The 123777-nt window shown below is 39.3% G+C and overlaps 8 protein-coding genes across 16 annotated transcripts; 2 read left to right on the top strand and 6 right to left on the bottom strand.

The window, feature by feature from the left end:
* Positions 1–4279: 4279 nt before the first annotated feature.
* Positions 4280–29817, top strand: LOC115806449 (microphthalmia-associated transcription factor-like). Of its 7 annotated transcripts, none has more exons than XM_030767149.1 (9): positions 4280–4383; positions 15989–16229; positions 25023–25253; positions 25579–25677; positions 26494–26611; positions 27911–27967; positions 28078–28153; positions 28885–29032; positions 29398–29817. In XM_030767149.1, exons 1-9 carry the CDS (start codon positions 4280–4282, stop codon positions 29815–29817), a joined length of 1494 nt encoding a protein of 497 aa, XP_030623009.1. The 7 variants fall into 7 exon arrangements, with proteins under 7 accessions (XP_030623009.1, XP_030623008.1, XP_030623006.1 ...); XM_030767148.1 differs by having other exon boundaries at positions 25023–25304; positions 25561–25677; XM_030767146.1 differs by having other exon boundaries at positions 15986–16229; positions 25023–25304; positions 25561–25677.
* A 3195-nt stretch (positions 29818–33012) lies between these two features.
* Positions 33013–36172, bottom strand: LOC115806958 (2-epi-5-epi-valiolone synthase-like). Its single transcript, XM_030767816.1, has 5 exons — positions 36018–36172; positions 34673–35306; positions 34083–34322; positions 33470–33722; positions 33013–33113 (listed from the first exon to the last, which is right to left on the bottom strand). Exons 1-5 carry the CDS (start codon positions 36170–36172, stop codon positions 33013–33015), a joined length of 1383 nt encoding a protein of 460 aa, XP_030623676.1.
* A 1544-nt stretch (positions 36173–37716) lies between these two features.
* Positions 37717–40062, bottom strand: LOC115806957 (myoD family inhibitor domain-containing protein 2-like). Its single transcript, XM_030767815.1, has 2 exons — positions 39864–40062; positions 37717–37976 (listed from the first exon to the last, which is right to left on the bottom strand). The coding sequence occupies exons 1-2, from the start codon at positions 40060–40062 to the stop codon at positions 37717–37719; spliced, it is 459 nt and encodes a 152-aa protein (XP_030623675.1).
* A 1657-nt stretch (positions 40063–41719) lies between these two features.
* foxp1a (forkhead box P1a) lies at positions 41720–70981 on the bottom strand. Its single transcript, XM_030768220.1, has 17 exons — positions 70853–70981; positions 61371–61516; positions 58613–58690; positions 53755–53892; positions 53515–53607; positions 52969–53086; positions 52111–52288; positions 47939–48043; positions 46342–46429; positions 45999–46082; positions 45684–45897; positions 45134–45210; positions 44757–44858; positions 44492–44613; positions 44053–44119; positions 43607–43770; positions 41720–43149 (listed from the first exon to the last, which is right to left on the bottom strand). Exons 2-17 carry the CDS (start codon positions 61500–61502, stop codon positions 42981–42983), a joined length of 1929 nt encoding a protein of 642 aa, XP_030624080.1. The 5' UTR covers positions 61503–61516; positions 70853–70981; the 3' UTR covers positions 41720–42980.
* Positions 70982–73448: 2467 nt separating this feature from the next.
* On the bottom strand, positions 73449–77032 carry eif4e3 (eukaryotic translation initiation factor 4E family member 3). Of its 2 annotated transcripts, none has more exons than XM_030768897.1 (7): positions 76735–77032; positions 75732–75804; positions 75244–75338; positions 74877–74941; positions 74535–74597; positions 74232–74387; positions 73449–73840 (listed from the first exon to the last, which is right to left on the bottom strand). In XM_030768897.1, exons 1-7 carry the CDS (start codon positions 76908–76910, stop codon positions 73794–73796), a joined length of 675 nt encoding a protein of 224 aa, XP_030624757.1. In that variant the 5' UTR covers positions 76911–77032; the 3' UTR covers positions 73449–73793. The 2 variants fall into 2 exon arrangements, with proteins under 2 accessions (XP_030624757.1, XP_030624756.1); XM_030768896.1 differs by having other exon boundaries at positions 74535–74601; positions 74881–74941.
* A 2110-nt stretch (positions 77033–79142) lies between these two features.
* Positions 79143–84786, bottom strand: rybpa (RING1 and YY1 binding protein a). 2 transcript variants are annotated; one of them, XM_030768895.1, is made up of 6 exons: positions 84718–84786; positions 84159–84284; positions 80995–81100; positions 80531–80610; positions 79938–80030; positions 79143–79529 (listed from the first exon to the last, which is right to left on the bottom strand). In XM_030768895.1, the coding sequence occupies exons 1-6, from the start codon at positions 84741–84743 to the stop codon at positions 79280–79282; spliced, it is 681 nt and encodes a 226-aa protein (XP_030624755.1). In that variant the 5' UTR covers positions 84744–84786; the 3' UTR covers positions 79143–79279. The 2 variants fall into 2 exon arrangements, with proteins under 2 accessions (XP_030624755.1, XP_030624754.1); XM_030768894.1 differs by having other exon boundaries at positions 80531–81100.
* Positions 84787–85855: 1069 nt separating this feature from the next.
* Positions 85856–92136, top strand: ppp4r2a (protein phosphatase 4, regulatory subunit 2a). The gene is made up of 9 exons (XM_030768271.1): positions 85856–85948; positions 87005–87086; positions 87944–88114; positions 88425–88518; positions 88854–88891; positions 89294–89368; positions 89562–89699; positions 90016–90287; positions 90527–92136. The coding sequence occupies exons 1-9, from the start codon at positions 85915–85917 to the stop codon at positions 90847–90849; spliced, it is 1227 nt and encodes a 408-aa protein (XP_030624131.1). The 5' UTR covers positions 85856–85914; the 3' UTR covers positions 90850–92136.
* A 976-nt stretch (positions 92137–93112) lies between these two features.
* Positions 93113–114869, bottom strand: pdzrn3a (PDZ domain containing RING finger 3a). The gene is made up of 10 exons (XM_030767813.1): positions 114156–114869; positions 112381–112467; positions 110932–111042; positions 96903–97156; positions 96607–96697; positions 96261–96362; positions 95992–96054; positions 95522–95617; positions 95003–95104; positions 93113–94615 (listed from the first exon to the last, which is right to left on the bottom strand). The coding sequence occupies exons 1-10, from the start codon at positions 114867–114869 to the stop codon at positions 93113–93115; spliced, it is 3123 nt and encodes a 1040-aa protein (XP_030623673.1).
* Between the last annotated feature and the right edge of the window lie 8908 nt (positions 114870–123777).

Here is a 123777-nt window from a genome sequence, read left to right as displayed (position 1 = left end):
TTGTATTATGAATGAACCACCTTGAATAGAATAACAGGAAGAACATTTTAGCACAAATATTTTCATGTGACCAACATAGTCTGCCTTCTGACTTTAATTCATTCGTTTCCAATCAGTCTTCAAATAAACCAAAACCATAATTAAACTGAAATGATGCACACTGAGCAATATGTATAATTCACTCTCAATGTGCTTGATGGGTGCTGAACTGTAACCTGAGCTGGTTAAGGATGGCTCAGACCCTGTGTGTGAATGCTATAGCTTTACAGAGCTAGAGCATCTGGCCTCATACTGTCTCAGACTGCAATTCACTACATATTCACCACATATGCTTACTGATTCCTTTTCTCGTCGCTGTCATATACCGCAACTGGGACTCCCTTATTCTGAATAATTTTGCATTGCAGTGAATGGTGGCGGTGGTGGTGAACTTGGTGTTGGGGTTGTCCTTATTTTAATCTTCACTTTGCCACTGTTGCCAAGACTGGAGTGATCATTCATGGAGAAGAGCCCCAGCGTCCCCTCATCGATCATTACTGCAGATTCACCAGCCTTTGGATTTAGGCTGCACGTTAACGATTACAATGATCCATGAACTTCTTAACCCGAGAGCTTAACTGTTTATTTTCCCCCTTCCGAACGCTTCTGACCGATATTTTCCGGTGATGCAGGTCACAAAAGCCGACATGTCTTTAGAATGTCATGTGGCCCATCGTAAAGCTCTCTGTGAAGATGTAGATTTTTTTCCAGCAGAACGGGAAAACTGATGAAACATCTGTCCCATAACGTCAACAGTGACTCGCCTTCTCTGCTGAATGTGCTAGAAAATCATTGACTGCAGATTTGGTGGTTATTAACAAACCATTAAACACCGAAATCACCTATCGTTTCTTCACAGTTTCCCATTAACATAAAAGAACATATTGCAGAAATTGTGATGTGGAATACTTGGCTAAAACATGAATGCAAAATAACCGTTTTACTGTATTGTGTTTAGAGAACTGAACTACCAGCCCAGTTTATTCAGTTTGCTACAAACTGAATGAAATCAGTCACCTGTTCTTCAATGAGAAAAATATTACATCCCAGACAGCAAAACCTATTTAAACTGATTCTCTCTTATTATAAAATATCCATTTATATACAACGCAGGTGCGGTTACTAGTCGTTTCAGACAGACCCACATGCCTGGATCAGGCAGGTTAGTTTGGTTCTGCCAGCACAGTTGACAAAGACGCCGGTATCCATCGTATAATCTGAAAAATAATTTGCCGGCGGATTCTTACCTTTCATATGGGCGTTTCCGTTGATTTCAACTCGTCGCTCCTTCCTTTCCTCACGAAGCAGGTTTTTCTCGGTGCATCGAGAGCCGTTTTCAATCCACTTGTATCATCCTTTCTTCTTTTCCTGCACGGGAGGAGAGCCGATGAGCCGTGTCTTTGGTCACTCGTACGCGCTGCTCGCACACGCCTGCATACATCCATACTCACCACGCCTTCCTCTCGCCGGTCACAAAGGCAGGGCAAGCTGCCCTCCCCAAACCCCTGGATCTTTCTCTCTCTCTCCCTCTCTCTCTCTCTCTCTCTCTCTCTCTCAAGTTTACCCCACCACTATTCAACTCATACTGTAATTAAATCCTGCTAGGCTATGATAAATTTGCAAGGCATGTACCTCTAGAACATATATCTTAACAAAATAAAGAATCTAACAGTGTTATAACATTGGATTTTACGGCGGATGTCTATATATGTTTATAAATCTGGTAAGGCGTGTTGCCCTCATTTCATTAGTGTGTCATTATCTTCACTTGATTGTTTCGCACTGAAAGCTCATCTTTGGCACCTTTAGCTGAGGTCTAACATCCAATCTTCTGCCACAGTATATGGTCTGGTCAAAGGTAAACCAGCATGATATAACCACTGACCATAGCTGTTTTATTAATATTTGACATTTGAGAACATCTGTTTTTGGCTGGGATTAATTGCCAACTCATTAACAGCTGAAAAATAATGGGCATGTGGCATAACTTAGCCACAGAATGCTCCCGTGTCACAGTAAGAACCACTGACCTGTGGTATAAATGAATAAAGTATACTGTTCTCTCTCTCTCCCTCTGTGTGTGTGTGTGTGTGTGTGTGTGTGTGTGTGTGAGACACAGAGACAGAGAGACTTTAAGAGAAAGAGAGAGAAAAATGAAAGGTGTATTAAGATGGAGGCAGGAGCTGAGAGAAAACTATCCATGATGATCAAATCACAAAAAATAACCTTTTACTACTGTCTTAGTACTGATGCATCATATAGGGTTTTTTTTTAAATAAATGAATAAGTTGACATATTTCTTTGCCTTTATTGGAAAAACTCAGACTTTTTTAATTAAATGGATGAGAGGCTAAATTTAAACTAACCAAGTGTATGCTTCATATTCTAATTGTATCCACCTCACATGTAAACATCTTTTAAGGTTAAAGCATGATAATGGAAGAAAATGGAAATTGATTAACATTTCCTATAAGAATCAATTATCAGTTATAACTGTGTGAATTCAAGACAGACCTGTCCTTTTAAAAATCATCTTAACTTCCAATAAAGAGAGATAATAGCTGTGGTTCAGATGCTGAGATGGACAGACATACTCATAGTCTTCCTCAGACTGTTGGACTATGAAAGTTGTTGCCTTTGGTAACGAGGATCTCTCCTTTCTCCCTAGCTCTTCAGTCTGTGATACCTGTCTTGAATGAACTCTTTCATCGCTCTCACCCAAAGCCATCTGTTATCTCAGGGTTCAGGCATCACCTCAGTGGTAGAGAAAAATAGCCAAAAATGTTTGTTTGTTTGTTTGTTTCCAATGTAACTTGTGGATGGGTAATTTGTGCTTCATGGTATTATGGTTAATTTGAGAGAAAATCTACCCTTAGGACAGATAGATGTAGAACATATCACTCATCAGTCAGACCTCGCAAAACAAAAACAAACAAGCAAATACAAGAGTACTTATGGGTGTGCCTACTGTTTTGCATGCTGCCAGATCTGCGACATTTCTTCATTGCCTGCAACTTGTTCAGTGTATCCTCTCGATATTCAAATCACTACAGGAAAAATATGGAGATGCTTATCAACTCTTTGGATAGCAGCTTGGTTGTGTGCGAGTATTCATTTTACCATCAAGACTGAGATGCTAGTGTGATAGTTAGCAGTAGTCTGTCAGGGCAGCTTGAGGTTAGCTGTAAAAATGTCTCCACGGTTATTGTTGTCTCAAAACACACTTGATGATGAGCAATGACAGTAACATCGAGAAATAACTTCCAGATATACCCAAAACCATTATTCCTATCTCAACAGTAAATTGTATGCAGTTATTTTATAAATGAGCAGCTGAATTCATTACCTTCTCAGCCACCTGCTTGGAGAGGCTACCTCTTCACTCCAGTTAATTGTTCTTATACTGTGTGTGTATGTGTGTGTGTGTGTGTTGAGAGGGTAGCTAAGACACTCAATTACAAACATTTCTCTCTGAAAGAAAATTAAAGGAGGGAAAAGTAAAGAAGAGCTAAAGAACAAATGGCAAACCAGTTGAGCTGGAAATAAATGCAAATATTTGATCTGACTTACAACAGGACCTCAACTAGTGCGTCAGTTACTTGGCCATTCTTTGATTTCTAATGCGCTCTAGTGGCGAATATGTGCACTGCACAAAATAGAATTGAGGACAAACGGGGACAGATTATCATCATCGTCTCAAAGGGGAAAGTCATCTAAGAATTTTTATAAAAATCCAATATGTCCCTTTAGAATTCTCCTTAATTACAAAGCGTTGCATCTCATGGAGAAAAGATAAAGTTGGTGTCGCTACTATTCTGGTAACTTTGTTTTGTTTTGTTTTTTGTTTTTACCTCTTTGGCCTGTACAAATAAAGATAAAAGTAATTTCAGATAAAAGCAATTTGGTTTCACCTTAATAACCAAACAGAGCCAAGATAAAATGTTCGATAATGGTAAATTCCCCCTCGCTCTGACAGCCAGTAAAAAGATGCTGACACTGTCACATCGAACCACCAGCTTTGTGTGCATCATGGTTTTTGTAGTTTTTAGCCATTTTCTCACCCGTCCACGAGTTCACAATCTGTCCCTTAAGAGGACTACAGATTCTTACCGACACTGGAGCGCAGGGAGGTCCAGAGAGTTGTCATCACAGCGGCTGGCACTACGTGTGTCTGAAAGTGGTGATTTGAATTATCTTATTCTTTTCAATTTGGAATTAACTTGATTTGACAGTTCTAAGTATGCAGTCCGAATCGGGGATAGTACCGGACTTTGAAGTTGGCGAAGAATTTCACGAAGAACCGAAAACGTATTACGAGTTAAAGAGTCAGCCCTTGAAAAACAGGTCAGTGACTGGAGAGCGAGTGTGTTAAATTCACTTCTTATCATTGTGTTTGACAGTTGCGTCGAAAAAGTTCACTTGCTCATTTAGCATTTTCAGATGTCATAGTTTAAAAAAGGTTTAATAAGTGGTTCTTTAAACATAACATAAGCTCTGGAGTTTTATATTTAGTTCCATTTGTTGACACGTTTCCATACGGATATCATCCTATCGCACGGCGTCTGCAGCTTTCAAGGGACGCATTGGCGGTCTTGCTATGGTTTATGGCTCTTCTCGTTGGTAATTGTCGTTACGTAACGCCTGGAGGGTAGTTTTCTTGTCAACATCCTCAAATATTTGCTTGAGTTAGTAACGTTCCTATTGCCTTTAAAAGTACATAGCTGCAGTCAGTTTCTGTCCACAGCTCCAACTTCATGTGCCACCGGTGTTATTAACGAAATTGTTTATTGCCAAAGTTGAGACACATGGGACATCCGAGCTTTTTTTTTTATTGTCGTAGGCTACCTGTCCCTGCTTCGCATAGCTTATGACAGACCAGCACTATTCTAAAGTTGGGTGACTGACTGAACTAGTTCATGACAAGTGATAATTTTTTGAGTTTTCAGTTTTCTCATCTCATGCGCGGAGCTGATTAAGAGGATGTGCTTGGAACGATCTCATAGCTGACATTGATGAACAGGTTACAAACTAATGAATAAACAAGAGGAATACAAAGAACATGCCCGGTTTATGAGTTCAAGTATCTCTTTTCTGTAGGCTGCTCTTAAGATATAACTCAGGTATATGGTTTTCGTACATTTGTGATTTTAGAGCGAAATGACGGAAAGTAAGAAACTCAAATACTGGAAGAGGTTGAGATAGCCCAGCCAGATTCAGAACAAAATCAAGAGTTGTTGTTGGTATATAGTTGTGTAGTTTACATGTCTGTTTGTGTGACTGATAAACCTCTGATATGCAGTAAACGTAGGATTTTGCAGAAAAGGGAAAAGGTTTCAGCGTTCAGATAAATGACTTTGATGACGTCACGACGTTGCTGTCTTGATCTTCTCTGTGCAGTTTTTTTCCCGTTACAGTTTCGGCTTGTAACTTAATTCACTGTTCTAAACGAATTTCTTCATTAACAAAATGTCATTACATTGCCGCTGATTTTAAAAAGGACTGAATTGTATTTTGGTGCCCTCATCATGTTTCAAACCATTCCCTCACGTCTTTTTGGAACCTGAATGCCACAGTAAAAGAGAAAGACTGGTGAAGCTGTAGCTCTCAAAGATCTCAAGCGATCATTAATTGGAGAGGTTACATCAGGGCTGTTTTTGGGGTTGCACTATTTTTAAATTAATTCCAGGTGTTGATCATAATGTCACATTCAGTTCTGTGTGTCTCCAGTAGTACTAAATTCTGCTTAATAATATTTTGAGCTATAATTCACTATACTCTTGGCAGAACTAGACATGCAGCCCCCTAGACAGCCTGAGAGAGCTTAATTTAGTCAGGAGACAGAGTGTGAAGCCTCTGTTCTATGGGGTGTAAATTAACACTATAAATTTAGAAATGGAAGGTATACCTCCGAGAGTACTGGGTGAGATTGTGGTTGTTTGTATCTGTTGCTGGGATATCTGGAATGATAAATTAAGTTTTGGCAGTTCTGAATGTTTCTGTTGTTATGGCTGTACAGAGATCTTGTGTTTGTTCAGAAGAATTTTCTAGACAGATTCTGTGTGCCTGAAAAGGTAGACTACTCTGTGTCATCCATTACCAACAACAAGAGAGGGTGAGCAAAAGCCAAAGACCTCTGTAGCTAATTTTCCCTCCTTTATTAGTAACTGTTTTTTAGGCTAATTGTAAATTTTAATATTCCCAAGCAATCATGACTCATGGGGCGTGTGAGGCTTTTGGGTTCAGTGAGTGAGAGTTCATGCTCTTTATGTGTTATGTCACATTCTGAATAAATTCTCTAGTCACTGGTATTCTCTTGAATGATCGTCATTGTCCTGTTTGTTCACTGAAGTCTAATATTCTTGTTTAACGTCTAATCAAACCACTTAATATCAGTCCATTTTGACATTGCTGTCAGTTTCTTTTTGCACATAGCTGCCTTGTGAGTTGGGCAGGACTTGCAAACTATGAACTTGTGGAAATGCCTAGTTAATGCCTAGCCACTCAAGATGTAAGTGAAGCTCCTATGGCCTGAACACCAGTTCTCTCTTTGTTTTTTAACACTCGTATTTGTCATACTGTAGATGTATTGCTTACCAGGCAGTTTCATCAGAAAAATGAACAAAATGGAATCTGAACTTAGGTCACCATAAGAGATAATTTGACGTCTGGGCACAAGATTCAGATACATTAGGCCTACTGCTGTTGCTTCGGTGTAATTTTAAATCAAGGATGTTTTACAGTGTATATCTATCCATCTATCTATCTATCTATCTATCTATCTATCTATCTATCTATCTATCTATCTATCTATCTATCTATCTATCTATCTATCTATCTATATATATATGGGTTATCTTTGGAGTTGACAATCTACATATAGATTTTACATTAACTCCAAAAAGGAAGCATCTCATGTTTTGTTGTTGTTTTGTTTTGTATGTAGATTCGTTCATGTGCTAATGCCTGTGTTGGTCTCTTATGATTTATAGTTGATTTGGATATGCATCATCTGGAGCGGTGGATCTCTTTTCCCTAGAGAGACTCCCCAGTGGATGCCAAAAAGACCAGGGTGTTCCTGCCACTGACCTAGGGTGGCAGGAACAGCATTTTGATTGACAGAGGCAGGTTATGCCGTGAATCACCACTTATCTGTAGTGCAAGCACACTGCTGCATCATAAGCCCAATAACTGGACACAGTGCTTTAAGTCTAAGAAGCCACTCCTATATTTATGTACCAATGACTGTTATCCTGGATGAGCAAATTTTATGATAAGAGACAAGTCACTGCTTAACAATGCTATGAAATAACATGTTTTCTTCTGTTTTGAGAAGAAGTCAGTACATGGAGTTTACAGTTGTTATACAGGAATAGATAAAGACTCCCTTTGGTGGCCCAATCATTAATGTCTTCACTGCTGATTAAGAGGCCAATGTGGTCGGATGTTTTGCGCAAACATGTGGAGCAGGAGGAGTATTTTTAGGTTACCATCAGCGCAACGCTTGAGTCATATTACACGCTTCCCTTTTTTTTTTTTCAGTGGCGGCTGCACAAAATATTGGAAATATCTAGCCAAACACACACCCTCATGGCCCTGTTAGCACACTGTAGTGGATCATAACCCCAGAAGAAACATTTTTGACCTTTTACACCCTCACTGAAGAGGCTGCGTTCCAGTTCATATTAGGTGTCCTTCATAACTGGCACACTAGCAGTACTACATTACAATATAACAATATATCCACTTTAGGCAGAAATTTGCCTTTAGTTGTGTTGTGTAAGTGCTGATAGGTTACTGTTAGGAGTCCTACTGTTCTTTAAAGAGAAAATAGAGCTGGACCTTTTTGTCACAAAGGACAGGTGGCAAGCCCATGCACTAGAATCAAGGAGAACGTAATGACAAGGATGATCAAATTAGGGACGCAAACTCTCTTCATAACTTTGAAACCAAACTAAAGACTTAGAGATTTAAAGATTTGCTCTATCTTATGGATAATATAATTTTGATCTGACTTTGTTATGGACATGTAAAGCCGTTTGAGACTGGGCTCTAAACACTGGGCTCTAAAGAAACTTGTATTATTATTATTATTATTATTATTATTATTATTATTATTAAGCAGTTTTTGTAGAACCTTGGAATGGAACCCACTGAATGGTAACCTCACTTTGGAATCTTTGGCTGTCAATGCAGAGGTTGCTTACTGCAATCTTAAATTGATTTTTATGCAAGTTATATACATTTACTTTGGATATTACCACCCAGAGCCAGGAGGTTTAGTCAGCAACTGCCAAAAGAGATTGGTGACTGCGGAAGCAGTGTTGAGATCTTACAAGTGATACTGTGACACAAGAACTGTTATGAAATCAGTGTTAACTTCCCTTAGGAATAAGTCTTTTAGGATGCTCTACAGTTCTTTAGTGCTGCAGGGACAGATATGTGTGTTTTGCTCACATGATAGAAAAAAGATAGCTTCAGGCATGGTCTGATCCATAAGCTTTTTAAAAAAGCTTATTCATCCCTGAATCTCAAGTGATGATTTTATGAGAATAATAAAAACTACTTAAAGGTCAACCACAGTTTTGCCAAGAAAGGGAACAACATTTGACATCAATACATAAAGCTCCTTTGAGAAGTATTTACCTGAAACTTAAAATAACCCTCTCTTTTAATCAGCTCATCTTGAAGGTGATGATTGGAGGATTGTTAGTATTTTGATTTCTCAGTCACACACTGTAACTACTGCAGTGTAACTCTGGTATTTCACACATTTCTTTAGGTATTGTTTTGACTGTGACGACTATTTTGGATATTTGAAATTATTTTTGTCGTGCAAAAATGAGGAATGATTTCCAGGGGTCATTTCTAACAGACAGCTTCCAGTCTGCTCTTGCCAAATACATTAAACAATCCAAATATTAATTCCAACAATCTCAATAAATCAATTCATGCAATCAGGGTGTTACTCTCCACTTAAATTCTTCTCTAGCTCTTCCTCACTCAGTGACAACATGGGCTACGCATTTCTCCCTCATGTAGTGATGACAAGGCAAAGATGATTAAATAATTTTGTAAAAGATATAGAGGGAGAAATTGACTCATGTCACCAGTAAATGGTGCAGAGAGCAAAGAGTCCGCCTACAGTTTTTAACACATCATTTTGAAAAGTTTCTGACAAAGCTTCAAATGACCAATACAGAAAGGTAGGTCTTTTTTGAGTTTTGTATGCTAAAAATGTCTATTTCCTACCCAAAATTGCTTGAAATCACGTTTCTTAAGAGTTCAGCTTTCAAACTTTCAGTTTTATTGGATTGGATTGAAGTCTCATCTTCAGTTTAAATGTGTTTGTAGTTTATCTCTTTTTAATTGGAACTAAATCAAGAATTAGAGAAAACAATGTTTTATTAGTCTTGATAATGTGTGCTTTAAGAATTATAGTGGTGTAATATGTTTGTGTGTTTAAGTGTGTGTGTCTCAGTGTCTCCATGTGTGTGTATGTTTGATTTTTAAATTAGGAATACATAAGGGATAATTAGGAACTAATTAGAGATAGGTGTCCCTAATGATGATGATGATGATTCCATAATGCACATCTATATCTGCTTATTGCTTCAATTGATAAAACAGAACTTTACTCCCTGGTAGTAAAACCACATCCTGGCAGTGTTTTCATGGAAATTAATAACAAAAGTCGTTTTCTGAACGAGCTGTCCAGTCCACACACTGGTAGCAACGGTTCATTGGCTCATGATTTAACAAGCTTGCAAAATTAAAGTTTCAAAAGAAGAAAAGCACTTCGGTGAACAGATTCACGGGCGATCTCTTTTCTTTTTTATTGAAGTCCAGAGGAGCAAAATAGACATGGACTCTTGAATATAAAATAGACATGGTTGACCTTTGGCTTAAACTTTTATCAGTGTTCAATAGTCTGGACGGATATGTCTGTCTATTATAACCTTTTTTATACTAACTGCTCAGTTTAATGCTCTCTGATTAAACGCAATGTTAAAAGCAACGTTATCAGAATTACAGTAAAATTGAGCTGTCTACCAGCCCCCATGATTTCGCGGGCCTTTTTTGGGATTGTCACGGCCTAAAATGCCTGATTTCGTGGCAGCATTTCTAAAAAAAAAAAAAGTGATGCATGTTGCGATGCCCTTAAGCGGCTTTTTGCAATGAAACTGCGGGAGCAAGTGAAAATTGCACAAATAGTTGCCATTCTTTTCTTTTGAATTACAATTGAATCTGTCACTGTAGTTGCCCTGCTGAAGTAGGTCGCAACAGTGCTGCTTCCCGCTTAGCCACCGCTTATGTTTGGCCGTCTTTTATGTCGGCATTTCTACCGTGCGCGATCGAAAATGTACTCCTGCAGTGTGTGAAAAACCCAGCATTTTCGTTGGCGGCTACTTCATTAAGAAATGGGTAGAATTCTGGGGGTCTTTAGAAAGGACCAACTTTCTCTTCGGCTTCCATTAGCATACTGAAAGATTCAGATTAAGCCTAGTTTATACTCGCTGTTGCCACCCTTGCGCACGGCGGCGCGTGCCAAAAGTGACTTCAAAATGAGTTTGTGAGTTTGATGTATGGCTCAGCGTTTTGCTGTGGTTGGTGAAATTCGCGAAAAAACTACGATGATTGGTCAAATTTGAAGAAAAGTTGTGACGTTTGGACAAAATTGCAAGGGTGCGCAGAGTTCACGGTGATTGGTTGAATTTGCGTTAATTGTTAATCCTGGAGGGAATGGTCTACGTCAAACCAGGTGACTGTTAACAGAAAACAAATATGATCAGTGTGAGCAAAAGAGGGAAGTGAGCTGTGTTTGTTGAGTGCACTGATTGATTTTCATCAATCTTTTAAGTTTCTTAATGTTACTAACTGGTCTCAGACCATGCACATAGTCCTTTTACCCCCTCTCTAGTGCCACCCATGGGCAGCATTGAACGAGTTTCAGACTTATCTGAATACCTAATATTCCACCTTCACAGAGGTTTCTGTTCATGCAGATACCATTTTTTCACCTGCTTACATTCTGTCTATGGACGAATTTACATAAATTTCAAACTAGAACATATCAGTCTGTTTCATCTATAGGTCTCAACCACTGAGCAAGTCTGTGACCCCTGCAACCACCTATGAACCTAGAAACCTCAGGGCCCCTGAGAGGCTATTTTAAGCTTGGATCCTTTAAGTGTTGCTTTCAGTTCAGGTTCTGTTTCTGAGCTGACATAGTTTTAATGTTACATAACTTTTTTTCATTATAGCGTCGACTGACCACATTCTAATTTTGTTATGCCCACTTAAACAGCCCCAAATCGTATGATTGAGTTGTCATTTTTGACTGTCATGAAAGTGTTTCTTCAGTTTTTGTGTGTGTGTATGTTTGTGTGTGTGTTATTCATCCATAGTCTGCAGTGAGACATGGGGAGGCCCACCACAGTAAACAAGTGAGGAGAGAATGCATAAAACCTAATTATAGAAATGGGAGACGACAAGTTCAAATTGAGAGAACGAGTTCTCCCAACCCTCTCTGTGAATATTATAACAAAGAACCACTGTATCTGTCTGTTTACAACATACAGTGTACACTTATTTGTCTTTTTTTATTAACTGAAGGAGTGATTGCCTGTTCATTTTCTACTTGGTTCACATTTGAAGGAAAACTAAATCAGGGCAAGGTATCTGGCCCATATAGAAAATAGCCCCAAAATAGGGATAAACACACCTTGCAGCCATTCACACACACACATTAGAGTCTTACCTAAGTGAATGTGGTGTGACTGAGTAATTTTGGAGCTGAGGCCTGTCTACAGTGCTTCACTGGATAATCATTGCTAACCCTTGATCCAGTTTTTCATAGTGTAAAAATCTGAGGTGTAAACCAGCACCTTATATACTATTGCAGAACAGAGCAAGATTCACTCTTAAAGCAAAAAATCATCCAGCTTTATTTGTAGGCCCATTCTGAACATGATTTTTCAACATGATTTTTGTAATGTATTACCTCAGTATTTCAGTACTTTGAAGTTTGTTTTTGCTGTTTTGTTTACAAGTCCAGTAAGTGTATCAGTGTATGATTTTCATACACTGACTGAGGACAGTAGCTTTATATGTTTTCCCCTTTTTTAAAGACTGACTCAAGCTTTCTGTGAGAAAGAATGAGAATAGTACCAAGTATTAAATCACTCAGAAAGCCCCACACTGACAAGAAATGAGTCTTGTTCGGTTACCCATTTAACATTTGAAAACTAAAAATCCAAGTGCTTGGCTGAAAAACTGGGGTACCGTGAAATGAAGAGGTAAGGTAAATATTGGCCCCATAAGTTAAAAAGATTAAGCTCCCTGTTATGTTGTTAAGACTCCAACTCCAGTTCTGTTTTGGTGGTACACTACAGTAGTTCAGAGTGAAGGCTAACATCGGAGTAGCCTACTTCACTGATTAGTCACAGGGCGTTTAGTGGGCGGTCTTATCCAAAGACACACATGATTTTTTTTCCCATGTCATAGGTCACACACCTCTGTAGTGCTGGGTTGTTTCTCAAACCCTCATGGGGAGGACATGAACATTCTCAGGTGTTAAAGCCACAACTCTGAGGTTTCCAGGCTCATGTGACAGCTCATCTCTTAACATTACCTCCGTGATGAATAATAGCTTCCTGTTTGATTGCATGTGTAAAATGTGCTATTATTTCCTAAGTCAGTGCAGTGCTATGTTTGCTAAGCTGCATGCTGATACATTGGCAGCTGCTGTGGTCAGGACTAATGCGTAATTAAAATTACGAATCTCTCCTGCTGAGAGACACTGTCAAATACCACACACAGTGACACACACAGACTGATGCTAACTCTCAGGTGAAGACTGAGCTGAGATGTGAGTTTGAGGGGAAGCTGAAACAAGAGCATTTTCTCCCATACATATACACAAAGAGAAGAGGGTGACAGATCAAGCACCCTTAAATAATATGATCGTTCTCATGTGATAGAATTTATTGGTTCAGACATTGTTATCCAGGGCCACAGTGGATAGGTTATTATATTCCTCAAAGTCATGTAATTGTGTATATGTGGGTTGCTTTTGCGTGTGTGGGGATTAGACACCAGGTGTTAGTACTGGCACTGGAACCTCCCACTATAAACACACATATACTTTCTCTCTCACACACATAGACACACACACAAACACACGCAAATACACACAGAGTGACTTTTAAAGTTGTCCAAGGGCAGTCAGTGCAGCCTCAGGAGAGCGGTTTGGAGACTACAAGTGTGCCGAGGGTCACAGAAAGAAAGGGAGAGAATGTGTGTGTGTGTGTACTATAAATAAAAAACAGTTATGTCTATAAATATCCCCATATCTGTCCTTGGAAAATACCACAGCACCGTTGACTGCCTAATCAGTTCTTAATGCATAATGCATGTAACTTCTGTACCAGATTTGTAATTTAGACTTCCCCCTGAAATGCGTTCTCACAACATGCTTCTTACTCTTCATCATTTTTCTCAGATTACCTCAAGTATAATTAACAGAAATATTTAGTTTGAAAGATTTTCTGTTTTCAAGTTTGTAAATGTATTTCTGCTTTCCACCGTGTGTAGTTCCCATGATCCTCCACTAAGGGCACTTTGAATTTCTGTGAGGTAAAAGGAGGTGGGTGGCCTTCTTATGACATGGCTCTCTCAGCTGTGCTCTGATTGGCTGGGTGGTGTCTCGTTCAGGGGTGAGGCCATGCCAGACTATGCACCCATTGTATTTTCTTATACACACACACAGAGAGAGAGAGACATTCAGAGAATCACAACTGCTGTACACATAATGCACACACAGAAAAGTGGAAAATTACACCAAGTCTGGCACACGCATACAAGGTCTTTTTCTTTGTCAAGATACCAGCATTGTGCTCTCACAGAGGGACAACACAGGGCAAATATCCCACAGTAATATTTTTGGAATCTGTATTAGTGTAGGTTTGATTTGAAAACAAATGTTATATGGTGCAGGCATAATGTGAGAAGCCTGTTACTAAACTGTCAATATCACCATATCTCACTGCGTTGTACCACTGGGCACCAACAGCTGGCGCACACACCACTGCGATAGGATTTAAATATACAATTAATTATTATGTGTCCTTATCCTACAGAGTAATTAGTCTCAAAAACATATGCATTCAAGAATTTATTCAGCTTTCAACAATAGGTTCATTCTGAACATTTGTTAATGGTGTTAAATGGAGGGTTCACAATCCTTTCCTAGGATCTAGATTTTCCTGAAAAATAAAAGGTTATCATTTCCTAAAATTTGTTCATGATGTTCCTTTGATAACTGATTAGTTATGAGTTCATTTTGTATGTCGTTGTCTATGTCTAAGGTTTGTTCTGCTGTCAGCTCTGCCTCCTTGTGTAACTGTGAGTCAGTCTTCAGATCTTTCTTCCAGTTTTATCTTAGAAGATGATTCAGTTGTTCCAGTCTATAGTTTCCTAGCTGCAATCAGTTATTAAAATGAGGAAGAGGTCAATGTACTCTTTCTTGGTGACTGAGACTAGAAGACTTGCTTAAATGTTCCAGAGTTCATTCGCTTTCCCTTTTTTTTTTTCATTTTTCTCTTTGATCACGTTTTAGCTTGTTTGCCTTTTTTTCTTTTGAACAGTTATGCTCATTAATAACTGTTCATGGAATGTCATTTTTTGTAACCTAGTGTAAAAGTTCTTTTTTGCTGCAAGATGAGAGGCCCCACTGAATTAAAATTATTTCACTTAGGAGTGAACAATAAGATTATATGCTACAAGGCAGGGATTATAGGCTGGGTAAAGCTCAATGATAAATGACTGGCTGCAGACCAGGGCTGTGTTTGACTTGACTGGCTAATTAGTGCGATTATTGCACAGCTGGATTGACTAGACATTCGGTGCTGGTTTCATCAAACGGATCATTCACCCAGGGAACCTCTCATTTCGACAGCCCCAGCATCACAGATCTTCTGTGTTTTTGGATGAGGAGAGACGCTGCTGAGTTTTTTGTGTGTGTGTGTGTGTGTGTATGTGTGTGTGTGTGTGTGCGTGCGCGTGTGTGCGCGCGTGTGCGCGCGTGTGTGTGTTTGTGTGTGTGTATACACTCCACAGAGAACTGAAAGTGTGTATTTAGACATTATTGTGAAAGTTCCTCATTTCACTGTTCTAGCGTTAGCAAGATCTGTCCATTCGTGAAAAGGAGACATTTGCTCCAATGTAAGGAGATTTCCAATATGAAAACCAACGCAGATACTCTGTAAGGGTATGAAATCAAACTTTTTCGTTTGTGAAATCCCTTCAACACACATCATCTTAAGCAGAGTACAGTAAAGACCGGCATGTTATAAAGTTGTGAAGTTGCCCTTCTATATTTTACTGTTCATTCTCTCTTTAAAGCTGCTCCATATTGATTATCTGTAATGTGTTCGTGCCTGTAATTTATTTCTCCTAACAACCCATTATCAGGTTATCATCTATTTTCAGTTTTAAAACTATCATACACATCAAGGCCTTTATTGATTGACTGATTTTTACATGACTGGTGGCTGCAACAGTTGACACAATAAGCATGATCCTATTCCAGCTATCTATTTAATTAAAATTAATATTTAGTCTTTAAACAATTTTTTTCATCTCTGTAGACAATCACAATGGATACCATCAAGCAAACTGAAGTTTTTGAAGTGTTCCTTCATCTGTTTTTGCATATTTCCTACCTGTCTATGAAAGTTGGCCTCACTTATTGCAAACCTAATTACATTTCCAAGTCTTGAAATAATTAAATTACCCAAGCACCACACATACTGAGTGTTTGTGTATCTTCTTCCCCTCCTCCCCTCTCTCCCCCATCCCCTCTGCCTCTCCATCCCACACTCTCCCTCTTCCCTCTCCCCTCTCCCCTCTCCATGCCCTGTGGATTGTTGATGGGTTGGTTTTGGAGCAGGAATCCATCAGAGCAGCACGGTTCCTCCAAACCCCCGCTGGGTCCGTCTGCCCTGACCTCCCGTATTCTCCTCCGCCAACAACTGATGAGAGAGCAGCTACAGGAGCAAGAACGTCGAGAGCAGCAACGCCACCAAACCTCTGCCTACCCCCAACACAGCACCACCCAGACCCCTGCCATCAACGTCAGTGCCCCGCAAACCCTGTGCGCACCTGCCCAGGTGCCCATGGAAGTTTTGAAAGTAAGAAATACCTCTTTGGAACACCTGTTGACCTGACACATGTGCTTTAGTTGATCATCATTTGACAGCCATAGGAAATAAGGTTTAGTCTTGTTCGTTTGCAACAACAAGATGATAGCATTGTACATTTTTTAAAGGCAGTTGGGTACCAGAGGGTTTTTAGATGGCTTTGTTCACCTCTGACTTTTGGTTGTGTTGATTGTTTGATGAGTGCTCACTTCAGCTAGAACTTGAATCTTGTTTTGTCTGTGATCAAGCATGGTCTGTTACGATATTGTGTAAAAAGGAGAGATAGGGAGAGAGAGAGAGAAAAAGAGGGCTGGGGTTGTAGGGAGTGAAGTGTGTTAAACGCATATAAGGATTATCTTTTCCTGAGAGAATTCCTCTTTAATGCACGCTGTGCTTCCAGCCTGTAGGATTTAGCCATCTTTAATCCTATTTGCTCAGCTACATTCCCATCTCTCTGGAGCATTGATTGCTTGTTAGTGTGTAGAGCTATAGACTGCTGCTCATTTTCTGTGTTAATGGATACAGACTGTGATAATTGCTACAAAATGAACTTTACTCCAAAGATTACATCCAGCTAAAGTGATTTGGTAAGAGGAGTTTTGTTAAATTATTAAGATATTCATGGGGTTTTTTCCCCCATTTTTAGGGATTTTAAGGTAACAAGTGAAGAGGAATTAACATACATTAAGGCGTCAAGTTTTCTTTTTCTGCAGAATTAACTTTAGAATTGGTGATTTTTACATTACTTATACAGTCACCTGTATGAGTTGAGGTGTATTGTTCATGTGTGTGAATGGCTGTGTGTATGTCTGTGTGTGTGTGTGTGTGTGTGTGTGTGTGTGTGTGTGTGTATGAATATGTGTCATTGTCCTCAACTCACACTGTATGTTATAAAGATTTAAATTATTTTAAAGAGTTGCATTATTTTTTTTTTAATCAACCTAAATTATGTAGTATTTCTACATCCAGAGTATTTCTAGATTTTCTAACTGAAGTATTTCCATTGAATGGCTTATCATGTGTAAATATACACATAATAATAATAATTATTATTATTATTAAGTGGAAACAGAATTGTGTAATTATACCATTACTGAATTGTTCTTCTCCCTGTGGCGTTAAATGGTTATAGCGTCAATATTCATCGCAGTAACAATGTCTGTTTTATGACATTTAAAAACACATCTGGAGAATTTTTCCTATGGCCATCTGAAATTGTTCTGCTATAGCAAGAGCATCAGTGACTAATCTTTGTTTTACTGAGATACTGATGAGTTGTTTCCTGTTGAGAAAAGGGAGTGTTGCAACAAGAGTTACTAATTTTTCCAGCGCAAAGCCGCTTCTCCGATTGTGGTGAACTTTTAGACTCGCAGGTAACATGTTTGTATGTAAGGACAGTCGCTGTGTAATCCTTTATCGTATTATATTGCACACAGGATGAATGACTGCCTACTTTGTCTCCGTTAGGGTCTGATCTTCCACAGTTTAGTCCTGGTTTCAACATACAGGAATACTATTTTACATCACCGTAATTAATTTCTCTTGTGTGTATACTACAAATACAAGTTTTAACCTGATTGGTTATATTTAGTAGAGGAACATATTGATTTTAGAAATACATTCCACAAATAGACATGAACTGCTCTTCTTCCATACGTTTGTTTTTCCTCTTTGATAGCTTAGATTTATTCACACTTCAGATCCGTGATTTACAAGAAAGCAGTTCTAGATAGCTCTATCGTTCATTCAGTCATTTTTCCACCTCTTGTAAGCTAGCACTATTCCTACTATTTCAGAGAAAGACTGAGTGACTTCATTTAATTTACTTAAAAGAGTAATTTAATTTAATTAAAAGAACATACCTTTAAACAGGAATAGGGTAAGGGCAGAAGATACACAGTTTAATGGGAAAGACTGTGCTGAATGAATCAAACCTGAGAACTATCGCCACAGCACATTGGGTGTGTAATTGTAAATATTATGACAGGAAAAAATAAGTATAGAATATTTGATCACAAGTATTATCTGTAGTCTTATCTGTAACAATACTGATGTTGGTGTTTAAAGTGTCTGTAATTAAAGCGGTCGGTATAAATCTCGCGTTGCTCCCGTTGCTAAACGGTTGAATGCTCAGCGGAACAAATTAGGAGATGCGTCTCTCTCTCCTCATTCTGGGCATTTGATACCTGCATCATGATGGCAGGAGAATGTGCTCTGAGCATCAAGGCTGTGTTTAGTTTGCTATGGTTTTCCAGCTGGTCTAACAGTGCTCTGTTTAGATAGATATTCAGTGCTGCTCAGTAATGTCCCTCTAATTTTTTCACCCATTACAATCACTTTCTCTATTTTGTTTTTGCGATTTTGAGGATCAACAAGTGCTTTTCTCATTAGACAAAAATTGTACTCTGAAAAAAGAAAAACTGCCTCTCCCACCACCGTAACACTGAATGCAGAATGTAAGTAAACCTTGAATGAAATTTTTTTTAAATAGTGGGAGTGTGGATCGCTCAGCTACATACAGTGTGCATTCATTATCCCAACTCTTTAACACAACTCATAGCAGCATATGCTGACCTTGGCTAAACTGTAGGCAGACAACATTTTGCTAACTGTTGAGAACATTAAAGGAAGGGGTAGTTATTTATATAGCCAGGATGTGTAGATGTTTGGTGTTTGCGTCGGTTTCACTTGCCTCCTTTTAGACATTGTGTTCTGGCAGGACTATTGCAATGCAACCATGCTTGCCAAATCCTTTGGCCATAAGTTCACAAAAGTACAACAAATCCAGAATCTCATACCACAGCGGTCCTCTGTGCCATGTTAATGCCGCCCTGACCTGTCTAATTCACTTTGCACTTCCAGACTTATGAAACATCATTTATGAAAAATCAGATATGACAGGCCAGAGAAATTCCTGTTATTCCAGGGGGAGATAAAGGCATTTTTCAGTGCGACTTACTCAGACAAGAGCTGTTCCTGCCCGGCTCTGTGATGCAGTTTGAGCTGGGCTGTCTGTGTCTAGATTAGCCTGCTCCTCACAAAGCTACACAAAATTAGCTTAGAGGTACCAGGCAGAGTCATTGGACCTTAAAAGTGAAAATATTAAGCTCAGATGAGTTTGTCTAAAGACTGATTGGTCCCTTAATTAGCCAAGTGACCTCTGACCATCTGAGAAATAAGTATGGGATCAGTTTGGAGAGCTAGACAAAGGCTTGCACAGTCTTACCGCACACCCAACACTAATTCACCGAAGAATGCTCGTAATTAGGACCACAGCTTTCATTCCATCACATATTTAGAAAAGGAAAATGTTAAAACACACACACACACACACACACACACCCACACGCACGCACAATCACGTACATACTGAGCTTTGAGATGAATGTAAGATCATATCCTAAGAGTGTCTTAGTATGATTAGCTTTAGTAAAAGATTCACAGAATTCACTGGTATTTCTAGAGAAAGTACAATAAGAGAGAAAGAATGTTGTACAGCATACCAGGTTAAGCACTCGATGTCTGGAGTGATTCAACATTTCTGCAGGGAAAGGGAATTCTAAGAAAGGCACACAGCATCTGCCTATAGGTTCATGAGGAATGTAAAATGTGAATCTTGTATCAAATTGCAAAATAGCAGGGATTCAGTATTTTGTTAACATGACCCGCGTACTTCATTACTTAAACATTTGTATTCCCAATTCTCAAATCTACAAGGGTATGATATGTCCATATTTCAAAATAGTTGATGCACCTGTATGATTGCCCACCAATACATTGTCTGAATTAATACATATGACGACATTATTACCTTGTAGATTTGTTGGCATGTGCTTTTCTGTGCATTGGCACCACATCCGATCCCAGAAGTACAGAAGAAGTGAACCATTCCTATAAACATATGGTATTCTGCTAAATTTAGACAACACTGAAATTCTGAATACTTAATTTAAGACACTACAGTAAGTCTAACAAGTCCTTTTGTCAGCACAGCATAATATGTCATTGCTCCCGAAGACTCTGTGGACAGTCAGTCAGTCATTCTGCAGAATTAAAGCACAGTTCTGTAGTCTGGCTCTGACCCATGGTGTAGTTGAAGACTGTTAGTTCTTCAGGTTGCGTTTCACACTGTGGTAAAACACATGGGCAAATGATTAATGCAAGCAGGCAGAGAATGCTACAGATGTTACCACTACATTCATCATTTAGCTCACCAGGACCATGTACAACTCAGATGAGGAGTTCTACTGACCAAACACTAGAGACAGGATTTATAAGGATTTATTGTCTATATTATGTCCGAATCACAATCATTTAAAAAGCATGCACATAGCAGAAAGGAGCATGTATGAATTTTAGCGTGCAAAGGTCAAAAAGTCCTCCAGTACAACGATAATGTTAAGATCTTAATCCCTTTCCTGAAAGAGGCAAATTAATTTGTTGTGGCTTGATTCAGCATTTATATTCCCCATTTTACAAATATAAGAATGTGTTAATCCCCTAAAAATTTCACAATATCTCCCATTCACTCTATCTAAAGGGAAAAAGGAACATTCTGATAATATAACTGACCAGGGGAACAGTGGAATGTCCAAAGCATGTTGCACAAGTTTTTTCTTTTTTTAAAGGACAAATCTTTGTTTGTCATGTTCCATTCCTTAAACTGAAATGCTAGTGTAATGTGAGTGCTATTCCTCCCTAAATGTCATTGACTTTTAACCACAAGGAACCTCTCTGCCTGAGGACGCTATTGCCAGTGGCACATGGTTCAACAAACAGAGACCTGCTTTGTTGTTGAACTCTGTTTTGTTAACAGCTTTAGCACAAAGTTTATGTGCTACAAAGAGTATCCTGAAGCCCATCATTGACCTCTAACCTCTAACGATGTTTCCCACATTTACCATGTGACTGGCTCTACTTTAGAGCACTGGTGTTGTCATTTATGCTTCAGCCACTTTGTTATTTACAGTTTTCAGTTAAAGGTATTTGAACAAATGATGTTCACTTAAACTCATTTACACAAATTATGTGATGACACTGTCCTTGTCTAACACCTTGTCTAACAGCTGAATCAAAATTCAAATACAACTAGCCAACGTACATTAGGAAATACATAGTTGTTGTGCACATATGGAGATAAAAAGGAGCGTTCAATCTCTGTCAGAAAGATGAATCTGAAAGTGCAGATGATCATGTGTATGCCATGTCCTGTCTCAGGATATGATTGCAACGGCTCCATAAAAGGCCCAAAGGCTCATCTTGTGTAGTATAAAAATGTTATATAAAATGTTTTTTTTATAATTTACAAAGTTAATTGTTTATGTATTTGTTTGTTTGTTTACTTATCAGTAAGGAACTATTTTGTGTTCTACATCAACTTATATTTCCATTAATTTGTTTGATGTGAAGTTGAGAGTCCATGGCCCAGTAACATAAATAACTTCAAAATCTTTTCCAATGTGACTTTTGTTAGCATATTAAATTTAACAATTGACAAGTCACATTAGTCACTGTGACAAAAAACAGAGAATGAGAACTTCTCCGTTTATATTTTTAGGGTCACTTTTTCTCTAGTGCCAAAAGGATGTGTGGAGCTCTGAAGCTTAGGTGTTCTGTGTTTTGTGCTTTGGTGCACTGCATATAACAGTCTTTTCCCTTTGTATCATATCACAGTCTTTGTTATTTATAACTCACTGCTTTAGTCCCTAAGCCTTTTTTTGCAATAAAAATTGAAAAACAGAATAAACTACATAACACAACAAAACTTGAATTCACATCTAAAATTTATAGTATAATCCACAATGGGGACTATGATGGTACACTGTGCCCTGTTTAGGTATGGAATGTTGGCTCCAAAGTTTAACAGTATGAGAGTTTTAATGAGAATGCCACATGAGCGCCTAGTCTTTATCTTGACTTTACAGTGAGTTACAAATCACATATGGATTTATATATGGATTTTTGGTAAAAAAAAAAAAAAGGATATCTATCTATCTATCTATCTATCTGTCTATCTATCTATCTAGTCATTTATAATTGTTGGCTCCCTCTTGCCTCAGGGTGGATTTTTACAGTGCTGTTTAATTAACTCATGACCTAAGCTATCTGGTTGTATTTTAAACATTAACACCCTATGTTAACACAGTTTAAGCTATTCCCCTCAGGGAATGCCCAAAATAGCTCTTTCCTATACTGTGCAGACAATGATAGTTTAGTTGTCTATCTCTATCTCTTGCTCAGAAAGTTATATCTGCAAGAAACTGAAGTATTTTATTAGGATAGATTCCTTTAGGTTTGATATGAGTTAACACTACAGGCCTTTCATGTTACTTTCGTTTATTATGTTGATTTGTTGCATGGGAAACATGTTGTTTTTATTTACTGAATATTATCTTTGTGTAACACCCACAAACTGACCACTACTGCCTTGACGCTTTGACTTCTGTATTAATATCAGTGTATATAATTGGAAAAGCCTGTGGTCATTTGAGTTATTAAAAACAGAGACATATATAATAAAACTGTAGGCTACTTCCATTTGGAAACATTTAAATTTTGTAAGGTGTAGCTTTTTTTTCTGAAATTAATAGCAGGACTATATTTATTGATATCTGAGAGCCACAAAATAACCGCAATTGCCGTTATAAGGTTTGTTTAGGAAGGCTACTGTAATGTTACTGTAATGTGTCATTTGAGCTCTGTTTTGCTGAACTCCAATTAGAAGTTCAGAAGGGGTTGATGCAAGGAAAAATAATCGCAATGCTGCCAGCATTTCTCAGCGGTGGGCTTTTGACATCCTGCAGTTAAACTCGATACCAACTAATAAAAGGAACAATGATGACATCTCAAAATCTTGATAACGATTTGAAACAGTTTGGTAATGACTATCAAGCAAAAGTGGATAGTGGCCTGTCGATGTACAGTGGTTAAGCTCAGACTATGTGTTTGATGTGTTTTCTATATTTTTCCTTTGTAGTTTCCAACCTCTCTTAAAATAAATACCAATTTACTTCAACCCACTGACCCAAACAAAGAAAATATGCTTGCAATGTGACTGAGAGTTTTTGACAGAGGCCCTCTTAACCACGTTCATGATCCCAGTGAAAGAAAAGGTCTTAAATGGGTTTTATACTGAACGAATTCATTTTTGATAGGAATAGAACACTTGGATAATGTCAAAGATATACTACATAATTAAAGACTTGTTTGTACCACTTTTATGAGACGGCTTTTGTTTAACGCGCCAGGACACTGCAGCTATTATTAACACGTGTTGTCGACGCACGTGCCCACCGGTTTCGTCAAGAAGCCGTAAATGAACGTCTGTGATTTCCACTTTCCGCTTGTAATAAATGTTGAAGTTACAACAGAGGCTTATTGCGTTTTTGTCTTTTACACGTTTTCTAAAACTACATACCTCTATCTTATCCTATATCTTAAATCCACTACCTGCAAACTGCAATTGAACGGCAAATGAACTCACTTTCCATCACTACTTATTTAGATTACAAAACATTTTCCACTACTCGCACTCCGAGGAGTAATATATGAATGAAATAAAGAGAATAGCACTAATGGGAAAACTGCAGTACTTTTGCCATTCACTGTATTTACAGTCAGTGCTGCTGTTAAATCAATTGTTCCGCTCGTTCCTGACCTAGGAAAACACAAGTCCTTTTCTCTCTGAATCGGACGGAACTGCAGATCAGAGCTTTCTGACTGGAGGCAAGTGTCACTTTGGAGAAGGGTGGGCTCACTGAAGAAAAGGCCCCGTTGTATTCAACAAATACTGACGTCAATAGCCACCATAAAACATAAATTCATATTCTACCTAAAACAACACAGCCTTAAAAAAAGGTTCGTTGTGTCTTGTGCTAATTGCTCTACATGCATAACAAATGAGGGGTTTTTCGCCTTTTAAAGCTCAGCTGTCTAACTTCCAGGAGCTACGTTCATTTCGTTTGAGGTCGTAAGGGATAGCAGCAGCTCGCGCGTTCGATTATTTAATCAGCTGACAGTTTTGAAAAGTTTTATTTTATTTCTTGGAGATGCTGGAAATGATTGAATGCTATCGTCATCAGGTGAGCTATGCAAATAAGTCAGAGAAAAGTCGAGTATATAAAAGATTTAAAACTTATTCTGTTTACTAATCTTTGAGTGCTTTTTTTTATTATTTGGAATATACGTTTATCCATGCAAGTGTCAGGATTATATTCGGTTGTAAAATACTTATTCTCACTTATATGGTGTTATACGCCGTTTTCATGCGTAAATTCCACTACTTAAAGGGCCAGATGACCTCGCTTTCCACAACTCCGTGTACTTGTATGAATGACTGTCAGAGACTTTAGTTTAAAGCAAAGTACTCCAAGAAATGGATACTTGCTTTAAAGATACTGGAAGAGTATTAGTTTTTGCATCTGTAACTCTTGCATGTACATCTAGAGAATACCACTATAAAAACATAATCTTCACTTACAATACTTTAGGTGATTGCAATTGTAAAAACAATTTGTTTTTATGTCTGTGTCAGCAAAATCTGAACAGCATGGTTGTAATCTGTTCTTGTATACTCTGTACTCTGTAATGTGTACTTGTGTTCATGGCTTCACTGGTACTTCAGGTACTTCTTACATCACAGGACCATCACTTCACTTTTTTTTTTTCTCTTTTTTTTCTTTTTGAAAAGACAAGTGACCTCTCTGTCCTCTCTATGCGGATCCATTTCAGTCAGACGAGTTAACCTCTGTCTCTTACTCCCTACTTCTGTCATCCCAAATTCAGGTTCAAACTCACCTGGAAAACCCCACCAAGTATCACATCCAGCAGGCTCAGAGACAGCAGGTGAAGGCATATTTGTCCACGACCCTGGGGGCCAAGCTCGGGACACAGGCCGTCAGCTTACCGTGCCCCAACCAGTCCTCTGATCACGGGGGCATGCCTCCGGGGCCGGGCAACAGTGCCCCTAACAGCCCTATGGCCTTACTGACTCTGAACTCCAACTGTGAGAAAGAGGTACAGACAACCTTTTCAGTCTGTTGTTTCTGCATTCGCCCTGGTCACTCAGTCAAACTACAGAGATGTGGTTTTTTTCTTGTTGTTTTTTTGAGGAATCACAGAAACAGAAGTGTAGGATGAATTTTTTGGAACATGAGGGTCTAATTAACAGAAACAGGGACTCACAAGTTACGCATCACAGTCTGTACTGAATACCCCAGATACCTTTAAACTAATTTAACTGTCTGTTTTTAAATTCTCTTAATAGAAATATAGATGGAGGTTTGTAGGTTTCTGGTATGTGGCAAGCACCCTGTGTTGATAGTTGAGTTTGGCATTACAGATGGATGATGTCATTGATGACATAATCAGTCTGGAATCCAGTTATAGTGATGATATTTTGGGGCTGTCGTTGGATCCGGGACTTCAGATGGCCAATACGGTAAACTTTCAGTCATTTTTTTACTTTTGGGTTGGTTTTACTACAGCTATGTGCCTGCATGTTTGTGTGTAGAATAAGGATAAATATATAAAACTGTAAACATCTGACAATATTTGCATTATTTCCAAGTACTCTGAGGGAATAAAATCAGACTTATTAACACCAGTATATGGAAAATGCACATCAAAACCTACAATTGTTCCCAAAGTTAGCAGTTAGCTCTGTGGAATGTTAGCAACCCCCCTCCTTCTCTTTCTCTTTCTCTTTCTCTCTCTCTCTCTCTCTCTCTCTCTCACTTTCTTATCAACACTTAGAGGGAAGGAGACAAAGCTGACATACTGTTAATTAACCCAGAGATCAGACACTGCCAGCTGTCATCACTAGCGACAGCTTCAGTCTGCTTCTGTCTGTCACAAACTGTGTACCACCTTTAGTATGCAATCTGCCCTACATAATGCAGCCAGTTGCTAAAACTTGTTTTTTTTTTAAGGTTTTGTTTTGTGAATTATGTATCTGTTGTTCTATTTTTTGTGCATGTGTTTTTGGATGACTATGTCTGGCCTTTTACCTTCACTTTGGACAAATTTTTGAAAGAGTGTTTCCTTTGTGGTTAAAACATTCTGAAAATTAATTATTGGTCAGAAATTAGTTATTCATAGTAGTTATTTATATAAATTACTTCACACAGTTCTAATTGTGACTTCTAACAAAATGCTATAAGAGCATCATCTCTGTTTTTGAAAATAATAATAAGATTGTTCAGATTTGTAAAGTAGCCGCTTTTCTGGTGTATTCACTGAACTGTCTTTTCCCAAGATCCCAGTATCTGCTGGCCTCCTGGACATGTATGGGAACCCAGGCATGGCTCCTCCAGCCATCTCTATCAGCAACTCCTGCCCTGCCAGCCTGCCCAACATTAAAAGGGAATACTCTGGTAAGTATTGCTTCTCACACACATGTACACACAATCTCACATACGCATACACACATGCACTCGTGCACTCACTCAGATACATGCATCTCTCAAATATACACACATAGGCTCCTGTTAATTTGACAATACTGATAATTTAACTTGTTGATTTGGTGCAGCCTAATATAGGCTGAAACTGAAAAAAAATAACTGATAAAACGATAAGCAGACTCTTAAAACACCCTCCAGGCCTTTTGACATCACACTGATTTGTTTTCCCTTTTGTTTCCCTTTGGCTGAATATTCCTGCAGTTTGGTCTTCCTCTTTCTAGAGTTTTAGTTTAGGAACAGTTCGCAGCACAGCACATCCTAAGTTGTGTAACATTACCCGCATTGTGTGTAATTCAAAAGGGCAAATGATGATAATAATAAGCACTGAAAATTATTATGTGCCAAATAGTTACCCCAGCTCCAGCCATGATGCATATGCTGGACAAGTCTGGATCCTGTGGCAAGTTTGAAAGCTATCAAAGGCCTGAAGGGTTTCCAGTAGGTATGTGTGATTATTTATTCCTATATTCCAGAAAGAACAGCCTTTCACATATTAGATCACCTGCTGTTCAAACATTGATCTCATTTCAGGAATGTGCGGACTGTCATCAGTAAACAAAGACACTAGGTGATCTGAATGAAAACATTTTACAACGCTATATTAAATTTTGAAATACTGTATTGCATTAAGATGGGATCGTTTTCTTGGCGAGTGTATTCTCATGTGACCAGGACCCCCGTTTGTAATTGTCCTGTGACAAATTTCACAGTGAATTGAGAATTTCATCTGGTTTTAATTTTTTTTTTAATTTTCATTGTAATCCCAGAGAATATACGTAATGATTATTAATAGAAGGGTGAGCGAGTAGCAGTGGTGAAAATCAGTTGGTTTACAGTACATATAGTGGATATGTTGCATTAGAAATCAAAGTCAAGAGTGAGGAGATACCTGGTGGTGGAGTATTTATGTGCTGAAGGTGTTTCATTTTTAGTCTTTGTCTTAGTCATTAACTGAGAAAGCATATCACCTTAGTCTGAAACACTCTGAAGGTGCTATTACTGAATCCTCTTTGAGTGTGAAATTCATACCAAAGCATTCAGTGGTACGCTTGATTTGTTTGTCTTGTGACTCCCATTATATGTGTTCACCTTCACCATTTGAGTCTGGTCGCTGAAGTAAAAGAATAATACAGCTGGCACACTCACTAGCGCCCCATGTGTTTGTGGAGGTGTATGATCATATGGTAACCTTGCTGTGTATGATTACAGAGGCTGAAGTCAGAGCTCTAGCCAAAGAGAGACAGAAAAAGGACAACCACAACCTGAGTGAGTATATATTTTTTATTCTTAGATTTGGTAACTCATTTGACATTATTTATGTCATTTCTTTGTAATAGAGCATTACTAAACTACCCACTACCTGCATTTCGTTGCAGTTGAGAGAAGACGGAGATTCAACATCAATGATCGAATCAAAGAGCTGGGGACATTGATTCCAAAGTCGAATGATCCGTAAGTCTGAAAAGCATCAGTATTTTGCTGTAATACTACAGTGCATATGCTCACCAGCCACTTTATTAGAAACTGCTACCTTGCACTACATGCACTGGCCACTTTTTGTGGCATACTTACCTTAAAGGTACATTATATAGGTGTACAATTACAGACTGTAGCCCATCTATCGCCGTGCACGGTCTGTCAACAACCCTCTACTCTGTTCATCAACAGTCAGTTTCTGACCTCAGGACTGCTGTTGACTAGATATCATCTGGGTGACAGAGAATTCTCAACACAGCAGTAGCAGTGGCAGTGGCATGGCACTGGGTGTCACACTGATAGGAGTATATCAGGCACAGTGGCATTGCTGGGGTCTTTATACATGCCACCACTGGGTTGAGAGTGGTCTGATCTGCCACACAAAACTATCCAGCCAGCAGTGGTCCTGAGTGGTCAGAGACTGACCATTGATGAGGGGCTAGTTGATAGGTACCACAGACTGTGCGTGGCAACAGATAGACCATAGTCTCTAACTGTACACCCGCCAGGTGTACCTACAGGGTAGGTGTTTCTTATAGTGTCCGACAAGTGTGTGAGCATACTTGCTGCCTTTAATTATATACAACTGCTGGTGGTTAAAATGTGACTGTTCTTCTGCTATTAGCTGAAGCTCTCTCTCTCTCGCTATCTCTCTCTCTCTCTTTGTGTGTGTGCGTGCGTGTGTGTGCGCACATTTCGGCCTTTAGAGACATGCGTTGGAATAAGGGTACCATTCTGAAGGCCTCTGTGGACTATATCAGGAAGCTACAGAGGGAACAACAACGTGCTAAAGAACTGGAGAACAGACAAAAGAAACTGGAGCATGCCAACAGGCACTTGATGCTAAGGATACAGGTACAGTAAAATATACTGAAGGAGAGAATTTAGAAAAATATGAATCAGTGTAATTTGGACTATTTGATCTAAGCTCTGAAATGGATTTGTCTAATTGCTTCAGAGGAACGTGTCCTCAGGATTATGTCATTTTTATTCTGCACGCCATGACTTCATAGTGCAGCATTTAGTTGAATTGTTTATTTAAATAATTCAATGATGAATGCATTGTCTTACCCTACGCTGATCCCAATGGTAACCCTGATACCTACATTAAAACACTAATGGGGACTGGAACCCTAATGTTTTTGTTATTCTTAATGGTAATACCATTACTAACATGAAAAACAATGCAAGCACTAACTCTGTCACTCTTGCTGATGCAGGAGTTGGAGATGCAGGCTCGCGCCCATGGACTTGCCGTGGTGTCGTCTCCTCTCTGTTCCTCTGAGTTGGCCGGGCGAGTCATCAAACAGGAGCCTGTTTTAGGAGACTGTACCCAGGACATGTACCCCCACCAGCATCTGTCCTCCTCTGCCCCTGACCTGACCCGCTCCAGCACTCTGGACCTGAACGACGGCACCATCACCTATAGCGATGGCCATGTATCTGCCGGTGACCCAGGGGCTTACGGTGCCTCCGTCACAAAGGCAAGCACCTCGAAGCTGGACGACATCCTGATGGATGACACGCTGTTGCCGGTAGCAACCAGTGACCCACTCCTTCCCTCAGTCTCATCGGGAGCGTCGAAGGACAGCAGCCGTAAAAGCAGTGTTAGCATGGAGGAGAATGAACAGGGTTGTTAGCACATCGCCCTCTGCTGACTTCCTCTAGTCCTTTTTACTTTTGTAAACCCCCCTGTTATCACAGAGCTTTGGGTCTGTACATCAGACTAACAGCTGGAGGTACTGCCACCCTCCCTCTTGAAAAGCACTGCCCATTTCTTCAAGTGTAATTATTATTATTTTTTTTATATCTACAGTTTTTTTTTAAGTCTTCATGCCAACACATGATTAGCAGTCTTGCTTTAAGTTATGTGTGCTGTCAAGTGTGATTTGGCTACGTAAACTATCATACTGAATCAAGGTCAGTATCATTTTAGGTAATGATTTCAATAACTTTAAGGAGGTCATTTTGGATTTTGACTTAATCAGCATTGTGATGATTTGACATAGTGAATGAAACACGGTAATTAAGCATGGTGTAAATGTATTCGATTATGGGTAGGGTTCAGAACGAGTCTCCAGTCATCTCTTTTCAAATAATATTTTATTACTTTGTTTGTAACAAAAGGAACTTATTGTTGTTCATTGGCAAGACCTCTGAGAGATTCATTAATGTATAGTTAAATAGTTTGACATTGATGCTGTCCCAGTGACATAATGAATCATGGCTCTATTAACATTCAGTGAAAATCATGATAAAGTAAGTGGGAAATGTTGCAGAAATGGCTTTGGACTGTTGTGGCAGCAGGGACAGTGACACTTTTAACTATATGAACAGGCGTGTTGGTAAAGAGACAGATGTGTCAGCTGTGCAGAAAGACTGTCTAAGCAGTAAGTGGTTTGGCTGTGTCCAGTGTCTACAGTATAGGCCTATGTTAGCACATACACTATTGTAATGGATGTTATGTGGGAGATTGTCATGGCTGAAACAGTGATCCCTCATTTACAGGGCAATTGCATCCTCTGTCACGTTTGTAAATCCTACTTTTATTGATTAGATTCCAGTTCAGAACAAATAACTGCAAAAAGTCACTATTCAGAAACACTTTACAGGAATTGTTTACTCAGTTCAGGTCAGCCCCAAGCAGAATGAATATATTTTTCTCTCTTTAAAAAAAGCTGTTTTGTATTTAGCTTCTCTTAATGTTTAAATTATTTAATGCTCTATTTTAAAATTCTCATGTTTTGCTTTACTCCTTTTTTTTCTCCTTTATATTAATATTCAGGATTTTGTGTTTTGTTTTATTGTGGAAATATTTTGATCAGGAGCATAAGGAGACTGATGTTGGATTTTCATAGTCTAAAACACTGAAAAGAAGTCAACGTGCTGAAAAAAGGAAAAAAAAACATGTTTTATATATATATATATATGCTAACAATATTGTTTAGAGGTTTTAAGAGCAAAACCATATTGTGTGACTGTAGTGAAATATGTAATTATAAGCTGTACTGTTACTGTATATACCTGTTGCTTAACAATGTACAACTGTAGCAAAGTACACAGGTGTACTGAAAAATATGCCTTTGATAACCACCTATTTTGTGCCACTAAATGTAATATGTAGTTATTATTGCAATTACTGTTTTATGGAACTATGCAAATTAGAATCATAGTTCTGTGATCTGCCTCTGGGGATAAAGGAGACAGGTGCCAAGCAGATGTAATAGTAACTATAGTTTAAAGAATCTAAGCACAGATCAGAATGTAGTGCCTTACATTTTAAACATTTCATGTGCCATAGTCTTTTCTCTCTTTCCTCAGTTTTGTATGAGACAAATGGCCTGTTTCAGGGCCCTTAAGAGACAGACCAGAGCAAGGAATACCTTTTCTGTTTCCTTCACCCTAAAATAGACCACAAAACTATAATAATTTAAAAGGGCCAAGTAGCCTCTTGGTTTAAGAAATGTATCTGTGGTCATTAAAGACTAATTCTGTTTTTTTTTAACAAGTTGACTTCCAGTAAGCGCTTAAGACAGTAGTCTATATTGTGAAGTAAATGTTTAAATATTGAGGCAATACCTGATTTAGGCTAAAGGAAATGATTCCCTTAAATCTGAAATTCCTCTGATGTCTTCAAATTCAGAGACTGGTCAAAGGATCCCCCCAAACCAGCCAGAGACTATTTTAAGCACTGCCTTTTAAAATGAAGTAATTGACTGTTTGCTACTGTGTTTAAAACCCCTTTTTCTGTGAATGTAAAACAGTGTGACTGTCAAAACGTGTTGCCAAATGCAAAGTGAAGTCTGAATATGCAATGAAATGTACAGTATATCCTCTTGTGGTTTGATATTGAAACTGGTTTGTAAATTGATTATTTTCAAGCAATAATTTAAGTGTCAGTGGCAATCAGGTAACAGGTGAAGGAAGTGCAATGCTCATGCATTTCCTGTCCAAGGATGCTCTGTGAACTCGATATAGCTTTGGGAAAGATGTTTATTCACTCTTTGGCTTACAGGGGAACTTCAGCTAACAATCCTTATTTCATATGTCTGTTCAGACCACACTGCAAATATACCACTCACACAGGATCATCACCTGGCGGCCTTGAATGAGAGGAATGGAAATGTTTGAGAATAATATGATTTCCCAAATTTGATAAGGCCTTCAACATGAGGGCAGTAGTCTTTGGGACTGCCTTTGTGTCTTTATTTTTGTGGGTTTTCTGCATTATAAATAAGCATTACTATACTTGATATGTATTATCTGGTTTTACAATGTGATCATGACATATGAATTTTACTGTGATTTTTTGCTGAAGTCACCCATCAAGTAAGCATGTCATTCCTCAGTACAGTGGCATTCTGTACACTCTAGGCTGGTCTGCTTTTCTGGCTGAACTTCCTATCAGTCAAGCCAGAATGGTTCTTATATACTGCCTCTGCTTAGAAGCTACACAGCAATGAATGATTGGTCACCAGTGGAGAGGGCATGGTTTTCACTGAGTGACCAATGGAACATTTTATTCGTCAGTTGACAAACACATTGATTTTCAGTGTGTATTCATTGGAACAGATTGGGGGGAAAGTGTTACAGACATTAAAATACATGTATGATTTTCACACCTGTCTCTTTCTCTGTGTGTTTTATTTTGACATTTCAAAATGCAGAGTATTTTAAATCAACACTGGTCACAGAATTGTCTTAAGTTGCATAAAAGTAATAAAACTAAAAATAAAAATTAACAGTGAAGGCACATACACATGGTTTCATAAATGGGACATCATAAACTTCTATATCTATATAATATTTTCCAGTGCAGTAGTCATGCACTCCAGTCACTCCATGGAAGTATCTAGACTCTTATAAGCCCTGAATTCATTACACCAGTTCTCAAATGCACGTCTCAGGGTGTCGTCAGTGGTGTCGTTGAAGATTTCTGTCCAGAGGAAAAGAGAGAGATCCCACATTAGACACAGCACGAGTAGTGCATCATGTTAAAAAAGGCTACATAGGTCCCCAGAGGGTTTAACTTTAAATTAAAACACTGGACTAATGACTATACTGCTACTAAAGTAATTGAAACTGCATGCCCATGTCACGTATTCATCTTCTCCATTTAAGTTGTCTGATCAATAAAAAAAGACAGCCAGAGCATAGTTTCCTTTATATCCTGACATGATTTCTTTTAATTGTGTACAACAATACATGTGGTCAAGATATATTCATGATACTGTCATCCATGATACTGCTTTTTTGCTGCCCAAACTTAAAAATCATACGCTACGTCAGTACCTGCAGTTCCCAGTCCCGTTGGCAGGGGCATGCGAACCAGGCCACCAGAGTGCCTGAGACGTTCATTCAGAGATTTGTGTATTAGGGCCATTGTGCATTCTGGATGCCACACTGGCAGTTCAAGTCTCTCCATACAGCGGATGATCCTCAGCTTCTCCTCCTCTGTCAGCATCCCTCGTTCCCGAGCCACAAACACCATGAAGGACATGTCAATATTCACAGCCTCCCCATGTAGCAAAGCAGGAAGCACCCTCTGCAGCAAGGGACAGACGAGCATGTTCAAACCGAGAGAAACTCCCAAAAAGTCAGTTACAAAGGGTTTGGTTTTTACTGCAACATGTAAGCAACTTGATCATAAAAATTTCAGGCCGCACGTGTGTCATTACACATGTAAAACACAGCATTCCAATGACAGTTAAGCTGTTAGCCTTTGCTGTTCTGCTCCCCAGCGCATAAAAACGGATTCTTTTACAAACATTCATTTGAATTTTATTCATGTAGGACATTTTAGAACAGATGTTGTGACAAAGCAGCTTTACAGAAGACCTGGCCTCTGTCTGTCAGAATGTACTCTCTTTCCCAGGATAAAATATTCACTCATGTATCAGTTCACCATTTCTAGTTCTGGGCTGATAAGGTGTCCAAAGTCTACCAGTCTGTCCAAGTCATCTTCCCATAGGTTTGGTGCAAGCTCTTCAATCATGGTCTCTATGGCAATCTTGGTGACTTCGGTGGCAGCATCACTGTCATCAGTCCCCTTGGTCCCATCCAAGGACTGAACCCTGGAGTCCAGCAGGTTTGAACCCTCTGACTCCAGCAGCTCAAACAACTGCCTGTGTTTCATTAGCGCCATCTGAAAGAAAGACAGATTGGTCAAACAAAGCCTATCTATCCTCTACAATCCAAACCTGGTATTAATGCCTGAAACTCAGTCAAAAACCACCACTCGGAATTTAATTACCTCTGCAAAGCAAAGGTGCCAAAAATTGCTTCTTGGTGTGATTATTTTCTGGGGTGAAAAACACTACTGCCACCATTTTTTTAGTGATGAAAGTTGTGAAATGCTACATATGTTCACTGTTGACAGCTTGACTGAATTTGGGCCATACCAAACTTGTCATTCAATGAACTGACATTCTAAATGGTAATCTGTTGAAATAAGAAACTGACTAGTTGCTCCACTCACAACCATGCTGTGTGTACCTTCAGTATCTCTGCCATCCCGTTTGAAATGTGTCGACGGGGAACGGTCGGTATAAAAGACCTATCTAAGAAGGTTGCAACTGGGGGGATGTAGGTGCCAAGTTTGTTCTTGCAGTTGGCAAAGTTGACACCAGTCTTTGCGCCCACACTGGCATCTACATAAGATAGAAGGGTGGTTGGAACCCGGATGTATGGCGTTCGCCTGCGATACAGTGACGCTGCCAGTCCCACAATATCCAAGCAAACTCCTCCACCAATAGCAATGATCGGCTCAGTTCGTCTGTCAATCCCAAATTTATGGAGCTCTTCCAGGATGGTGGTCACAAGAACCATGGATTTGTTCTCTTCCGTGGTGGGAAGAGGGAGGATTTTATATACTACATTTCGGGCCTGGAGATACGCAACAACCTCTGTGCCGTATAGTTTGTTGACAGTGTCGTCGATAACAATAAAACGTTTAATCTGTTTGGGACTATTCTGAAGGACTCTGAGTTCATCTGGGTTGCTTATGTGGCCATACAACATGGTGTCATTCCCAGGATCAAGAAGGTTCTTGCACTGAATCACTTTATAGGTGAATGTGATGGGGCTGACCACTGTCCAGACATAACCCTGTTCTGTTATCGCCTCATAGCTGAGGAGAGAGGACAAAACAGTTAAATGAAATACATAGAGAGGATTTAACAATATATAAACTAAACACTGCAGCCTTTGCCTTTTTTACAAAATCATTTTATAGAATGATGAAAAGCCAAACTTGTGAAACATTGAATCTTGAAACTCTCCTTTAGTAGTTTCTCAGATTTGTGAATCCTTAGTTCAGAAGCAGAAGAGTATTATTATGATAGTAATCTGAAAAAGCAAATACACTAAATGAAAAAAAAACAGTGGCACACAGTGATCCCTCACACTGTAAACATCGCCGGTGCTTCAGAGCTGAAAGGTCAGATCTTAATTTAGAAAAACTATTTCAGCAGCTCTCTGATCCCTCCGATCTCTCAATGACATAACTACGGGAAAGTTTTGACACACGTCCCAAAGCTGTTTAGTTCCACATAGCATGTATTGAAATAAATAATCACCTGTCATTAAAACTACTCAGAGATGTATTTCACATTCGTGTTAACATGTTCTTGTCATTTCTTTTATGTATGTACGTATGTATGTACACACACCCATATAGATAGATAGATAGATAGATAGATAGATAGATAGATAGATAGATAGATAGATAAGCAAACTGTGTACAAGTTATGAGCCAACAACACAAATTATTTTTGTTATTACCTTTACAGTGAGCTGTTGTTCAAACTGTAAACGTAATTCAGTTTGTTATAATACTCACATCTTTGCCTCTGACTGCTTACCCTCTTCATTTGTACAGTCCCTGGGCTGCTTGGTCCATGTTCCATTAATCTGTAATAACCTGAATTCTTTACAGTCTTTAACAGGATTAACTTTGTTACAGGTGGTCTTCTCTATATTGTCCTGGTGTGACATGTTAGTAGTAAACTGGTCTAGTTCATTGTGAATATACAAACCAGCACTGTGACACCACACATATAGCAAACATGCAGTCACCCCAGCACAGTGAAGCAGTGCTGGAAAACTATAAATAGACCAGCTGATGGGGTCAAATATGAGACATGCATAATAGTATGGAATAAGGTATGCATATATGGAGGGTGTGTGTGTGTATATTTGCTATAAGTGTAACCCATAGATTTGTAAGAGACTGAATTAATAAACACGCTTAAGAAAAAGTAAGACTGGTGATAACTGCTCCTACTGGGAGGAGTTGTCTGTATTACATCTACCACTAGAGGGCACTATAAGATTGCTTCCTCCCCTCAATACTTCTGTAAATATGTCCCTTTATAATGAATAAAGATTATGACTTGTTTTCAGACACTGAATAGAAAAAAATAACAACCAAAATGAGCAGAGAAGTCCTCTCAGACAGAGACACAAGGCAAATGTTTTATGAGGACCTCAGAGATTCACAACGGTACCATACGAAGAATATATGCCTCTTTATTACTTGTTTAAGGACATGGGCATGCTTGTGGTTATGAAGCATGAAGGAATGGAATATAGCAGATGGACTTAGATGAATCATATGTTTCAATATTCATGAACTGACATGTATATTCCCTAACACGAATATATTCTTTTCAACTCCAATACATCCAAGTTCACAGCCATGCAGCAGAATTATTTATAAAGAGTAATTTCTTGTTAAAAGTATAAAAAAAAAAAATCAGAGATAAATGAAAATTGACTCCGATAAATCAATGAGAGCTGTCAGACTTTCAGCATTATCTGTGTTATGAAGATTTACATGCATATTTACATTACATACATCATACCACATTTCACACACTGTAATAATAATGTATTATGTGTGATAAATGGCTTTGTAGTGCATGCTTGTCAGTATAAATCATACTTTCATCGCATCCCAATGGGAGCACTTACTGAAATCAGATTTCCAGCGTCATGTTTGATTGATGTCATAACCTGGAAAGATTCTTATGGAGTGGGGCATTCATATACATGTCATATCATCAGGCAAATATGTTCCTAATAACATCTGAAATCATTTCAGAGCTGCATTAGAGAAATGAAAGCCATCGTGTAATCGCATTAGACATGGTATGAACAGTTGTGAACTATGGATGAATGAGAGACATATGAGAGGTATGAACACTGAATACTAATGCCAACTAAACACAAACCCTGCCCTCAGAGTTTCATTTGTTTAGAAACAGAAAATGACAAATCAGAATAGGAATCTCATGTACGTAACTGCTTAGCTAATAAAGGAAACATGCAGCGCACTTTGAGGTTGCCGTGACATCACCGAGTCTCCTCCCACTGGGACAGACAATTCTTCACACTCAGCCCATATCTCCTGTCATTGACACTTTAGTGACATAAGTGTGCCAGTCAATAAAGGTCCAAGCACAGGAACTCTCATTCATGTTCCTCTTCAGAGTCATGCACGTTCACAAGCCTCTCCCAACGACCAAACCTTAGACCGGTCAGCGGTAGCACACCTCAGAAATCTCCATTGCAAGTTCTAGAAATTCACTGGTTTCCTGGCACACATTAAGGAGGTTACAATCCAGATTCACACTGCAGTCACAGTAATCCTTCCCTTGATTCTGGTCACTGGAGGCGTCAAAGTACTTACAGGACGGGAAACATCGTGTCACTGCCCGTCCGCATGCGCCTGGCAACGTGACTACGATGTCATAGAAACGGCAGAAGAGACAGGCCAGCAAGATTGTGGCACAGTCCTCTGTGATAAAGAAAGAAGAGAAAAGTAAACTGAGAGACACAGTGGAGTGGTGAAAGTACAGACTGTGTTTTCTTGCTGTTTTGAATAAGAGCATTAGTTAAATGGACGCATGTAAATGTATCTGGAACATCTGAAAGTACGGTGATGAGGATGACAGTGAGCTGATTGTGACAGTGCTGAATCCAATCTGTAAGTGAATTTATCTGTTCTATAGCTGAATGAATCTGATCACGATGGTGCTGAATCTAATCTATAAGTGAATAAATCTGTTCAATGGGTGATGAATCTGATCTATAGGTGAATGAATCTGTTCTATAGGTGAATGAATCTGATCACACTTTTAATGGTGTCCCTAATAATGTCATATTTGCATATTAACTTGAGTAGTGCATTGAAGATCATATGTAGATGCAAGCTGTCTTATTTCATGACCATATTACTACAAATTGTTCAACAACTTGTTTATTATCAATTAAAATGGATCAATGTCATTCTTTCCAAAGCTTTGTTCAGGTAGGAGATGGTCTTTTACACAAGTTATTATCTGAAAATGACAGAGTATTTTCAGACAGTTCCTAAGCAATCAGACAAAATGGATCACTCTATCAAGTCTGTCTGTAAGGAGCATCTGCATCTCGCTGTGTGCAACCATCTCCAAAATGATTAACAGTCGCTGTTGTTTGATTGTCATCTCCACCCATCCTCCCGCATGTATAATTCAACTAATTACCACTCTCTTTCACAGGCAGCCAAAAAAAGGACAGCTATCCATAAGCCTAATTGTGCACCATTAAAATTTCACAGTAAAAGGGTATCAATCAACCCTCATCGAGGGAAGAAAGTGGAACAAGTATTATGATTGGGATCCCAGGATGTTCACTCAATGCCAGCAAAGTCCCTGCCTCACCTCAAAGCTATTACAGCTAGTTCCTCATTAAAACTGTTAGTTTTGCACTAAACAGTTCACAGTCTTCTTTAAAAGACATAAGTGGGTTGCTATAATACAGGGGATTTACAGATAGGAAGCATCAGTGGATTCATAATCATATTTCACCACTTAGCCGCATTGTGAGAGTGCAGGAATCGAAAGGAGAGGGGTGTGCTGCTGTGGTAGGTACACTGCCAAGGGAGAAGACAGAGCATCAACAGGACATTATCTCAGCATAAGGGCTGTTTATCCTCGTGCTGTGAAAACAGGCTAAAATAAGCCTGAGATCAGTCAGAGTGTGGGAGCTTCAAAAGATTAGCTCAAAGGATAAATGCACCACTCAATCTACACCTGAATGAAAACTTCCAATCATGATGGATCTTTGTGTCAGGTGTATAGTCCAAGAGAGAAAATGAGGTGTATATAGGTCTGATATCAAAAAAAGGGAGGTTGGTAATAATAACAACATACGCTGTGGTAGAAGCACCTGTAGTTCAATCTGTAACTGTTTATGAAGAGCAAAATCCAGAAACTGTCAAAAAGGTTACACATTTAGAGATGTGATGAAATATGAAGAATATGCCATGTTTTCCAGTTTTCTCATAGACCCCACACAATGCATCAGTCTCATTCACAAACCTTTTCAGTGCTGCTGGCAAAGGTAAAAGGCACCCATAAAATAGCACTCAAACCATTTCGTCTCATGAATGTTTTAACACAGCCCTATAATTGTTTAAGACCTGATGTGAAACAGAATGCGTTATATTGGTGTTTCAGCCCCTCAACTGGAGGCTTGTTCTGCAGTCTTAAAAACCTTCAAGGAATGTGATAACTTACACAAGTGTCTAAAAATATGACCGTTTAGCAGCAGTGATCACATCGTCATGACTGCATTTCCTTTGTAGAACTGAGTAGAGTAAGAACAAATTCAACTACCAAGACAGTGTAAGTGACTGCACCTCCAGCGTCAGGCTGATGGGATTCGAAGGAAGTGAATCCGCTGCTGCTCAAAGTTTTCTCCTTCGAACACAGAGACGTCCTGGATCCAGCCCACTCACTGCCCCCCAGAGAGACCTCAGACCGGGAGTCCACATCGTTTGGATCGTGTTCAGAGATGGTACTCAGTCTCCGAACCCCGCTAACCACGACTTCACTCATAATGATCTCGGTTTAAAAAAAAACTTTTTACAGACAGGCTACCAGGTTTAACAATATTTTAAGAAAGAACATACAAAAGACAACAATATTTTAAAAGAGCTACAAAGATGAAAGAGCGTGACATCTTAAAGTGCTCTATAAAATGGTTGATTTGTTCTCGTTGTTGCCAGATGTTTTGTCAACGGGCTGGCAATGATATGTAAAGTAGCATGTAATTTCAGGAATTAATTATTAAATTATTAATTTTGATACGTAAAACCGAAAAGCGAGATCCCGTAGGAAGGTCTTAAGAGGACAGGTTTTAAGGTTACGACAATGGACTTGGCAAAATGCTGGAACACAGTGCATTTGAGTGTTAATCACAATATTCTTTTGCTGCCATCATGTAAAGCACAATACCATAGAAAATAATAAATGTAGTGGTTGATAAATTATTTTTAATGATTATTATAGCCTATAATTTGGTGATCTCTATCGCGTTTTGTTACATAGCAGAAAAATTGCGAACATGTGGTCTGATGCTCCTTTACAATTAGACAATCATATGGCAAAGGGACACATATTTAGATAACGTACTTTCACCTAATAACTGTGAAATCCAAAAATGATGTGATTATTCATCCTACCAGTTCTAAGCTGTGGGTAGGCTAGGCCTAGTATTTGCAGTAGACTAACCAGTCTCTGAACGTTCTTGATTACCAAACTATTTTGTGCATTCAGTAAGCACCATAGGTGTGCAAACACATTTACAAATAATTTGACGGAGCTTTACCCAGCAAATAATCAACAAGTAACAAGTAAATCTGACATTCAGTACTATAACAGTGCTGTTGAAAGGCGTTACCTTATTTAGGAGAGAAGATGTGTTTGAGTCTGCCCTTCGTCCCGGCACAACACATTCACCCCAGTCTCTGACTGCGCTGCGTTTGAGCGCTCAAGACTTGTTCATTGTACTACACTCTAATTAGTGTGCTCACGGCTACACGTAATGCACTACTGAGGAATGTATTAGAGCAAAGTAAAAACGATAGACAGAGAAGACGTTTCATTCTTACCATGTAAATTATGCAGAGCAGCCTCCCGTTGTGATATTTATTTCACATTTGAGTCGCTTCGCACCGTCATTCGTACATGCACATTAAATTTGTCCTGTGATCTTAGCTGACGAGAGACTATACCTATTTCTAATTTTTAACCATATATCATTTATTATTTGGCATGTGATCATAGTTAGGCATCGTAAGTATTATTAATTTTATACCTGTGTATGACAGAATTACAAATTACACTAGTGCGTTAGGTCCTAGGGTTGACACGGACTCGGTCAAAGAGAGCACGTGAGAACATGTCTTGCGGTATCAGTAGCACATGTTCCAAACTGATGCGGTCCTATCCATCCTTCCTTTGGAGATAGTGATCCGGGAGCTTAGCAATTGTTAAAACATTACATATGCCACAGAGACATGACTGTGGAGACCAAGGAATGAAAAGTGGTCGGGCCAGGTAACAACGTATGTGGATATCTGGAAGATGATTTACGTCGTATTTACAAATGCACAACTTTACCATCACTCTCTCAGAAACGGACAGTGCTGGTAGAGACTGGTGAATGGCAGCATGAGTAGAAAGGACTAATGCACTGTAATATTTTTTTAAATGTAGAATTTATTTATAAAGCACAACATCGCCCATTCATACAAACAAGTGTATTTGTGTAAAAAGTTATGGGCCCACAGATCCTCCATTAAAGTCAAGTGTTGGTTAACAGTTTCGACAATGAAAGAACATCAATTAAATCAGAAATCATATATCCCTCTAGTCTCAGGAAATGGTACATATATGAGCATTCAGGCCATATTTAGTGTCCTCTCTTTTTCTCATCTTAATCGGTCTCTGCTGTGATTTTTTTTCCCCAATCCCCTTATTATTCCTCCATCAGATCACTTGGAGGTATGTATTTGGCATTAACCGTTCACAACAGTTAAATCCCTTCATGTCATTTTCTCATTTATTTTCACTGGAGTGACAATATTTCACTCCATCAAATCATTACATGCTGGAGATACTGAAAGGGACTATGCAAAAAAAGGTAATACATGATAGTAATTTTTTTGTTTTGCAGTCTTTGGTAAATGTATTTAATAATTTCATCAATAAAGAAAGAATGACCTACCAAAACTAGACAAAGTGTTGCTTTATACAAATACAAGAAAAAAGTTTGATTGAGTTCTGCTGGTTAATTATTTTAGACATTGAAGAACAAATTAGTTTTGATATTTTGTGAGGGAGGTGCTGTTAACACAACAGAAATTCAGTGATAATTTTACATGTAAAAACAAAACATGAAATGAAGAAACAATCTAAATTTAAGAAATACAAACATTCATCAAGTGCTGGTTACAAATGTTTCCCTTTGGTTTGGTTCTACCTTGAAAAACAGAGGTAAAAGGTACAATAAAACATTCACAAGTTTTGATAACCACTTCTAAGTAGTCCAACACAGAGGACCACATCTGACCAACAATGGTGATCAAATATACAGTATTTGAGGCAGTGGTGACAAACTCAGGGCTGAACCATCTAGGACATGGGAGACATAAATGGACTTATGTGCTTTACTGTACGTTTGCTGGCCCCATATGAGCTTCTGACATTGCCTTATGCTCTCTATCTGTGGGCACATGGTCACTATGTCATTACCCACACACACTGAAGCCCTTTTAGTACCAATGAGGTCCATCCATGGTATACAAACAATCACCGTTACAGCAATATTATAAATAAATAACAGAGTTGTTCCCAAGTGGAATATGTTTCTATTGAACTCCATAGAAATGGGCTCTACCAGTCTGTCAGTACATTGTCTAGCTGTCAATGAGGGCTTAGATATCCAGCTGTGGAATGAAGCTTCTTGGCTCTCAGGAAAATGTGGGCGGACAAGCAGGCTGGACATCAAGAGTAGCATGGTCAATGTTGCTGTTGCCATGGTATTCGGTGTCCTGGTCTAGATCTGAGCTGGGCTCCTCCATCATTCTTGGAGACACGGAATTCTCACAATCCTCCCCTTCCAGCTGTTCCTCTCTCAGTCTGGAGAGGTGCCCAAACACAGCAACAATCACAATCGCGCTAAAAATCTTTTTCATGAATCATTTTCACAAACTGTGCAGAAAAGTGTTACAAAACATCCTGATACAAATGAAAAAATTAAAAAATTTTAACAACACTGAATTATATAATACAATATTATGTAAGGTATTATAAGGGTTATTACTCCAAGTTTATAAACCAATGACACAAATGTTTGATCATTAGCTGGCTCATTTTTCACAGCCCAGTTTTTCAGCAACATCATGGCAACTGACTAAGAGCACTCTGTGGCTACTGATTAGAAGGTTTACACTGCAAGCTGTTCATGGTTACTGATTTGGAGGATCTCTATGGCAACCAAGCAGAGAATGTCCATGGCAACTGATTAATCTATGGCTATGGTAACCATGGGCTGTTTGTGGATTAGAGCATGGGTATGAGGGTGTGAGGCACTCACTGAGCAGTGTTTGGGGAGAAGTCCAGACTGGAGTCACTGTGTAAGCTATCATCATGGTCCTGAGGATGCTGCTCCTCCTGCATCACACTGGCCAGACTCCTCAGACTGGAACCGCCCACAGAGGCAGAGCCATACAATGGCAGAGTACTGTCCATCATTGCTGCCTAAACAAACAGACGAGGGTTGATTAGCAGTCATTTCCAACACACACACACACACACACACACAGGGTCCTCCACAGAAATTAGTTAAACTTCAATGCTTCAATAGAAAATGTACGAACAACTGGCAGAAAAAAAAAATCCAAATTAAAAAATCAAAAACTCAGCTAATGGTTTCAGTATGATGTGTAGAGAATGAATAACAAAAGAAACAGGGCAAATAAACATTTTCTGATATGCCCCTGATGACACATAACAGTGGGCTGTCCATCCCCTCACCCCCACCTGTAGTGCTGATATAGCTGGGCTGTGTCCCAAACTGGACTGGATGCTCTTCACCAGAGACGGAGTCCTACTCAACAGACACAGAGCATCACGGTCAGAGACACAGGGAGCATTGTCCAATATTCTCCAAAGGAAAAACACTCAGAGCTGATTAGCACAGACATGCATTTCCTGGAGAAATGGTTAAATGTGTGAACTCTACACCCCTCATTGCAGACTCAACTCATGTACTCAGAAACTCATGCTAATGTTCAACAGAATGTGTGTGCGTGTTGCTGCCTTTGAGTTCCGACGTGATACATGAAATTTTTAACAATTTTTTGTTGATAAATATGTCAAATATAACAAGAAAATACTGTAGAAACATTTGTGTGTGTATCAAAATGTCTAGTGTGTAGAAGAGTAAGTCCTTAGAGAGGAGATATGGTAGAAACTATACCCTGTGATCTTCTGTGGCCTTCTCTTCTGAAACTCAAGCTCATCCACAGTCCAGACGGCCCCCTTCACATTCTCTACTCTCACAAAGCACTTATGCAGACTGAGATTATGGCGAACTGCATTCTGAATGAGACACACACAAACACAGCCACAGTCACATCATCTTTCACATTTCAAAGATATGTTCTCTGTGTTCTAGTGGTCTGGACATCATTTCAAGAATGTAGAAAAACCATGGAAAATATGTTTTACCAAATATGAATTACCTTCCATGTGGCTGCATTTCGTCTGAAATATGCAAATGTTCGAGTGAACCAGTTGTAGATCTCGTTTAGTGTTAGCTGCTTTTCTGGTGACTCAAATATTGCCTGTAGTGTGAAGAACACGCAATTATTACAAGTTTGTACTAAACCCCTTACACTCAGCAGATTTGTCATCACTACGGCTGATAACAGATCACAGTTGTGATTGTGTGTGTGCCCTTACAGTGACTGAGTGTATAGTATCACCCCAGACCGTATTCAACAGACACACAGACATTAGCACAGTAAAACACAGAGATCAGACAGGCACATGGAAACATGCAAACATGTGGGATAATGTGAGATGTGGAGGTGGTGCTGTGTGACACATGGTTCCTTACCTGCCTTATTAGAGCTGCATATGTGAACGGAGGCCTGACCTCAGCACTCAGATAAAACTCCTTGTTTTGCACAATGTCTGTCAGGTACAGGCACAGTAATGTCATCAGGCCAGCAACAGCACGGGGCTTTATTATTTATCACTATTTATTATTAACAGCACATTTCCGTAGATTTTGCACAAAGTGAGACGAGCTAAATAGCTCCTCCAAACATATGCTCTCTAAAAGTAATCATGTCAATGTTACACTGTCACTGATGGTAGTTTGTGCTCATCTTTGCGTAACTGAGTTTAACAGAGAAAATATGCAACCTCTAACAACAACCAAAAATGAACAATAATTATGACATGTGAACCTAAGACTCCTTTTTCAACCTATAAATCACAATGAAAAACATGAGCTAAAACACTGCGTGCATTTCACTCTATGTATTAGCTCATGAGAAAGAATTTGATAAAAGTCTTTTTTTTTTTCCCCGGAGATAACGCAAACAAGTCACCCATCCACACACAGTGTCAGTGTCACAGAGTCAGTGACCCTGGATCCTCACCTTGGTCCATGGACACATTGTACTTGTCTAAGTAGCGTTTGCGGACAGGTCCGCCTCCTCCACTGTGCAGACTGTTTGGGATGATGACAGAGGGGGATTGTGGGAGAGGGGTGATGGGGGTTGAGGGGGCTGTGGCACTCTGGGATAGACTCATGGAGGTCAGAGTCTTGGGAATGGCTGCCTTGGCAAGGGTGAGGTTGGACACCAGGTTGACCTGGAGAAGTCAGAGAAAATGTCAGTACTTCAGTGAGGTGTGGGGATAGGAAGCATTAAAAGGTGTGTATGGAAGTGTGGTCGTGCTTCTCTGTTAATCACCGGCTGAAGTGGCGGTTTGGGCTCGGTCGATTTCACGTGCAGGTGAGCCATCATGGCTTGGAGACGCTCTTTGTCTTTTGCGAGCTGCGTCATAGAAAAAATAAGAAAAACAAACATTCCACAGCATGAAACATGACACGCTACAGCAAAATGCTCGGACGGGAACGCACTCCTGACGAAAGCTGCGTGTCACAGAAAAATGAGCTTTCTCTCAGCGCCCGTTACTGAACAAATACATGCAAAAGTTCACCATTACTCTTTACGTGTTCTGGAGTGTTCCTGAACTCCAACTGAAATATCATATACATATATAAAATATGACATAAAGAGAAAATCCACGTACCTGCAATTCCAGCTGCTGAACAACCTGCATCTGAACTCTACATTGCGCTGTGCTCTTGTCATCCAGTGCATGCTCAGTGTTCAAATGTCTGTTAAATAAAGCACAGTGGGTCTAAGAGCAAGAAATGACAGTTTCTGCCATTGTGTCTGAGAACAATTATCACAAACACACAGAAACTTTAGATTTCATGTTGACGCTTATACAAATACAAATAAAATTAAGAATTAGGCAATGATCCCTTTTTTGCTTAATGTCTTTTTAATAGTGAATATTATGGAAATGGACAGGATATAGAAATGGGCATAGCTAGAATGTTTTGCTCAGTTTGAACACTAGGGGTCACTGTAGTTAAAAGAAATATACAAAATGTCCTGTGTTATGTATAGTTCACCAACCAACTGTGATCTCAAGGTCAATCTATAAAACTAATTTAACTTTGCCTTTCTGATTCAGCAAAATAAATAAATAGTGCATCTTAGATTAAAATTAAACTTGGCGACAACACAATTTCTGTGTGAAAATGATATAACTTGAGGAGGGCTGTTTTTGTAATGTTACTCAGACAAGATTTTTGGTCATACTCTAATCAGAATGGAAGCATAAAGAAAACAGCTTTGAGTGCTCTTTGTGTAAAGATAACTGTTATATTAAATTACAAATTTAAACATGAAAAAGTTCACATAAAACAACAGATAACAGAACTCGACACAAAACACACTGATCTACTGCTTCACTCATTATATTTTTTCAAATTGAGAAACAGGATTTAACACTGGCCTATTTTGATCCTGAACAGCTTGTATCAAGATACATGGGGTTTACTTTTAGATATTTTTCATACAATCTACAGTAAAAGCATATTTTTAGTATACAGATTAAAAGTAACTACATATCTACACTCAGAATCAGTCCTACTTTCAGACAGATGGGATTTAATAGAGTTAAAGTAATAAGTTTTATGGGTTTCAAAACAGTTTTTCAGGCTTCAGCTACAGACGGACAGAGGAACAAAGAGTTCTGTTGTGGCAATAGAGAGGGCGGGGTGTGCAGCCCGGGGTCAGGGTCATGGGAGGGGGATGGGGAGGGGGTAACCGAAACGTCTGCATGCACACACATAAACATCCTCCTGTTGTTTGTTTTGGGAGGGGCGGACAGGATCACCATGGGTACTGTGTTTATCAGAGGAATGAGGTAAACCTTGAGGAGGCCAACAGAAACACATATCCACAGGGGAGGGAGGGATGGAGTGAGGGAGGGAAAGGGAGGGAGGGAGAGAGAGAGAGACGGTGAGAGAGAGAGAGACAGAGAGAGAGAGAGAGAGAGAGATAAAGAGCGCACAAAGACAAAGACAGCTGAGTGAGGAAGTGGGGAGAAAAAGTAAGTGACTCAGAGCAAGTGTATAAGAAAACACTATGAAAGAGGAGGGGAGGAAGTAGAGAGAGACGGGAGTGAAAAAAAAGAAGGTTTAACCATGTTAAAGAGGGTGAGATTACTACACCATCTCAGTAGACTCTAATCCCTGAAGTGAGAGGAGGTCAAACAGGAGTGATTTAATAACCGTTTGGATGTGAATGATTACTATTACATTATCACTCACTTGAGAAATGACTGGAAATCTCCAAAGACAGCTTCACAGCCAGGCCACTTACACACACCATGTGCATAGAGAGGATGGGAGGACTGCGAATGACCGTCCTGAGTACTGGAGAGAAAAAAAAAAAAACAGTAATGAGTGTTACTCAATGCAGCACAGCAGTCTCAGGGCATTCTGAGGAAATTGACAGAGCTTTCTGAATGATTCGACCTATGGCAAAAAGAAAGAATGAAAGAGAGAGAGAGAGAGGGAGAGAGAGAGAACCTCATACAGAGTGTTAAAGAAGAGGGTGCAAACCACTGGATGGATTCTACAAAAATTCCACTTGCTGGAATTTTTGTAGAATCTACACTAGATTCAAGACACAGTCTATTTTTGCCTAATCTTGGAGTCTATCTGGTTGCCTTCTTTTCACTGCCATCAGATAAAACAACAGTGGTGTTTACGCTGCTGCCAGAGTAAACCATGCAACTGTAAAGTTTATGTGTGTCTATGTGTGTATATATGTGTAGATGTGTTCTGGTATGTATGTGTTGTAAGTATGTATGTGTGTGTATGTGTTGAATGGAAGCTGGATAAGTGTGTCTCTTGAGTAGTGGTCTGGTTTGTGTTGTATACAGATGATGTGTCCTATGACCAGCTAACCTCAACCGAAAAACACATCAGGACACACACACACACACACACACACACACACACACACACACACAATCCACAGGAAAGGGAGAGCGAGAGAGAGAGAGAGAGAGAGAGAGAGAGAGAGAGAGAAGACCAGCGTTTGAGCCACAAACTATGTCTAACATCACTGCTTGTAAACTCCACTAAAATGTCTGTTTTTCATACAGAATACAGGGCTAAATAAAGCAGCCCATAGACTTGTTTATGCTCTAAATCTCTAAATGATTTCAGAAAATCTGCTTAAACCACTGCACTTTATTCCATATGGGAGAAACATTTCTGATACAAAAAGACAAAGGTGGACCGATATCCAGCATCTATCACCTGGGTTAACAAAGACAAAGAACAAATTGCAATTTCATTAATTACGCGCACACTCTCTCTTTGTTTGTGTGTGTGTGTGTGTGCGTGTGAGTGACAGAGAGAGAGAGAGAGAGAGAGAGAGAGAGAGAAACACTAAGTCAAAGAGAAACATAGACTGTGTGTGTGTGTGTGTGTATGTGTGTGAGGGAGAGAGAGTAATAAAGAACAATATCTGAGGAGTATCTCCCTCATCCTGAAAATGACGGTGAAGATTTGTACACCCCTCTGCGCCAGTGGATGCACTTAAAGGTTTGAGTTGCAGGCGCCTCCGTGTCGGAGTCAAGTTTACCAGACACATGGAACTGACCACATACTCAGCCTCAACTAATATCACACACACCACAGCTGCACAGACAAAAGAGGCCCAGTACACAAACATCACACATGCGCAGGCCTGTGTGTGCGCGCACAAGCACACAAACACACACACGCACACACACACCCACACCCACACAACCCAATAAAGAACAACAACCAAGCCCTAAACAGGGAATAGTACAAATCCCCTTGATAGGAACATGTCATAAAACAGTCTCACTTCACAGCACTGTAACCTTTGCAGTTTTACTTTAACTATGGTTTTCAAATCATGAAAAACCAGTCTTTCAATCTTGTCATATGACATTTCATAGCCACTTCACAAGCAACCTGACAACAATGCCAAGAAAGTGTTATTAAGCTACAGAGAGAGTGAGAGTGAGAGAGAGAGAGAGAGAGAGAGAGAGAGAGAGAGAAAGAGAGGGACAGAAGGTCCACCACGGATAGAATCTGTACACAAAGTCCTCAGCGTAGAAGCTTAGGGAATGAGGCTCATAATTCACATACAGTGTGTGAAAAGATGCCCCATTAATGCTTTATGACAAACAAGTTTCTTCAGAAGACACTGCAAAACAGGTTTGGATGTGTTTCCTCGGAGGGGAAGCCAGGTGTGGCTGTTTCTCTCGCTCATTTCGCCTCCTGGGCATATTTATGTTTATGTAGATTCTGAGTCAGCAACGTCTCTCTCAAACAAAATAACAACTGTTTGCAACCTCAGAACCGAGGAGCCCACAAGCTCACCCTCTACTCTCTATCAGGGATTGACAGCTTTCCAACAAGAAGAGGCAACAAAACATTCTATTCAGGGTAAATTTTTCATCTGAGCTAAGGCTGCATTATATGGTTAAGAAAAAAAAAATCACATCGCAACAGTGTTTACACATACAGTGATTACGATTTGAATTGTGATATGATAAAGATTCAGCCAAGTTTACATCTTATATTAATGTTGAGTTGTCAAGGCTAAAAGTAAATAAAAGTATAAAACCACACTGAAAAAGGACATTTTGAAATATTTATGTGAACTCAGTAAAACAATTTTGAATAATTCAATTTCTAAATACTGAAATGGTATAAACTGTTAATAACTTAAAAACGGTTTTGTTGCAAAGCACCTCACACTTAAGAAATAATTTAATTTTAATTTTCATTTTTTTAAATTTAGTAACTTTTAAAATAGTGTCAAACACATAAACGCAAACAAAACTTCAGTTAAAACAAACCCCTCATAGGAGAGACAGTGAGCCTGAGCCATGAGGGTACATCAGGTGTGCAGACTAAAAGTAAGGAATGTGTCTCTCAAATATTGGAGACACCTTTGAAATCCTTAAAATACACAGGATTACCTGAACTCTGGTCTAAATTCACACTGAATATTTACGATTTTTCTGAATGTATGCAAATATACCCTACAGCAGTACAGACAAATTTAGCTGGGCTTAATAAATGTCAGAAATACTTGACAGAGCTGTTGCCCCAGAAATGTTGTCTGTTGACTGTTGGTAGCTTTCACCAGCTCTCAGGCCTGTCAGCAGCATTCCGATGAAAATTCTCAGAATGAAAGAGAAAAATATATACTTGAATTACTCCATAGGATACTTCTACACACTCAGACTTAAAGAATGTTCAGAATTCAGAAAGACTCTTTGTTTCTCTGTCATTTTAATATAGTTCTTAGCTTACATCAACTCTACAGATTGGGTTTAATTCATTCCACTGGCTAAGACAGATGCATTTCATGACTGCAACATTAGCCTCTACACAGTTAGGAAGAGCAGGGGTATATAGAGGTCAACGCCCAGTGGCAGCATCTGTGTGTGTGTTAGGATTTCGCTCCTCTTTTCTTTTCTACAACAGTAAACACACAGTGCTGGCGTGTGACACGTGTCAGCAACCATCAGTGAGAGACAGCTCACACCACAGTTGTATTTCTTGGCGTCTATTCTATGTAGAAAAGAGCTGATTTCCGGTTCCCTCAACATATATTTGACCATTTTCAACGGTTTCATACAGTTGTTTCCGTTGGATCTGATTAGTTTGTAATAGCCTTTGCTGCGTAGTAAGCATTACTGCTAGACGAACTCACCATTAGCTCATGATAAAGAGGTTGACGTCATTTCACATTACAAAGCGGCCTGTTTTGCTCTCATTACTTTGCCGTTTTAACAGTGTTTATACTTACTGTAAACAAAAAGCCTTGTTTCGTTTGTGTTGTGTTAACTCCATTCTTTAATTCTGGCCACCATGCTTGAGATACTTGAAAGACAAGCATGAGGAAATGAGATCTTAAATTCTTTATGTTAAAGCTTTCAAAATGGTGACAAGCAGCCGATCATTGAGGTCAAGAGGTTCAAAGAAATATGTGATCCACAGTCAAAATTTTACAGAGAATGGGTCTTAAGCATTATTTTGTCAACATTTAGGTCATGTCATAAATCTGTGGTACAATAATTAGTTTCAATATTAAGGTAGAAGATGTAAGTCAAACAGTGAACTACGTAATGACTTGGTCTCTCCTGCTCGTTGGTCAAATGATGCTGACACGTGTGGTGTGCATTAGGACCGTCAAGTGACGCTTGTCATATTACATGCAGCTTTGCTTTGGTACTGGTGGGTTGTTGGCCTTAAGGCTGGATTCTGCCTAGATTGAATACCTCTCACATTCTTATATATAAGGTCATTTATTCCAGCAGCGACAAAGAAAGCAGAAAATTATACACAATCACCATCAAAGGGGGAAAAATACTATGGTAGGAAAAAACAAACAAACAAAAAAAAAAACTGGTGAACTTAAGCCCTGTAATAACAGTACCCACCTTTCTCTCCTGCCAGGGCGTGGGGTGTGGTGCCCGTTGGTGCTGCCATGGGAGTTTAGGATCTGATTTTTGGGTGTTGAGGGGGACTGGTCCCCTCTGACGCTCTCCTCTTTCCTTCCCTCTGTTGTCGCTCCGGTCGTCTCTTTCCACAGGTGCTGTAGGTCTGCTGGGATAAGATCTGAGAAAACAGAAAAAGGCCATGATTTGTGGTATTTAATACAGCCATCTATTATGAGGCCTGGCCTCCTGTCCTACTGTGATACTGTTAGTAAATATGTGGTACAGGTATATGCGAACGGATATGGACAGGTCCCGATGGTTACGGACGGCTGTTTTAGGGCATTTCAACACAATACAGTTAACAAGGGTGCAAACGTGCAAAATACCCCCAAGTTCAATCATGAAACTAAAAGTCATCTCAGGCTACCTCGGGAGAGCCAAACAGCCGCTTAAATAAAATCATTTTCAGCAAAACACTGTGAGCTGTGTCTAACTCTTGAACTGGGAGGCTAAGACTGAACTGAGCCACTCTAATATTTCCCTGTAAAAGCGAATGGCAGATTGTGTCTTGTGTACACCTGGATTGTTATTGCTTATCTGCTGCTCAAATAACAAGTCAACAGAAAGCTTCATCAATTTATCTTATTGGTCAGGGTTCCAGCCTGACACTTAACAGGTTGATATTTCTAAACAACAAATGTGCTCTATACCTGTAACTTAGCCCTTTGAGGAATGTAGCACTTATAAGACTTGTGTTCATTTAGTCCTCTGGCCAAGTCTTTGTTTATTTTTCCATCTGCTGCTGTCAGTGCAGCTCTTGGCTACTGTATGTCTGCGTGTGTGTGTGTGTGCTCTTACTCTGAGGCAGAGATGCTGGGGGCTGAACAGACAGTAGTCCCTGTCTCTGTAGGTTCAGTAAGTGCTGTTGCTGGACCTGTAGGAGCTGCTGTTGAATAGCCACCTGCTGTGCCACCATCTGTTGCCGAAGAGAAAAAGGAAAAGAGAAGCTCAGTTGGACACAGAGTCACCACCAACAACAATAATGATGATGATGATGATAATAACATCAATAAGCACAGCAATAATTATAATAATAATAAAAGTGATGACAATGATAATATTAACAATTACATCAACAACAGTGTTTACAACAATAACACCACCAACAACAAGGTCATTAACAACATCATTGTCAAGATAATAACAAAAACCAACAATACTTGACTGACAACAATAACAACAACAACTACTACATAGTAATAACCATCACCCTCAGTTGAAAAGCATCTTCAAGTAAACCCTAAATCTCATCATCATTGTAACAGAAACTATGACATAGATTGATTCAATTTAACATGCTCTGTCTTTCACAGTGTGGAGAATTGTAGTCTTTTTCTGTATTACCTCTTTACTCTGTTTCCCAGCATGCTGCTGTTGCTGGAGAAGCTGTAAGTGAAGCTCCTCCTGCTGTTTCTTATAAAACTCCTGAAGCTGTTGCTGAAAACAACATAAAAATTAAATGGTTTCCTAAAACACTCCAGTGTCCTCTCTAACGCCCACTGGGCACAACACTGGGACCATCATAGTAAAGGGGTTTGTAATAGACTCACAGACAGATTGTTTGTGGGGTAAGTGTGTGCGTACCTGCTGTAGCATCAGGGCCTGCTGTTGTTGTAGTAAGAGCTGGAGCTGTTGAGGATTCAGAACCTGCTGCTGGAGAATCTGTTGCATCTGCTGAGGACTCATCATCTGAGGGGCCATCAATGCTACTGATACAGGTACCTGTAACACACATACACACACATTTACTTAACATCTGAAGAGTGATCAATGCTACTGATACAGGCACCTGTAACACACATACACACACATTTACTGAACATCTGAGGAGTGATCAATGCTACTGATACAGGCACCTGTAACACACATACACACACATTTACTTAACATCTGAAGAGTGATCAATGCTACTGATACAGGCACCTGTAACACACATACACACACATTTACTTAACATCTGAAGAGTGATCAATGCTACTGATACAGGCACCTGTAACACACATACACACACATTTACTGAACATCTGAAGAGTGATCAATACTGCTGATACAGGCACCTGTAACACACACACACACACACACACACATTTACTGAACATCTGAAGAGTGATCAATGCTACTGATACAGGCACCTGTAACAGACACACACACACATTTACTGGACATCTGAGGAGCCATCAATGCTACTGATACAGGCACCTGTAACACACATACACACACATTTACTTAACATCTGAAGAGTGATCAATGCTACTGATACAGGCACCTGTAACACACATACACATATTTACTTAACATCTGAGGAGTGATCAGTGCTACTGATACAGGCACCTGTAACACACATACACACACATTTACTGAACATCTGAGGAGTGATCAATGCTACTGATACAGGCACCTGTAACACACATACACACACATTTACTGAACATCTGAGGAGTGATCAATGCTACTGATACAGGCACCTGTAACACACATACACACACATTTACTGAACATCTGAGGAGTAATCAATGCTACTGATACAGGCACCTGTAACACACATACACACACATTTACTGAACATCTGAGGAGTAATCAATACTACTGATACAGACACCTGAACACATATTTACTTCACACCTGAGCCATCAGTTTGACTAGGGGTACGAGCTGAAATAACACACATGCACGCAAGCACTCACTCACGTGCGCACACATGCACACGCACACACGCACGCACACACACACATGCGCGCGCATACACACACACACACACACAGAAGAAAAAGAAGCCTACTGCCTATATTGCTTTGAGAAAAAAAGTTTAAGCTAATGTTTAAGGATACAGACCACAGAAGCAATGTTTTGCCTCCCCTCTATATATGTAAGATCATTGTGACTATCTATGGTGACAACAGACAATGTAAAAGGTTACTATGTGGAATGCAAATGTGCTTATCACTGGCAAATTGTGAAGGCAGCCACTTTAAAACCAGTCTAATTTGAGTTTAACTCAGTGTGATAACTCATGCTGATTTTCAATTAAACGTGCACACCTGATGAAATCTCCTCTACAAAATGAATCCTCACATGCATAAAAGCCTTGGACAGGAACTGTCCTTTTGGACAAATTTAGTTAATAAAAGGCATAATCATTTCCAGGTGACCTAGCATAGAAGCTTAGTGTCAACAATGCATGTGCGAACACACAAACATCTTGAAAATAGTAGCATATTTTGTTGCCTCACAAAGTCAAAATCACTTTCAAATCACAACCTTAGGAAAAAAAACACATTCAATCCAGTCTTCATAATCATGTATAATTCATCAATAAAGCACTGAGAGTTAGGCAATGGGGGGAAGGGAGAATAAGATGAATACAATTATTCATTCTGTCTTTGTTCACTTTGGTTTATACATTGATATTAAAGCTTTAATGAAAGAAAACAGCTAAACACAAATACCCATGAGAGCAAGAGGGAGTGAGCGAGAGAGAAAGAGTGAGACAGAGAAGTGGTGTGATATGCAGACACCAGAATAAGCAACAAACACACACTGGGCTTCCAGCCCTGAGCCATTACCAATCTCCCACTCCCCACAAACACACACACACACACATACACACACACACACACACACACACAGTTCCCTTGAATGTTTACAACAAACATAAACAGAATAATTAAAGTCACATTTTGAGATACGTATAAATAATACATCTACTGGGGGCACACAGCAACTGTAAAAACAAAATTCTAGATTGCATTTTAATTAAGGCCCGAAAAGGCAAACAAACAATCTGCTTCCAGTAAAGCCGGCTCTGTTTTGTGTCCAGTAAACAAAACAACTGGACAATGTAACTGGGCCATCACAAACAAACAACAGCAGCTGATCAGGGTGGCATTAGTGCTTTCCCACACTCTGTGTGTGTGCGCGTGTGTGTGTTAGTAGAGATGGGGTTTACTATAGACCAAGAGATGAATCAACAGCCAGCAGATTTACATTATAAACACTCCACTCCCTTAATAAGAGCACTAATAAGACTAAGCAGCTGGTATGGAATGAAACATGACAGATCAGTCTTTTTCTCATTAACTCTCAAAGCACAGTGAGTCACAGCAGTAAGATTCACTAAAATAAGTCAAAAACCTTTTCCTGTCAAAACCTGAGACCAGACAAGAGCACAGCCACAAATTAATGTTAATATTCACCCCTACACACACACGTACAGACGCACAAACAAACGAGTGCCGTCTCCATGACAACAGACAAGTCCAAACATCGTTTTGTGTGTGGTTGTTGTTATTGTTCTTGCCAATGTGTCAGGGAAGACCAACTCCCCGTGACCGACTCCGAGTCAACAACAAACCCGAGAGCTGCTTCTGGAAAAACACACCAGACATAAACTCAACTGCCTTCAAAATTACAATAAAATCTGACAGCCTTCCATACCTATGATTCTTTTGGTTTGAAATCCCCACCCATAAACTGAAATAACATTCATTTCAACAGCAAGCACCCCTCTAGATAAATAAACAAGAGCCCAGGCACACAAAACAGACGCTCCAACAAAAATAGCAACGAAAAGAAAACAAAACCAAACAGATATTATATTACAGCAAGTAAGTCAGTGCCACAGAAGACCCATACGTTACAGACAGTGAATGGGAGAAGCTTGGTAGCCTTAACTCTTAGCACAGAAGGGTATTCCACAGTCATCTGCATCAGGGATTACATTTCATTGGCTCAATGATTGAGCTGATCATCGTTTATGACAAAGGATACACACGCATTATGTAAAAATCAACATGTCTACAGAAATGTCTCTCACCAAGCCTACACTACCTCTGTGAAACTATACTCATAAATCAACAATGTAAAATAAGTGAGTTACCAATCTCCTGCGTGAGTACCAAATGTATATGGATTTCTACTTTAGCTCATCAAAGAAGAATAACAGGCTTCAAAGAAGAGCTATCAAAACGCTCTCTCTCACGCTCTATCAGAACTATTGTAGAGATTAAGAAAGACTTATTTATTCATTCACTTAGCAGTTTCCGTATGAAAACCGAGAGTATAAGGCCCAGTGATCCTACTTCACACAAAACAAGCCATTCTGGTCAAATCACAGGTACAAATAACAGCAAGACATCTATGAACAATATCAATTAAGCCATTAAATATTGTAATTCTTACGTAATGTCATAATTTCAACCCTCAGCCTCAGTAACGTTAACCATAAGATGAAATACTGCAGTTAACACAGAGCTCCCAACTTCACACCTGACCTAAATTTATTAAAAAAGTGCAGCTGCTCATGTTTGACTATTAAAACCTCATTACAGTGAGTGACAAGAGGCAGTAAAACACACACACACACTGTCCAACACACAGCACAAGTTCAATAATTTGTACACAACACGCCTGAACACATAACTGCAAACCTGGGTAAGTCCATTTGCCATAGAGAAAATGCTGAGCCACAGGGAGAGAGTAGCTTGGTGAAAAAGTTCAGTGAGGATGTTTCAAACAGAGCCAACCATGCTGTGCCCTTCTCCACCAATCACAAAGAGCCCTTACAAGTCCCTGTATTAGAATGTCTAAACAGAACAGGATGCCCCTAGAGCTTATCACTAACACCCTCCCTCCTCTCCTCTCCTCTCCTCTCTTCTCCACGCCTCCCCCCTCCTCCCCATTGTCATGCTGCTAACTGTCTGACCTTAGCAGCTGACTTCTGACGCCACTCCTCCTAACTGTCAACAAAAAAAATAAATGAGATGCTGGCAGTGATACTCATATCACAAGGTGAATTTGAAAGATGAAATCATTTTTCAGCATAATCTACACTGTTCACAGCAGAATGATCCTTGTTATTTGCGTTGTATATAATGTAATATAATAAATGGAAAAAGTTAAATACATGCAATAAAAATTGTATTTCAAACCCACTAATCATCATTAGCCAAGGCCTAAATAGCTACCTCATTTCATTTTAATTCTAGGAACTATGCTTGAATGATATCATTTTCATATCCTCATCCCAATATGAAAATGTGCGGTGTTCTATTGCAGCCTAGGTATTTATTTACCCCTTTATTAACTCCACACAAAAGACAGACGTGCCGTAGCACTTCATACCAATCGCACCTGCTTGGCAGACAAATCAAACGTCAGCAAATCAGAGGCATTCCTGTCAATTAAGCATTTTAGTGAGTGAGAGCAGGAATTTAAGGTTAGCAGGAAACACAGAGTCGGCTTGTCAATGGAAAACTGTGTGAAAAGGAAGATTGTATGCTGAGGGCGATGCCTTCTCGGCATTGTCATTAATGCAGTGTTTTTTATTTGCTTTAGTGTACACACTATTGTGCTCTGAGTGAGTGAGTGTGTGAGTGTGTGTGTGTGTGTGTGTGTGTGTGTGCGTGTGCACGCGTATGCATGCGCATGTGTTGTTTTTTTCTACCTGCGTGTCTGCCTCCTTGTCCGCACCCTTGGGAGACTTGACACCACTCTGCTGTTGTTGTTGAGTGACTTGCGGAGCCTGAAGATGCGAGAGAAAAAAAAAACAATAACATTCTGATTGGGTCCTAAGAAACTCTTCTCTCACAGGACTCTATGTACTCAAGTGTGTTTCAATAAAACAACAGCTGTGAGTTTCATATCAGTCCTTTATCAGAAACACAAAGTGCAAAAGAGCAATAAAATGTGTTGTATGGAAGAGCTCCAACCAGTGAAATATCATTCGATAGTGTCTGCCTTTACTGAACATAAGCTTCAAGGATCAAAGAGGCCAAGGTTAATTCATTTAACTTTACTAAAAGTTAAATAATGAGCCTTAAACATATGCAATTAGATTCATTGGTTTAGCAGAACACTGAGGAGACAGTAATAATTTTTGCTTATCTGACTTTCAACCATACAAAATTTGCATGCAGAGAGAACAAACAGCACTGAACTTGATGAATGAAGCAAAGCAAGAACTGAAAACGGTAGTGAACAGGGGATAAATGCACCCATGGAAAAATGGTGTAAATATTTTGCTGGTAAAAACACAGCTCATGCTATGAAGCCCAAACCCACAAGGCTGTAATGAGTGACAACAGAGCAAACAAAAGGACTTATTAGGGTCATTAAAAGGACATTGAGTCTTCCCTACTCTCTCTCTGCAAACGGGCTAGGCTCTCTTCTCCACTCTAAATACTCCACAGATAAAAATCAAGGAAGCAGGAATTCAAAAAGAAGTTGTGAAAACAATATTGGGGGGGGGGGGGGGGGGGGGTACAGAGAGCGAGAGCCTGCCCTGACTGACCTGTACATCCACACAGGTCACACATCTGGAGTTCCCCTATGAACAGAGGGATGAGGATGGGGAAAAAAAAAAGAGGACATGGAAATGAAAGGTTCTGAGAAGGAGGTGAACGGATGGACATCCAGACAGATAAAGTCATCAGCGTTACCCCAAGAGATCAAACTGGCAGGAATGTTCTGAAGGGGGCCGAAACATACTTGACCACATCTGTGTGTCCCAGCCTATATATCTCTGCTGTATGCAGTAGGAGTGTGCCTTTGTCTATGTGGAGTTCTGACATCATAGGTGTGGAATCTGACTGTAAGGATACAGAGGCCAGTCTGAGTGCTCACTATTGAATGTCTCTGCTTCGTGGGACCAACGTCTGTCACAAATACCACACTACAGCAAGAATCTCTCTCACATTAGAGAACGAGCTCTTCTAAACCCAACAAGCCACACAACTTCAACTCTTAATTAGTCTTGGACTGGATTTTAGAGTCACAGATGGAGTGACCGAGCCATGAACTCCATTACTAGGTAAGTGTGGTTCAGATGACGTCATGTTGAATTCAGTGAGTGGGTCTGTAGCTCTGTCATTCCATTTCCTGCTTTTTCTCAGTTCAAAAAAAAAGGGAAAAGAAAGTGTCTGGCATTGTAATTATGCTTAGTGCACCAACAACAGTCCTGACAAAAGGTCCAAGAAGCGAATTTCCTGTAACCTCTGAAATGTACTGTCGGACAATGTTCACCACAGAAACTGGTTTGAAAATGATGGATCTGCTTATACAATGGCACCAAAGTTTTAGCCCAGTTTGTCAGTGTATTCTACATGGGAATAGGGCTGGGCGATATGGCCTATAAATAATATTGCGATATTTTTTGGCTATATCACGATACACAATATATATCTCAATATTTTGAAATCTCCTCTAAAGCACTTCATAAAAGCTCGATTTAACCCTTTGACGCATCACATCAGCCTTATGATTCTAGTAATCGCTGCAACACATGTCTGCATTAAAACATTCTTGTTTATATTCATTAGTGGCTTCTATTGGAACAATTTTAAACTTGCATGCAAAAAGGGGGAAATCACAACCAAGTTAAATTTAACAAAACAGTATTCATTCAGCACCCTCCTTGAGATACCCAAACCACTGCCAGACAATGGATCCAGTGCTGTTTCTTTCCCGAACCAGTCTGTCTGTCTCCATCTTCTATTTCCATTTCCGAACTCAACATGTATAAACTCGCTTTGACGCCTCACTTCTTTTGCTCTCTCCAGGCTCTTTCCCTGTTCCCTCAAGACACAAAAACACAAGTCTTACCTATATATGTCACACACACTCACCCAGGAGAGTGGTCTGGATGGACCGGCGAGTGTGTGTGACATACCTTGGTGAGTTTTTTTCTTTTTGTGTCTGTGACAGAGAGAGAGCCATAGGAGAGAGCGAGAGAAGCAAAACACCAAAGTGAGTCTCATGTCGGCGGCTTAATAAAATTACAAGACAATTTGAACTCGATGTTTGCAATGTAGCCATTTACTATGTCACACATAGAACAAGCCATGATAAATCGAGTAGGCTATATTCGATACATCGCCCGCCCTGACATGGAGAGACAGACTCCATGTCCCGTATATTGTTATCTTAGCTATGTTTCTCTTTGGGGAAAAAATAAAAGATTTTTAATCTTAATGGGTCCAAACAAGGTTACTGAAATTAAAAAAAGGTAACAATACATTATTGTTACAGTGTAGAATGATATCCAGAAAGCCCTGCAAGAGAAAACATGAGACCAGGAGCAAGCAGGGAGTTTAAAATGGTACCATTACTTCCAGCCCATATGTTCTGATCATTAAGCATGAGTAGACAAGAGGTTACCCATTACTTGTTCTTTAATTAAATGAATAAAAAAGGGGGGGGGGTACCTGTACCTGTTGCATGTGTTGAGAGCGGGTTGACGATGTTTCGCTTGTGGATTGCTCTCCGTTTTCTGGGTTCTGTTTGCTTGGCCCAGCTGCACTGCTATTGGCTGACAGATCTGTCTTTGATTCCTGCATCTTGACTTATCCACCTGAAGCCAAAAAAGAAGGCAAAACAGTTTTTAAATGTACAATTTCTTAAAAATGAGAAATCTGCTGAAGAATTGTCTCAAATAAAGCTCAGATTCATAACATGCTTCTGTCAGTGCCACTGGATGAATGTATTTATTTTGTGAGTTAGGTCAACAGAATGTTTGTACTGGTATTATTCACTTTATACCTGTACTGTTCACTCTGGATATGTACCTGGTGACCATGAAACCGATGAAAAAATACACTTTCTACAGCACTGGTCACTACTGCATAACACAACTAGCTGTGAAACATGGGCAGCTTCACTGCTTTCACTGAATTCTCAGAATACATTACAGATAGCTGAAGTGATTCTATACTGTCTAGGTATTTCTGCTCTGAAGGTATGAAACACCTCTCACCCACATACACATTGATCTTCCTTGATCTACATGCCCATCCCAGCTTTAAGAAGACACTTTTAACAGTCTGCTTATGCTAACCTGTTTACAAAAGTCTGACAGCGAACATTCTGCTAAAATACACAAACACTGGAGAACAGAAAATCTAAAATAGGGCTCTGGTATGTATGAAAGTCAGCTATTAGTTAGCATTAGCTGGTGTGCTACCACAGATCAATTTGAGATATCAAGTCAGTAGTTGATCCGTTCAGCCTGTATAGCACTGGTTAACTTAGACCAAAATCCGTGCAAAACTGTTTCCTTCCCAACAGCAGGATTTATCTCTTTTACAGTCTAGCTAGGAGAATGCCTTGGGCCTCTCTATACCTTAATGACAGAAAATTTGATAAAACAGGTGAGGAAAAATGTGTAACAGCTGACATATATGGAATCTGCAGAGGACTTTCTTTTGTTGTTTGAACTCATAAAACTGCATTTCATTAAAAAAAAAACAGAACACGTTCACAAGGACTAGAGAAACCTTCCAGCGAACAAGATGTTCTTTACACCCCAGTACACTTTTCCCTCCCAGAGCCTGTACACAGTTAAACAATGTCCCATGAGGAACCAAGGACTGATATTTGTTAAATAACTGATTGCCACCATGACTACAGTAAACACTAAAGCTCGGGGTTTGATGTTTATTAACAAACACATCTTCCTTCTCTGGCAATTTAACATTAACCAGGTGGTACCATCAACAGATCTGGCAGGTGGCACAATACTAGAGGAGAGCCTTGTGTAAACAGAATGGAGGGACGGACTCTAAAAGCAACACAGCTAGAGTAAACAGCCAAGAGAATCTCTACACAAACAAGCAGCCACTCTCCTCCTGACATGAATGTGAACCAGAACAGGAGGTATTGAGGTGGGGGGGGGGTGGGGGGTTCTGTGTGTGTATTTCTCCAGATAGAGCTCAAGGGATTCGAAAGCTTGTTTTTCAGTACTAACACAGCCATGGCTTGTTTGAAAGACAGAGTGACAGTATATTATAGTTTTGCCAAAGAACAACTTTCCACATATCTTCCATAGGCATATTGTCCACAATGTGTCTACAATCACAGATTGCCCTGTACAAAACAGCAACACCAAAAGCTTCAAAAGAATTCATGCCATTAAATTAAACTCACTACTTAATGGATTACTTGCTATGAGAGAATGACTGTAAAAAGTGAGGGGATTTAGCTGAGATGTTTAGTATGATGCTCCGGTCTGGGGGAGATGATAAATCAGACTCGTAGTTCATTCCAAGAACATGATATTATGTTTTGCATTATTTGTTATTCCCAGAGAGAACATTTAGGCACTCGCTCTGCTTTTGTATCCAAAGCTATCCAAGACATCAGTGTGGAATTTCCATTTCATAAACACATACACACACAAAAGAAGAGGGGGAGGGAGGTAGACAGAGAGAGAGAGAGAGAGAGAGAGAGAAAGAGAGAGACTGAAAGATGAAGAAGAAAATCATGGTTTGGGTAGCGTATGTTTCACTCAAACATGCCAATTTTGCATTTATTTGGCTTTTGCCTGAGCGTGCTGGTCTGTTTGCACAGATGACAGCCTTCCGTCCCTCCGTGAAAATTCCTCCACATTCCAAATGTTCAAATTTTCCCATGGATACACATATTACGCCAGACAAACAACACAAACATGAGGATTTTGGGGTGGAGGTGAAGCCTCTGAAGATTTCGGCTGTCAGAGGAGAAAACATACGGCCGTCTGAAAGAATGCCTTTGAAGCTTAACGCGCAGGAGTTATTGATAAACAGTATTCAGGGATGGAGGGATGGATGAAGGAATGGAAGGGAGAGACAGAAAAACAACATAGCTTTCCTATGGACTTTTTGGGTGTTAAAAAAAAATTAGGACTCGTTTATTTTACAGGCCTGTGTACGGATAATCACACAGTCTTTGACGAGTCTTAGCAAAAAAATACTTGATTAATTTGATTTCATATTTTATGTTTTATGTTTACTGCAATAACACACACTGTCAAAAAAGTGAATCTTTTTATTACAAAGCCATTTTGTACAGCTCATAACATGTCTAGTTATATTTATTAATTTATAATAATTGACAAAAGACATCTCATTATGTGGGTGGTGTAAATACAAAATAATCCAGCAACTAACAGCAACATGGAATCCTGACAGGTCTGCTGCTATGATACCAAACAGTTAAAAAAAAAAAAATTCTCAAAGGGAAACAGAGAGGAGTGGTTCCTTGCAAGAACTTTCAGACAAATTTGTTTATAGTCTGTTGCCTTTCTGTGTTACCATGGTCGGGTTACAAATGCTTGGGCATATTTCTACACACACATTCACAAAAATGTGAAGGGAAGCATATGACAGTGTAAGACATGGTGATATCACACATAATGCAAAATCAGACAGTCTGGTAAGTAATCTACCAAAAGTTAAAAGTTGGGATTCAAACCAGAACTCTCTCAGTTTACGACTAAGTCTAATAAGGGCTGTTTTGTGTTCAAATATGTTTGCATTTATTTATTTAGCCATTGTTCTCATCCAAAGCAACTTAAAACTGTTTCTGTGGAGGAGGTCACAAACTTCTGGTGTCAACTTGGAGTTAACTGTCCTGCTCAAACTTGTCATGTTCATGCTTTGACAGCACAGCACAAGGGTCACTGGGCTGTTGCCTGCACTCACTACCACTGAATACAGACATATCAACGCCTCAACGTAAATTCTATGTTTTGGTTACAAGGTAAATTTCTTTAATGAACCTGTAAAAAAGAAGAGGAAGGAGGATGATTACTGCTTACTGAGTGAGACTTCTGGTAAGTGGACAGGTGACTTAAGACTCTCAAGTCCATACTCACCTACAATGAGGCATGAGCAAAGATTACGCTGAATGTGATACCCACATCCTCTAAATCAAAGCACAATCTACACTACTAACAGAAGAATCAGGTGGGTTCTTCATAGGTATCCTTAACAAATGTCTTATACCAAAGCTAGATATGAACAGTGTCTGCAGGTTTGGCTGAATATTCCTATTGTGTACTACTACTCAAATGATGAATTGGTGGGCTACATGTTACAAATTCATAATTTCCCTTTTTGGTAAGAAAACTGTACACAGTATTTATTACTGAAACCTTTGCTTGAGTTAAAATATAAATACACTGTTATTAAGGACGCTGTTGGAATTAGGACAACATTTTAACAAACCCTTTTGAATACCACTAACTGCATTAGACACAGACAGCTGGCGAAGCTTTTCAGCTGTGAATAATCGTACAAAAATTGTTGCCCAAACTAATATTTGAGTGTATTGCGTTTATTCACATTCACTCACAACACCACTTATCTTTGTTCAATGCCTAATATGGGTTCCTTGTAACAACTGGCAAAGCTCTGCATTACGCTATAACAAAACACCCACATTTACTGTAAAACGTTCAGCACTAGCATTGTTTATAGGCCTTATCAGTGGAAAAATAACAGAGCTCTTCTTTAAAATGTCAATGTCAAACTATGTTTTCTGTTATAAGGGTGACTGAAAACTAACACAACGTTAAAAAAAAAAAAAAAAAAACAGGTTTCCCATAAACCCCTCAGTTGGGACGGTATGAAACTGGCAGCCTACTCCTTCTCCCAAACACACTTTCTAAGCCTCTGCGCTGTATTAGCCATACAGACAAACACACTAGCACTGCCCAGACAGGGGATAATACTGACTGAATATTAAACATTTTAAAGGTATTCCAATTCAACAAAGAAAAAGGCATGTATGTGGTTGTTAGAGATATTATCCTCTGTATTCTTTAAACCCAGAACAATGGCTAGTTTACACCGTGCTGTCTTTGTGTCTGACTGAACTTCAGCTTGGCTAACCCTAAAAGTAGCATGAATGACACCATGAGACAAACCTATTTAGAGGAAAGTAGCCATGCAAAAAACAAATGCAACAGGAAATGCAAATGGAAAGGAAAAAAAGGGAAAATATAAGAAAAACAAAAGAAAAAAACAAACAAATGAATGAATGAGAGAGAGAACAAACGAAAGAAAGAAAGAAAATAGTTCAAGAGGTGTAAGATAACATTAAAGTTCTCAAGACCTCAGCGGATGTGTGGTTTTCACACTGAGAGCCTGCACCTTCACCACAGTCAGTCTTAATGGGAGAATAAGTGTTTGAAGAAGTCCAAGACATCAAATATAGGCCTTCTGTCTGCCACAAACCATGCCTGCAGTCATGCACATTCACTACTCTTACACAACAGCAGAGGCTTCCCGAAACACAAGAAATTTCGTTTTTTACTAATGCACCACGTTTGTGACCAAACTACACTCTTGATCCATAAAAAGAGTAAAATGATGACCAACTTAAACCAATTAATAAAGTCTAAAACTTCAAAGATTCTTCTATGCAGCTGCCAGTAGGACAGGTACATAAAAGCTGAGAAGGAAACCTGTCTGTATCTTTGTATTCCAGGGCGAAATGTCTTACAATAAACAAATGAAAAACCTGGAATGATCTTGGGGTTTAAGCTTTGTGTTTGAGGGCACAGCAGCAGATAGCAACAGGTTTTATCCTGTCAGGTTGGGGATTTGAACCTGAAACCTTTTGCTTGGGTTCTATTCACTGGTGTTCAACAAGCCTCCAAACAGTCCTTCCACATCTGTAGAAGAGTGACGGACAATAAGCTCAGAGTTTAATGTGCTAAATGGCTGCGCTACAATCTGCAATGCAAGGTTACTTACTTAAAAATTACAGCATTATTACCACAGCTAACTCTATACTACCAGGTGGTGGAATTAACACAGCCAGTAACTATTAACTACCGATGCCATGCAATGACTTCTTGTACTGTCCTGTTACTCTGGAATAGGCTATATCTGCATCCAGAGACACTGCGTAAATACAGAACTGTAGTAAAACGTGTAGAGTAACTAGTTTCTGCTTTTCATTTACTACTATGTAATTAGCCTGGCATTTTCATTATCTATACATAAATGAAAATACTGTGGGTTCCATTGAAGTATTGAAGATATCGTTTCACACAACCCAGGTATTCAAATTCCAATGGCCCAAAATAAGCAGACACTGAAGCTAGAATGTTCACACCTGTGATACTGACTACACACATTCGGCCTTTCTGAGCTTCAGATATTTTAGAGTATTCATGTGACACTATAATTCAGTGTTTTACAAAGAACCTGGTAGATGCAGAATGCAGAACAAACCGTCTACTATGAATCTGAATAACCCTAACAATTAACTGTATTTTGGTCCTAGTCATATTTCCAAAAACATAACTACGTAATCTTTATTAAGAAGCTATTAACTTAACTATATATCAACTATAACTGTAACTACATATTTTTTGCTGAAATTCTTACCTGTAAACAACCTCTTAATATTTAATTAAACTGGCTACATATTCAGGTGTAAATTATATAAAAATGCCAAAACACTTAGCAGTAATTCATTCTTAAGTATCCAGATAAAGAGAGGTGTCCCAAGTTTGGGCTACACTTTCAGTCACGTCAGTTAAGCCTGCACAAGTGCTTCATGCCCACACCTACCACATGAACAAACAGAGATAAGAATAACAGCGTGCTATTGTTTCCCTTCAACATTTGAATAGGTTTTTGAGAAACTGCCTTGTCAAACAACTGTTGGAAATTTACATACCAATGAAACTGTGGTGACTACCAATGGATTTCCCTTTTAGTACACCATGACTTTATGCAAGGCTACAGTCACACTTTTGGAAAAAAAAAAAAACTAAAAAATTCATAGACGCCGATCCAATACAGAGTTGTAGTCATAACCCGACATGCCTGAAATCTCTAACAGTGATAGGTGAATGTGAACCGGGGGAAAACCCTTCCTGTCAGTGGCACTTTGGTTAAGTAAAGATACTGAGTCAGAGCGGCTCTTGTAAGGGGCAGCAGAAAATTTCTCGCCTAAAAAGGAAATGTCTGCCAACTTAAATCAGGCATTTCTGTCATGCACTAAGAGCAACAAGAGAGGCCAGATTTCTGTTTCCTACAGGAGCTAGGAGACTACTAGAAACTTGTAGTACAGAACAGGTTTGGATAATAGAATTGAGCAGCAGTTGACTTAGTAAAGTACCTTCTATCTGTACAATTAGGGAATTAGTTTGGGCTTAATTTCAGAAAAAAAAAAAACTGTTGCCACAGATATCGAACAACGCTATGCCACATCCACTTATTTTGAAGAGGCAAACACTGCGGTGGAAAATTACAGTGATATTCATAGCATTCAGTAGATTAACAGCATTTGGGACAAGTGGCCCCTGGCACTCTCAACCCCCCCCCCCCCCCCCCCCCCCCCCCAAAAAAAACGTGATGATAAGTCTTTAGATCCCTGCAGAGGATGTGAACTGTCAGCTAAGACGCAGATGTTGTGCTTTGCCTGACAATCTTTACAGCTCTACTGAGCGTTTAATGGCCAATTTTTGGGCTAGGACAGATAGCCAAAGCTCACTGCATGAGGGACAAGTCTAGACTGATGATTCAATCTCAAAGTTCTCCATTAAATGAATTAAATCAGGACTTGAGACCACTTTGAGGCTCAGAACAACGGACTAAGCAGACTTTCTCTACATTTATTAAAACGTCAACCAACTCTCATCTACGCACGCATCTCACTGTCTCAGTTGTGCAATCACTGAGGCTAGACTGGCATATGCCAGATGGTAAGGACTTATTCCTCTCTGGTCTGTTTCTGTTGGCTAAGGGGAAGTGGTTGATTAGTAAGAGGGGGTGTTCATGTCACACTTCTGCAAACAGCTCTCAGAGTGTGACCAGTGGAGATGCTACCATGCCTGTGGACTGGACCAGAATGACAGGCCCACTACTCATCACATTTCTCTACAGCTGCATTTCAATTCTAGAAGTAACCAGCCGCCAATATGATATTTAAATTATATGTTGCATAAACAAGATGACTCACAGAAATCCATTCAGCTGCTTAGAAATGTATGTTTATGGCCACATTGGAGAGCATCATCTTGGAATACCATCTTGGATGAACTTAATTACTCAAGGAACCTTATCAGTGCCCATACACTAAAACCAGTACTTTAAGTTCAGTTCAAATTTTTCTGTGGTAACGAATACGATGCATACATAGATGCTCATTTCCTGCAAGTTTGTGGCAGGAGTCCCCCAAGTGATGCAAAGTGTGGAAATACGCTGAGAGAAAAAGTGAGATGGGTGCTTCAACCTGTCCCCCACCCACTAGTTTCTTCCTACCTTTTCAAGTAAGAAGCCTCTATTCTCACTGCACTGATTCAAACAGTTTTTTTTTTTTTTTACAATGCAACTGTAGCGAATATGGGTATTTTACTCTGAAAGACAAAAAAATTCACGTCATTGAAAAGACAAGCTAAAACGGAGTGGTCGCGTGAAACTAATTCCCATGGATCACTGGAAGGTCGCTGCTGCTATTATCAGCTTTCTAGAGTTTATTCTTCTGGCAGACACCGCCAGAAATGATAGTCTTGTGTTTGTGGTTGCGCAATGTCAGGAAATGAATGCAAATATTGCAATTTGTCTGTGTGATAACGTTATCTGAACTCCATGACACAACCGGTTGTTTTATTGGCAGTCCTGCCATAATGCGGGCATTGTGCAACAGTCAGAGAGAGGTAAGCGGTATTAGCACCTTGTCCATACAAGCACTCAATCACTAGGCTGGTTTGTGAAACATGACTGACACTCCCAAGGACAATACCATCTCGAGAATGAAAGTACCTGGAGGGTAGAAACATTATCATTGAGTAAAACAAAATCATTTCAATGCCAAGCTGTTGAAAACAAACACCAATTGGTAAAGTTTAGTCTAGTCTGCCAGTTTTTAATTGAAGGAGCTCTCTGAAGCCTCCAGGGTACACAACACCTGGTTCTTAACCACCATACCTCTTGGCTTGAGTAGACAAAGTGCAAGTCTACCTCAAAAACACATGCAATGTTTCACAATCCGCATAATATCGCCGTTTTAACCTGCCTGTGAAGCTCTGAACATTTGTATTGCATCTACAAAGCAACAACCCGAGGTAGTGAAGCAGCGATATTCTTGCTTAAAATCCATGAAAATCCATGGGAATTTATTGTGATAATCCAGTGTGAGCAACTGCCAGTATATAAAAATTACGGACTATGTACAAAGTAACTAACGAATGACACAAATTGCTGGTCTGGCTCTGGTTAAGAGCTAATCAACGTTTAGTTCCATTTATCCTGGGATCAGACCGAAATGTTAATCCTAAAGTTTATGGTAGACATCACATCGGAAATGTTCCAAGTTTTTTGGGCTGAATTTACATAAAGTTGAAAGGTCATTTGTCCACGTTAATCAATATGGTTTTCATACGCATGACTCTACATACAGAGCACACACGCACGCACACAAAGATGAGCAAAGAAACCAGATACTCCTTAGGCTCCCAACATGAACCATCTCCTCTAAGTTTCTCGGAAAAAATACGACTGGAACGATGGCAATATAGCTCATGATTTCGACGGCCAGTTATAGTTTTGTAGCTTAAGCGCTGGAAAATTCAGTGGGTTGGATATCTCCGAACTATGCATGTCAGAGCCACTGGTTAGGTTGGGTTAGCTACAGCAGCCTCTCAACTTCAACTCAAAACTACCCGGCTCACGTTATTTTAATCAATGTTGAAAATTTCTCTTCGGTCAAGAGTTAAGGAGTCACCATTATCTACAGTTAATGCTAGATTTTTCCTGCAAAATGAGCGGCAATTATAAATAAATGTCACATTCACTTATTAATTTAAGAAGATTCCAAAGAAAGACGTTTTCTTTGGACTAGCTAACCTAGCTAGCGAACATTCGCCTTACATTTTTCAAACTAGTAAGGTATAGATAAAAAATAATCTCACCGAACTCGTAGATGGTTGCAAACGGTTTTCTTTAGTGCGTCTGAATAAGACCCCAACTTGGTCTGAAAGTGTAAGGAGCACTTGGGGAGATGAAGTTGAATTGTTTACCCGACAGGGTCTCCATATAGCGATCGGTCACAGTTTAGCAACTAGCTAACCCTGCTCGTGTGAGCCGAGATGCGCTCGCGCTACCAGATGTACTGAGCACAGTGTAAACAAACAGTATTCATCCGCTCATAGGGACTATATTATTGACAAACATCTAAACATCTGTCCAAACAATCTAAAAGACACCGTTTGTTGTCATAATATTTTTCGTATGACTAAATTAAAAAGGAATTATGACATTCAATATGATGTGAATTGTAATTATTATTTTGCTTTATAAAATCGTGACGTCACGGACACCTGCCGTGTAAAAATATGCTTCAGGAGTACACTCGGGTTTGTTAGCTTTGGATGGTGACGCAGAGCGTCAGTATTTTCTCTCCCAATAATTTACTTAAAATGCCCTACTGAGGACAAGTCAACTACTGTAGTCGATCTCATTTTCATGCTTTGTCCCCAATAGTGACAAACACACCAAATTACCGATGAAATACGAGCTTAGAAAAACAAGTATTAAACCAACCTTGCAAATAGCTCATGGTTATGAGACAACCAAGACCTAAAATGTGAAGAAAAACTTGCGAGGAATGTTATTTGGCTTATGGCGACTCCCTGTGGCAATGTTTCGAATTACCACCAGTGTCCCTGAATTGATTAGGGTGGTTCCCTTCAAAACTCCACGGTCAATAATACGGCCAAGAAAATCCTAATTACCTAAGTGCGACAAGTTATTTAACAATCCTGAAATACTGTCTTTGAATCGCAAAATCTATCCACTCTGTCTGGTTAGGACAACTATGAAAAATTGCCAGTTGTTTTTATTTTGACATAAACATACCACAAATCCAGTCTTGAGTCTTATTTATTCAATATTTCAAACCCTATAGGCAAAAAATATTCCATTTACATAACAGATTAAATACATTGAAGAAAAACAACATTCTATGAGTGTGAAACCCTAGGAGAGCACAAGGCACCGGTCCAGAAGATTAACAAACTGTTCAGAGGGTCTCAGATCTTAATTGGGAACCCAGGATTCATGACACAAATGTTCAGAAAAATAAACATATGCATTCCAGAACTTTTCATAAAAGATATATAATACATAGGAAATGCTGTATTAAGAAAGTTCTTTTTCTCCATCCTTGCCCAACAGATGGACTTGGTGGTGACAGTTGTGCTTTTTTAGTGCATTATGACAAACACATGACCCTGTGGCAAAAACAAAACAAAACAAAAAAAAAAAAACCCAGGACCTTTTGGACTCATCATGTCCACTCAGACAAACATTTAACAAAATTATGACACTGACAGATTACTTTATACATAGTCGTGTCGATGGATGTGTTAATGTTGGTTCACATCACTGAATCAGATGGCAGCAACAATATTCGAACCAGACTTCAAAGTTGGACAGGGCAAGGATGCAACAATCGCTTCTTCTGGGCACATTTCCACAAACCATATCAAGAGACTGGGAAAAGGGGATGGGAGGGTAGGGAGAGAGAGTGAGGAGATATGGGGAAAGATGTAGAGTGAGTCTGAAAGGACTAGAGGAGTCTCTTTGGTACACAGAAACTACAATACACATTCATCTGAAGTTCCACTGATAACACAGGTTTCATTATTTGACAGCTTTTCTTTTCACTCACTCCCTCTATTCTCATATAATGTATATTTCGATACAGATATACAATTACAAACAAGACAGAACATAAAACAAGTACAAGGAAAACCGTTGACAAAAGACAAAAGTGCAGTTTGAAAAGTAGGCTGCTATGGGTAAATGCCTAAGTAACTACATGGGGGAAAAAAGACACTGTGTTGTATTCGCACAGAGAACGGAAATGCTCCGAGCATATTCAATTTAGAATTTCAAATTCAGAATTCCTCCACAGTTTTGGAAAAGGATGTTGACTACGTTGACATGTTCTGAGGGCGAAACACAAAACTAAGCTTGCTACGTTTAGTAAGAGGTGCTGTGAAATGCCCAATTCTCACCAAACTACTGTAACCACAAGTTGAATCTTTAAAATCTTATACTCACAACTTATTTGTCAGTAACCTAAAGTCTAACCCTTTTTATGAAACATAAAATTCTACAATTACTCTGAAGTCCTGCGAATTGATTGAGACCAAACTGTTTGTTTGATACTAACAACTCATATAAAGAAAAATATTGCATATGCTTTTAGATTCACACATCAAGTCAGTAGATATATTCCATACCCTTTACCTGTCACTCTGAAAACCTTGACTGCTAATAAGCCAGAGAGATACTTATCAAAATTACCTGTGCAACAATTCTGCATGAAAAAAAAAAAAAGTTAAGAAATATTCCCCAAGATAAAAGGCTTGATTCTTTGAGGGGAAGAGGAGAAAGAAACATCAAGTTTCAAACATACGCTGAAAACATATTGTGACAGAGCAGCAATTTATGACTGGAGAAGATGGCAGAAAAGGGAAAAAAAAAAAAAAAAAAAAAAAAAGAAAGAAAGAAAGCTGGGCATCATTGCTCTATTATGATAAAAAATACAGGAGCTGCGCTACTCTCATGTCATTTTCAAAGATATTGCCTAAATATCTAAAGAGAGATCAGTCAGTCAGTAAAAAGAGCACAAAAGGTTCATCAGCCGTATCAAAACAAGAAACAGACAGTTGTCTCATTTTCTGTTTCTGGGGCTGAAGTGTTCCGCTCTCCGAAAAAAAAGTCTGTGTAGCACAGTTCAGGTGAGATATAGAGAGGCAGTCGGTTCTCTACAAGTAGTCCGAGAAAAAAAAAAAAAAAGAATTTAAAATAATATGTAAATAAACATTGAATGTGCAAAGCGTGCTAATGTCTCGAACGGCCTCCTTCAAATGCGTGGTGCTCCTCGTGTGCTGAAAGTGAAAACAAAACAGCTACAGTCAGTGCCACTCATGGACTGTATGACAAATTAGTCAAGACAAACTGGAAATTTTCAACAATAACATAACATAAAGTCACTCCATCCTCATTATGTAAACGATTCCCAAGGAAAAAAAACATGTTCTGTGCTCAAATGTATGAAATCTGATTATTTCTCATGCAGTTTTATATTTTAGAGTATTATTGCGTTTGTTTTAACTAGTCAGTCAACTGTACACACATTTAATGAAAAGATTGAACAGATCTGAGAAAACTTGAAGGAAATAAAGGTATTAACAATTAACACTTCTGTATGGGAACATCATTCTCAAGGCATTAAAAACAAATATTAAGTCCAAAAAGAGGAAGAGAACAAATACTTACGCTTATAAAATACTGCTTTAAAAGATATCTGTGGAAGAAGTTCATAGATTCTTCCTAAGATGTTGGCTTCATTGGCATAGGAGGCATTTCCATTCCATACTTGGACAACATCTTCCCGATCTCTTACACTAACACTTACACCAACCACTTCATCTTCTAAAAAAACAAAAGAGACAATTATATTAAATTAACCACTTTTCTCATTGTGTCAATGAGGCAATAGAGTAAGGAAAATAACATATTAAAAGCAAAAAAACAAACAAACACAAAAACTTTCAAAATCTGCTCCATGTGGACACGTACCGGAAGCACAATAATCTGTAAACTGTTCACCAATAGTAGCCAACAGTAACTCTTTCCATACAGCTGCCTGGTGAAAACAGACAAAATGATTCAATCAGCAAACACTTCTTGCTAAGGAAATAACACTTAATAAGTGAAAACAAATGCAATGCAAGCAAATGTGATGACTGGATAATGACTGATTGTATATATACACACCAATGTTTCTGTTATTAGTTTATTGAGATTTTAATTATCTGTCAGTCTTCCACTAATGCAAACTTCATAAATGAAACTCCAAAAACAATTACAACACATCAGGAAATCAGACAATACTTGGTTTCCACAGCAGACAAATTAAACTCACAGTGCTGTCCTTAGGCACTTTCATCTTCCAAACACCACCTTTCGCATTGCTCTCTTCCTCCCTGGATAGGAAGATAGGAATGAAATGAAAGTTAATAAATGAATAGATACATACATAAATACGTACATACAGATATACGTACACACACACACACACACACACACACACACACACACAAACCTGTATCCATTTACCCCTGTAACCATCCTCTAATTCAAAAGTGCTACGTTCTCAATGTTCAAACAACTGTTTTTTTTTTCTAGATGCATTCCCTGCCAGACATGCTGTAAATGTTTGGCCTCTTGCCTGGAAGTGATTCCAGAAAGAGCGGAACTGTACGTGTTTAAACGAGTTGAGACTCACCACAGTGGTCTTCTCTCTCCTCTCATTAAGTGATAACTACACCGCAGTGGCAGGTACGACACAGCAGGAATATTATTGTATACACTCCAGAAACTCTGTAGGAACAGCGAGAGGAAAAAAATCACACGCCGAACACTAGCAACAGACTGAGAACTGATTTAATGGAATCTCTGCCAAAAAAAAACTCGATTCAAGTCAGAACGTTCATTTCATGCTGTGGATTTTGTCCTTCAGAAATTGTGCTGCAGCAGATGACATGTAGGTACAGTTCCGTCATTCAGATGCAAAAAAAAAAAAAAAAGTCAGATCTAGACATGTGGCTTGGGTCAAAAAAAAAAAAAGCTGTCTGCAAAGCTAAACAGACTGATTAGTTGAGCTTACAAGATTCCTTAGGTAACCAGATGTGTACAACAGCAACTCAGAACTTCAAACACACTTGCAAATATAAGAGATGTGTAATGTTCCCAAAATATAAGCCTACGTCTTACCTGAACTGTCTGTACAGTGTAGATCTTTTTCAGATTGGATTCACATTCTGCCGCCGTTGTCCCTGGTAATGACCTAGCCAGAAATTATATAACTTGTATAAATAGACACGCTTTCTGTTCCATATTTTAAGAGATGTCATGAATGCTACCATAATCATCTCCTTACTTAAGTCTGTACTTTAAGTATGCAGATGTGTAATATATTGTTCATACCAATGAAAAGGACGAATATACTGATCACGTAACAGTCACTCTTGAGGCACCGACCGGTAAACAGGACTTTGACCCGTAACTACGTTATCAGATACCTGATTTTCCGCAGTCTGCTAATACTGTCCCTACGACATCTACCTATGTTTACTAATTAACTTCCTATAGAGAGCAATATTGTTTTAATAAAATCGATTTAGTTCATGAAAGTACTGTAAAAATGAGAGACTGTAACAGCCGTTTAAGCGGTCGCTGGGTTTCCAGTTAGCCGAAAAGCTAGTGACCGCTAGGTATTCATCAATATGTTTTCAACTGAAGATGATTCCGGCTAATTCGTTATTTAACCTAATGCCGCTTGAGTTATGCAGCAGATAAAAGAACACATTCATTTGATGCAACTTCGTAACACAATACTGGCTGACAGTGCGTTATCCAACGTCCAACGAAGGCATACAGCGGACAAAATATGTTGTTTTGCTGCAGGTGCAATTTCATCTGATTATTGAAACCCGATGGTCTAAAATATCTTTGCTGATAAATCTGTATTCATAACATCAACACTAAAAAGCTGAGAGGACTGACACTGAACTGACACCTCTGATTTTTATCAGCCATAGTAGCTAGCCTCAGTTATTTCTGTAGCAGACTAGGCAGCCCAAAGCAGGGCCTGAGTAGCTAAACTTGGCTTTGTTCGGCTAATGGCTGGTCCAGATCAAACTTTTAACACAATAACAGCCTTTAAAGTACAAGGACGTGTTTCACAAACTTGTTTAAGAATACAACTAAATGTTACCTATCGAGCCAAAATGTCCAGGGAGAGTGGAGAGGCAGAGAGGTGCCGTCTTCGTCGTTGTTGCTGATATTTTCCAGCTCTTTCTCGTCGATAACGATGCTGTTTTCTGTAGACTTTACCGTGTCGCTTTGTCTTTCTGGATTCAGCTGCAGATTAGGGGCTGCAGGGACCGCCATTTTCGCTTTATTAAGATAACCGATGATTTGATATTTTCCTTGGATACCGCGCAGTACTCCCTCGTCCAAGAACTAGGCTAAATTGTCGTTACTGGTGCTGACTCATTTGCCGCTCGGCCGGCGGGTCGTCTGCCGCGTCACCGCCACAATAACAACAACAGGATCACCGAACGTGAAAGCAGACACAGTAAAGATCACCGAAATGGCAACCAGGGACGAAACAAAATAAGAGTCAAAACAATTATTTTAAAGTAATAGTCTCGGCTTATCCTTTTGGATGTTCGTTTTGCAACGAGAACATTAAAAGATGTTAAACTGGATTTACCAATACAGTCTGTCGTCACTATGTGCAGTACAAAGTAAATATTATTCAGCTTTAATAGTGTTAACCACGTTCAAGAAACAGAAAAAGAGAATTTTCTTGTTTGTGTTTCAGAGGAAGTTACAAGGCCAAAGCTACTGTCAGGGTTTTTTCTTCTTTCTTTCTTTCCTTCTTTTTTTTTTTGGTAACATCCTCCAAAGATCGAAACAGCCACCACGAACCTAGAGTGAAATATAATCCTCATACTCTATAAGGCAAACCATAAGAGACAAAGCACTGGAACTTTACATTTTCAAATAAACGCAGTCACTTTATTTATGAAATAAAACCTACAAGCAGAATTCATAAATAGAGATATCAATCTGAAGCAGGAGAAATTACAAAGTGGCTTGAAAGAGCAATGTTGTGCACATTATAGTTAACATTATATCAATGTCGCATCACCTAAAGAAATGAGCAGCAGCATTCATCTCAACTATCCATTATCCATCAGTAATCTGTTGATTTGTGACTTCCACAAGAATAACAAGTGAAGAAGAATAAGAAAGACTATAGAGGCAGTGAGGGAAAACCTTGACCAACAGAACAAGCATAACATAATATAAAAAGACTGCTTACCCCACAAGATTTTCTACAGGAGAAAAGCATTGTACAAGCATGGCATGAAGCTAAAAATATTTTTAAAAGCACAATTTAAAGTAAAATGCTATACCATAATTTGCTTTTAATTATATGTAACCATCTTTACACAGTAAATTAAGGTTACTGAAATTACACAAGAACAGTACGACTTGCGCACAAAATAAATACAAATTGCTGAGCTCTATGACCACGTTGACATTTTTTATAATGTAGGCTAAGAAGTAATATTCACTATATTCATTGCTCAATTTACATTTCCATTATTAGACTGATATTTAAACATGGATTTGAATGGCAATGTATGGATTTGGACAGAGTACATACAAGAAAACTTGGGTTGCCTTTTTGTTCAACCATTTTAGCGTAAATTTCAGTAGAACAATTTATGGGAATGAGTGTAATGGTCTGACCCATTCTCTGTTTATCTTTAAATTGTATCTCACATCAATTCCGTTAGCTGGCTCTCTCTTGACATAGTTTTTCTTTTAACTGGTGCACAACTTCAGAAAGAAACTCTGTAAATGCTCAAATCAAGCAGTCGGACACAGTGTGGGACTGATTCTTAAAGCATTTCACAGATATGATCCATCCTTCAGGTTTATGATCCATTACAAGTGCATTTTCTGAAATATATAAAAGGTTTAGATATAAAAACTGGCAAGTAAATTAATTAACTTGCACAAATTTTAGGAACCTTTAGTATACTGCATATGATAGCAACAAGCAAATTTAAACACCAAAATCTAATAATGTAATGTTGCTATTTCATGCAAGTGTTGTGCCTTCTGAAAACCCCAACATTTACAAATGTCCATCATTACATGCCTTCAAATGGTTAAAATGTTTCTAAATGTTTACAGAGGTGTTAGTTCACATCACTTTAGTGCTCTGATTGAACAGAAATGTTGAAGAAAAATTTGTGTTCACTTTCATGTCTGAGTTGTGAAGTTAAGGAGATCATTCCTAACAATTTAAACTTTTCATTTCCACGGAGAGCTCTCACCGAGAAAATATTCATAGATATTTGAGTGTTCTCCACTCTATTCACACTGAAGATCCTTTGTTTGATTTGGTTTTGTAAGTTGTTTTTTTTTTTTTTTTCATTTTGAGACTGGTTTTAAAAACTGTGCATCAGGAGCATGACTAACAGAACAGATTGTGCGCCAGCTTTTTACCTTCAAAGAGCATTAATCCCACAACACACTTGTTAATAAAAAGAAATTCAAATTGAACAACAGGAATGGCCGAGAGTCTGGACTTCACATGGATAAAGCATTTCCACCATATATTAAATAACCTTTAAAGTTCTCTAAAGGTTAATCTGACAGTCAGTGGTGGTTGTGTGTGAGTGGATGTGGTGGCTCACAGTATTGTAAGAGTGATTGGTTCTGGATGTCCAACCCCTTCATAAGGACACTTTATGTCCAGTGGAGAGGTCTCGTCTTGGGGTGGAGGCTCGTGAGGAGCCCCTGTCAGTGCTCTCAGACCCAGAGTTCTGGTGCTGCAGGTCTGATCCAGTCGTGGAGGTCACGGTAGAGGAGGACGTGGAGGAGGAGCGTTTCTTCTCCTTAAAGTCAGTGATGATAACAGTTACGTTGCCCACAGTTATGGCAAGCTGCTGAGCAGAGCTTCGGTCAATGTTCTTCAGTCTGGGTCTGGGGTACAAAATGAAAATATACAAGCTCAAGATTACATATGCAGAGCAGATCTACTGAATCAACAATGCAACCAAATCTCTGTAGAAATAAGGTATGAGGTGAATCTTAATATTTGAATTGAATGTATGTTTCAACAAGTATGAACATGAATATAGAAACATGGTGTAGCTCATAGCCTGTACTATGCACAAGGCTATGTATATAAGGTTAACACTGGAATTCGCACAAGCAGGGGCTTTTAAGATTTTCAGGATGAGATAACATTGAGAGTGAAATCGTCATGCTCTAACTGCACCCTTTGTTATTAGAAATGCAGTAGATTGGTAAGTAAGCAGTGCTTCATCTACTACCATATCCTGCACTTCTGATAACAGAGCAGGTTCCTGGAAATGAAATACGATTTACCTTGTTACGAGTGACTTGTTGCTCTTCTTTGTTGACTTCCCTGACTTTGAGCTTGTTCTCTCACTGGGTGGACCAGTATGGACCGATTTGGGTCTAAAAATAATATGATAAGGATGAAATTGATATGGAGGAAATTACAATCAAGCCATCTGCACTGTTATCCACAAACATACAATCACATATTCACTTGAAATAAACTGTTTCTTTTTTTTCTTAAGACAAATTCATGAATGACTCCATTTAAGGAATGAGCCTCTTTGGAAGTCCACACACACTGTGAGAGATGAAATACAATGCAAACAACTTGACCTGAACAGAAAAAAACATAATGTCAATGTGGTCTGCTTTTTTTTTTTTTTTACATTTATTTATTTTTATTTACAGCAGGCATAATAAGTCCAACTACCTGCAGAAAATCTAGCAATGAAAATAGCTCCTTCTAACACAACACAACAGTTTAGAGTCAAATAAGTCAGGAGTCATAAAATGGTTAGCTCTGTTTTGTGTCATATCTCAATGAAATTAAGCTGATAATGCTGTATTAAACAACATAGAATCAGTGTCAAACACAGAGGAGCTAGGGCAGTACTCACTTTGTCTTTTTACCAGTAGTTTTCTTAGTGGGAGTGGTTGTGCCCTTTTCTCTGTGTTTGTCTTTCTCAGGCATCCCCCTCTCAAACTTGTCTTTTTTCAGTAACTCTCTCTCAGATCGCACTCGATCCACCCCGTGTGCTCCAGATCCACCTCCTATTTTGGGATGTTCCTTGTCCACGTGCCCCCTTTGAGGCTGTGCCGATTCCGGGTCCAAGTGGTCCTTGTCCATCTGGTTTTGGTGAAGCTGCTCCTGGCTAAGACCTCCCTTCTCTGGCCTCCTGTCCAAGTCCTGCTGCTGTAGCTTATTCAGTCCGATTCTGTCCTGTCCTCTCTCTTTGCTCGTGTGAACCCTGTCCAGAGTCAGTCTGTCTGGGTGATCAGAGTCTGGGTGAACACTACTAAGCCTGTCTGAATCAGAGTTGTCCATGTCAAAGTGATCGTCCTCGGCCAGATCCATGTCAGCTCTCTCTTTCTCTGATCTCTCTCTCCTCTCTTTCTTTGGAGGAGGTGGGGATGCGTACTGTTGGGCTACCTGCTGGGCCACGAGTTGAGGGTTTAGTCTGGGTTTCCTGAAGGAAAAAAAAAAAAAAAAAAAGGCAATATTTTCAGGGAGCAAACACAGAATTCAAAAGAGTTTTACACATGATTACAACTTATAAATGTCTGTCCTTCAACAACATTTTGATAAAGCAGTAAAACTGGTCACTATCTGGGGATTCTTTGTGATTTCTATCAAATCTCCTGACTAGCACATCTAGACCAGAGATTTTTTTAAGAGTGTGCAATAGTTAGTATCAGTGACATCTACAGTTCAATATACACCATTCATCATATTTAGAAATATTTTTTTAGAAATATTTACTCAAAACTTCAGTCCCCTACACTGAAGAGACTCAGTCCATTTGTTCTCTACACTTCAAGCCAAACTGAATTACAAGGTCTAGTAAGTTACAGCTAGCTCTATATGACCCCTTTATTGAAAATTACCTTTTTTCTGTAGTATCAACCATGTACTCTTTACTTTTGTTCATGGAAAAAAAATCAAGTCTGTCGCAATTTTGCAACAAATTACATATCAAAACTGTTACAACTAAATATATGAATTAGATCAAATCACAAATCTGTGCTGTGCTGTGACAAAAATGAAACTAGATGCAACACAATTAGGTTTCAGTTCTCCTATGTCCTAGCAAGGAGTGTATATATTGATTGACAGGTCTGAGTCAATCTGTTCTAATCTGATTATCCGTGTCCTGCCAGAGATTAATCTCACACTGAGGAACAATGAGACTCATGTAATCAACAAAGACTAATCTGATTACAGAGCTGCTGTTCTTGGTTTCTTTGACTTCTCTGACAGCTCGCATGATTACTCATCTTAATTAAGCCAAATGGCCAAACACTTGTTAGGTCACAGGTCATCTCCTCAAGTCAGTCACAGATATTTAAATATGTAAGCTTCTTCAAGGTCATTAATACAGTCAAGAAGAATGATTAAGGTTTAGGATCTTCAGTGTTCTCGGTCATCCACTCAGGGGGATGCTGGTCAAATTCCACACAGAGACAACATATATACCATCCATCCATCTCCATAACAACTACTATAATCGCTCAGCAACCTTGTAGTTTGGACAATCTGTCCACCAAACCTGGACACAATGTCATTGTTGAGGCCCTCTTAAAACTTAACCAATTTCACCGTAGGCTCATATAAGAAGCAGCAATTAATATCAATATCAAACAATAAATCAATATCAAACAGGTCATTCAGTTAAACAAGACCACTTTGTCCAGGGTCATAATAACTCAAGAGTTGTATGAAGGAGAGAGACCTTACACTTACACACACACACAAAAAACAGTTCAAATCACAAAACAAAATACTTTGTAACACTGAATTGAGGTGTCACTCATGATCTTCATGCAAACCAGTGACAGTCTGGCCAACAGAAAGAAAATTTCCTGCAAAATATTAAGCAGCTGGTGAGTTTTTAAATCTTCTTAAGGGACGTGCAAATCATGCAGGCCTATGCGGTTTTTAATTTTATTTTTTTTTTTTATGAAACTCTAATACAGTAAATCAACCCAGATAAGCTTCACTATATGGCATGGCATATAGCTGGTATGGCATCTCCATTCATCATGTATATACAGTGGAATACTCCTTCATAGAAGTGTTCATCATTGTAAAGTAATATGGGAAGAACTATTAAGTAATAAGATTCAAATGACTCTGAATTAATGGTGGACATCTGCTTGAACGTTTCATCATTATTCATTGAACATGAGTCAGTCTTATCTCTAAACTGGCCTACTAAAATGACAACTGTCATTTCCTATTTTTATTCAACAGGATGAAACTCCTGAAATATAGCTGTTGTAGGAAGCCTCTCACAGCCCATGAATAGGCAGTTTGAAGCTTTCTACATCAGGCCCAAACACTCAAGTGTCACCTCTCTGTCAATTACCTTAACTATGAATCAGAAAAACCACCAACCACATCATGATTAATGCGACAGACATCTTTCAAAAGGTCCCATGCAATTAGTGTAACACCGTGTTAAAACGGGTGTTAAATAAGAGTTTGGCTCGTCTGTACGCCAATCAAAGGGTTCTGTTAAAGTTTTAAAGCCCTCAGTGTCTGTAACTGAACCATAATTACACAGACGTGTGCACACACTTACACACATACGGAGACATACACACACAAACACTCCGTGCCAGACATGAACATCGGTAATCAGAAATGTGAGGGCAGGAAACAGCAGTGTTACAGAGATACTTCAGTGTTGATTTGTAACAAAAGAAGAAAAAAATTATCAAAAATATACAGAACTAGAGTGACAACCACTTCGCCTGGTGATTTGAAATGGATTTCTTAAAAAAATTGTCTGATTGGAAGCGCTTTAAATAAATCTAAAGGCACCAGAACCAGAGAGCACATGCTGCTATCCCTAATCTTTGCTATGCTTTGGGTTGAGATTGCACAGCAAGTCTACTGAGACCACACAAATCCTCACTCTGTCAGCCGTATGACTTTGCCTTGCTTTTGCCTTATTGCATCGTCAGGTATCCTCAATACCATCAAAATATCTGGTTAGAGAGGCAATTTGGATCATTCCCATTGATGAGAGAGTTGCAGTGCGAATAGTTTAACTGAGCCTGAACAATGGATGAAATTTTGACTGACACTGCCTCCAAACAAATGAACCTGGCAATGTATACAGACAGTGTGATGAAGACAAACTGTTCAGACTCATACCATTTTGACATTATTGTTAGCTTTAGTGCAAAATGGCACAGACACACTCTGCACCAATGTTCCTTTGTTCCCTTCGAGTGAGAGAAGTAGAGGGTTATACACATAAATATCTTAACACAGCTTGCACTTTCAGAATCTTTATTATTCGGGCTAAGTAAAATATTCTAGCTTGATTCAAGGCTCAAATCTGCTATAACCTATATTTCTTAATCGATACAACATTTGTGTATATCAACAAGTAAGAATATTAAATATTGTTATGTCTTTTTATATTCTGGGTTTAAACGACGGTTTTCGTTAGTGTAATAATGAGAGGGCTTTGCTTCCGAAGGCTTTGCGGTGCCGGAAAAAGAGCATCAGTTTACCTTGTCGATGTGCCTTTCCGCACATCACATATACTGCATTTAAATGCCTCTGCGCTGTTCTTGAAGGTGCAGACGCTACAGTCCCAGAATCCGTCGTCTGCCGAAAGCTTGGCTTGTCTTTTTGGCCTGTAAAATGTAACAAAAGGGTGTCAAGTCCCCTTGTTCCACATTATTCTAGAGATTAACCACTTCACTTCAGCACTCGCATAATGGAAGGCATATAAACAACTTAAAATCCTAATTTTCTTGGCTACCATAATTTGTATGTCAATACGTTGCCGATTCGTTAAGAGCTGTGTGAGGGATTCCTGCGGGGACGCGACAATAGAATTCATAAGCACGACCGGGCTCAATCATACATTTTCTTTGTCTAAGAATGAATAGCTTAGCCACCAAAATGATACAAGCTACAAAAGCCGCCATGGCTGCGCTTTTTCCAATTTAACCCTGACGAGCAGATAAGGGAAAACAGATGCTCGAAATATCTAAAGTAGACTCCCTCGCGTCACATTTTTAAGGATACAAGTGAAATCATCCGAGCGTTTAAACGATAAAATACCTGGCTGGGCTTCTCTGATCGCCCATAGTGGGAAAAAAGCACTGTCTTGCAGAGGCAGGGGGGCTTTTGTATCTTACAGTACTGAGTCCAGACAGAGCCGCCGCAGCCGCAGCTTTCGCAGACTTGCACCCGTTGACCGATGAAGCAGCGCAAGGAAGGCGTCTGTGCGTCATGTGACTAGATTTTTAGCCAATCGTATGGTCTCTTGGTTTAAAAGTCCTGCGATTTTAGGAAATGAGGAACACAGTGGCAAGACAGAAAGAAAGCAAGAAAGAAAGCAAGAAAGAAAGCTATAGATAGATATTAGTTAGACACATACAATGATAATTGCGCAGTTGTCCACGCGCAGTCACACTGAGAGTGAACCCCCTCAGTGAAGGCTCCATATAGAGTCAACTGATTCAGAAGACAAGATGCAATTAGAGAACACTGGTCATTGAGGAAAGTATGTAGAGTGTGTTTTCTCGTGACAGAGATGGAGACTGCACTAGCTAAACCAATAAATTGTGTAAAGTCCATTTTAATTATAAAACGGACTTTATCAGTAGCATTACTATAGCCATTAAGATTATGTATTATCAGTTTGTTAGTCTTGCTATAGACCTCACGGGAAATGGATACCACGTTAATTTTTTGGGGAATAAAACAAATAAAAATCTCTCGTCGTGAAGCAGTCAGTGTGACTCTTTTCTGAAACACCAGATGGCGTTTCAGTCAAACTTAGTCTTTCCCAAGTAACCTGTTTAACTTTCACCTGTCTGTGACTTGCATTGTTCCTGCAACACATTCTAACATTTTACAGTGGTGGAATCATTGAGGTAGTCTTATCTTTATATTTTTTTTTAAAATAAATGCTTAAAATTAAAACAGGAACAATTATTGACATACTAACAAAGAGGTTGGCTGAACTGTGCTTTAGTTATTTGTAATAATGATGGTACGAATCATGTTTGGAAACTGGTGTTGCTCTTAACTGAGCCCCAAGTGTGAAGTAAATTCATGTCAAATGGAAACACCTCACTGTGATCAGTTTAGGCACGGATCACTTACGGTAAATATTAACCATTAGGGCATGATCAAATGATCAACGTGTAGGAAGTGACGCAATGGGCGCCATATTAAAGGTTTACTTGGTTGTTCTCGGTGTTACTGTTTTCTGTTTCTGAGCAAACTGGGCAGTAAGGATTTGCCACAACCATGGAAATCGACACACTTCTATCAGCTTTCAAAGGTAACGGTGTACGCTTTTGATATACGTCGCCACTATAGGAACCTGGTTAGAGAAATCCGTGGTTTCATTTGTTAGTTAGCAGTGCTAACTTGTTGGCTAACATCAAACAGTGAGTTGAGGAGTTATGCTAACATAACGATAGCTGGTACCCTCCTTGGAAAACAAATTCGGTTCCATTTTCCTGGTCAGAAAAGAAACACACAAAGAAATTCTTCACTCTCTTCACATATTACATACCAGTGTAAATATAGAGATTTTAGTGCATCATATTGTGTTAATTTCATGGAAGCCGGGTAGGTAAGCTAACTAGCTAACCTAGTTGGCTTCACTGAGCAAACCTAAGTTAGCCTGAAGTTCAGACAACTGTACCTCTGTAAAATTTACCTAGGTTAAGTTAGCTAACCTAACGCAATATTAGGATGGTTGTTTGACTGCTATTCTGGCCTTTGCCAACTATCACATATGGCTATACTAGGTCGACTAACTACATTATGATAGCTGCCTGCAAACATCTAGGACAAGTCACCTGCTTTTCTGCTGAAAATAAGAAGACTAATGGTTAGCAGCCAAAGTCTGCAAGAAGGGTTGTCTGACCTGTTGGAAGCCAACGTTTGCTCTGACGGAGCGACTAATTCGTGTACAGTATCGCACTAATTACGTAAGCATGCGTATTGGTTTATGCTAGTTGAGGTCAATCAAGTGAAAATTAGCCTAAGTAGCAACTTTAATTACTGAGCTGTAGACCGCAATGAGTCTGACTCCGCAACTTTCTGTTCGCTGTGGCTAAAGCTGTGCAACAGATAAGACTGAACAGCTTGACATTCTCTAGTCAGTGAACCAATTGAAACTGGCCATGAGTTTTTTTTGTTTGTTTGTTTTTTAACTAGGTACTCTACTTTGCCAAATGCTTACGTAACTTCAAAGACAGATCGTACAAAATTGCTAAATTGTGGTATCACTTTGATTCATTATCGATTGCTGTAATTGTGTTGTTGTAGTTACTGTTGGCTTAATGTTGTCGTCTTGTCACCTTTTGCTTATATAAATTCAACCTAGATTTCGAAAAGAAAGGAAAGAAGGAGACATGTCCTGTTTTGGATCAGTTCTTGTGTCATGTTGCCAAAACTGGAGAGACAATGTAAGTTGATGGCAAACTACCTTTTCTTTCATAATTAGTGATATTCGCGATCTTGATAAAGTAATATGATTTGGTTTAGTTAAATTTGCTACAAGCATGGTGGTATTTTGCAGTTTTACAAAGCTCAATTCAACTCAGTGGCAATAAAAAAAACTGGATGTCTTGATGAATACCTTATTACATTATTTTCAGTGTGAAGGTTGCTTCAGCTGCCAATTGGATTTATGTTCAGATGTTGTAAATTCATGAGGGATGGAAGTAACAAAAATGTCAAAGTACACGTCAATTAAAATGCAGTCAGTCATCTCATTTTAGCAATTCAAATGTCATTTGATGAAAAACGTGCCAATTTGATTTATAAACCATGACTAATTTTTTTTATTCATCACCATTTTGTGTTATCATTATCCATGCCGCAAAACTGCCATTATCATCCAAGGTGATCTCAGATAAAAGTGGAAGTATCCAATATTCCTTGATAAAAAAGAAATATGATGACAGTGCACACAAACTGAAAACTACAGTGGTATATTCTCAAGTGATGTGATGCCTTCCAAGGGGATTTAATAAAAATCATTTATCAGTTAATGTGGAAATGTTTGTGTCTTCTGCCGTATTTATCAATTCATGTGAATAATTGTTTGTTCCTTCTGTCTCTCTTGTCCTGTAATTTGACTCATTTTTGTTACTTGCGCCTCTCAAGGCTAAGCGTCAGTCAGAAAGCTCTGCCCAACCCTCCACTCCAAAGGAATATTGATAGACAGTGGTGCTGTCCTTGCATCATTTTTGAATATTGTTACATTGAAAGAATTTTAATACAGATTATTGGTTTGTGATTTTATTTCTTTACCATTTAGGATCCCGTGGTCCCAGTTCAAAAGCTACTTTCTCTTTAAACTGGAGAAAGTAATGGATGATTTCAGAGCCTCATGCCCAGAGCAGCGTGGCCCAGCAAATCCAAATGTGGAGCACATTCCCTTTGAGGAGATGAAAGAGAGGATACTCAAAATTGTTAATGGGTATAATGGGTAAGTCACAAGCAATCAAAAAGCTCCCTCACATTCTCATATTCGGTTTTTGTCAGTTTTGTCAGGTTTAGTAGATGCTGAGATGTCCTTATCGGTGTAATGTTTTTTTTTTCTTTTTTAGTTATACTGATCTTTGTTAATTGTTACAAACAGGAGAACAGTCAGTTTCTTGACTTTTAACGCTGCATTTTCTAGGCTGGCAAAATGTAACTATTGTAACTTGTGGTTTATTAAAAGCTAGATTAAACTGTCATACAAACTGGCATGTATGTGTGTTGCGTGTCACATCAAATTGATCTGTGTTGTCCAGGATTCCATTTACTATCCAGCGTCTGTGCGAACTGCTCACTGAACCTAAGAGAAACTACACAGGAACAGACAAGTTCCTGAGAGGAGTGGAGAAGGTAAGCCCAGCTGAAGTGAATGCAGAGATTCTCAACAGTAACTTACCAAGAACAGCACTAAAGAGTGGTCTCTGTTTTGCAGGGTATTTTGCTTTCTTTTTTGCTTTTTGAACGTTCAAACAAATGGATATTAGGACTAATGCTGTATAACATGACAAAGATCAATTCTGAAGATGAAAATGTGTTATGTCCCGTTCCCCTTAATACATTGTGAGGAGTATAAATTCTCTCATTTTCCTCTGCCGGCACTACATATCAGAAATGTCAAGTCCTGTCTATTCATAATTATAAAGAGCTATCAATGCATAATAAAGCAGTGAATTCTTTCCTTTCAGAACGTGATGGTGGTGAGTTATGTGCATCCTACCTCAGAGTGAGTCTCATGCTATTTCAGAGTTTTTTCTTCTCCTGCTGTGTCTGTCAAATAGATTATCTGACCCCACCATTTGGCCTGAGATGTAAATGGCCTTGAATAGCTATTGCATACATTGTCCAATGTTTAAAAGCAATTAAAAGTAAAGTTTATTAAGGATTCATAGCAGCTAGAGAAATATAAATCTCAAAAAAAAAAAAGAAAAGCTTTAAGAGTAATGTGAAGTGTTCTGTTGTGGCAGTTGAATTCAGTGTGCCTTCAGGACTGTGATTACACCCTGGTTTTCCACCACGGCCTTACAATGCTTCAGTTGTAGTTTATGCTTGGAATTTGCTTCGTAAGCATAAACATTTTGAATGCCTGAAGACGTGTGCACTGATGATAGTCGCTTTGTTTGTGAAGGAAAAATGGATCCAGTTGTGTGAACAGAATGAATGGAGTCATGTTTCCTGGAAACTCTTCTGCTTTTGTTGAGAGGTGAGAGAAAAAAACGAACTTTGGTGCACGTCATATTTCTCAAATAGCAAGTGTCCAGAGATAAGCAGAACTACCATCAACTGTCACTGAGCCATTGCAAGTTGAATTGGGATTATATAAGTAAGTAACTTTGATCTTGATTGCCCTCTTTTTTTGTGTTTCTTTCTTCTGCTTCCTCTGCTTCACATGGAAGGAATGTAAATGGTCCAGGAACACCCAGACCCTTGAACAGACCAAAGCTCACATTGTCAAGCTCAGCTTCCACAAACGGCCTTCCAGACAGCACAGAAAACAAGGACCTGGCCTCAGAACAGCCTGAGAAAATCACCAGGTATGTCCAACCCCCCCCCCCCCAAATCACATGTTCAAGTCTCTTAAGTGTATATACTTAGTATGTGTGTAAAGGAATGTATTGTTTTTAGAAAGCTTTCCGATTCGCTATTTCATGCATTTATTTACTGTCTTTTAGTAAATTATGCTATTTCACAGTGTGACTGATTTAAAAGTTATTATTTGACTGACTGCTAGACAAAGTCAGTATTCTGATGATGCATAAAGCATTGTCTCATTCACTTAGGTAATGTCAAACTTGCTTTCAAACTTTTTGCACATAAAAGCTTTAATACAATGCCTGCTCTGTTATGCAGTGGTTCACCATTGTCAGAGACAGACGTTTCCAGAGAAAGTTCTCTGAAGAACAAACGTTCTGAGGATTTAGAAGAGACAGACAGGAATGATGTGAAGAGGCTTAAATTTGACAAAGATGGCGACGTTGAAGATGAGAACGAGGAAGAGGATGATGGGAAAGAAAGCCCTGTTCTTGCAGAAAGCTCGTCAGACATACCAGAGTCATCGTCTGACGTCGGAGAAGAGGCAAAGGACAGTAAAGCAGCTTTTGACCTGGGAAATGACGACCATGGTAAGAGTCGCAGTCCTGTGTTTGATGCCTAAATAACACTACCTACACAAACTGCATGTTTCAGATCATGAAAGGAAAATATATGAAAATAAATTATTTTGTATTACCTGTGTCTTTCAAAATTTGATATGAGTGATATGAGAGTTTATTGGTGGTGGTTTTACATTGCGTTAATTTAAGGAGCTTTTAATATTTACTAAGTCTCTGTAGGACATTAACAAGTCCCCCTCTCTCTTCAGAGCCGTCTAGCACACAGACAGAACCTCTGGATGACCAAGGCACAGGGCAGGAGGATTCTCCGAGCCGCTCTCAGTTTGAGGAGAACAGCCCTGAATCAAAGACGTCTGAACAGCTGGCTCAGCCAGGCCAGGACACTAGTGCTGAGTCACAGGAGGTCAGGGAGAGTGATGCAGTCAGCAGTAGCAGCAGTAGTAGTGAAGATGGGGGCTCCACTGAAAAAGTAGTGTCAGCCTGCTCCAGTAGTTCTTCATCTTCACCAGCAGAGGGCAGCACAGAGAACTCTTCCAACAGCTCAGAGACTGGAGAGGAATCTATGGACTAGGACTAGTTTGGCCTTGCCACTGTTATTTTTAACACTGTACCATACAACCCACACACCCGATTTCTGTCAGATTGTGGATCTCTGACCTCATGGGAGAGGAGGGACTTTCTGTGGCAGGCTAGAGGACTTCCTCTGGTCCCCACGTGCCTTGATTGACAACACCTCCCTCCCGATGGCCACGCCTCAACTTTGTGTACAGGTCCCTGATTAAAGGGGGATAACCAAACAAGCTAACAAACTGGAAGCTCATCATTTTTTGACCGGTTTTGGAAGCTCTTGCAATTCATTTACGTAAAGAAGCCTTTTCATCTTCTTTCTCCCCACAACATTTATTTCTCAGTGATAATTTCACATCAAATTTTGTTACGTAACATTTCACATCACATTTCTCCCCTTCCACATCATCTTCGTGCATTTTTGTCTTGTCATTATGGGCCCGTGTGGCACATCACTCTGTGTGTGTGTGTTTGTGTGTGTGTGTGTGTGTCAGATGAATGCTCAGTACGAACCATGTTGATGCTGTGCCTGTGTCTCTATCCAGAGGATGCTTTTCACCGAAGACTAAGGCTTAAAAACATTCCAGGAGCACTCCACAGTCCCATACTGCCTCGTCTACTCTATGCCTCTGTAGCACTGAATGCATCATAGCAACAAAAGACACTTCTTCATATCTCAAATGAGCTAATTTCACATAAAATTTGTGGTAACTTTGTAACTCGTTTTTCCCAATGACATGTGGTAGTGGCTTACATACTGGCATCTCAGAATCCACTCACTCTTCCTATGGTGCTGGTTTAGCATGAGAATAATAGCACAGATAATTTGACTAATGTTGTTTCTCTATTTGTATGAAGTTAGATAACCAAGGCTGCAGTCGTTGACTTAAAAAAAAAAAAAAGGGTAGTTAATATCATGTTGTAACTCATGATGCATAATGTTTTGTGTTAAACGACTTTAATGGCACCGTTTGTTTTCAGATTATCTTCGACTGCATTTTGAGCAATGGCATACTGTAGTGTGAAAACATAGATAAATTGGTCAGCATATTGTACAATTCAGTACGTCAGCAGTCTTTTTAGAATACCCCCACCCCCTCCCAGGACAAATATTTAATGTCTTTACAGGCTGCCATACACCGCTCCTGTTTCTGCAGCTCCTCTTTTGATATTTAGAATTTTTAAATTTCTGTAAAGTAGGTTTTGTAGATTGTAATGAGTGTTCATTGCTTTTCGTGAAAACGGTGTATGATTTCTCTGTAAACTGAATGCTTGGGCTTTCAATACAGTATTCATATAAAGCAATAAATGTCAGCATTTTAAGCGCTGGTTTATGCTTTATTTGTATCAGTGACAAAAGTCTTTTAGCAATAAAAAGCACTCTGGAATATATAACCCTCCTTACTGTCAGATTTTTTTTCCTTCTATTTAATAATCTTGTTTTGCTTCCTACAGCAGGGAAGTAAAGACAGGACATGGACATGAACAGTGAAAGTAAAAAGGACCTGAATACCAGATCACTAGCGATGTCTAACCTGACGGAGGCATCAGATATGTACAAGTGTCTGACATGAGGCTCAATCCAAAATTTGTCCTGCTTAGCATGTGAGCATTTACTGTTGGTGTTGAAAAGGCTTTGTCCTGCATTGCTTTGTAATTCATTAAACAAAGGAATTTTCACAGTATGTTGGTTATTTGCATGTGCAAAACTGGCTCAATACATGTACATAAAGAATTTGTTCACTAATATTTACAAAAATAAATTTATTACTTTTTCACCTATTAAATCACATCTGATGTAACGTTATGACTACTTGTTTTAAGGTGTAAACTAGTGTTTAAAAAGGCATTCATACTTTATTAAAGCAAACTGGCATAAATGTGCTGAGATTGTGGAAATTCCCTTTAAAAGAAAGATATCTGAAGATAATATCTGAAGACAAGACAACATATAGAATCCTCACTTTTTTCTCTACATAAACACTTCTGCTGTCCTGGAGTGCCCCTTGAGGGTCATTTACAAAATAAACGCCCTGCACATTAAATTCACCGGTGTTCAATGAATTCTTAAAAGTGTTAACTGGGTATAATATAAACACTTACATGATCCACACTCACAACAGTAAGTGCAATTACAACCATGCCCCCTCATGAGTAATTGTAACACTCTAAAGGCTAATGGAACACAAAATTACCTTGAGGTGAAGTCACTGCACCTCCAGGAAATTCAACATCAGCTAATTTTGTGGCATGTTCTCTTCTGGCCCTCACACTGCTGTTACAGAGAGCAGAGCATTGTCCAGACAGGTTCCATCAGGGGACTTCATGCCATGTGTCAGTAGTTCTTGTATTGTCATCCAGTTGTCCAGGATCTTCTTGTTTCTTTTTCTCATCATCTTCCTGTGGCTTAGCTGTATGATATCGGGCTCTTTCTTCTCTGCTCTACTGCCTCCCTGTTCTTTCTCATTACACAGACGAGTCTGTTTCATAAAGTCTCGACGCTCCCTGGCCTGTATTACGTGTTGTCTTCTTTCCGCTCTGTTCCAGTAGCGACCCATCTTGAGTTCGCTGACTGCGTCATCATCTGTGGTCATTCCACTGCGTTCCTCCTTGATCCGTAAGGCACGCTCTCTTAGGAGCTGTTCCCTGGATGGCTTTTTGGTGATGTAGCGTGTGCCGTCGCTGCGTATCTTAACCTTCCACTCCTGCTTGGGCCTGTTACTGCTGGTGGAGGTCTCCAGGTTATCGCGGAAGCTGGCTAGACTAGCCTGACTCTGAGCATACTCCACGGCTGATTTCTGCTGGATCAGTTGCATGTAGCTCTGGTAGTGTTGAGCATGGGCAGGGATGAGGGCGTATTTATATGGGGAGTGAGAATGAGAGGATTTAAAGTGCTTACTGCCAGGCTTAGCAAAGTGTTTATCCTTTCCTGTCAACTGATTGGTTGCCTCAGGCTCAGCTGATGGTAGGTGTGTCTTGATGGAATTGGTCTTTTGGATGTGGGACAGATGATGTTTGGACAACTGTGCTGTGCTGGGTTTGAGTCTGTGTGTGACGGAACCTTTGCCCTGGTCCTCTGTGCCGGTACTCAGAGAGTCTTCTGCAGTACGCTCTAAAGTTAACTTAGTGTTGAAAATGTTTTGTCCTGTAGAGGACTTATTGGTTCTGGAAGTGTCTTTGTGCATTTTTGGGGGCACACCAGTGGGTTCTTTCAGTCTGTGGTGGTGTCTTTCAGTTCTGGTTTGATCAAGAGGATCTTGGTAGATCAAGGATTCCCAGTGGTTTGGTCCATCCTGTATCTCCTGCATGTTCTGTGCCTGAATAATACTCAGACACTCCAACTCAACATTCCGCAGTTCTTCATTCAGCAGTTCCATGTCCTCATCCTCATAGTCCAGACTATCCATCTCTTCACTGTGTCGGGCACTGCCACAAGTGCCATTCACCAGATACTTAAGTTCCAGCAACTCTCTGAATCGCTCACACTCCATTTCAGGTATATCCGGGAATTCTCCATCTCCGTGGTCCACAGAGAGATAGGACTCATTGGTGAGCCGGATGTCACTGCTGTCGAGGGTGCTGAGACCATTTTCCAGACTTTTCCAGGTTCCCATAGTGAAGGATGCAGAACTTTGGTCGTCAGGAATGTTCTCTTGTTCTGAGTTCTCATCGTTCCGGGTGCTCTCATCTGTCCGTCCCACTCCGCTATCTTTTTCAAGGTGGTTTGATAGAATCGTGTCAGTGGTACCATCATCATCCTCATGGCCTTCCTATAAAAGGACGAAGATTAAAAACAGGACATGAAAGTGAGCAACATGGTCCAACACGTGGGCCAGCATATGAGCTTATTGCTTTCAGTCACTATCAGTTAAACAATAGAATAGACATCTCTGTCATGCTGTTTCTGTCCATTCCCAGTGTCAGAGGGTCTTAAGAAGGATGTAAAGGTAAAAATATATCATTTACAAACACTGGCTGGCAATTGCAAATAATGTGTAACATCAGTGGAGGTCTACCAACACCTTTTGAGCAAAATTAGATTCTATTGTGGTAGGGCCACACCCTTCCCATGATATCTCAACTGTACAGAAGGTACTTTGCTCTAAACATTGATTAAATTCATAGTACTCTGTCTGAAATGCTACATGCTGCTTTACCTGTTGGAGCATGGCCTGATGTTCCTGGGGCTCCAGTACGTCCATGTGAGGGTGATCTAGAAAATGGTCCCTGTTCTCCTGCAGCAGCCACTCATCATCCAGCTACACAAAAGAGCACAAAGGATCAAGACTCGCTACACCTCACTCTGGTCCTTTAGTAATGATGTTCATTGTTCTGTCCTTCTGAATAAAGACATTCTAAAATGTTATCTGTGATTGTCATAAACATTGGAACTAAACAGATATCAGATCGATATGGGAAAAAAGAGAACCAATTGCTATGTCTTGATTAGCATTTTGTGTTGCAGAAAATGTAAATACCACAAATGTTGCCGAAATAAAAGGAATAGGAATTTTTAGTATTTTTTGTACACTCAGTGATATTTTCACTTTATGATGCAGGAAACTGTCCTGAGCTGTGTAATATGCTTTTCTCAGGGGGATTAGTGCATTTGTGCAGTGAAATGCAAAGTATTTGTGGGTAGCGATTTGTCACCAAATGTGGTGTCATAAACAGACCTGGGCTTGACGTCGAGCCAAAAGTGAACAAACATTTCTGCTGTCTTCTCTGCTTAGCAGGCCAACAGCATCCTCATGACTGTCCACAGCATTAACCTTAAAAACAAAATATGACAACTACAACATGGCCTTTAACAACCAGATTGTAACATTATAAAAATGACAGCCACTGGAGATAATAATAATAATAATAATAATAATAATAATAATAATAATGCAAACAGGTATTCTTTTTAATCTTTTTCTTATTGTTGTTCACACTATGAAATGCTTCACTTGAATAGCACTGTGAATACATGGACAGCAGCATGAAAAAGAAAGCACTGGTTGCAAAATATTAAATGGAAACATTACAGGCAAAGGAATAGTGATGAGATAGTTCTCAACGAGAACAAAAATATACAACATCAGAGCACAAAAATGAAATGGCAATGAGCAAAGATATGAGATATCAAAAGATGAAAACGCACCTGGATTATTTGGTCACCTGTTCTCACCCGACCATCTTTAGCTGCAATACCCTTCGGGTCGATCTACATGAATATGACAGGCGACAAGAGGTCAGAATGTGATCTGCTTGTTCATGTAAAACTATGAACAGACGACAAAATAAAATCAAACATAATGAGTACACAAAGTCAGAGCAGAACTTTGCTTCAGGAGGAACATTAGCCTCCAGATGAATGAGAGAAGCTGTCTCAAGGTAGCATTACTTAACCAGTGCAGCTCCAAGTCTCACCTCACTCACATAGACGTCTGTCTGAATTTTATTACTCTCAGTCCTGTAACACAGTGTCAATCCCAACTTGTCCTGACTGGTCTTTCGGTGTAGGCCCGCAGTCTGAGACAGCAAATGAATTTAAGAGCATTTCAGAAGACTTGTGTGGTTTGTTCTGTTTGTTTTTTGTAAACACATATCAAGCAAAGAAAATATAAAGAGAAGGGGAGTTTAATGTTTATCAGCACCAGCACCTCAAGGGTCCATCAACCAACTTTCACTTACAAAACTTTCACCACTGGAAGTCATTGTACATTATTTACTGAGAAATCATACATTAGTCTGTGTGTGTATATGTGAGAAATACCTCATGCTCAAGCTGTCCTCTCCCTAGACCTGTCTGCATGCTCTTTTGGTGTCCACTACAGTAATCCTTCTCACTGCATGATATTTGGCATCTGCAAAATTGATATTAAAACAATGTAATCAACAATTTCTGAAACACCAGCTTTAAAACTTCAACAGCATACTTACACAAAGCCTGCGAATAATATTCAATTTTTAATACAGTTCCTATCTCATATACACTAAATGATGATAAGGAGGCAATTTGAAAAAATATTCAGTCTAATAGAGCATTAGTAATGAGCAGCTGGCTCTTACTCTCTGGGCTGGGCTAAGTCCAGTGCTCTCAAAGCCACAGTGGAGGCGGGACATTTGGACAGTGCCTCTATGTGCTGAAGTGTGATGTCAGTCTGGGTGCTGCTGTCCACTCCCCTGGCCTGTGGGGATAGGGTGGTAGTGACCATGGAGTGGGTCGTGTGGCGCAGAACCAGTACCTCAAGGGGCTCTGAGGCAGTCCGAAATGCTTCCACAGCCTCCTCATGTGTGGCATGGGCTACATTCCTCCCATTAACCTACAGAGAGATAGAAGGAAAGAGAGAGAGACAGAGTGTTTACAGTCAACATATCAAAACATCAGCAATCAAAACACATCTCTGCTTAAGCCAATGCATAACAAGAAAAACCAGCGAATCTGAGAGATGACATTCTGAGACATTGTCACGCATCAGTGATGACGACACGCGGATGACTGATTTGTTTTGACACAATGATGAGCTTAATTAAGAAACCTCACAATCACAAAAGAGGCAAAAGTTCAGCAATGTCACACGCTGAGCTGAGAGGCAGCTGTTTGTTTTATGTAATTTAAGGTCGATAGAGTGTGACCCTGTGTGTGTGTGTACGTGTGTGTGGTTCTAAATCAGAGCGCTGGCAGTCTGCCAGCCAGAGTAATGTTTAAGATGTAACTTATGTACAGCCGTGAACTCAAACACAGTGTCCCCCCTTCTCTCTCTCATCCAATCTGCTCTCTGCTCCTCGGGCTATCAGAGAGCATGTACCATACTGGAGTTCATCGTGTTCACTGGAATATACGCTGAAACACTACAAATCTGACTCATCGCTGTCTGCTCGCTTCTCTTTATGCCTCAGCTCCAAAATGACCACACATCAATGTGCAGTCTTTTAACCATGTTTCCCACTGGCTTCTCCTCTCTCCCACTGCGTTTACGTACATCATCTATAAATATATATTATTTCTCTATCTATCTATCTATCTATCTATCTATCTATCTATCTATCTATCTATCTCTCTTCCTCTCCCTCTTGTGTTCCCTTTCTTTTTATGTAAGCATCCTTCTTGTCTATATATCGCACACATATACATCTCAACAAATACACACAGATAGATAGATAGATAGATAGATAGATAGATAGATAGATAGATAGATAGATAGATAGATAGATAGATAGAAACACAGTCTTTACATTTCTGAAATTTCAGGAAATTAAAAAAAAAAAAAAAATTCATTCAACAGAGACAACAGCTTGTCAAATTATAGCTCAAACCTGTTATTTATGGATGCCAGATGTGGCTCCAGTTATTTTTCTTTTGTCATTTTAAAACTGAATTTTAACAAGAAGACAATGCTAAAACAGCAGCAGCAGTAGTAATTGGCTTTGAAATCAGTGACAAAATTTGCCTACCATACCTGTGTTCCTTACCTTGTACATATGCTGCAGCTGTTTATAATGTTCCTGAGTCCTCTGGCCAGTACACAGAGAACAGCCCATGATGAGAGCACATCAGCCAGCCCCAGAGAAAACCTCACACATAAGCCTGACAACTGCCCTCTTCTCTCAGAGAATACTACAGCACACATGGATTACAAACAGTACAGACTGCACACTTAACTACAGCATTCCTCATAGAGAGAATACAACAGCCCAGAAAGTATAACAGAAATAATACAAATCATAGAAATAAAAGTTCACTGACTATACTACAACAACCCTCTTCACTCAGAGAACAAACTAACATACAACATACCACTCCATACATACTATTACAGAATACATACAACAGTACAGCACCCCTCAGATACAGAGAAAATAGACAATACCAAAATACTACTTAGTCTTCAGCCTGTCCTCAGATAGTGTCTTTGCTCCAGTCTCTATCTCACCAAGAAATGAGAGTGAGCCTGCCGCTTTGCATTTGAGGCTGATCTTTCTACCAGACTGAAATAGCAGCACACACTCCCAGCAACACTTACATGAATGTGTGTGTGTATGAGGGTGTGTGTGTGCTTGTGTATGTGTGTGTTCGCGGGTCTGCGTGCGTAAACATGTGTGCAAGAGCATACTGTTCCCGCCTCTCATTCAACTTGTTTGCTCCCATATAATCCCCCCACCTCCCCAATCCTAACAAACATGTATTCTGTCCTTTGATCAAATAGATGAGAAATTAACACCAAAACAACTTTAGGTCTATACTAGGGATTAGAGTTAGTTCCTCGTTCTCTATGGGGAGTGAGCGTATTGTCAGATGTGATTATGGGCCTGAATTGGTCTTACCTTCAATTGTAAAGATTAAGCCAGACAGCAGGGCGCCTGGCAGGTGATACGCAGAGGGAGCTGGCCGAGACACAAAAACAACACCGACAGCTATAACTCATACATGTGTTTTGGCATTTCAGAATCACAAGTTCTCATTTTTATGACTTCTTCTGTTTGGTTGTAGAGACATGACACAGAGAGATATTAACTCACAGGAAATAACCCTGACAGATTTAAAAAAAAAAAAGTGTATTTCATAGTGGAACAACAACTTGAGGGTAAAACTGTTTGTTATTGTCACTACACGTGTGTAGAGTGTACACACAACCAGATGTTGTTGCAGACAGACGTGCATCTGCAAGACTTGAGTTGTCTCCTATTTGTCTCCTGTTTGTGATGTAGCCTGCCTGCCAAAGCAGATGTGATTCATATATCTGAGACATAAATATGTGAAAATATGATTTCCTTTCAAGAAAATGTAAACAACATACAAATCTCTCTCTTTTTGTGGATGAATTCTTATGAATTGTTCTTATTACATAAGTCATTCAAAGTGTGTCGAGCTGCATCATTTATGCATTAATCAACCAATTACGTTCAGTCATGACTGCCACCACTGAGAGAATTATTGGTTTCCCTCCAGGTGTGTGTGTGTGTGTGTGTGTGTGTGTGTGTGTGCCTGAGAGAGAATGTGTAATGTCTTTTCTCATAAGCTTCGGTTTTCAATTAGACTAATGAAAACCCCTCTGTGAATAAGTAATATATCACTGTCCACTCTCTCTAAGACTGCTGCTGAAAAACACCCTCTCATACAAAGTGCTTCACAGGGAAATGTAAAACAGCTCAGTTTCATCCATTCATACTTCATTCAGCATAGGAGATAATTAAAGCCACCATGTATTACGCTACCATGTGCTATGGTGCCAGATGGTAGTGCTATACTACCACCTACTGGAAGCGAACTATTCAACAAGTATTTCAAAATGAAGGTGAACTATAATGGCAGATATAAACATATAATAGAGGATATTTTAAAAGAACTGTCATTTACATAAATCTGACATTAATTAATTGCGCCAATTTTGAAAATAAATTACAAAAAAAATCATTGTTTAGGGGATATTGCATGCACCAATACAGAAGCCTAATGTCACAATGCAGAAGCCTAATGTCACGATGCTGTTCTGTATGCTAGAACATGACTGTCCTCCAGCTCACATGGGGATTGCCAATCACAGTTAATTACGGGTGCTTGAATATGCATTCTGACATCGAAGCGAACACAGCTCCAGCTGGCATTTCAAGTCTCACTTTAAACCAAGAATGTACCAAGGTAATACACACACACACACACACACACACACACACAGCCAAATTCTTGGAAAAGTTTGTTGTGTCATGTTTAATTTACCTCTCTTGCATAATTCTGGTGTGAATATCTCCTCTAGCCCAGTGAAGTTTGTTTCAGGAGCGAGGTGACTCATGCAGTGTGTGTGTGTGTGTCTGTGGGTGCATGCCTGCAGGGGTGCCACACACACTGCTCAGTCACTTTCTCCATTTCCTAACTCTCTCCCTCTCTTCTTTAGCATTACCACTTCAGTCCGTCAGAACAAAAAAACCCCCACAATAATTATCATAATAATATACTCGCTGCTGGTACTGAACCGGAGATGGGTTGGATGGGGTTTCCATACCAGTCCTCTGCTCTATTTTAAAAAAATCTTTTACAGGAGAGGACTTGCCATTATGGAGATGTTTATGCCTTATCAGGACACTAAGTACAGAACAAAACAAATAAACACACCACTCCTTCAGAGTCTGACTGTCTCCCCTCAATTTATGAGGTTCTAGAATGAGCTATATGTTTACAGTTGGGAAGGATACATGTGCAAAGCCTGACTGAGAGATATGATGTATGTTTGAGAAATTATTTTTTTGTGTTTGTATATAGGGCCTGAAACACTGCCATTACATATTTAAACACTCAGCACTCATGGTTTTCTTCTGCATTTTCTTTCCTCATATCTTAAGACATATGCAGTATGTGTATTTACATGGGTGTGTACACATGTGTGAGTGACAGAACTGAATGCTTCAGCATCTACCTCTCATCTACCTGAGTGTTATAATAAAAATATTATCTTCAGTAGATGGAACTAAAGTTAAGAGTTAAGAACCTTTCTTTGGGGTGGATGCAGCATTCTTAATGAGATAAGGGTGAAAATCCAGATACTGGACAGCTTTGGGTCCAGTTCCTACAAATGATGGGGTAAACCTAAACAATGTCTGTAAAATGGCCTGTTCCACTTTGCCAACTCACAGCTAACTCTTGATGTGCCCTTCAGCATTTTAACCATTTAATGCCATGATGGTGGTTCCTGGGGGGTCATCAGGGATTGATATTCTCAATCAAAATGCATTTGGACAAGAATATCAGCTAAATTCATGAACCTAAGTATGTCTCACTGACCCATGGTCCAAGGAACAACTTGGAACATCAGTCAGCTGTGACAATGTGTTACTCCTCTCTCCTTCTCTCAGGCAGTCATTTCTCCCGGTCTGTTTTCACTTCATTTGAAGCCCATACACAACTGACATTTCTCTCATTGGTTCACATGAATTCTAGCATGAGGTTATCACAACTTGAGATGAGTCATGTGGTGATTGAGGCCTAAACAAAACATACACACTAATCTTGGGCCGGTATAGAGACATCTAGAGACATTTATAAAAATATAAAATATTTGTGTTTCCATACGTGACCATGTGCAAGTGTGCACATTTGTATGCAGAAAGCGCATGGATAAACAGAGAGTGCCTCTACCTGAATACTTTGCAGCTTTCTAAACACAGATAGTAATCAGGACCAATGTCATCATAAATGAAGGAGGAAGATGGCTGCCTCTTTGATGACTGGCCAGTAACAACACTACTGATATATCTGACATGACTCCTTAAGGTGTTCATAAACAGGCCTGGGCTATCAACTCTGCTTTTAAAGCTTCTGGAGCTGCTCTGATCTCAAATACACCTCACACACAGCCTGAATAACTAGTCAAACAGCAAACGAATAGACACAGTCCCCCTGAAGCACAGAAGGACCATGAGGGACACATAGCATTGATTTTGTCCACATCAGGTTTCAGTCAAAAAACACTCTGAAACGCTGATAAACACTAAAGAGCAGCGCATTTCATAAATACATGGGGAAAGCTTCTAAATATTATGAAATAGTCCAGCTCACTCACACTGTAGAAATAGTCAGAAACAAGTTGTAAACACTGTGGGGAAAGTAATAAACACTGGGAAACATGTCACAAACACTTTGAAACTGTCCCTAAACAATCTGGAACAGTTCATAAATCCTATGGAATAGCACACATCATACACATTGTGCTAGCAGACTTCACAAACACTGCTGGAGCCGTCATAAACACTTTGGAACAGAGGAACAGGTCAGAAACACTGTGTCATAGTGAAACAGGTCAAACACTATGCAGCAGTGGAAAAGGTCATAAACACTGTGGAACAGTGGAACAGGTCATAAACACTGTGTAGGAGTGGAACAGGTCATAAACAATATGGAACAGGGAAACAGGTCAGAAACACTGTGGAACAGGGAAACAGGTCATAAACACTGTGGGACAGGGAAACAGGTCAAAAACACTGTGGGACAGGGAAACAGGTCACAAACACTGTGGAACAGTGGAACAGGTCAGAAACACTGTGGAACAGTGGAACAGGTCACAAACACTGTGGAACAGTGGAACAGGTCATAAACAATATGGAACAGTGGAACAGGCTATAAACACTGTGGAACAGTGGAATGAGTCATAAACACTGTGGAGCAGTAGAACAGGTCATAAGCACTGTGGAACAGCGGAACGGCTCAGAAACACTGTGGAACAGTAGAACAGGTCATAAACATTGTGGAACAGTGGAACAGGTCATAAACAGTATGGAACAGCGGAACGGGTAAAAAACATTGTGCTCACCTCAGTCAGCACTGTGCAATACTTCATAAACACTGGAAAAGCATATAAACACCTCATTTCCTTTGGATATCAAAAACAAAAAGGTTTTACATTCATTCTCTGATGTTTTCCATTTCCATTTTGCCTGCAACACTATTAGCCCTGTCACCAAATAAGTGAGTTTCTGAAATGAGTTCAGAACATGTGAGAGAAGAACAGGGACTGCAGACATTTCACAAGTCACAACAAGCATCTCTTCTCTCTCTTATAACTCTACGATAACTCTTAATTATAATATTTCTCTTATCATTTCTATGGCATGGATAGAGAGAAGATGTGTAAAGGAAGGAATGAGAGGGGTCATTTAAGGACACTGCTCTTAAAAATCTGTGGGTTGAGACAAACAACACCTCAGCCAATCAGAGACCAGAGGCCTGTCCATTTTAAAAGGCTCAGTGTGAGTACTGTTAAGTTATTCAGGTTACATGACAGGAATTGATACACAGTAGAGACATTTGCTCTGAATCTGCCAGACACCTCTGGCTGCTGTAGGAAGGATGGATTGAGTAAGTGTAGGGGGATTTAGTGGTAATGCATTTTGGCACACAGACACTATCTCTCTGAGTTGCTTCAGATTCCTCAGACTCTAGGAGGGATAAAGTGCTCAGATGGTGTAAATTAGAGAGAAACACAACACAATATCTCCATTCACTGCAGGAAGGCTTCTCTCCCACTATGAGTCATTACTACACAACAATTTCAGTGGCAATATGGCCTGCAAATTTGTTATATTATCATGCTTTGAATGCTTTTGGATGACTGTCGTTCTTTTGGCTGGGATAAATGGTTTCCTTTGTTGGTTTCAAGTACATAATACCAGTTCAGTTATTTGGGTTCATATTTTGTTTAGCTGTCAACCAATGACGTGATTTTTAACACTGAAATGACAATCCCCTTTTTTGTACACCTAACAAAAAAACACAACCGAAATATGCAAACGATGGGCAACAATCTGTCAGCTAGTATTAATACCCCTAAAGAGGCAGAGATAAGACAACGGCTGCAGTACTGATGACCCGCAATGACTGGAGGTAAATGAGCCAGTTTAATATCACTCAGGCAACTTGAGGACATGCAATTCCAACTGAGAGGTACAAAATGGTGACAAAAAATGTAACCCATGAGGAGAAAAGTGGCTTCATAATAAACAGGACATTTTGCACATCTGGCGTAATTGCTCATCGACCAGCAATGAGAGCACGGGCTGACATATGGTTAAAAGAGACCTGTACAGAGAATGGTGCTCCTCGGCAGCTCCACGTAGAAGCGCAAACATGAGAAAATAGAATTCCTAGAATTCCTAAGTGTTTTCCCCTTTTGCTTCCAGAACTCAGTTGATCTAGTGGTCCTTTACTCATTTCTCTGAGCTTTTAAAAAGAGCTTTGGAATTTGTATGAGCTTACAACTGGGAGCGCAGGACCGATTCTAAAGTGGTCATAAATGTGGAGTGGAAATTTATTGAGTTATACATGTCAGTGAGATGAGATGTGTTCTTCAATATGTGTGCAATGTAGATATAAGTGCAACATGCTTAAACTGTTCAAAAGGGAACAGAAAGACAACTGGGACAACTCAAGAGTTCCATGACTGAAGATAATGGTTTTGACTCTAAATGCAAATGATATGTCCATTCCCCTTGACAAGCAATGTGAATTTCTCAATTTACATATATAATTATAACTACTGTCATATTCATCTTTATTTAATGTATGTATATTTTTATGTAACAGTCTTGTGTGTGTCAAATACTTTGAACTCTTGTGACAATTCTACACTTCCCAGAGGAGCTTTACATGGGGACCATGAACCACAAGTACTACATTTTTCTAAGAGTGATTACACACATCTTTCTTAAGGAAGAATCATGTGTCAGCTGGGAACTTCAACTTACATCTGTAATGACAAAGGACAAGAGAAGCATCTGGCATTGTTCAGCAACATCTCAGAGAGAGAGGGAGAGGGAGAAGGAGAGATGCATACAGATTCTCTCCAAAACTGACTCAATCAACAAAAATGTCACGTAGAGTTATTCTCTTCAGCAGCAAACATCTTCTCATTGTTACATATAAATAAGCATTCACAGCACCAAAAACGCTAAGATTGTAGTAAGTGTTCGAACATGCATTTACGTTTTCTCAATGGAACAAAAAAGAAGAAAGGATAAACGGATAAAAGAGAAGGACGGCACAGGAAACATTCCAGCTCCTCTGATGGTGTGTAGCACATGCCAACAAAAGCGCAGCCAAACTCAAGACTTTATGAAAGCATGGAGGAGGGTGGCCACAAGGGAATTTCAGTACAATTATTTATTTACATTTCCATACTCAGATCACGTTTGAATTTTCTGTAATCATTTAGGATTGAGGACCCTTGTACACATGAAAGGCATGGGATGGGTCATATATACTTGCGTAAAGGGGTAGTACTGTATGTGCAGGACTGAAGGTTAGGCTGGTGTCACAGACCCAGAAATTATACACTATATTCACTTCACCAAAGTTCCTCTCTAAGGAGAACAGCAGAACATAACACAGTGTGATCCTGGAGGGGATGTAACCAGAGCGGAAGAGAAGGAAACTATTCTACACAAACTGCAGCTATGCTTGCAGGCTCGCACAACACAAAGGCTTCTATCTCAGCTGGCTAAAACCAGCAATCTGGGACCTCCTTTTGGCAGTGAGTCCACAGCGCTCCTAACATTAGCTCTGTCCTCAGCCTTAAAATCCAAAAGAAGAATGGACCTGTTGTGTGGGCCCAGACAGCTGTCCTGACACTGCTGCTTTAAGATCCCAACTCTGAGTTAGGGCAGAATGGTTACGTACCTAGACGACCTTGCCGCCATGATAACGCAAAAACAGACAGAGGTTATGGTATGAGGTGAGCACCAGAAAAGGCCCGTTTTCTGAGAATTAATTTCACAGGAAATTAAAACTCAAAGTGCAGCCCAGAAATGTGCAGTAGAGTTCGTAAAAGGCATTTCCCACATTCTCAGAAGACATGATGCATTCAGACTTCAGCCACACAAGCAAGTCTCTGTTTCTGCCGTCCTAAGCCAATAGACCAAACACAACATGTGTACAGTTCAGCTTCATGGAACTCAACCAGTCTGATCTAAAATAGGAATCACAAACTCCACTTGATTAAATTTGTTTTTACAAGCAACAAGGTTTTTGCCTGAGAGCAAAACCAGATGAGCTTTGTACAACCTTAATATTAACAAAAGGCTACACAAAACAGGCATACAGTTTCTACTTTTCGTAGCCCTTTTAAGTAATAGTTTATTCTTTACATATCCCCCTATTAATAACATAAGAACGTTTTTTAAAACGGAACTGTGCAATAGTCAATTTGTCTGACCAACTAAAAGACTAATTATGCCTTCTCCACACTGGTGTTCCAACATCAGCACATACTGTCTGACTTGGAAAGCATGACTCATCATACTGAAACCGCATTTTTTATGTAAAAGTAAACAATGACCATATGAAAACACACAATGGATGATTACTGAAGACAGCTCAGGCTCAGCTGAAAGACAAAGGTGTCCTCATGTGCAGTATGTGGACAGTGGGTTTTGTAGGTTGGCTAGAAACTGGCTCCATTGCTCTTCCAGAGAATTCACATATTTTAAAAAGACACACACGCACATGCACACACACATCATCATCATCATCATCATCGTCGTCGTCCTCTTTACCACTGCATACTATGACAATTATACAGTTAGAAAATCTCTTCTGTGGTGTAGCAGAATCATTTGTATTTAGGTTTGTGATAGCCATTCACTACAGATTTTTAACCGACTTCCTTTCACAGAATCACTTGTCTACCAAAAATGGTGCACCACCTCCATATTTATATGTTAATATTTCAGTCATTTTCTCCAAAAAAGAAAAACAACAGCCTAGAAGTTTAGTAATTACAGTTTATATCGTTTGTAGTGCCAGTTCAAAAAGATTCTGCTCACTGCAATAAATGCAACACTTAAACACAGGACGGGCAACTCAGTAACAAGCACAAAGATGAGAAAAGGCTAATTAGCACTGCTAATATCTTCACATGTCTTTATCACACCCCTTTATCACAATTTATAAGGTAATATCCTCTTACTTCATTAACTTATACATTTAGAGTGGTATGAAAAATATAACAGTTATCAATCGGTTCTAATCATCTGTACTGTGGCTCTGCCCTGTCAATCTGTGAAAGTTGCTTCAGTCACTATTTGAGTGAACAGCTTCAGTGTCCAGTGTTGGCTAGTGGACTCCTTTATGTCCTGTTTCCCAAAGTGCAGTATAAGTATACTTTCTCTCTGTTTTCAGTAACATTAAGGCAACATGTCACTGTTTACATCATCAGACAGTCAACCATGTACACAGTGGGTTTTCTGCAACTCTCAAATGATCAGAGGCTCAGTGAAACTGGTTTTGTGTTCTGAGACTAAGAGATAAAGTGGCAAATGACATCAGCTTGTGTGTGTTTGTGTTTTCTTTTTTGTCACATGATTATAAAGAGAAACTTATGTCACGTAGTGTCATGTCATGTCATGTCATGTTATGAATGATAATGTCATTCAATGCTCCACTCAGAAACAATCAAATAAAAATACACCAGTAAAAACTTAATGAATATGTGTCTGCTCGTATCATGACCCTATGGGATAATTTACATTATAGTGGATATCTAGTGGTGAATGCTTATGTCAGAGTAAAGCTGTCCCTTTACATCTTCTGAACAAACACAGGGCTGACAAGAGATCTTACCCCCTTAAACAAGACACAATCCTGTTGAGCTATCAAAAAAGGGAAGGGACCAAAGCACATTATGAATGCAGTAAAAAACATAGCTTAAGGCAAGTTGTGTTCACTAGCAAAACAACATGCGTTGCATAATGTCTGCTACAACTACAATAAAATCCAAACGTGCTTAAATAATGGCTAAGAGTTCAGTCTTTGAGAAAACCAATGTAAAAAATCCATTCATGTGAAACGTCCAGTCCCCTGTTCAGCTTGGGCCCTAGCAGCATGAATTTCTTCCTGCTTTAATCTTTCCTTATCCTTTCTGATATTTTCTTCTTTTGCTAATCTGTTCTTTGTCTCTGTGAGAGTACTGATTAGTTTAAGAACATTTCAAGGGTGTCAAGTAGAAAAAAGAGGGGCAGGAAGCACTGAAGTAATCTCAACTCAAACAAACATTGATCTACACATCAAAGCTGGCCGCCTTGACACTGCTTCTGGCATGAAGAGACAGGAAATACATGAAAAAGAAGCTGAGCTTGTAAACCTCAAGCCAAGGCCACGAACAAGTGTCCAGCGAAAGCTGACAAGGTAAAAACTGACCTCACCTTTTTAATTCACACGCCATTTGTTTAATTAAGGAAACCAAAGCTACTTGCGACTGAAGGGGATTGGGAAAGGGTGCCCTGAAAGACTCTATGTCCTGAGCATGGACTGTCTTTGAGTTCAAAGACTGATTTGTGTTATGCGTAGCTGCTGCTGTAATCTGGCGTAACAGAGGTTGTATCAGGAAACATTCCACAGATGGGAGTCTGGCCCAGCACTGAGACATCAGTGCTGATCAATCAAACGTACTCACTGGACGCCGCTCTAATTCATGATTACAAATGCGACGATCCAGACTCTGATGATATTGTCTCCATTGTCTGAATGTATTGGCTTATGACGCAATTTCATCGTGAGTGCTGTTGATAGGTAGGTGCTTATAGGACACTAAGTGTAATAAACAACCACAAAAATGTTTCATGATCATGTATCCAGTTGTTCACCAGATCAAGGCAAATGTAATTGTATAATCATATGAGCCACTTAATGATCAGTTAATCTCAACAAGTAATTAATTAATCTTCTTAACAATAATTAACCTCCTCAATTTATTTTCAAACTTTATTTGTAAACTCTGATCAGGGAGATAAAAAACTGAGCTCTCTGATATTCTCAGCTGGAGGTCCCGAACCCTAGACCATGACACCACCATCATTTTTTTTCCTGGTTGAACCAACCACAGTGTAGACAAAATTATGCCTGGGCATGCTTTCACTACTTAATAAACTGAAAGAGGGCAGTGTGAACTAAGCCGGCATAGTGAACTGTGGATAAATCTGGAGTTTGTTTTTCAAAGGCAATGATGTATGCCATAGACATACTTGTGAGAACACAGACTCTGAAAAGTCTCTGAACAAGTAATACATTTATTTTTTAAGTTCTGTACAAATAAATAACCAATAAATCATCCTACTGTGAGAATAACACAAGATAGAACTTTACTTATAGAATACATATACACACACACAAACGCACGCGCGCGCGCGCATGCACACGCACATATATACACACAAACAAACACACGCACACGCGGACACACACACACCACACGCGCACACACACACACACACACACACACACACACACACACACACAAATATCCTCATTCAATATTTGTTAATGTTAAAGGAACTGAGGTCAATAAACAACAAGTAAATCGCTGAATATTTTCTTGCTGCTTTAAGGCAATATATGACTGTTTACCTTGTCATTTGTAGGCCTACTCACCTCTCAGTATTAATTTATTTTATTTGAAGTTTTCTTTACTGCATTAACAAATGGACTCCTATTATTCTCAAACCATCAAGGACACAGTGAAAACAGATTTGTTCTCTGAGTTTTAGAAAACTCAGAGTTGATACATGGATTACAAAAAGGACTTGGACTTGTTAACAGCCTTTCTAAACAAATGTGTCTGCCATGCGTTTGCAGTGCTAAATAATGTTTCAGGGGGAATTTTACTCTAAGGCTGAATAGAAAAGATCTGGAGAGGACTCTGACTGCTCTATTGATAAAACTGATAATAAGGACATTGCATATGCACAAATTGTTTAAGAGTTTAAAAATTTTCAATAAATCGTTGAAAAAAATGCTTTGGAGGGATTAAGAGGACACACACACAAAAAAAAACAACAACACTATGATAATTTGCATGTACGCTAAACCTTCCAGCTAAAAAAATATACATGGCAACGTCTCACTTTCTGTTATTGATAATCAGTATTTATGTATTCGCTACTGAATATGTTTTCCAATCTTCCATTGCACTTTGAGGTTTAGTCTGATGCAGCATTCATCAGAATCAGAGACTCGTTTAATTGGATATTTTTGTTACAACAGAGCACCAACAATCCTCCATGAATTTACTCACAAAAACTAAAAAGCCATTTTGATGAAAGGCTTTGCTGACACAGTTTAACTGTGGTGATGAATCAGATACTGCATGAAGTCAGTATAACTCTTAGTAGACACTGATCCTGTTCCTTACCTGACTTTGAAAACCACTTTAACATTAATGATCTCTATGTATGCATATGCAGACGCTACAGCCCTAGCCTGGGTGCTCATACTGCTCAGTTTTCATATTTTCAGCTGTTGCCAAATAAGCAGTCATTAAGCCCTTGATTAGGAGAACCAGGTGCTTCTGCACAGAGGAAAATCATGCAGGGCCATGCGGTCCCTAGAAGTGACATTGGGAAACACTGTTGTGACACTGTATTTCCCAAAGTGTTCTCTGAAGGCCCAAAAATGCATTTGTTCTGTTCAAATTCTTGCTAACCTGATTCACATTGTGTAACCATCACAAAAGCTTTGACTAGTAAAAGCACAAGTGCTTAGAAAGAGGGCTCATGTGGAGTAGCCATGGCTTTGTTGGGGAGAGGCATATGAAACATTTTTCTAATGACTGTCACAAACCTCCATGATTCTGTCATAAACACAGAGTCCTCCCTCTCTATCTGCTGGTCCATTTTCCAAAATCTTAGAAACATAGATCCCATCATAGACTTGGCTGTCATCTTCAGGATCCTTAGAGAAGAAAAAACAGAGGCACAGTGAACTAGTGCTTTAGACCCTCTAATTTACTGCAAACAAAAATAACTGGAAAACCATGCAATTACAGCCATTCTCTGATTACTTAAAATACAACGATGAACAATGGACTTTAATGAAAAGAACAAAGTTATACTTATTTATCATGACAAAAACCACACTACATTTTTAAACAGTTACAGGAGCTAAAAGAATTGTACAAAAATGGAAGTGCATTGGTATAATTAAATATGAATACAGCAAAAAATAATTGTTATGCTTACACACAACGCCAATGCAGATCTTGCTCTTAATTAGAAAAGTAGATGGGAGTGTATATTGTCTTTTTGAGACATTTTTTGCGTGACAGAAACGAAACAAGGACTATACAAAGATAGCTTTTCATTGGAATCCTCTTCACCTGGCAATAATCAAAACTAGTTTTTGTTTCACATAATGTCGCACACCCAGGAGAAAAGTGAAGAAAAGCTGTTAGCACTGTAATAATCACTGAAGTCTCCATTGCTGTTTTTGCTTTTCCCTCTCACTTTTGGTTTAGCTGCAGTAGTAATGGTGAAGAAGCTGCATGCACTCTGCCAGTCATTATTTATATTAGCTTGTCTTCATACTACTTTTGTGTCATTTTCACTGCCATGGTTAGAATTTGGGAGGAACTATTTATTTAATCATACATTTAAAAAAACAGGTGGCATTTCAATTCACATGTGTGTCTTAGGAAGTTTCCTGGGATGTTTATGTAAATGGCCTTGGAAGATTAATATAATCCTTATATAACTGTTTTTGCTTTTGTTTTTTTTTTTTTACTTTGAAATTTCCACACAGAACACTAAATTAATTCCAACATTCTCCAGTATTTTCTTATCTACTGAATTATCAGAGGCTTTACAGCCCTGTTAAAGAGTGTGTCCTGACTGACGCATGGGCTGACGGATATTTTGTACTGGTCCTCTGATAATGGTTTACCTTAACACTGCAGTAGTGACAATGACTAACAGAACTGAATCTAAGGGAAGGAATTCAATCACCCCCTTAAGCAAAGCAAGAAAGGGAGTGACAAAGAACGAGATGCATCAGTATTCTTAGATCTGAGTACAAACATTCAACTACTCTTATGAAATCTTTTTTTGATGATGATGATGATGATGATGGTAATGATGATGATGATAATGGTGATGTATAATCAAAAGAGTTTTGTGACATTTGCGTGTTTCATTTGGATACATTTTGAAAACAAGCTCAGTTCTGCTGCACAAAGAAATGATTTTGTAATGTTTTTATTATGTGAATTGTTTCTCTTCTTAGCAATAAACATACCCCACACGATCTTCCGCCAATAAGACTGAAGCCGAGGGAGCCTGATTCCCGATGAAGGGTGACTCTAAGACTTTTCGTCTCATTGGCCTGAGAACAAACAGTAAACACAAGCTGTCACAATAAAAATACAAATTGAGATCACAAGCTTTTCAGCCTCATATTGACTGTTACCTCAGTTTCTCTTCCTGAAACACATGTTCTTAAACATCGCTGGCAACTGAACGAGACAGGAAACTCCCTGCATGATGGGCGGTGATGTCATCTCAGGTGTGATCATTTATCCCTGCATAGATAAATGCTTGATAACCCTACTAATGGTGGCTAACTTTTCCTCCAATTAGCGCCTAAGAGTGAGCACAGGGTCATGCAAAAACCTGTGACTCAAGGACTGTGTGTGTGTGTGTGTGTGTGTGTGTGTGTGTGTGTGTGTGCGTGTATGTGTGAGTGAGTGTGGCCTAGTAGGATATGAATACTGCAATCTTTGATCTGTTAATTTCTCTCATTCATTGACAGAATAAAAATTCAAAAGCTGGATCTGTCTTCTGTATTTAGGAAATACACTTCAGGTAACACTGTTCAATTTGGCAAACACATTGGATTCTAATATAAGACAGGTAATTATGTACTGTGTGTGTGAAATACGTGATTGTGAAATATGGAGAATTCTTTAGAAGTGAAGCTACTCTGGAGCAGACTGTCTGATTGATTAACAGTAACGGCTGATATAGGTTGAAAGCAGACGTCAGTCTTGTTTGTTCTGCTCACTCTGACAGGAGAAAAGAGGGTGAGGCTGACAATGTGTCTCTGTATAATAGACGAAAGACCTGATCTCATAATCAGGGTGAGGAGCTTATCTGTCAAACGCTCATGATAGTGGCGTTTTGTCATGGAAACAGCTGGAGGGAGAGCTTGGTCACACTGACTACAGATGAGACGTCCTCATTAACATACCTCGTATGCGACTCAGAGGATGTCCACCAACACACACACACACACACACACTCACTTTTACAGAGCAACGGCTCTGTAGTTTAGTCATGTCTGTCAACAAAATTAGGAAACAGGCATGCATGCATGCAAAGATTTCATAACTCCAAAGTCACTAAAAGGAACGTTGTCTTTTTTTTTTTTTATCTCTCCTTGCATCCTTGACACATTCTTTCAGCTTATTCATGCATGGCATTTCTTGAAAATGTTGAAAATATTGAAAAAGTTTCCATCAACTTTACATTGTAGACAAAATGCTGGGCAAATAATCGACAAAGAAAAATCTATCTATCTATAGATTCCAGAAGTATTTTTCTTGCTGAGAAAATGACTTTTAAAAAAGAGACTAGTCTGCATTTAGAGCCATCTTGTGAATTAATTACAAGGCAGATGAGCCTTAAGGTGCGTAAACGCTTAAAAGACAATCTTACAAACAACTTTTTAAAATTTCTTAAAATTGGCTATTTCTCTGCCCCTAAATCGTACACTTAATTCTTGTCTTTACAGAAGAAGTATCCGAGCAGCGTCTTTGACAAGCAGGTTACAATTTGTCAGACAAGTCAAATGTCCTTAGATAGATGAGCTAGCTAATAGACAGTGTTAGCTGTATACATATTGTACCAGCACTATACATACTTCTAACTTGCTTCCCCTGAAAAGCCACATGGCTCATGTTGCTCTCCACAGAATCAAAAATCCCCAAACCCATTATATTTGAGATTAGTACTGAAGAACTGACGTCCAAGTAATTCATAACAATCCATGTAACATTTTAGGAGGATACTCACCTTACTGAGATAAACATGCCCATTTACGAGTGAGTCGATTCTTGCTTTGTATTCACTTATTTCCTTTTGAAATCGCCGTTTAGTCACCTGAAGCTCGTTGAGAAAAGCGGAGAGCTGCCCCCAAAGAGATTTTTCACGTTTGCTAGATTTCAGAGACTGACGCTTTAACCCTCGTTCCAAATCTGTTATTTTCATTTTAAGAGCATCATTGTGTGCTTTAAGGGCATTTAAACAACAGTGATTGTCCGCTTTCTTTTCTTTCAAAACGACCATCAAACCACATCCATTTTCGCAAACCTCTACCGGTGTAAACTCACAGCTCTCAAGTATATGAACGCTCATGTCCCTCGGATTCAGTACTGCGTTGCATCCTTTATTTCTGCATTTTGATGGAGAAAATTCGCACGATTTCACGTGTTCAGACAGATGTTGAAGTTTAACTATTCTTTTGCAGCCTTTTTCATGGTTATCGCATTTGATGTCCAGCTTGAGGATAAAATTTTTCAGAGGCAAAACTTGATTTAGCTCTTTGGCGTTGACCCGTTGACACTTGGCTGGGCAACTGCTCTGTTGTGCGACCCAGGGAATCACACACCCGGCGCAGAATACGTGCCCGCACGGCGTGGTGAGCGGATCTTCTAAAACTTTATGACACAGACTGCACGTTAGATCTAGGTCCACATCAGTGTTGAAACGATCAAGCTCAAATCCCATGTTTTTGAACAAATCGTAGCGAAGTGAATGAAACTACAAAATAACGAATGGAAAATGAAGACAAGGCAAACAATGACTTTCACGCATTGCTTAAGAATTAAGACCTGTGGAATGGTCCAGATTCTCTCACATAAAGTGGAGGTGTGCGTTACCGTAAACTCCCAAAAAGCTGAACAGTGTGAGTAATCTAGTCGTTGCAAGCGAGCGACTGCCTGTAGAATCGCTTAGGTTGTAGTCAAAATGGCACTTAGATTTTTTCCCCGGGATTCCCGTATTAAGAGTAAAAACCGGACCGCCATCTGATACTTATTCTAAATATTCATGTAAGAGCTGACTCATCATGGTGAGAATATTAGGCCTCTCAAAGTGTCACCAAAGATTTTCATACAAATGGTCTTCAGTGGTAACTGAACTTTGGGAAGGTTGGTTCATGGGAAAAGCATAGTAGTTTCCTGAACAAGTGACAACAACTTCCTACAAATTCATTCATGCTCTCAGGAAAGATAAATCTTGTGAATGAATCTCTCAGTGGATCTGGAACAATGAGCCTTGTAGAACAGACTTCATCCATCCAAAGACAGGTGCTGACTGTGTTTTGAAGTGGAGATGGAAGCAGGGGAAGAATTTCACCTCCTTCTGGAAGCCAACTCAGGAATGCTGTGGCCCTATCACTGCTCCTTATCAGCTCCTGGATTTACAGAGCGTCATCCCTTTCTTGTTCCTCAGTGTAGATATGAGAATGTTTATCTTTTGGCTGCTGTGTGGGACAAAAACAGGCATTGTGAAGCATTATGGTTGTGTTGGAGTGGAAGTATGGGGGGGATTGGGGGAAAGCTTATCAGACAGAGCCATGGAGCGAAAAGGGAGAGAGAGAGAGGGAGGGAGGGAGGGAGAGAGAGAGAGAGAGAGAGAGAGAGAGAGAGAGAGAATGAGTGAGAGAGAGAGAAGATACCAGATGGGATGAAAAACATCACAGTTAAACACGACAGGTACCCTAAGTTTCTTTCTTTCTTTCTTTCTTTCTTTCTTTCTTTCTTTCTTTCTTTCTTTCTTTCTTTCTTTCTTTCTTCCTGCTCCACCACCCTTTTTTCCTCATTACCATTACACTACTTTTCTTCAGTAGTGTAATGGTAAACATGGTGTCTGACAAAACTACAGGATTGTGGGTTCAATCCCCAAGCTTAGTGCTATCTCATCATAGCTGATGTTGCCCCAGGGCTCTGAACAAGGACCTCAGTTAAATGAGCAAAACTGCAAACAACTTTACTAACTATTGTCCATATTTCTGTTCTTTGAACATGCATTTTGGAATTGTGCTGCTAATCCAAGAGAACTCATTTGTAGTCTGAAACTTGTTAAGCAAGATTGTAAGACTGTAATGTTTCAATTACAAGACTGTAATTTTCAGCTTCACAAATATGATTAAGATAAATATATGTCCATGGAATCAAACCACAGCCTAAACAACCAAACCAAAACAAGCAAAAACAAAACAAAACAAAACAAAGGAGCTGCCTTACTGCCTGCCTGGGCACATTCAGAAAACATACTGATAACTACTGCTGGTTATTCCCCACTCACTGACAGAATAAAAAAGAAAGAGGAAGCAGAGAGAAAGAAAGACCATGCAAAGTCCATGCATGTTTTACCTTTGCTGTAGACTGATTTTTACCCTGATTCAAAATGGCTATACACTATACTCAACGATGCCCTTATTTAAGAGACATGGAATAATTCAGTCCAACTAGTCTAACTCTCAGAGGTTCCATATGATGACAGTGCCAAATATATCCACAGCGCACTGAGAATATTGCTCAAATGAATGCTCATTAATGTTTGAGGCAGTACTTTCTCTTGCTGCACCCCCCTGCCGCCCTGTAAAGGAAATTTATGAATGAGATTAACTCCTAGTATGTTATATGGTAATTCTCACAGAGTAAATATTTTGAGAGCACTCCAAAATAGGGCTCTCTTATGAAGAACAATCTAAGTGCTAATGGAATGCAAAATACCTCTGTGTGTTTATGTGTTTGTGTGCGAGTGCGTGTGCGTGTGCCTGTATGTATGTATGTGTGTGTGTGTGTGTGTGTGTGTGTGTGTGTGTGTGTGTGTGTGTGTGTGTGTGTGTGTGTGTGCGTGCGTGCGTGCGTGCGTGTGTATGTGTATACATGCGTGTGCATGTGTGACTTCTTATTTATATTTATTTCTTTTAACATTTCCCCGCAGTGATTACTGTCAGGTGAACCTAAAAAAAACATATTTAGTATAAACTATGTCTATACTATACCTGTACACAGGATTAATTCCTTGGTTATATTTTGTTATGCTTCTTTTTCTAGAATGTTGTTGCCACGGAGGCAGTAAAAAACTCCACAAGATCAGGAAGATTGAGACCTTGAAAGATGGGTAGCTCAGAGTGGAAGCAGGTGCGCGCACACAAAGGAACACCCAAACACACTCTTCCTCTCTCTTCTCTCTTTTTCTCTCATCCACATTCTTGCTTTTGTCCCATGGTAAGTGTTTACTTCAGAGACAACATTTCTGAAAACATGATTATTTACTTTTTTCTATGATTAATTTTGCCCTTAAGGTTTCCTGGCATATACATCATTTTTGTTCCGTGCTCATATTCCAGGAATATGTTCTGTAGGCAGTATCACCATAAAAATGTCTCACTGTGTAAATTTCATATCTATGATAATTAAATCCTAAAAGGAATTTATGAATGTGGCTTTTTAATGCTGGTGGGCTTTGCAGACAAGACTTTGTTTGGAATGAACAGCGCCATCTGTCGAAATCTGAAGTTTCAAAATGAGTTCCATACACGGTCTATAGGTGGTGCTGTGTTGCCTAAAATGAGTAGCAGCCAATGGCAAAGAGTACATCCTGCCTGGACTGACGACAAGCATGTTGAACAGGTCTACTTGAGACTACTCGTTATAAAGTATCAGCTTTGAACATTTTTTATGAACCAGGTCGAATTTGTAATTTTGATTGACTTTGTTGCCATAGCAGCAAAAACCTAATAAAAAGGTGAAGCCTCTTTCACATTCAAGGCTGCTATGAATACACGCTGCACACATTAACACTTTAAAGCAGATGAATGATAACCCAGAGAACCTCCCAGATCACCTTGGCTTTCTCACTAAATTTGTTTGATCTCTGATCATCAAGACCTCAAAATGACTTGAAAAGAGAGGATTTTTTTTTTTCTTTATTCCATTTGGGTATTGTGACAAATAGGTCAGGACATAAAGGCACCGGGACAAAATACAGAAAATGCTTGAGTAAATGAGGGATACAGAATACTGTATGCTGAAACCAGGCTCTTCCACAAAAGTGTGGTTTCAGATTGAATTAATTAACTGATTAATTATTCCATCATGTTCAGGGTTCTTTATAAAAATTCTGGGCATGCTCAGTCAGTTATTATTTTGGCCTCCATTAGGAGGAGACCTCAGTGAAGGAGGGGTGTCTGTTTGGTTTGTTTGGCTGGAATTTCACTGGCAAAAAAAAACAACTTTAAACTGCTCATGTTTTACAAGCAATAGCCGTTAAGATGATATTGACAAGGGAATCTGTGAAAAAGACATTATCGGCTAGGGTTAACTGCGGTTGAAATCTCATTCTGCTCAAGGCTGAACTGGTTTGAGATTCAGGTCAAAACAGACAAGCAATTCTGAATCCACTGACTACAAATATCAATTGATTACCTGAGACTCCTCTGAGGACCTCACACAGGGAGGTGCTGCGTTGCTTGTTAATGAGTGGTGTATAAAACACAATAGGAGGTCAACTGAGCAGTGGAAAAAATTCATAAGGTTGAGATGTGTCATCTTTTGCCGTGTTCTAAACAAGCGGACAAGCGCATGTGCATCACGCACAGAAACAAAGCTCCAGGTCTGAGTGCTTGTTCCCCATTGTTTAGGGTTCTAATGACTATATTATGGTGTCGGCTGCTTTTTCCTGGCATGGTCTAGTCCACTTTTCCATCTGATAATAAATGCCATTTTGAAATAACATTTATTAAATGTATGCTGGATCTCACTGAACCTGTTCTGGAGTATCACAGTAAGGAAACGTTTTATTAAGAAACCATATGTTGGTGTTTCCTTTAACGTGTCAGTTACCTCTACATTCATTCTGCCAAAATCATCGCAATCAGAAATCAGCAGAGTAACTGATAATCCAACAGAAATGGAGCACCAAGTATCAAACCACACCTTTCATCCTGATGTAAAACTCTCTAAAGAAAAGTCCTCTTATTAACACTGTAGAATGACTGTCATTTCAATTCATTTATGTCCTTTTCCTCCTCCACAGGCCCTCAAAGCCATTTGACAAAGCAGCTTTGTGGCAGGGTTCTGAACATGCACTCACTCAGAGAGAATATGACCTTCTGTTCACAGAACCCTGTGACTAGATCAGCCAGCACTCAGCCAGCACACATATCTCTCTCTCTCTCTCTCTTTCTCTCTCTCTCTCTCTTTCTCTCTCTCTTTCTCTCCCCTTCGAAGACATGGCAGCTGACATTTCTCTGCAGATGCCTCTTTTCACTAGCAATAAATCTTAAAAAGTTTTGAAGCTCACCATCACTTAAGTCAGAACACATTTCAAACAGTATTGATTTTTTTCTGCTGTGTGAAAAAGCTGTCATGCTATCACCCATAGAAGACACCTACAGTAAGCAGAAATGCCCACGGGAGGCTCTGTCTAAAGACCAAACCCCGCTCTCTGCTCAAACTCACATCTCATCATATTACTGACTGAGGAGAATAGCAGAATTTCTCCTAAAGCTCAGTTAACACATAATGCCAAAGCTTTCAGTGCCTTTTCCAAACCCCCCAAAAGCAACAATCCCCTTGCTAGCACCCACACCCCCACCACCTACACACTACACAAAATAAAAACCACGCAAGATGAAGATCTCTGCTTTACACAACTGACATGCCTCACATTGTGATGTAGTGTGTAGTATAGATGTCCAAATTTAGATCTCTGATTATCTTACCTTGCAGTAAATATGCTAAAACATGTAAATATCTTATATATTTTCAATTTTATTTATTTACTGAATGATTTTTAGGAATCCAACATGTATCCCTGCCTTCACCTTATCAGTACACTGATGTCTTTGGTTGAAAGGACATAAAGTGAGTAGTGAAGTTCATAGTATTTTCAGCATTTTAGCTCACATTGATGAATATTATTTTAAATGGAATAGTGTGAGTCTTTGGCAAGACATTTCAAGCTCAAGTAAAAGTCCTGATGAGCTTTGTGATAGGTTTATAACCTTTGGGCATAATAAAAAAATAACTGCCTGACAGAAAAAAGGTAATTCCTGAACAGCCAGAACTCACTTCAGTTTCTATGATCTGAATCTTTTAAAAATGTTTAAAGCATTGCTTTTATAATTAGTCTAGACTCAGATGTCTCTTACTCTCTCTCTCTCTTTCACACACATGCACACACATAAATAGAGCCAAGTTGAGGAGGGCCTAATTTCCTTTGCATTGTCTCCACACTTGTCCTGCTGTTCCTGCCCTTGTCTTGTCCTTCACATAAAACCTATTTTTTGGTCAGGGAATGAATTACCCAAGCCTGCAGAATGATCAATCATTTATCTACAAATCACTGAATTTTGTTCAAAAGCAGAGCATCATGGTTCCATCAAGCCATGAGAGCCTTATTAAATAGCTCTCTCTTCAGAAGAGAAGTCATTTTGTCTACATGTTGCTTGGACTGGTGTGTGGAGGGCAGAGAGAAAGGACCGGCAGAATTTTATTCCATGTCCCTCTCTCTGAGTTAGGGAAGATGGTTCCTGGCTCGTTGTACTCAGTAAATGTAAAAGCATGTCCCTCTGAAGTTGAAATAACGTGAACTGTTGTGAATTCCAGTAATGCAGCTGTCTTTCATTGTCCTGTTCAGTTTTATGTAACTACCTAAATTAATAATTTGCATCGAGTAAGTTACATCAAGTGAACATTTGCCATTTATATCCACCATCTTTTAGTTTAGACTAATAACTATTAACATTCCTTATTAAACACGCAAATCTGAAGAAAAAGAATAATATCTGAAAACCAGTACATTGATCTGTTTTCATTCATTGTTTTTCAAAATGTTTTGAGAAGATCTCAGGCTTAGATTTGGCACTGGCCAACCTCTGTACCCAAAACTGACTTAAACCAACTGAAAAAGGCAGAAGCAGAGATCTGACATTGAGGTATTCTACAGGGCAGGATTATTCATTTAGCCCAGGAAAATTGAGCCAAGAAGTCCAGACCATTCCAAAAGGAATGTTGCCTAGATGCTCTCCTGTTGTCTTATTGAATAGTGTTGAGTTCAGGCTCGACTATATCACGGAGAAATCCTACTTTGTGCAATGCCCCCTGCTGTTTTTAATCAGTGCAGCTTTTTTCTTTTTTTTTCTTTTTTTTTTTTTTAAGGGATGGGTCCAAAAACACTCGTGTCTGTGCAACAATGTTTTTGCAGTCAATTCTTTTCAAGAGACACCTTCAAGGTCAAGGCTGCTATCACCTTCACTGACTTGCATCTTTTTAGATTTTGATTAATTCTCTGAACTGCAGGCTCTACATACACTGTTCTCACAGCTCTCTGTACGGTTAGGGTACTGTGAGTTCCAGTGTGAGTAGACACATTTGTCCTTGTGCTTGATGTGCTATGAGCAGAGCGCCGCCCTCTGAGTTAGAAACATTTTGTGTCAGAAACTGTCACTCTGTGGCTCATTTACGGTGATGCGATTTGACAGTGTATGCCAAAGTAAGAAGGTTGTATACAAATAAACGAGGATTTTGCTGCTTCAGCAAGCCTTGTTTGCTTTCCTTTCTCACAGAGAGAGAGAGAGAGAGAGAAAGAGAGAGAGAGAGAGAGAGAGCTGAGAGCTGAGTCAGAAAACTGGGCAGGCAGTGTAGGCCTAATCCATCTTCCAGTCAGGATAACACAGAAACCTACACCCACACACAAATCTACCACACCATAAATGTGGAAATGTATGAGTAATTCGTGCATTAAGTTAATACAGTTGAAGCCATGAATGAAATGAGAACGGTTGCTCAAGTAAACTGCTATTTTGTCCAAGAACAAGAGTAATTGCACAAAACAGTGTATAACATACCATTGGAAAGAGTTAAGCAGTATTTCTTGAGGGAAGGATGTGTAATGAAGGGTTATTTGGTCCTCCCTGGTCATTGTCCTGCTGCAGCCACTTAACTGGTTGTCAACTCCAATCCTACAGTGTAACTGGTGAGACAAAGAGACGGTAACAAACACCTGCTATGGGGTAAAGAGGGAATATGAAAAAGCGACAAGCTAGAATAAGATGGCTGTGTTTCCCTAAATTAATTCACCAGTCAGGCATTCACACCTCATGGTGAGAGAGAGAAAGAAAGAGAGAGAAAGGGAAACAGAGAAAAAGGCTAAAAATAATACAGGCAGTGAGATCCCAAACACGCAGCTCACTTGTTTATTTATTGCTTTACCTCAGAATCAAGCACCTGTTCAGTTGTTCTGCTAGAGGAGCCTTACAAAGAATGGTTTTGGGGGAAAGAAAACCAATATTTGAATGCTTCTTACATAATTTAGAGTGGTGTCTTCATGCCACAGACACACGCACACGCACACGCACACGCACACACACACACACACACACACACACACACACACACGTAGTTTCGTATCACACATCACTGCCAGAAAGATCAATTTCAGTCTGACTGCTATGACCAAGCCCTTCACTGGGGGATTACCTCAGTAATTGTATTGGTGAACGGGCCTGTGTTTTATTGCCAGGCAGTCATTGCAGTTAACACGGAAGCTAGACATTCGTCAAAATATGACACTTATCCTGAGCAAAAGACAAGCAGTAAATATATACGTATGAAATATAATGTATATTTGTTCAGGCTCCAAAGGGTCTTCATGCTTCGTGCTTGGCCAGGCTTTTATAATACAGTGTCACCTCTACAAGATTGAAAGTGATTGGCATTTTCCCTTTGGACTGCATGTAGTTTTTCAAAATACTTTAACTCCATCATTCTGAAAGAGGCAACAAGGCTAATATTGCTGTTGATATACTGAAATGACATGTTAAAGTGTTAAATTCAATTCTGCTGATAATTTTGTGGCAGCATATATAGACAGAACACATGTATGAAATTTCTATTCAACTAAGCTTTGTTTATCCTTTTGAGTTAATGCTGGACATCCATCCTGGACATCCATCATGCACACCCATTACAGATCAGATGGGTCAAATAAGCTTCATTAGGAACTAAACAACAAACATCTCACACTACAATCAGTGTGAGAACAGCTCTTTTCAGTTTCCCCAAACATAACGCACAATGCATAGTGAATCTCAAAATTTGAGTGAAACTACTTATCATGCGATTTACAAATTTTCCACTGAAGAGTTAACACATGGAACGTGTGCGTGGAGCAGACGTTTTAATATGTGTGAGAATTGATTGGGAAGATAAAGAGCAGCATGTGCTTATGAGGAAAGACCCTGAGGGGCCTGTCCTTCGTTACCTTCACACAGGGGAGATATGGATTTCTCCGTCTCTTCTCCAGCAAGGTTCACAGGTCTCAGATATATCTCAGCTTTAATAAGTTCTTGTACTCCATCAGTTAATGATGTGCCCCATTCCCCTAGCTAATTCCTTTCTCTATCTCCCTGTAATCAGTGGAAGAATATACACACACGCAAGACCGTCTCAGTGACAGGACGTCAGTTCAAGTTAAAGCAAAAATAAAAGGCAGCAATGATGCTGGTTCAGACTGTGACTGGATCACTGCGTGTTGAGGATTAAAGTCCATTACTGAAGTTTTGACAGAGAATTTTTTTTGCTGTATAATTAGCAAGCCACCTGTGTCAAAGTCCTGT

Source organism: Chanos chanos, chromosome 3 (assembly GCF_902362185.1).
Source record: "Chanos chanos chromosome 3, fChaCha1.1, whole genome shotgun sequence".
In the NCBI taxonomy this organism is placed as follows: Eukaryota; Metazoa; Chordata; class Actinopteri; order Gonorynchiformes; family Chanidae; genus Chanos; species Chanos chanos.
The sequence above is the reverse complement of the archived record's forward strand: the minus strand, read 5'-3'. Positions and strand labels throughout refer to the sequence as shown.

Excerpts from the sequence above, each read along its gene's own strand:
- LOC115806449 (XM_030767146.1), top strand. The coding sequence starts at position 4,280 with ATGCAGTCCGAATCGGGGATAGTACCGGACTTTGAAGTTGGCGAAGAA. Across the intron at positions 16,230-25,022 it reads TGCCCATGGAAGTTTTGAAA|GTTCAAACTCACCTGGAAAA; the intron begins GTAAGAAATACC and ends TCCCAAATTCAG. Across the intron at positions 29,033-29,397 it reads ACTTGATGCTAAGGATACAG|GAGTTGGAGATGCAGGCTCG; the intron begins GTACAGTAAAAT and ends TTGCTGATGCAG.
- ppp4r2a (XM_030768271.1), top strand. The coding sequence starts at position 85,915 with ATGGAAATCGACACACTTCTATCAGCTTTCAAAG. Across the intron at positions 89,369-89,561 it reads TCTTCTGCTTTTGTTGAGAG|GAATGTAAATGGTCCAGGAA; the intron begins GTGAGAGAAAAA and ends TTCACATGGAAG. Across the intron at positions 89,700-90,015 it reads CAGCCTGAGAAAATCACCAG|TGGTTCACCATTGTCAGAGA; the intron begins GTATGTCCAACC and ends TCTGTTATGCAG.
- rybpa (XM_030768894.1), bottom strand. The coding sequence starts at position 84,743 with ATGGGCGATCAGAGAAGCCCAGCCAG. Across the intron at positions 84,285-84,717 it reads GATCAGAGAAGCCCAGCCAG|GCCAAAAAGACAAGCCAAGC; the intron begins GTATTTTATCGT and ends TACATTTTACAG. Across the intron at positions 81,101-84,158 it reads CGGAAAGGCACATCGACAAG|GAAACCCAGACTAAACCCTC; the intron begins GTAAACTGATGC and ends TTTTTCCTTCAG.
- LOC115806957 (XM_030767815.1), bottom strand. The coding sequence starts at position 40,062 with ATGAGTGAAGTCGTGGTTAGCGGGGTTCGGAGACTGAGTACCATCTCT. Across the intron at positions 37,977-39,863 it reads CCATCAGCCTGACGCTGGAG|AGGACTGTGCCACAATCTTG; the intron begins GTGCAGTCACTT and ends TCTTTATCACAG.
- foxp1a (XM_030768220.1), bottom strand. The coding sequence starts at position 61,502 with ATGCAGGAATCAAAGACAGATCTGTCAGCCAATAGCAGTGCAGCTGGG. Across the intron at positions 53,893-58,612 it reads ACAAGGAGGCAGACACGCAG|GTACCTGTATCAGTAGCATT; the intron begins GTAGAAAAAAAC and ends TGTGTGTTACAG. Across the intron at positions 43,771-44,052 it reads CAGCTATATCAGCACTACAG|GCAGCAATGATGGACAGTAC; the intron begins GTGGGGGTGAGG and ends CTGTTTGTTTAG.
- LOC115806958 (XM_030767816.1), bottom strand. The coding sequence starts at position 36,172 with ATGTCACACCAGGACAATATAGAGAAGACCACCTGTAACAAAGTTAAT. Across the intron at positions 35,307-36,017 it reads AAGCAGTCAGAGGCAAAGAT|CTATGAGGCGATAACAGAAC; the intron begins GTGAGTATTATA and ends CTCTCTCCTCAG. Across the intron at positions 34,323-34,672 it reads GGATGGCAGAGATACTGAAG|ATGGCGCTAATGAAACACAG; the intron begins GTACACACAGCA and ends TCTTTCTTTCAG.
- eif4e3 (XM_030768897.1), bottom strand. The coding sequence starts at position 76,910 with ATGGCGGTCCCTGCAGCCCCTAATCTGCAGCTGAATCCAGAAAGACAA. Across the intron at positions 75,805-76,734 it reads TGGACATTTTGGCTCGATAG|GTCATTACCAGGGACAACGG; the intron begins GTAACATTTAGT and ends ATTTCTGGCTAG. Across the intron at positions 74,388-74,534 it reads TACAGATTATTGTGCTTCCG|AAGATGAAGTGGTTGGTGTA; the intron begins GTACGTGTCCAC and ends TTGTTTTTTTAG.
- pdzrn3a (XM_030767813.1), bottom strand. The coding sequence starts at position 114,869 with ATGGGATTTGAGCTTGATCGTTTCAACACTGATGTGGACCTAGATCTA. Across the intron at positions 96,055-96,260 it reads CAGACGTCTATGTGAGTGAG|ATCGACCCGAAGGGTATTGC; the intron begins GTGAGACTTGGA and ends ATATTCATGTAG. Across the intron at positions 94,616-95,002 it reads ATCAGGCCATGCTCCAACAG|GAAGGCCATGAGGATGATGA; the intron begins GTAAAGCAGCAT and ends GTCCTTTTATAG.